Raw genomic sequence first — 144,179 nt, 5'->3', positions numbered from 1 at the left:
CATTCCGAAAGGCCAATTTATGAGAGTACGCAGGAATTGTAGCTCTATGGGTGATTTTGAGTGCCAGGCCCAGGAACTCAAAACAAGATTGAAGGACAGAGGCTTCCCCAAGAGTGTTATTAGGAAGGCCTATGAGGGAGCAAGGGATGCAGATAGGCAATGTCTCCTGGTCCCTAAAAAACGGAAAGAAGAACAGGTCACGAGACTCAATATACTAAGTTTTGAGATGGCCATATGGGTCAGCCGATACATTTGGAGATCGCCTTTCAGTCCCTCCTGACATGAGGGATCTAGTATTCTTGTCCACCTTACATGTGTTTATTTACTTTTTAGTTGCTCTGTGAGGTAGTCCACTTGCGGTGTTTAACTGTCCCGCAAGATATACTTATAATACATTATCGTGTAGCGCTTACCTCCTCGTGTTTGGCAGTCCGGGCGACTTGTCCTTGGCTTCTACTGCGCCTGCGCGTTCGGGTTGATGCGGCCGATGATGACCCCTGGTTGTCAGCTGACGGCGGGGGGTCACATGGGCAGGTGTCACGAATCGAGAGGGTGCTGGGATTGGTCAGTTCATGTGTTGCCGCCTAATACGAGGGGTGGAGTTTTAGCGTTTATAGTAACCTAGCGCCTGCAATGAAGTATGCCGTTGACATCGATACGTGCATCTTGCCGTGACGCACAGCAGAATATCTGCTGTTGAATATCACTATCGCTGGTGAAGAGGCCAGAGTTACCAAGATACGGACCCCTGAGGATGAGTATCTGAAACGCGTAGGGTCGTTTATTGTTTATGGAATGTTTGCATTGGGGACAGTCATATTGTGTTACACCCAGCACTAGGAGATCCGATTTATTCGGACACCTGTGCTTTATTTGGGGATTGTACTACTGGTGTGCCCTGGATATATGCTGATTCCAGACAAAATATCGTTACAAACACCGAGATATATGCATCATAATGACTCAGTGTTTTTTGTTTAATACATTTTTTAATAATCACGGTGGGGCTTATGTCACAGTGGTGTGTTACCCCTGTTTTTAACAAGTTACTATTAAAAGGTATTTTTTACTCAATTGTTACTTCAGTGAACCTTATAATTTCTTTCATATTGTGGGAGCACAATTAAATTTTTATCAAACTATACAGTGAAATGAGATCTATTTTGTCCAAACATTGGCATATCTTGAAATATGATCCTTTTCTCAAAAATTCTTTACCAGATAAACCAAGTATCACCTTTAGACGGTCAGCTAATTAGAAAAATATATTGGCCCCTAGTCGTATCAATAACTCTAAGCCTACTATCCCAAGAGTTCTACCAGTTTTTAATGGATCGTATAAGTGTAGCCAAGTGCGTTGTTTGTGTTGTAACAATATCTCACACAAAAAACTGACCTTCTGTTCCAATACAACCAATGAAATTTTCCCAATTAAGGCTTTCCTTAATTGTGGTAGCAATTTTGTAATTTATCTCCTTGAGTGTTCGTGTCGCTTATAGTACATTGGGAGGACCATCCAATGTTTGAGAAGCAGAATTAACAAACATAGATATAATGTTCTAAAGGGGTTTTTAAAACACAGTGTTTCGAGACACTGTGCTTCTTCCCATAACTGCCAGTTCAATAGAATTACCATTACGCCTATTGAACAAATTCCTTGCGACGTTCCTAACCGGTTCCAAAAACTCAAGCAAAGAGAAAATTTTTGGATTTTTAAACTATTGACCCTACATCCAAACGGTTTGAATGACATCTCGGAAACTAGTCTTGATTAATGGTCTATGTATTCTTATATCACAGATGAATTTGTGTTTTTCCAATCACTCTGGGATCACTTGGTTTTATCTTTCTCGTACATAAATTGATTCATTTTGTCTTTGTTTTAAATACGCTGAAGAGTTTTTTGGTGTATATCTACTATTTTTTTTATATCCACTTACTCTACATGTATCTATTTTTGTTGAGTTACCTTTTCGTCCATTTGATCATTATTCAGGAATTCGAACATTTCTGTGGCTGTCCGCTTCTTCAGGGAAGTTTTCTGACGTTGGGGTTATTCTTTAATTCTCTTCATTGTGAAAATGTTTGTTAAAATTTATTTATTCCTTGTAGTCTTGAAAGTTTGCTCATTATGGGCCCCCTGTAGCAGATGAATTTGTTGCCCTGAATCTGGTTGATCGTTCTACATATGAATAGTTGGCTCCTTTCTTTCTTCTTATTATTATTATTATTATTTTTATTCTCATTTTTAGCATATAGTATTTATTTTTGACTTATACATGTATACCTAATACTTATTTTTTATGATAGAAGTCCACGTTGAATTTTCCACATTTTATTCCAAAGGGCAACCATTGAAAATAATATCAAGATCACCTTATAGGATGATCATTAGTTCTATTAAAATAGACATCATTTGGTGTGATTTCTCTGTCTAGTTGAGTTCTGGTCAATATGGGTTTAATAGTAGTTTTTATCATTTTCTCCCTTTAAGTTCATTTTCCTCGAATTCGTTTTCATTGTAATTAATTGGTGAATTACCGCAAAACATCGCTATTACGATACAGCACAAACTTCTGTATATTTTGTTGAGCTTTTAACTCTTGTCTAAATTCATCGATATGTATATTATTGTTTTTATGAGATTGTCTGCAATAGTCCCCTTTTATTTACATTAAGTATACTCAACACTTATACTCATTTATGATAGAATTCCCCACTGAATTTTCCACACTTTAGTCCAATGGGTAACTATTAAAAATAACATTAAGATCATCTCAATGGATGATCATTGGTTTTACTAAAATAGACATCATTTGGTGTGTTTTCCAGGTTTAGTTGAGTTCCCAGTAATATGGGTTCAATACCAGTTTTTATTATTTTCACCCATTTAGTTTATTTTCCTTTAATTCGTTTTCATTGTAATTTATTGGTGAATTACCGCAAAACATCGCTATTACGATACAGCACAAACTTCTGTATATTTCGTTGCGTTTTAACTCTTGTTTAAATTCATCGATATGTATATTATTGTTTCATGAGATTGTCTGCAATTGTCCTTTTTTATATTTTTATATCCCATACCCCCTTTTTAATTCAACTTTGTCTACTTTAGTTTAATTTATCAGTATATACGAATGGATGTTTTTCATGTATTTTTTAAGCCTGAACTTTTCCCGGTGATTACGTCACCTTTGCACTTTGACCCTGTTTACATTGGCGGTTTTTCTCCCGCGTGGTGTATTTAAAGGGCTGTTGTTTAGACTGCAATGTGTGTAGCCTGAGGAAGATGCCAGTGCGGCATTGAAACGCGTAGCCTACAACAATAAAGCATCATTTATTATTACTACTGAATCCTTCTTGAGTAGCAGCGCCTCACGGGGTCCCGTTTTTCCAAAGAATCTCTACAGTATCTATTGCGGTGGTCCTCCAGGGCTGACCGGCTGGGATCTCGGCAGCAGCACTCATCTAACACTTATCTACCTACTATACGCTCTAGACCTATCCACCTGTGGTAAGCCTCCATCTGTCAAACTAAAGTTTGTTATTTCCTGGGCTTACACTATGTGGCGCCGTGCTTTTTTCTTTTAATTCTCGAGGGAGCCAAGGACGCGGAGCAGCGTTTAAGGAGGGAGGCATGAAACACGTCGTGTACTCGAAAAGATGGGGGCAACTCCAGTCGGAAGGAGACAGGATTGAGGACTTCAATGACCTTGTACGGCCCTATAAACCGGGGAGCAAACTTCTTGGACGGGACTTTCAGGCGCAAATTTTTTGACGATAGCCACACCAGATCCCCAACCATAAACAAGGGGTTAGCAGAACGTCTTCTATCTGCCTGAGTTTTTTGTATGCTCTGGGACGCCTCTAGGTTCTTCTGAACCTGGGCCCAGACTGTGTACAGTTCCAGATGAACGACTTCTACCTCGGGATTGTTGGAACTACCAGGTGAAACGGAGGAAAACCGCGGATTAAACCCAAAATTACAGAAAAAGGGGGAGACCCCTGACGAGTTACTGACCCGGTTATTAAGGGAAAATTCGGCGAGGGGAATGAATGAGACCCACTCATATTGACAGTCAGAGATAAAACACCTTAAATATTGTTCTAGAGACTGATTAGTCCTCTCAGTTTGGCCATTAGTTTCAGGATGGAAGGCCGAGGAGAAGGACAGATCAATCTCCAACTTTTTACAGAAGGCTCTCCAAAACAATGAAACAAATTGTACCCCTCTGTCAGAAACAATATTGACAGGGACCGCATGGAGACGCAGGATGTGTTTGACAAACAAGGTAGCTAACGTCTTAGCATTGGGTAGTTTCTTGAGGGGTACAAAGTGGCACATCTTACTGAAGCGGTCTTTTACAACCCACACCACCGACTTGCCTTGAGATGGAGGCAAATCGGTGATAAAATCCATGGAGATATGGGTCCAAGGTCTCTGGGGAATGGGCAAAGAACGTAGTAAGCCCGCTGGTCGGGACCTCGGAGTCTTGGACCTAGCACAAATCTCACAAGCGGCGACGTAGGCCTTAACGTCTTTAGGCGACCCAGGCCACCAATAGTTTCTGGCAATGAGGTGCTTGGTACCCAGGATGCCTGGATGACCAGATAGTGCGGAGTCATGATTTTCCCTAAGTACCCTTAGCCGGAATTGCAGGGGAACAAAAAACTTGTTCTCAGGAAGGTTCCCGGGAGCTGAACCTTGATCAGCAGCAATTTCAGAAACTAAATCAGAATCAATAGAGGAAATGATTATACCTGGAGGCAAAGTACAAGCAGGATCTTCCTCCGAAGGAGGGCTGGCCATGAAACTACGCGACAGTGCATTGGCCTTAATATTTTTAGACCCAGCCCTATAGGTAACCAAAAAGTTTAATCTGGTAAAAAATAACGCCCATCGAGCTTGTCTCGGGTTTAGCCTCCGGGCAGATTCTAGGAAAACCAGATTCTTGTGGTCGGTAAGGACCGTTACCTGGTGCCTAGCCCCCTCCAGGAAGTGGCGCCAAACATCAAATGCCCATTTAATGGCTAAGAGTTCGTGGTTGCCAATATCATAGTTACTCTCAGTGGGCGAAAACTTCCTGGAGAAGTAGGCACAGGGACGGAGATGGGTGAGGGACCTGGTACCCTGGGACAAGACAGCCCCCACTCCCACCTCGGACGCGTCAACCTCCACGATAAATGGCTCCATTTGGTTGGGCTGAACCAACACCGGGGCCGAGATAAAGCACTTCTTAAGGACCTCAAAAGCCTGGACAGCCTCAGGAGGCCTGCGGAGGAGATCAGCACCCTTGCGAGTGAGATCCGTAAGAGGCTTAGCGATGACCGAGAAGTTAGCAATAAATCTCCTGTAATAATTAGCGAACCCCAAGAAGCACTGTAACGCCTTCAGGGAGGCAGGTTGGACCCATTCCGCCACAGCCTGGACCTTGGCAGGGTCCATGCGGAATTCATGAGGAGTGAGGATTTGACCCAAAAATGGTATCTCCTGTACCCCAAACACACATTTTTCGGTCTTCGCAAACAGTTTGTTTTCCCGAAGGACCTGGAGCACCTTCCTGACATGCTCAATGTGGGAGGACCAGTCCTTGGAAAACACAAGTATGTCATCAAGGTACACTACAAGAAATACCCCCAGGTAATCTCTTAAAATCTCATTTATGAAATTCTGGAAGACCGCGGGAGCATTACACAACCCAAAGGGCATGACGAGGTATTCGAAATGACCTTCGGGCGTGTTAAACGCAGTCTTCCACTCATCCCCCTCTTTGATGCGGATAAGGTTATACGCCCCCCATAGATCAAACTTAGAGAACCATTGGGCCTCCTGAACCTGATTAAAGAGATCAGGAATCAAAGGAAGGGGATACTGGTTCCTTACAGTGACCTTATTCAAGTTACGGTAGTCAATGCATGGCCTAAGACCACCATCCTTCTTCCCTACGAAGAAAAAGCCAGCACCTACCGGAGAAGTAGAGGGGCGAATGTAACCCTTGGCCAGGCATTCCTGGATATACTCGCTCATGGCTTCACGTTCGGGACAAGAGAGATTAAATATCCTACCCTTAGGGAGCTTAGCTCCTGGTACCAAATCGATAGCGCAATCGTATTCTCTATGAGGAGGTAGCACTTCGGAGGCCTCCTTAGAGAAAACATCAGCGAAGTCCTGAACAAACTCAGGTAGCGTGTTCACCTCCTCAGGGGGAGAAATAGAATTAACAGAAAAACATGACGTCAAGCATTCATTACCCCATTTGGTAAGATCCCCAGTATTCCAGTTAAACGTGGGATTATGCAACTGCAACCAGGGAAGGCCTAAAACCAAATAAGACGATAATCCCTGCATCAACAGTACAGAGCACTGCTCCAAATGCATGGAGCCAACAAGGAGTTCAAAAACAGGGGTATACTGTGTAAAATAACCATTAGCAAGAGGAGTGGAGTCGATACCCACTACCGGGACAGGTTTAGGCAAATCAATCAAAGGCATAGCTAGAGACATAGCAAATTTCACAGACATGATATTAGCAGACGACCCTGAATCCACGAAGACACTGCCGGTAGCAGACCTACCACCAAAAGAGACCTGAAAGGGAAGCAGGATTTTATTACGCTTCATATTTACGGGAAATACCTGTGCGCCCAAGTGACCTCCCCGATGATCACTTAGGCGCGGAAGTTTTCCGGCTGCTTATTCTTGCGCCTAGGACAGGTGTTCACTTGATGCTTGTCATCCCCACAATAGAAGCAGAGACCATTCTTCCTGCGGAACTCTCTACGTTGTTGGGGGGACACGGAGGCCCCGAGTTGCATAGGTACGTCCGAGTCTTCCGTGGAAGAACGAAGCAACGGAACCTCGGGATGCATCATGGGGGAGTCAGAGGAGAAAACACAAAAACGTTCACGTTGTCGTTCCCTGAGACGTCGGTCAAGTCGTACCGCTAAAGCCATAACCTGGTCTAGGGAGTCAGAAGAGGGATAGCTAACTAGCAGGTCTTTCAGGGCGTTCGACAGACCCAACCTAAACTGGCACCTTAAGGCAGGGTCATTCCACCGAGAAGCTACGCACCACTTCCTAAAGTCAGAGCAATACTCCTCAACAGGTCTCTTACCCTGACGTAAGTTCACCAGCTGACTCTCGGCAAAGGCAGTCCTGTCAGTCTCGTCATAAATGAGTCCGAGAGCAGAAAAGAAAAGATCAACGGAGGAAAGTTCAGGGGCATCAGGAGCCAAGGAGAAGGCCCATTCTTGTGGCCCTTCCTGGAGCCGGGACATAATTATACCCACCCGCTGGCTCTCAGAACCTGAGGAATGGGGCTTTAAGCGAAAATAGAGCCTACAACTCTCCCGAAAGGAGAGAAAAGTCTTCCGGTCCCCTGAGAACCGGTCAGCCAACTTGAGGTGGGGGTCAAGAGGTGAGGTGAGGGGCACTACCATGGTAGCGTCAGGCTGGTTGACCCTCTGAGCCAGGGCCTGGACCTGTAAGGAGAGACCCTGCATTTGCTGAGCCAGGGTCTCAAGGGTGTCCATAGTAGTGTCAGGGACCAGGGTAGACTAGGTATATGGGCTTGTGATTATGTAATGATGGGGGTAAGGAAACAGACAAGTTAACCCTAATCTACCCGCCACTCAGTCCCTGCCTACTTGCAACGACCCGCCCTAGGCGACGGGGTACAACTGGGCGACGGTCCCTACGCTCAATAAGTGCACGACAGACAAACAGACAAGGGTACACAGAAGCAAGGGAAATGGGGCATTTGCCCACGGCAACACCGTGAGCAACAAGAGTGGTGAACGAGCCGAGTCAAACCAGGAGTGTACGAGGTACCAAACGCAGAGCAGGAGAGTAGTGAACAAGCCAAGTCAAACCAGGAGTGTACGAGGTACCAAACGCAGAGCAGGAGAGTAGTCCGTAAGCCAGGGTCAATATGAAGCAGGGTCAAATAGTTCAAGAAGCTGCAGCAGGGCCAGGAAACCAAACGAGAAGAATCACAAGCAAGGAGGGACAGGAAAGGCAGGTATAAATAGACAGAGGGCGGGATCTAGCTCCGTCTGGCCAGGCTGTGATAGGCTCTCCCACTGCTAAGCCTGCCATCCTGAGTGGTGGAAGATGGAGTCAGTCTCACAGACATAGAAGCAGGTGCAGACTGATTACCTATGGGCGTAGATACAGAAGCTGCGCCTGGTAGATCCTTAACACTATGATTGATGACGCTTCGTGTCTTTTCTCAGCCAGCACTTCCGACTGAACAGAGGCACAGCGCATCATCAACTACGTCTAGAAGCTTTGCGACCAGAGGCGGACCTCTGAAGAGCTCATGAAACATCCGCCCGGCCCACTGCCTGTAAATGGAGTTGATGACACTCCGTGTCTTTGTTCAGCCGGAAGTGCTGGCTGAGCAAAGACACGGAACGTCACCGGAAAATAAAAATTTACTCCTGGTGCGGTCACGCAATTTATAAGTAGGTTAAGCTGAAATATATAAACAAACATTATATTAGAAAAGTAATTGTACATTTCACATTAGGTTAAAATAAAAATAAAATATATTCCTGGCCAACACGTTTAAGTACCTTAACCCCTTGACGCATTATCACGTACATGCATGTGATAAGTGTCATAGGGAAGTATAGAGGCCGCTCATGGTCTGAGCGCCCTCCATACCCTGCGGGTGTCAGCTGTGTTTTACAACTGACAGCCCAGACTAACAGCCGGGAACAGCGATCACGGCGCCCCCACACAACGATCAGGGGGCGCAGGTAGTTGTCATGTCAGCCCAGGTGCCTAATGTAGGCCCCCAGGTTTGCCTTTTTTCTGCCTCTGTTAAGCTGTGTCTCTGGCACAGCTTAACAGAAGCCTGTGAAAATGGCGATATACTTCAATACATTAGTATTGCAGTATATTGTACCAGTGATCTATCCCTAGGGGGACTAGTAAATGGTGTAAAAAAAGTTTAATAAAGTTTTTAGTAGTGAAAAAATATATATATATTAAAAGTTAAAAAAAAAAACATTTCCCATTTTTCCTCTAAGGTAATTAGAGATGAGCGAACTTATGAAATGTTCGGTTCGGCTGGTTCGCCGAATTTCATGAAAATGTTAGATTCGGACCGAACTAGTTCTGACCGACCCTGTAATACAAGAAAGCCCCCTAAAAATCGTGTATAACACTGTTTAAAAACCCTAGAAGCCCTGTATAACACTCTTAGGTCACCCATGAGTGTATCCAAGTACTTTTGAGCTGTCTTTAAGGCAAAGTTAGTGTCAAAGTTACGCCAACATGTATGGCTATAGGAAAACGGATGGGACACGGTGATAACTAACAGAAACCACTGCACTTGTGCATGTTGTATGCTTAATGCATTGTTAAAAAAGGTACAAAAATTAACCATTTTTGGCGGCAGATGCCTGCCAGGGTTCATACATATAAGGTGGTAAAAGAAGAAGCAATGGCTTTTGAAAAGCCCTCAAAAAAATTTACCCTTTATGGTGGCAGATGCCTGCCGGGGTTCATCCATACATGGATGTAAAAGCAACAAGCAATGGCTTTTCCCAAGCCCTCCAAAAATGTACCCTTTTTATTGGCAGATGCCTGCCGGGGTTCATCCATACATGGATGTAAAAGCAACAAGCAATGGCTTTTGACAAGCCCTCCAAAAATGTACCCTTTTTATTGGCAGATGCCTGCCGGGGTTCATCCATACATGGATGTAAAAGCAACAAGCAATGGCTTTTCACAAGCCCTCCAAAAATTTACCCTTTTTATTGGCAGATGCCTGCCGGGGGTTCATCCATACATGGATGTAAAAGCAACAAGCAATGGCTTTTCACAAGCCCTCCAAAAATGTACCCTTTTTATTGGCAGATGCCTGCCGGGATTCATCCATACATGGATGTAAAAGCAACAAGCAATGGCTTTTCACAAGCCCTCCAGGCCTGCTTGTAGCAGACGGCAGTGGAGGTGTATTGGTGGTAGTAGAGGTAGCCAACAGACAGCAAGGGTGGTGATGGTAGTAGTAGTAGCAGCACATTAAAAGAGACTGGACAGTCACAGGACAAAGCCCTGTGGTGGGGCAGGCCTTAGGCCTGCTTGTAGCAGACGGCAGTGGAGGTGTATTGGTGGTAGTACAGGTAGCCAACAGACAGCAAGGGTGGTAGTAGTAGTAGCAGCACATTAAAAGAGACTGGACAGTCACAGGACAAAGCCCTGTGGTGGGGCAGGCCTCAGGCCTGCGTGTAGCAGACGGCAGTGGAGGTGTATTGGTGGTAGTAGAGGTAGCCAACAGACAGCACGGGTGGTGGTAGTAGTAGTAGTAGCAGCAGCACATTAAAAGAGACTGGACAGTCACAGGACAAAGCCCTGTGGTGGGGTAGGCCTGCTTGTAGCAGATGGCAGTGGAGGTGTATTGGTGGTAGTAGAGGTAGCCAACAGACAGCAAGGGTGGTAGTAGTAGTAGCAGCACATTAAAAGAGACTGGACAGTCACAGGACAAAGCCCTGTGGTGGGGCAGGCCTCAGGCCTGCTTGTAGCAGACGGCAGTGGAGGTGTATTGGTGGTAGTAGAGGTAGCCAACAGACAGCAAGGGTGGTAGTAGTAGTAGTAGCAGCACATTAAAATAGACTGGACAGTCCCAGGACAAAGCCCTGTGGTGGGGCAGGCCTTCTTGTAGCAGACGGCACTGGGGGTGGATTGGTGGTAGAAATAGTAGCAGCACCAACAGCGGCACATTAAAAAAAGAGTGGACAGGACAGAATCCCGTAGTAGCAGGCGGCAGTAGCAGGCGGCAGCGGCAGCAGCAGCAGCAGCAATGTCAGATCTAATCAGTGGCATCAGGCAAAGGGGTTTTAAAATCCTCACCGATCCACGCTTGATTCATTTTCAGAAACGTGAGATTTTCCAAGCTGTTGGCGGACAATCTTGTTCGCTTAGGGGTGACAAAGCCCCCTGCCGCGCTGAATACCCTCTCTGACGCTACACTGGAGGGTGGACAAGACAGTACACCCATGGCAAACTGGGCCAGTTCTTGCCAATGATCCAATCTGCTGACCCAGAAGTCCATGGGGTCTGGGATCAGGATTTCTGACGGAGAAAGGGCACAGTCCAGGTACGAGTGAACCTGGTTGTTTAGGTGCTGGTGATGGTGAACATCCCTTTGGTGACTACGATGTGTGTCAGGTCAGGGTATTGGATGTAAGAATGTTGTCATCATATTTTCCAAACTGAATTGGCTGCTGCTGCTGTTGCCGCTGCTGCCGCCTATTGCAGAGGTAGCTCTGCCAGAGGCGGTGGAACGATGAGACAGTGGGGAGCGGAGAGTGGCCCCCCGGTCAGACATGCTTGCAGCAGGTGTTTGCCGTTTGAAAGCCGTGACAAGCTGGCTGCATAGCTTCTCTCGATAATAAGCCAATTTTGCCTCCCTCTCGGAAGGCGCAAAAAACTCCCCCATTCTGGCTTTATACCGAGGGTCTAAAAGTGTGGCTATCCAGTACTCATCTCTTTGCTTCATGCTAACAATACGACAGTCAGCGCGCAAGTAACGAAGCATACAGCTCGCCATCCTGGCCAGCATTTCAGAGGGCCTGGTTGGTTCCATCTCCGCCCCATACTGCCATGGTTGTCCATCATCAAGGTCATCGTCAGACTCGTCATCACCATCACTGTCATGTTGTGCGGCTGCCTCGTCCCCTATCCCTTCCTGTGATTCCATCTCCAAATCCAGCTCCTCTTCAGGTCCTGTTTCCTCATCCTCCTCCTCCTCAACATCCATAGCCAGATGTGATCCTTCCTCCATCCTCTGCTGAATCATCGCTGTGAGCGTTTGCTCCATAATGAATATCAGCGGCATAACATTGTTCATTCCGCTAGCGTCACGGCTCACAAATCGTGTGGCCTCTTCAAAGGGCTTCAAAACGCGACATGCGTCTCTAACCAGCTGCCAGTGCCTTAGCTCGAAATTACACTGGCTCCAAACGCTGCCCGTCTGCTGCATCAGGAAATCATTCACGGCTTTCCGCTGTTCGTACAGACGGTCCAACATGTGCAGGGTGGAATTCCAGCGTGTTGGAACGTCGCAAATCAGGCTGTGTTCTGGGAGATTGTTTTGACGCTGCAAGTCCAGGAGGGCGTGCTTAAATGCATACGAACGTCTAAAGCGAACGCAAACCCTCCTGGACATGGCCAGCACACCCTTCAAACCAACATATGACTTTAAGAAGCGTGTTATGACCAGATTGATTACATGTGCCATGCAAGGAGCGTGTGTCAGGTGACCTAGACGCAGTGCAGCCACAACGTTCTTCCCATTACCCAGTGTGAGTTTCAGAGGAGACAGCCAGCGTGCGATTTCCTCCTTGATGCACAGCAGCAGCTCCTGCCCTGTGTGGCTTTTCTCGCCCAGGCTCAGCAGGTGTAAGACAGCGTTACATAGTTACATAGTTACATAGTATGTACGGTTGAAAAAAGACACATGTCCATCAAGTTCAACCAAGGGATGGGAAAGGGGAAGTGGGATGGGAAAGGGGAAGTAAAAAATGTCTACACATAGCAGTTCATATTTTTTTGTTCTAGGAAATTATCTAAGCCTTTTTTAAAGCCATCTACTGTCCCTGCTGCGACCAGCTCCTGCGGTAGGCTATTCCATAGATTCACAGTTCTCACAGTAAAGAAGGCTTGTCGCCTCTGCAGGTTGAACCTTTTTTTCTCCAGACGGAGAGAGTGCCCCCTTGTTTTTTGAGGGGGTTTTACATGGAACAGGATTTCACCATATTTGTTGTATGCGCCATTCATATATTTATATAAGTTAATCATGTCCCCCCTTAGTCGTCTTTTCTCAAGGCTAAATAGGTTTAGTTCTTTTAATCTTTCCTCATAACTTAGATTCTCCATGCCCCTTATTAGCTTCGTTGCTCTTCTTTGTATTTTTTCCAACTCCAGGGCATCCTTTCTATGAACTGGAGCCCAGAACTGGACTGCATATTCTAGATGAGGCCTCACTAATGCTTTGTAAAGTGGTAATATTACATCCCTGTCCCGCGAGTCCATGCCTCTTTTGATACACGACAATATTTTGCTGGCCTTTGAAGCAGCTGATTGACACTGCATGCTGAAATTTAGTTTATGATTTACAAGTACACCCAGATCCTTCTCAACAATTGACTCCCCCAGTTTAGCTCCCCCTAGGACATATGATGCTTGCAGGTTTTTCGTACCCAGATGCATAACTTTACATTTATCTACATTAAACTTCATTTGCCAAGTGGACGCCCAAACACTTAGTTTGTTTAAATCTGCCTGCAATTCACAAACATCTTCCATAGTCTGAACTATATTGCATAGCTTGGTGTCATCTGCAAAAATAGAAATAGTGCTATTAATCCCATCTGGGATAGGCGCTTCACCTTGCACCTATGAAAAGAGGAGGGAGTAGGAGTGGAAGATACGCTGTGTCCTGTCGGGGACGGGAAGACCTCCATTGACGAGGACAAGGTGGAGGAGTAGGAGGAGGAGGATGGTAGGCGCCTGGTGTCCGGAGTTGAACCAGAAAGATTTTAGATTGCTAAAGCTTTCCCTAACTGCACAGAGATGCTATCCCTACAGCTCCTGTCTGTAAAATGGCCGCTGAGCTCCGTGCATAGACTTTTAATGCAGGCTGGAGCCCGGCCCTATGCTGCCTCCCGATTGGCTGGGAGAGCCATTTGCAAGGCATTATGGGGTAGCCTGATGTCAGGTGATATTGTGAAATCCTCCATTTTACATCTAACATGTGGCAGGCGCCAAAATGTAGCCGGGTTCGGTCAAAACGGGTTCGGCCGAACCCGGTGAAGTTCGGAATCGCTGCGAACCGAACTTTTCCCGATGTTCGGACCGAAACCGGGTTCGGTTGTCCCGGTTTGCTCATCTCTAAAGGTAATGTAAAAATAAAAAAAATAAAAAAATTAGTATCTCTGCATCCGTAAAAGTCTGAACTATTACAATATACCATTATTTAACTTGCACAGTGAGTGCCGTAAAGAACAGAAAATGTAAAAAGCCAAAATTGCAGTTTTTTGGTGACGTTAGCAATATTTTTTCATAAAAAGTGAACAAAAAGCTGTACGTACCAATAAAAACAACAGCTCGTCCCGCAAAAAATAAGCCCACACACCGCTGAATCCACGGAAAACTTAAAAAGTTATGGCTCTCAGAATGTGGTGAAACAAGACTATTTTTTTTTAACAAAAAGGTTTTTTCTTTTTAAAAGTGGTAATATATATATATATATATATATATATATATATATATATATATATATATATATATATATATATATATAAACTATATAAATTCGGTATCACCGTAATCGTATTGAGCCGCAGAATAAAGTTAAGTTGTAATTTTTACCGCACGGTGATAGCAGTAAAAACTCAAACCAAAAAAACAATGTAGGAATCACAGTTTTTTTCCAATTTCAGCCCGCAACTTATTTTTTTTCTGTTTCCCAGTATATTATATGGTACTTTAAATGGTGCCATTAGAAACTACAACTCCTCCCGCAAATTATAAGCCCTCACTCTGCTCCATTGACCGAAAAATAAAAAAATTATGGTTCGAGAGGAGTGAAAAACGAAAACGAAAAAAAAAAAACATGGCTTGGCACCTTAAAGAGGCTTTGTCACCAGATTTTGCAACCCCTATCTGCTATTGCAGCAGATAGGCGCTGCAATGTAGATTACAGTAACGTTTTTATTTTTTAAAAACGAGCATTTTTGGCCAAGTTATGACCATTTTTGTAGTTATGCAAATGAGGCTTGCAAAAGTCCAAGTGGGCGTGTATTATGTGCGTACATCGGGCCGTTTTTAATACTTTCACTAGCTGGGCGCTCTGAAGAGAAGTAACATCCTCTTCTCTTCAGAACGCCCAGCTTCTGGCAGTGCAGATCTGTGACGTCACTCACAGGTCCTGCATCGTGACGGCCACATCGGCACCAGAGGCTACAGTTGATTCTGCAGCAGCATCAGCGTTTGCAGGCAAATGGACAGCTTACCTGCCTGCAGCGTCGTCCCCCAGTCAGGCGCCGGCACTCTCTTCCGGATTGAACTGTGTACCTTCCGGTTTGGCCAGCTGCAATCCCTGCTACGCGGTACGGCCCAGTGGGTCCACACCCCGCATCGTGACATCCACACCCCGAAGCGTGACAGTACGCTCTGGCCATGGACCCCGTTGGCCAATTCAAGGGCTTGTCACCCTCCCAAGCCATGCAGGCGGATCTGCTGGATCTCCGAGCTAGGCAGGACCAGCTCCTCGTGGCCATGGACTCTATGGCGCAGCAGCTAGGGACGCTAGTTGCCTCCATTCCTGCTTCTGTGCAAGTTCCTCAAGCCGACCCTCCTGTTGCTCCTCCTGGCAGTTCCTGTACGGATCCTCGGTTCTCGCTGCCATTGCCCTCTCGGTTCGATGGAGACGCCAGTGCTTGTCGGGGGTTCCTGAACCAATGCCACATTCATTTTACCCTGCACTCTCGGGCATTTCCGTCAGATGGAGCCAAGATCGCATTTATCATCTCCCTCCTGACCGGCAAGGCCCTGGCATGGGCTAACCCTATCTGGGAACGTCAGGGACCCGAGACCCGAGACTTCCAGGAGTTCGCACGAATTTTCCGAACAGTTTTTGAGGAACCAGGACGAGTCTCATCAGCCGCCACCGCCATCTTCAACCTTCGCCAAGAGGACAACTCCGTGGGCGAGTATACTATTCAGTTCCGGACTCTGGCAGGAGAGCTATCCTGGAACAATGAGGCATTTGTGGCATCCTATTGGCATGGTCTGTCGCCCGAGATCAAGGATGAACTGGCTGCTCGAGACCTGCCTCCCGCGTTGGACGACTTGATTCTGCTTGCCACTCGGGTTGACATAAGGCTGAGGGAGAGATCCCATGAAGTTCGTCAGGAGCGCCGGCGTCCTAGACTGGCGCCCAACTTTCAGCAACCTCTCTTGCCTGCTTCTATCGCTTTGCCTGAGGTTCCGATGCAAGTTGACCGACTAAAATTATCGGTCCTGGAGAAACAGCGCAGGCGCACCTCTGGACTGTGCTTATATTGCGGCCTCGCTGGCCACGTCGTGCGTCTGTGTCCTCACAAGCCAAAAAACCCCAGCGCCTAGGCTTGGTTGGAGAGACAACCCTGGGCGTCAACACATTAAAGCAAGAACTCTCCTCCAAACTATTTATTCCTGTAACCATTATTGCTGGCGAGAGGTCTCATCAGGTCTCCGCATATCTGGACTCCGGCTCGGCAGCCAACTTCATCTGCCAGGATCTTGTGGATCTTCTTCAGTTGCCCATTATCCCGCTTGAAAGGCCGTTGATCGTTGCCTCGGTGGATGGACTGCCATTACCAGACCCAGTTGTGTCCATAACCAAGCCGTTGAAACTCCAAGTGCGAGCCCTTCATGCTGAGATCATCTCTCTGTTCGTCCTATCCAAGGCCGTCAACCCCGTGCTGTTGGGGTTGCCTTGGCTTCGTCTGCACGCCCCCGTCCTGGATTGGAACTCTGGAGAGGTTCTCCAGTGGGGCCCGAAGTGTCTTGACCGCTGTCTGAGTCACATCCAGTCGCCACAGCCCGCTCCTCTTCAGTCGTTGGCAGGTTTGCCCCTCTGTTTCTCTATGTTCGGCGATGTCTTCAATAAAAAGGAGGCCGAGACCTTGCCGCAACACCGGGCATATGACTGTCCAATCGACCTAGTTCCGGAATCATCTCCTCCTCATGGTAGAGTGTATCCTCTCTCCTTGCCAGAGACCCAGTCCATGTCGGCTTACATCAAGGAGAACCTGGAGAGGGGTTTCATTCGTAAATCTTCATCCCCGGCCGGAGCAGGGTTCTTCTTTGTTAAAAAGAAAGATGGATCATTACGACCTTGTATCGACTACCGAGGCCTAAATCAGATCACGGTGAAGAACAGGTACCCTCTGCCTTTAATTTCGGAACTGTTTGATCGCATACGGGGGGCAAATTTTTTTTCTAAACTGGACCTACGGGGGGCCTGTAATCTGATCCGGATTCGTCGAGGTGACGAGTGGAAGACTGCCTTTAATACTCGTGATGGGCATTACGAATACTTAGTCATGCCCTTCGGCCTGTGTAACGCTCCCGCAGTATACCAAGAATTTGTCAATTACATTTTTCGTGATCTCCTGTATGTTTGTGTTGTGGTGTATCTCGATGACATTCTGATTTTTTCCCCAGACCCAGTAACTCATCGAAGTCATGTCCGCCAGGTGTTGCTCCGTCTAAGAGAGAATCGACTTTACGCCAAATTGGAGAAGTGTGTGTTCGAGAAGAAGTCTCTATCCTTCCTGGGCTATATTATCTCAGATCAGGGTCTCAAGATGGATCCCCAGAAGGTAAAGGCCGTCCTGGAGTGGCCACGCCCCCAAGGCTTAAGGGCCATCCAACGCTTTCTAGGATTCGCCAACTTCTACCGACTCTTCATCCCCAACTTCTCATCTTTGACAGCACCTATCTCCACCCTCACTAAGAAAGGTATGAATGCCAAGATGTGGACTCCGGAGGCTGAAGCCGCATTTGAATCCTTAAAGAAAGCCTTCACATCTGCCTCCATTCTGCACCATCCGGACGTGTCCTTACAGTTTTCGTTAGAGGTGGACGCCTCCTCGGTGGGTGCTGGTGCACTGTTGTTCCAGAAAAGACCGAAAGGCAAGGCCGTGGTATGTGGTTACTATTCCAAGCTGTTTTCTCCCGCAGAGCGTAACTACTCGATTGGGGACCGGGAGTTACTGGCCATCAAACTGGCTCTGCAGGAGTGGAGACACCTACTGGAAGGCGCGGTTCACCCTATCCTGATCTGCACGGATCACAAGAATTTGACCTACATACAGACGGCCCAGCGGTTGAATCCTCGTCAAGCCAGGTGGTCGTTGTTCTTTGCTCGGTTCCGGTTCGAACTCCACTACCGTCCCGCCGACAAGAATGTGAGGGCCGATGCCTTGTCTAGATCTTTCGAAACCGAGGACGACATGGAATCTCCACAGAATATCAATGACCCATCCTGTATCTTCTCTGTGAATCCCCTGCAAGTCAGAGACATTCCTCCGCCTTTGTGCGTCTGGCTGACCGAGGAAGAATTCTTCGCTGGGGTCACAACTCTAAGCTGGCAGGTCACGCGGGGGCTCGTAAGACCCAAGATTTAATCACCCGTCAGTTCTGGTGGCCCACGCTGCCCAAAGATGTCATGGACTTTGTCTCCTCGGGCACAGTCTGTGCAGCAAATAAAGTTGCTCACTCCAGACCTGCGGGCTTGCTCCAACCACTGCCTGTGCCCGTTGCCTCATGGCAACATGTCGCTATGGACTTCGTCACGGACCTTCCTCCTTCTGCGAGTTGCAGTGTGATCTGGGTGGTGGTGGATCGATTTTCCAAGATGGCTCACTTCATCCCGTTGACCGCTCTGCCGTCTGCTACGCGGTTGGCTGACCTCTTCATACAGCACATCTTCCGTCTGCACGGATTGCCCTTGCATATTGTCTCGGACAGAGGTGTCCAGTTTACCTCAAAGTTTTGGAGAGCACTCTGCGGGCTCCTTGGTGTGAAATTGGACTTCTCTTCGGCCTATCATCCCCAGTCCAACGGGCAAGTCGAGAGAGTTAACCAGATTATGGAGAACTACCTACGTCACTTTGTGTCCAGGCGCCATGATGATTGGGTGCAGTTGCTCCCGTGGGCAGAGTTCTCCTATAACAACCACACCAGTGAGTCGACCACATCCAGTCCATTTTTCATAGTCTACGGCCAACATCCTCGTATACCTCTTCCTGTTTCTACAATGTCCCAGGTGCCTGCAGCCGACTCCACCTTCAGGGACTTTCTACAGATATGGCAACAGACCCGATCTTCTATCCTCTTGGCGGTGGACCGCATGAAGAGAAAGGCAGACACAAGAAGACGGGCGCCTCCGCAGTTCCTTCCAGAGACTAAAGTCTGGCTGTCCCCTAGGAATATCCGGCTGAAGGTGCCGTCATGCAAATTTGCCCCGAGGTTCCTTGGCCCCTTTGAAGTCCTGCTACAAATTAACCCGGTATCCTACAAGCTGCGGCTCCCCCCCACTCTCAGGATTCCTAACTCCTTTCACGTCTCCCTGCTAAAACCGGTGGTCCTGAACCGCTATTCCAGGACTCCTAGTTCCACAGTGGTTCCTGCCGGCCCATCTGGGACTTTCGAGGTAAAGAAGATTCTGGCCACCAAGAAGGTGGGCGGAAGGACATTTTATTTGGTGGACTGGAGGGGGTTCGGCCCAGAAGAGAGGTCTTGGGAGCCAGAGGAGAACATCGATGCCCCTGTTCTTGTGAGGAAGTTTCTCTCTCGCTCTGGTCCCAAGAAGAGGGGGCGTAAGAGGGGGGATACTGTAACGTCTATGGCCACGGCCCGTCGATCGGTCGTTAACCCCGACGGCCGTGGCCATGGACAGCTTACCTGCCTGCAGCGTCGTCCCCCAGTCAGGCGCCGGCACTCTCTTCCGGATTCCGAGTGTCTCCGGCGGGTGCGCGCGCCCGCGCGTGCACGGCCTTAAAGGGCCAGTGCGCGCGTTTTTGAAAAAACTGTAATCTGGCCCAGGATGCCCTGGGCTATAAAAAGGGCTCTGCCCTCTTGCCCTTTGCCAGAGCATTGTTAGTTTTCCCGTTGTTCGTCTTGCTTATGGTCTCCCAGTGTCTTCCAGCCTCCCAGTGTACCTTGCTCCTGTATTCCGTATCCCGTATACGTGCTACCTAGTGCTATTGCCGTGCTGTGCTACCTGCTGTGCTGTGCTACAGTCTATGCTACCCTGCTACGCCTCACCGAACGACTTCCCACCGCCTGGTTCTGGACGTGTCTGCCTCGCCACTGCCTACGATTGCCTCAGGTACTCTCGCTGAACCATTGAACTGTGTACCTTCCGGTTTGGCCAGCTGCCATCCCCGCTATGCGGTACGGCCCAGTGGGTCCACACCCCGCATCGTGACATCCACACCCCGCAGCGTGACACATATGATCTGTATTATGACAAGAAAGTGTGGTGTTGTTAAAGATGCTCTATCACCAGTTTATAAGTGCCCTATCTCCTACCTAATCTGATAGGAGCTGTTATGAGAGTTCTGAGGATAGGCCATCAGTTTTCTTTCACAGGATTACCCCTTTAATTGATATGGGTAAGTATAATCAACTGTTTTTTATTTCAAATATAATTAGTACAGTAATGATGTCCCCCCCCCCCCACTCAAAGACTGTAAAATGTATTATGCCTTCAGGAATTGGTATTGTATAGTACAAATAAAAAATGTATAAAATAAAATTGCGTAGTCAAGAATGCTGTACATTACTGATTTACACTCACTAGATGGCACTCTACTAACAGTGAATATATATCACCCAAAATTACGTGCTTTTTCCATTTCTTGTCTTGGTGACATTATTTGCAGGGAATTGCCAAATATTCTTTTTTTGGTGGGACAATCTCTCTTAATGACCCTGCGTGTTTTATTCTTTTCAAATTATTTCAATTATCATTGTGGAAGGTACTATCTACTATTCCCATATATTTTCATACCAGCCCCTTATTGCACTATTCCATTTTTCTTGGTTAATGTGTATCTTTTATTACATGTTTTTCATATGTACTGATCATTAATAAAGAATTGTTATTTTTTGCTAGCAAAGTTCGTATAATTTTTTTGTAGGTAACTTATATTTTTTCTCACTCAGAACAGTGAGAGTTATTATATATGCACTTATATAGGCCCAATTGCATTAGTTGGTGTTGTAAAATTATTTCAAGATACTTCCTAGATAAACACTTTTTATCCCTGAAGAATACAGGAAGCTGTGTTTTATGAAGAAAATAATAGAAAGATTTTTACTGTTGGACTGAGGTACATTGGGTCCACCACAGGAAATTGATTTGATGGGCCAATCTCTATTTTTACATTGGATATCCCCTTTTAACTGCATCATAAACCATGTTGATAATGAACACACAAACCACATTAACCCCTTAAGGACGCAGCCTAGTTTGGGCCTTAAGGCTCAGAGCCCATTTTTCAAATCTGACATATTTCACTTTATGTGGTAATAACGTCGGAATGCTTAAACCTATCCAAGCGATTCTGAGATTGTTTTCTCGTGACACTTTGGGCTTCATGTTCGTGGTAAAATTTGGTCGATATATTCAGTGTTTATTGGTGAAAAATTGCAAAATTTAGAGAAAATTTTGAAAAAATTGCATTTTTCAGAATTTAAATGCATCTGCTTGTAAAACAGACGGTTATACCACCCAAAATAGTTACTAGTTCACATTTCCCATATGTCTACTTTAGATTGGCATCGTTTTTTTAACATTCTTTTATTTTTCTTGGACGTTACAAGGCTTAGAACATAAACAGCAATTTCTCATATTTTTAAGAAAATTTCAAAAGCCTTTTTTTTAAGGTACCTCTTGAGTTCTGAAGTGGCTTTGAGGGGCCTATGTATTAGAAACCCCCATAAAACACCCCATTTTAAAAACTAGACCCCTCAAAGTATTCAAAACAGCATTTAGAAAGTTTTTTAACCCTTCAGGCATTTCACAGGAATTAAAGCAATGTGGAGGTGAAATTTGCAAATTTCATTTTTCTTGCTGAATTTCAATATTATTCCATTTTTTTCTGTAACACAGAAGATTTTACCAGAGAAATACTACTAAATATGTATTGTCCAGATTCTGCAGTTTTTAGAAATGTCCCACATGTGGCTCTAGTGCGCTCGTGGAATAAAACACAAGCCTCAGAAACAAAGGAGCACCTAGTGCATTTTGAGGCCTCTTTTTTATTAGAATATATTTTAGGCAGCATGCCAGGTTTGAAGAGGTGTTGAGGTATGAAAGCAATGGAAACCCACCAGAAGTGACCCCATTTTGGAAACTAGACCCCTCAAGGAATTCATTTATGGTTGTTGTTATCATTTTGACCACACCGTTTTTTCACAGCACCTATTTGAATTGGGCTGTGAATTAAAAAAATGATATTTTTTTCCATTAAAATGTAATTTTTGTTCAAAATTTCTTATTTTCACAAGGAATAAAACACCCCATTTTGTTGCCCAATTTGTCCTGAGTGCGGCAATACCCCATTTGTGGTGATAAACTGATGTTTGGGCCCATGGCAGGACTCAGAAGGAAAGGACCACCATTTGGCCTACTGGAGCTTTTCTTGTGCTAAGTCATGTAGGCAGAAGCCCCTGAGGTACCAGTACAGTTAAAACCCCCGAGAAGTGACCCCATTTTAAAAACTACACCCCTTAAGACATTCATCTAGTGGTGTAGTGAGCATTTTGACCCCACAGTTATTGTGTAAAAGGTAATGCGCAGCAGATGGTGCAAAGTGAGATTTGCAATTTCCTATGCATATATGCCATTTCAGTGTCTGATATATTGTGCCCAGCATGTGCCACTGGAGACATACACCCCATAAATTGTAATGTGGGTTCTCCCGGGTACGGCAATACCCTACATGTGGCTGTTATTAGCTGACTGGGCACACGACAGGGCTCAGAAGGGAAGGACCACCATTTAGCCTACTGGAGCTTTTCTGGTGCTAAGTCATGTAGGCAGAACCCCTGAGGTACCAGTACAGTTGAAACCCCCGAGAAGTGACCCCATTTTAAAAACTACACCCCTTAAGACATTCATCTAGTGGTGTAGTGAGCATTTTGACCCCACAGTTATTGTGTAAAAGGTAATGCGCAGCAGATGGTGCAAAGTGAGATTTGCAATTTCCTATGCATATATGCCATTTCAGTGTCTGATATATTGTGCCCAGCATGTGCCACTGGAGACATACACCCCATAAATTGTAATGTGGGTTCTCCCGGGTACGGCAATACCCTACATGTGGCTGTTATTAGCTGCCTGGGCACACGACAGGGCTCAGAAGGGAAGGACCACCATTTAGCCTACTGGAGCTTTTCTGGTGCTAAGTCATGTAGGCAGAACCCCTGAGGTACCAGTACAGTTGAAACCCCCGAGAAGTGACCCCATTTTAAAAACTACACCCCTTAAGACATTCATCTAGTGGTGTAGTGAGCATTTTGACCCCACAGTTATTGTGTAAAAGGTAATGCGCAGCAGATGGTGCAAAGTGAGATTTGCAATTTCCTATGCATATATGCCATTTCAGTGTCTGATATATTGTGCCCAGCATGTGCCACTGGAGACATACACCCCATAAATTGTAATGTGGGTTCTCCCGGGTACGGCAATACCCTACATGTGGCTGTTATTAGCTGCCTGGGCACACGACAGGGCTCAGAAGGGAAGGACCACCATTTAGCCTACTGGAGCTTTTCTGGTGCTAAGTCATGTAGGCAGAACCCCTGAGGTACCAGTACAGTTGAAACCCCTGAGAAGTGACCCCATTTTAAAAACTACACCCCTTAAGACATTCATCTAGTGGTGTAGTGAGCATTTTGACCCCACAGTTATTGTGTAAAAGGTAATGCGCAGCAGATGGTGCAAAGTGAGATTTGCAATTTCCTATGCATATATGCCATTTCAGTGTCTGATATATTGTGCCCAGCATGTGCCACTGGAGACATACACCCCATAAATTGTAATGTGGGTTCTCCCGGGTACGGCAATACCCTACATGTGGCTGTTATTAGCTGCCTGGGCACACGACAGGGCTCAGAAGGGAAGGACCACCATTTAGCCTACTGGAGCTTTTCTGGTGCTAAGTCATGTAGGCAGAACCCCTGAGGTACCAGTACAGTTGAAACCCCCGAGAAGTGACCCCATTTTAAAAACTACACCCCTTAAGACATTCATCTAGTGGTGTAGTGAGCATTTTGACCCCACAGTTATTGTGTAAAAGGTAATGCGCAGCAGATGGTGCAAAGTGAGATTTGCAATTTCCTATGCATATATGCCATTTCAGTGTCTGATATATTGTGCCCAGCATGTGCCACTGGAGACATACACCCCATAAATTGTAATGTGGGTTCTCCCGGGTACGGCAATACCCTACATGTGGCTGTTATTAGCTGCCTGGGCACACGACAGGGCTCAGAAGGGAAGGACCACCATTTAGCCTACTGGAGCTTTTCTGGTGCTAAGTCATGTAGGCAGAACCCCTGAGGTACCAGTACAGTTGAAACCCCCGAGAAGTGAACCCATTTTAAAAACTACACCCCTTAAGACATTCATCTAGAGTGTAGTGAGCATTTTGACCCAACAGTTATTGTGTAAAAGGTAATGCGCAGTAGATGGTGCAAAGTGAGATTTGCAATTTCCTATACATATATGCCATTTCAGTGTCCGATATATTGTGCCCAGCATGTGCCACCGGAGACATACACCCCATAAATTGTAATGTGGGTTCTCCCGGGTACGGCAATACCCTACATGTGGCTGTTATTTGCTGCTTGGGCACATGGCAGGGCTCAAAAGGGAAAGATGAGGGGGATAAGCTGTGCGGAGTGCATCAGGGTAAATTAAAAATCAAGGGATGTATGGTAAATTTTAAAACAATCTTTCATACAGAGCCCTGGTTTTTCGGGACACGTGTCGCATTGGTATGTTGTGTCCTTCCTTATCCCCCTCTTATAGCACACTTTGCACCTCTTTTGACTTTTTCCCTTCTTGCCAGTTTGGGGAACTTCTCCTGGAAAGTGTTGCCCTGGTACGATGCGTGTGGCCTCGCTTCCAGAAGTACTGGGTGCCCCTCCTTCCTGGTCGCCAAAAATTAGGTTCTTTATAACCACCTCTTGAAATTCCAGGAAAGTTCCCCTCTGGCCTGCACATCGACGTAGCACGTACGCATTGTACAATGCCATCTGTATGATGTGCACGGCCAGCTTCTTATACCACACCCTCGATTTCCGCGTAGCGCTGTAGGGCTTCAGGACTTGATCTGACAAGTCCACCCCTCCCATGTACCTATTGTAGTCCAGGATGCAATCTGGTTTGGGGGTCTCTGTACTGGTACCTCGTACAGGTACATGGGTACTGGTGTGGCCATGTATTGTTGTCAATACAAGGACATCTCTCTTGTCCTTGTACTTGACACACAATATGTTGCTACTAGAATGTGCCCTGCTCTCACCCCTTCTGAGTGTTTGCCCAAGCAGTGTTTTAGGGAGGCCTCTAAGATTTTTTCTAGCAGTGCCGCATGCCGCAGTCCTTCTGGAAGCGAGGCACTTGAAGAGCGGGACGCTGGTATAAAAATTATCCAGGTAGAGGTGGTAACCCTGGTCCAGCAGTGGGTGCACCAAATCCCACACAATTTTTGCGTTAATTCCCAGTAAGGGGGGGCATTCTGGGGGCTGAATACTGCTGTCCTTCCCTTCATATATCCTGAATTTATATGTATACCCTGATGCACTCTCGCACAGCTTATACAACTTCACGCCATACCTTGCCCTCTTACTTGGCAGGTATTGGCGGAATTGAAGCCTCCCTTTAAAATGTACCAGGGACTCATCAATGGAAATACACTTCTCGGGGGTGTATGCTTGGGCAAACCGGGCACTGAAATGGTCTAATAGGGGTCTCAGTTTATATAAACGGTCAAAACTGGGGTCATCTCGGGGTGGGCACTGCTCATTATCGGCATAATGTAGGAAGCGAAGTATTGCCTCATAACGCATCCTGGACATGGCCATACGGTACATCGGGGTGTGGTATAGGATGTCCGTGCTCCAGTAGGTCCTAATGGATGGCTTTTTTAGAAGCCCCATGTTCAAGAGCAGTCCCCAGAACTTGCCCAACTCTGCTGCGTTTACAGGAGTCCACCTCTGGGATTGGGCATAAAATGAGTTGGGGTTCTTGGTGATATACTGTTGGGCATATAAATTAGTCTGGGTGACCATTAGCTCTATAAAGTTATCAGTGAAGAAGAACTTGAAAAAGTCCATCTCACTGAACCCTGCCGTGTTAAATTTGATGCCTGGGCTGCCCGTGTACTCAGGGATTTGGGGTTCATAATGGTCTGGTGTGGGCGTCCAAATGGGGTCACTTCGCTCAGGGGTATCACTTGTTGTGGGGTCACTTCTCTCAGGGATTTCTACTATGGTGGTGGTCCTGGGGCGTCTCCTAGGGGGTCCCTCCTCTTCATCGCTGGATGAGGAGGTAGACAAATAAAATAGTGTATCGCCATCCGACGAGTCTGTGTCGGAGGCCAGAAATGCATACGCCTCTTCAGCAGTAAATGTCCGTTGGGACATGCTTGTTGTGCGAAGACAAAATTTATATACTGCAAAAAAATAAATCCCTAACTGGGAGCAATAGGATAGCACAACTAGCACAAATGTGTGTTTTGTTTTTAGAGAGCAAGTGGACTTCCCTGACACTAAAGCTAACTAGGGCGAGGGTTCCTAACACTAAACCTAACTAAATTTTATGTGGACTTCCCTAACGCTAAACCTAACTACGGCGACGATTCCCTGACACTAAACCTATCTAGATTATTTCAAGCTTCCCTGACACTAAACCTAACTACGGTGACGGGTGCCTGACACTAAACCTATCTAATTATTCCGAGCTTCCCTGACGCTAAACCTAACTACGGTGATGGATCCCTAACGCTAAGCCTATCTACGGTGACCGATTCCTGACGCTAAATTCCCTGACACTATACCTAACTACGCTTTTTGACGGTTCCCTGACACTAACTAACCCTAATACTAAACTAACCAGTTAAATTTTCAAAATTGGCTAAACTAACTATTTTTTTTTGTTTCTTTTTTTTCTTTTTATATTTTTTTTTTTGTTTTATGTTTTATATAGAAAAAAATGAAAAAAAAATCCCCAGGGACCAAGAAATGTGGTCCTGAAGACTGAAAAGTGGTCAGTGATAGGAGATCACTGACCAAAAAACGTGGGTAGAACTCAAAGAGGAAGGGAACAGGAGTGGGTAGTGGATGGGGTGGTGGGAAGCAAAAAAAACGTTGTTTTAGAAACTTTTTTTCACTTTTTTTCACTTCTTTTCTCTCTGACTCTCTGCTCACAACCGATCTCAACGCCTCGCTAACTCCAACAGGGCGTTCAGGGCGGTTGCAGCAGGATGTGAGGTCAGAGAGAGGAAGTGACGAGAATGATCGCTGCTATTGGCTAGTTACTCACTGACTAGCCAATAGCGGCGATCGGCGAGGCGGGACCATAGTAAATGGTCCCGGCCCATTATGCTGTGATAGCATGCTGTCAGAAACAGCAGCTATCACAGCTCAGGAACGCCGGGCTCGAGCACTGCTGTGCTGAATGAGACCGATCGCTGCTATTGGCTAGTTACTCACTGACTAGCCAATAGCGGCGATCGGCGAGGCGGGACCATAGTAAATGGTCCCGTCCCATTATGCCGTGATAGCCTGCTGTCAGAAACAGCAGCTATCACAGCGCATGAACGCGCCGGGCGCGCGCACCGCTGTTCTAACTGCAAGACGTACTATTACGGCATGGAGCGCGAACGATAGAGCTGCCATGACGTAATAGTACGTCAAGGAGCGGGAAGGGGTTAACAAGAACCAATAAGTTATTTGTGAATTAACCAAAAAAATGAATAAACCCCATCAGCAAGATCTCTGTTTTCTGTCGATTTACATTCCGTGGCAAAAAAAGCTTCCTGGCTTTGTCCTGCTCACAGAGCTGGATTGAATTATACAATGAAGTCTCGTCAATCCTTTATGAACCAACCACAGCAGCAGCTCGAATCTGTCTTATAATGGACTCCAAACGTATAGCTGTTACCTACACTCATATATTGAAATAATTCTATCAATCGAGTGAGCAAGACTAGTTCATGACAGGTTTTTATTCTCCAAATCTAAAGTTTTTTATTTATTCACAGCTAGCAGTGCTCTTGAAAATGGAAAAAAATTTAAACACAAAGTATAATAAGTTTAATACGTTTTCCTCATACGATTAAACTTTCTATTCATAAAACTGTACAAACCATATAATGCTGCTTTTGTATAGTATTAATCACTCATGCTCATATATTTGTTGTAGCAGAATGGGAAAGAATAAAAATTATAGTGGAATGAGATGCCAAAATTCTCAAAACGTTTCATTGAAAATGTGTGGATGTAGTAAATAGAGAGCAGGGTCAACTGCGATAACATGTATATATCTATATCTTAATATGATTCTGTGGGAGATGTATAGACCTGTTTGCAGTAATTTTTTTATTTAACCTTCTAGCTGTGTGAAGGGAAGAATGGTATTTAGACAGATCCATACCTGTTGGATACCTCTGGCGCCACTTATCTGAAGGGAAAAAAAAGTGGATTAGAGAGGAATAAATCCAGCTGTTGCCTCTTTACTTATTATTCCAACTTTACATAAAAGGCATTTTCAAAAATAATGAAGCGAATTCAAGAACAAAGGAAGAAGGAAAACACCTAAAGATTTTCAAGTGAACGTCAGAAGGAACGATAAAGGCCCTTTTACACGCGGCCGGTGCAGCGAGCGCAGATCAACGAGACATAGTTGATCGGTGCTCGTTTGCTCCTGTCACACGGGATGGGGGCGAGCAGTCATTACTCCGATTGCCCGTCCCCATACATTATTATCATGTCGGTAGCGCGTCTCCCTGTTTACACAGGGAGATGTGCTGTCGACAACTATAAACGATAATCTTTTACTTTTTTAAAACGATACGACCAGCAGATGATCGAGATTTGCTCATTCATCTGCTGATCGTTCCCCTGTTTACACAGGGCAATTATCGGCAACTAGCGTTATATTAACGCTCGTCTGCACGATAATCGTCCTGTGTAAAACTCCCTTTAGTCCTCTAGAGGCAAGAAATGTGTGGTAGACTGTCAGAAAGTCATAGATCGAGAAACAATGGGTGATCAGCCTAGACAAAGTTCCCAGGAGGCAAAGCAATCAGGAACAAATGACATGGAGACTAGACTAAAAGGTTAACCGACTAGACAGATAAAAATATGATGGTGAAATGGTATCATAGTCTCAAGTTTTCCACACAGCAGCAGCTTTTTCATTTAAGGGTATGTGCACACACACTAATTACGTCCGTATTTGACGGACGTATTTCGGCCGCAAGTAGTGGACCGAACACAGTGCAGGGAGCCGGGCTCCTAGCATCATACTTATGTACGATGCTAGGAGTCCCTGCCTCTCCGTGGAACTACTGTCCCGTACTGAAATCATGATTACAGTACGGGACAGTTGTCCTGCAGAGAGGCAGGGGCTCCTAGCATCGTACATAACTATGATGCTAGGAGCCCGGCTCCCTGCACTGTGTTCGGTCCGGTACTTGCAGCCGAAATACGTCCGTCAATTACGGACGTAATTAGTGTGTGTGCACATACCCTAACAGTCTTCTTTATGTACACAGACACTAATAGCATGTACCAGTCTAAAAACCCTGTTATTGGTCCAACTAAAGAGTAGAATACTAAATCTCGCCACACAAAATAAATTAAAGTCAGCCAAACATGCCTATTTAGATGGGATTAGAGAACACCTAAAGTGTATGGGGGCAGCCCAACACTCGTTCAATTGCAGACATCAGGGTAAATATTGATCAGGCTAGTGGAATTTTAACATGGTGGAAACTTTATTACCGCTAAAGATAAGTCACTGTTAGACAACTCTCCACATTGAAAAAAACATGCATACTTCGCTGATTGAAGCATGCATGTTAATGGGTGAATGAGGAGAGCTAGCTATTGAGAGAATATGCGTTGGGCCAACAACTATTATGTATGGTCTGCATTAGGCTAAGAAGCAGGGCTGCTAGTGAGTGATAAGTTAATTATCAGCCAGAAAGTCCACATGTTCAATAACCAGAAACTAGGCATTAAATGGTACACAGTATGGCTTAGGTAGCATGATGACAAGGGGTAGGCACCAACCTAGGATGCAATTTAACAATAATTGTCCCTTTAATTTTTCCCGGCAGCAACTTAGCTCTGCGTTTAAGCAGCTAGTGATGAGTGCTGGAATATAATGAGCACATCCCATACACTTCAGGAAAGTTTATTATAAAATGGTGCCTGTTACACAGTCACAGCCTGTAACTGTGTTATTGGCACCAATCAGCACTCAGCAATAAGGCTCTATTCACACCGCATTTGAGCCATCCGTTGGATGTATTATATTTCAGTTTCTGACATATTCTTCTGCGGAAGGTTCTGATGTATGCCATTGAATAGGCATACAGTGGCATGTCGCCAGAATAGTCCTAGTGGAAAGAAATTTCTACTGCGCAGTATACGTTTTTTTTTTACTAAATACCTGTGTATTACATACAGTAAAAAAAAAAAAAGGTTTGCTGACAGATACCTCCTGGACTAATGCCAAAAGTCATATGTTATTTTGTTAAGTCCTAGTGGTCAGGCTGCACCCAAACATGCTGCTTTGTTGAATGTTCAAAAGATTTAAAAGAAATTCCAATATACAATTGAGACAATAATATAACGCCTTTGGAAGGCAATTAATCAAAAAGTGTGAGTTTTTAACTCTCTGGGATTAGATTATTACACCATATTGGTGAGTAAATACTAAAAGAATAATGGTACTGTTTTTTTATTAAATAGATTCCAAACATATAGAATCAAAGATATATTTGGACATTAAAGGGCTTGTCCACTACCGGACAACTGATGACCTATCCACCGAATAGGTCATCAGTATATCATCGGTGCGGGTCCGACACCCAGAACCCCGCACCGATCATCCGCTCCGAGCACCGGACGTTATTGTCCATTATGCGATGTATGGAGCGAAAGCAGTTGGCTCTGTACATAGCATAGCGGCCGTGCTGCAGAACTGCAGCTCTGCTCCTATTCACTTGAATAGGAGCAGAGCTGCAGTACTGAAGCTCGGCCGATATTCCATGGCCGGATCCAACTGCTTCCGGCATGTACGTCTGGCGCCTGGAGGCAGCCGGAGCTGCTTAACGGTGCAGTGTCCAGGTGTTGGAACCCCACAGATCATGTACTGATGACCTATCCGGTGGATAGGTCTTCAGTTGTCTGGTACTGGACAACCCCTTTAAGTTGCTTCTTAATCTCCCTGCCTTTAGACCTTGTGAAATGTTAGATTCACTGCTCATCTTCTCGCATAAAAAATTGGACTGGATCCTGAGCCTTAGGCTGGGTTCCCACAGGTTGGATACGCTGCGTAAAAGCGTTCTAAATGCCGTCTTAAAGGGAATGTGTCGCTAGAAATTGTTTCTTTTTTTTCAGTTAAACAATTATTATTTAAGTGATTACACATTGTTTTAATTTTTTTTTATTTTTTCACAAGTCAGGAAATATTATAAATTAGATTCTAATTTATAACATTTCCATGTGCTGGGCACTAGAGGGAGCAGTTCCCAAAATTGCAGCATGGTCAATGTGGTAAAGCAACCTCATTGATTTATGCGGAAAATTTGTGGTGGACAGACTCTCTAGTTTCCTCACACAATCCCCCCTCCCTTCTTCTGGCTAGTGCCAGGAGAAGGAAGGGTATGAATCTTAAAAGCTTCTACACTGTGTGCCGCCATTTTGTAGGAGGATTAGATACAGGGCTCAGCAGACAGTATCACATGAACATAAATTACCTGCCGCCTCCGCTGGTCTACGCTCCTATTCCTTGCGCCTGAACATAAGGCTGGAAGCCGCGGCCAGAAGTCATCATCTGAATGTCTGGCAGCAGCTTCCAGTCCACATGAAAATTTCGCTCTGCGAACGAGCGTAGTTTTGGTCTGTGTGGGAGCGGCGCATGCGTCGTTCCCACACAGACGGCGTACGCTTCTGAGAATGGAACGGATCCTGTTCGCATTCTCTATGGGGTTGTATGTGTCGTATTCCATCTCTGTATGTGTCGTTAATCGACACATACAGAGATAAAAAAAAATGGCAGCCCCCATAGAGAAGTAAAAGTAAGAACACAGTAAAAAGTAGAACATGAGAACACAAATAAATGAAATTTATGCTAATATCATATTCAGTTGATATACTGAATTGGATGAATGTAGATATGGTCCAAGCTAAATAAAATAAAATAAATGTGCACAAGGCCCCGGGACCAGATGGGTTACACCCTAGAGTTCTTAAGGAGCTTAGTTCAGTTATTTCTGTCCCTCTATTCATAATATTTCGAGATTCTCTCATGACTGGTATAGTGCCAAGGGACTGGCGCAGGGCAAATGTGGTGCCTATTTTCAAAAAGGGCTCTAGGTCTTCCCCGGGTAATTATAGACCAGTCAGCTTAACATCCATCGTGGGGAAAATGTTTGAGGGGCTACTGAGGGACTATATACAGGATTATGTGACAAAAAATAGTATTATAAGTGACAGCCAGCACGGTTTTACTAAGGACAGAAGTTGTCAAACTAACCTGATCTGTTTTTATGAAGAGGTGAACAGAAGCCTAGACAGAGGGGCCGCTGTGGATATAGTGTTTTTGGACTTTGCAAAGGCATTTGACACTGTCCCTCATAGACGTCTAATAGGTAAATTAAGGACTATAGGTTTAGAAAATATAGTTTGTAATTGGATTGAAAATTGGCTCAAGGACCGTATCCAGAGAGTTGTGGTCAATGATTCCTACTCTGAATGGTCACCGGTTATAAGTGGTGTACCCCAGGGTTCAGTGCTGGGACCACTATTATTGAACTTATTTATTAATGATATAGAGGATGGGATTAATAGAACTATTTCCATTTTTGCAGATGACACCAAGCTATGTTATATTGTTCAGTCTATGGAAGATGTTCGTGAATTGCAAGCGGATTTAAACAAACTAAGTGTTTGGGTATCCAGTTGGCAAATTAAGTTTAATACAGATAAATGTAAAGTTATGCATCTGGGTACCAACAACCTGAATGAATCATGTCCTAGGGGGAGCTACACTAGGGGAGTCACTTGTTAAGAAGGATCTGGGTGTACTTGTAAATCATAAATTAAATAACAGCATGTAGTGTCAATCAGCTGCTTCAAAGGCCAGCAGGATATTGTCGTATATTAAAAGAGGCATGGACTCGTGGGACAGGGATGTAGTATTGCCACTTTACAAAGCATTAGTGAGGCCTCATCTAGAATATGCAGTTCAGTTCTGGGCTCCAGTTCATAGAAAGGATCCCCTGAAGTTGGAAAAAATACAAAGAAGAGCAATGAAGCTAATAAGGGGCATGGAGAATCTAAGTTATGAGGAAAGGTTAAAAGAATTAAACCTATTTAGCCTTGAACAAAGTCGACTAAGGGGGGACATGATTAATTTATATAAATATATTAATGGCACATACAAAAAATATGGTGAAATCCTGTTCCATGTAAAACCCCCTCAAAAAACAAGGGGGCACTCTGGAGAAAAAAAGGTTCAACCTGCAGAGGCGACAAGCCTTCTTTACTCTGAGAACTGTGAATTTATGGAATAGTCTACCGCAGGAGCTGGTCACAGCAGGGACAGTGGATGGCTTTAAAAAAGGGTTAGATAATTTCCTAGAACAAAAAAGTATTAGTTCCTATGTGTAGAAATGTTTCCCTTCCCTTTTCCCGTCCCTTGGTTGAACTTGATGGACATGTGTCTTTTTTCAGCCATACTAACTATGTAACTATATTAAAAGCAATATGATAAAAACAAAAAAAAAATGTCATGACACCTTCCCTTTAAATACTTTGAGGGGGTCTAGTTTTTAAATTGTGGGTTTTATTGGGGGTTTTAATATATAGGCCCCTCAAAGCCACTTCAGAACTGAACTGGTACCTAAAAAAAGGCTTTTGAAATTTTCTTCAAAATATGAGAAATTGCTGCTTATGTTCTAAGCCTGTAACGTCCTAGAAAAATAAAAGAATGTTCAAGAAATTATGCCAACATAAAGTATGCATATAGGAAATGTTAACTAGTAACTATTTTGGGTGGTATAACCATCTGCCTTACAAGCAGATATATTTAAATTCAGAAATCTGCAATTTTTTCTAAATTCTCTGTCAATTTTGCTATTTAAAAAAAATAAACACTGAATGTATTGACCAAATGTTACCACTAACGTAAAGTCCAATGTGTAACGAGAAAACAATCTCAGAATCGCTTGGATTCATAAAGGCATTCCAAAGTTATTACCACATAAAGTGACACGTGAGATTTGAAAAATGGGCTCTGAGCCTTAAAGCGGTTGTCCACCTTTTGACAACTGATGACCTATCCGCTGGATAGGTTATCAGTTTGTCATTGGTGCGGGTCCGACACCCGGACCCCGCACCAATAAGCTGACCCGGTGGCCTGCGGGCACCGGATGTTGTGGCACATAATGCTATGTACAGAGCCAGGATGCAGTTGGCTCCGTACATAGCATAGCAGCCGTGCTGCAGAACTGCAGGTCTGCTCCTATTCACTTGAATAGGAGCAGAGCTGCAGTACTGTATCTCTGCCGCTATTCCGTGGCCGGAACGAAGTGCTTCCGGCTTGTACGTCCAGTGCACGGAGGCACCGGACCAGCTGATCTGTGCGGGGCCCAGGTGTCGGACACCCACACATCATGTACTGATGACCTATCCAGTGGATAGGTCATCAGTTGTCAGAAGCTGGAAAACCCCTTTAAAGCCCAAACTAGGCTGCGTCATTAAGGGGTTAATAGAAGTTGTTTTGTTAGGCATAAATCCTGACTGATCCGGATTCACAATTTCTTCAATTACCAATGATAAACTATTGGCCATTATTGTTGCCAAGATTTTAATGTCTGATTTCCAAATTGCATTCGGTCTATAAGAGTCCACAACCATCACATCTTTCCCTTATTTAAGAATTAGGGTATGTGCACACGACCTCTTTTCAGGCATAATGGAGGAGTTTTACGCCTCGAATTACGCCTGAAAAGATGGCTCCAATACGTCGGCAAACATCTGCCAATTGCTTGCAATGGGTCTTACGATGTTCTGTGCAGACGAGCTGCCATTTTACGCGTCACTGTCAAAAGACAGCGCGTAAAATTACGGCCGCGTCAAAGAAGTGCAGGACACTTCTTGGGACGTAATTGGAGCCGTTTTTCATTGACTCCAATGAAGAACAGCTCCAATTACGTCCGTAAAAGACACCGCGAAAAAAGCGAGTACATGCCAAAACGTCTGAAATCCAGAAGCTTTCTCCTGAAAACAGCTCCGTAATTTCAGACGTATTTGCAGTTGTCGTGTGCATATACCCTTAGGCTGGATTCATACGAGCATGCCGTTTTTGCGCACGCAAAAACGTGGCGTTTTGCCTGCGCAAAAGTCACTTAACAGCTCCGTGGGACATCAGCATATGATGCGCGGCTGCGTGCTTTTCGCGCAGCCACCATCATTATGACACTCCGTTTGGATGTTTGTAAACAGAAAAGCACACGGTGCTTTTCTGTTTTCATTTATCCTTTTGACAGCTGTTGCGCGAACCACGCAGTTTGCACGGAAGCACTTCCGTGCGACATGCGTGGTTTTCACGCCCCCATTGACTTTAATAGGTGCGTGATGCGCGAAAAACGCCCAAAGAACGGACATGTCGTGACTTTTTTCAACGGACCAACGCTGCGTAAAAATCACGGACATGTCTGCACGGCCCCAAAGACTAATATAGGTCCGTGCAACGCGCGTGAAAAACACGCGCGTTGCACAGACGTTTTTCCAGTTCGTCTGAATAAAGCCTTAGAGTTGATATAGATTCAGATATTGATCTAGGTAAGGCTTCGTTCACATCTGCGTCAGGTTCACGTTCTGATGTTCCGTACCATAGGGATAGTGCATGAATCGGTTCTTTGCATAGATGATATACAGAGATTACTGAAGGTAGGTTTTTTTTCAGTGTCATCAGGGCAATAACTTTGGTATTTGGGTATGATTTTAGGTATAAATCTGACCTCATGTTTTGGCGTACATCAGAAGCTGTTTCTAGAACAAGACATAAAAGACAGCATTTGGCCACAACAAATTCACCATGACAAAGCAGCTTTGAATTAGCGCTACACATTGAAAACTCATAATTGACACTGCCATCCATGCTTATCCTATACAATATATTTAAAAAAATATATATAATTATTCAGGATATGGCAATGCAGCTTTCCGTCAGAGGAACCCATGAACGGAAAGGCAAACAGAAACCATAGCTTCCATTTGCATTACCATTGATTTCAATAGTAATGCTTCCATTGTAAATGTTTTCCGTTTGTCTCCATTCTGTAAGTTTTCAGTTTTTTTCATAGCCAACTACGCTATTGTTTCCTCTAAAAAAACAGAAACCTTACAGAACGGTGACAAATGGAAACCAATTGCTAACGGAACCTTTGGTTTCCGTTTGACTTTCCGTTCATGGGTCCCTCCGACGGAATGCTGCAACGGAACCCACGAACGGAAACCAACGCTGATGTGAACACAGCCTAACATGTATTGTTAAAAATATATTTTTTTCTATTGGAATATTATTTCCATTACAGTTCATTATATTAAATTCGTCTTGCGGATTTAGGTGCGGATTTCCAAGGCAACACTTTAAATAAAGGAACGGACATCATTTCTGAGATCATTTCCTATGACCAACTACTGGACACACCCATACCATGTATAAGTGTGGCCAGAAAGAGAAGTGAATCTGCCTGGAGAAGTATACTCAACTGAAGTGTGGGAAAATGGCTGACAACCAGGAGAGACCACTTAAATTACGAAGACAATATCTTATTCTGCTGCTGCGCACCATAGTGAGCATTGTCTGTCGTCGGCGAAGGCAACGTGTAAGTAATATTTTGGTGGCTCCAAACGTCATAGGCAAAAGTATATGTTTGTGTATGCTATTGATATAGTAACATGTTTCTTGTATTTCACAAACATTATTTGGACACAGGCTGAAGAAAGACGCCGTGTCCTACTGTGGGTTCATCCTTTGGTTGCTGAAAGACCAACCAAAGGTCATTTTGCAGTTCTTTACGCCAATTTAAGAAGGTATATTTTTGAAAAACAATATATTGATTTTCACTGCCCCTGAGGTTTTGTTGTGTAACTTCACATAACATGCATAATATTTCTTGTAATGACTCTGTGCTCATCTGGCTGCTACATGTGAGGGTAGGGTGTGGAGTAAAGTGTTGGCCAGGCCCTAAAACGTGATCTTCTGTGCTCCGCATAGGCCATTAATTTCTGATCACTTGGCCTCCGACAGTCGTCCCCGTCACCGATCAGTTGTTGTGAAGGGTCCACAGTGTTCATATACCCTTCTTTTGCTTAACTTGCTCACAATTCAATTGCTAACACGGCTCCAGTGGCGGATCACAGTATTTACAACCTTCTCCCATTGAAGTGCATCAAAGAAAGATCGAATAGTCGTAACGTATGCTACATGTGTGTCGGCGATTGACAGTGTGATCAAGTAAAGGAAATGAAGGGGTAGCAGCGGTCGTACGAGCACAGCGGCCCCTTCCAAACAGCTGCTCAGTGACGGTCTCGTCTGTAGGATCCATATGGATGATATATTGATGGCCTATCCTGAGCATACCATATTAATTAGTAGAGTCTGGACCACACCTTTGTCAAACCTCCGAAAATGTAGTATACAAGGATGAAGGGATTAATTCGTGCACAACACATGGTGTCTGTAAATGCTGGCATGTTTTTCCGATTGTGCATGGTTAACCACCATTTTTGTGGATCTTCGTGTTTTGTTATAGATATCCCGATAAATTTACGGCATTCTGCCGCCTGAACAGTGAAGCATTTGACAGGCTGCTAGAAATTGTCAGGCCTGACATTACCAAGCAGAATACCGTAATGAGGATGGCGATTGCTGCTGAGGAAAGGTTGCTCATCACCTTGCGGTAAGTGGCTGTCACAGTCACAGGATATGTGGACCCACTAGGCCGCTCCGCCGTAGCGGAGAGGCAGCTGACCAGGTCACAGTCTATATGAAAGTCAATAGTAACGCTTGGGTACCTGAACTAGTCCAGACGGTGGCTGTGGCTTCAGCACGGATGGAGGCCGATGCAGCAGGTAGCTGGCAGGTGGGCAGTATCCGATGTGGCAGAAGACACTGGACGTGGCTGAAGACACTGGACGTGGCAAACGACACTGGACGTGGCAGAAGACACTGGACGTGGCAAACTACAGCAGGTGCAGTAGGCACGACTCCAACACTAGTATGCACAGGAACAAGAACAGTACGGGACACAGGAACAGGAAACAGGGCATGGGTAACAACTGGAACGGGAAACACTTAGGGACTATTTGCAAGACAGACTGGGATAAACTAACAACGTTCAGGCAAGGATCAGAAGGCCTGGGGCCTTCTTATAGACCAGGAAATCATGGCAGTTGATGATGACGATTTCCTTTGTGCGCGTGCTGGCCCTTTAAGGCCGGGCACGAGCGTGCGTGCACACCCTACGGGACACAGCAGAACGGAGCGGAAGTGAGCGCTGGCGTCTCCTAGTAAGGAGATGGAGACTAGCGTTCACGGATCCATGGCTGCGGGCGTCGGGAGGTCCCTCCGTCTGCTGCTGCATCTGGGCAAGGCCACTGAGTTGCTGAAGTCAAGGTGGTACATTGCCCTGAGATCTACATTAAAATAAAATGACCATTGAGTTTTTTTAATTTGAAGAATTTCATTGACACTGCGTCAGGTGCAAATATATCAAACATTGGTGTTTTACATTAAACACACACACACACACACACACACACACACACACACACACACACACACACACACACACACACACACACACACACAATCTGACAGCAATCTTGTGTCTCTAAAATGAACACTCATTCCCTTCAAGAAGAGATTGAGTTACATAAGATACTCAGACAGATATATCATAATGTGTAAGGTCAAGGGCCATTTTAGTGATGACCCAAAAAAAAAGCAAACATACATATACAGTGGAATGGACAAAGGAGTGAAACAGAAATCTGATTCTAATCAGGTGTTTCCTCCGGTCCCTTTTAACCCAGGTGTGTGTGGAAATAGAGACTTACGTTCATAGCTCCCTGCTAGGAATCAGGAAAGCCAGCTCCTCAAAGTGAGCAATGGTGATGTGACGTGCCGGAGAGGAGCCACTTCGTGGTTTCTTGGCGAGCTGCTTTCGGAAACGGTCGCGGACTGTCCGCCACCGGTTGCGCACATCATTTTCTGCAAATGTAATAATGTTCGAAAATGAGGACATAGGGGATGATGTGAGGTGTATCCAGAACAATGACTTATAATTGCCTGTTATGAGGGTAGGCCATCAATCCAACATCATTGGGTAATTAGTCGACTAGACAGTGGATATGGCTTAAAGTTCTAAGAAACGTGTCAACAACTTCGCACATGTCATAGTGACATTACAGAAGTTGGTGTATCGTTTAGCTAACCATTAAAGGCCAAAGATTTAAAGAGACATTTAAGCATTCAAATGATGCAAATGAACGTTACCATACATGAATGTGGTTTTGTTACACTGTGCACATGATAGCTTTTTAGCAAAAGGCCAGAATGTGTTCACAGTATTTAAAACGCTGTGCATGAAAAACTATATACAAACTTACCAATCACTCCCTGCTCTCTTTCCAGCATCCCATCCCACTCTGGGTACAGACCGCGACACACGTATGTCCAGCCTTCATCCCGTGTGTTACGCTCTCGCTGTAGCCAGCACTGGAGGTGTCTCACAATTCTGGCCTGTTATGTACCTAAAAAACAAATACACAGTGCATATTGAAGTTTGACTTGTACTTATGAATAATGTGTTATCTGTTAGATGTTTATCTGGGTTAGAATGTTTACATACTGCAGATGCTGCTAGTCATAGATCATACATACTAGTCAACTTTATAAAACATGACATAAACATGTGAAGGTACTTACCAGATTAATAAGTGTGGATACTTCCATATCCAAGCGGCGATATCTGGCCATTGCTGTGTCTTCCTGTCAGCCTGCAAGCCGAAAATTGAGGTTTTCTTTCCTCAACAGAATGATGTCAATTCCTGGTCCTGAATTAAATCCGCAGCGCAACACACCCAAAATCCGCAACACACATAACATCTGCGGATTCGATTGCCTAATTTTGAAACTCCATTGAAGTCAATGGAGAAATTCCACAATAAGTCTGCAACAGTCAGTGTATGCTGCAGACACCAACAACAGTCAGTGTATGCTGCAGACACCAAATTCTGCACCGCAGCCTATGGTCCGCAGCGGAGTTTTCCCGCAACGTCTGCACGAACATAACTAAAAAGGTGTGAAAACCAATGGAGAAACTGTCCGCTGGGGATTTCCGCAGCGGACTGTCCGCAGCGGAATGCCACAGCAATTCCGCCACGTTTGACCGTGCCCTAATGGTACAGCACTGGCGGAAATGGGTATACACACAGCACCATACTATCAGGTCACTGACAGAAGCTGTGCAGATGTGATCAGGTGGGGGAATGCAGATTTTTAGAGGCTTCTCTGATCTACATTGTTTAACCCCATTGAAAGCACTGTATTAGCAGAGAGCCTATGATTTATTGAAGGATCCTAGGGTTATCTTTTAGTATAAAACCTACAAAAAGATGGAGCGAATATCACACAACACATCAATTGAAAATATATAAAAAATAAAATGTTATTGAATGATTTAAATGTATATATGTATCTAAAAATACATACAAAAAAAACTTAGAGTGAGAAAGAGAGGGTTTTTTGTATGTATTTTTAAGTGATTAAATAAAATTTTATTTTTTATATATTTTCAATCAATGTTTTATGTGATATTCACTCCACCTTTGTGTAGGTTTGGTGCTTTGACTTTTGTGTGAAGTTCGATATTAAGTGTAACCCATGCAATTGACCCCAGTAACTACGTATATATTTTAGGGGGCAATATAGTTGTTTCTTTGGTATTGGAATACTATCTTTTAGTACAGCCAGTTACTAGGGCATACATATTTAACATACACAGGATAATATGCTAGCATAAATGTATATGCTAGCATATTACAAAAGAAAGAAAAAAAATAAATGATATAGAAAATCTATGTGTGGGGAGAAAAAGGTAAAAAATAAATAATAATTAAATAAAATAAAAAATGAAAAAAAAAAGATGGAATTGTTTTTTTACAATAAAAATATTTGATAAAATATTAATTGGATCACAACTATTTGGTTTCCCTATAACTGTAACAATCTGTATAATAAATTGATAAAACTATTTTAAGATAACTGGTAAATGGCACAAAAAATTAAAAATAATTTTTATGCATTTTCCTCAAAATATTTATTAAACGCTAACATATGTGTACACTAAAATTGTGCCACAAAAAAATTAATAAATCTTGATTTAAAAATAAAAAAGTTAGAACAATCAGAAAGTGAAAAGGCAAAAATCAAAAAAGGTCGAAACTCTCCGTGACATAAAGGAGTTAGAAACTGAAGATACATTATTTAGTGCACATCATATTTTGAATATGTAGATTTTTATTTCAATATTTGTTTTAGTAATATTAACATTTAATTTAAGTGTTGACTGAGATGTTTACCCAGTATGGTGCACCCACCCGTTGTAATTTTACGGCATGTGTGTATGTTTTTTTTTTTAAGTGTTTTAACTGTACAGTATATTGCAGTAAATGTCATGGGTGCATAATAATACATTTTTGTTACATTTCTTATGCGTCCTTTGTAGGCTTCTTTTCTTTTTCTTCCTAACCGAAATAGAGCTATAATCATCTTTTGAAAATAATGTCATAAAAGTTAATGGAGCCTGAAAAAAATAAATGATGCTTATTTTTCAAGGCTCTATTGCCTAAAATTAACTGTGCATTAGCTCCCTATAGCAAAATGTAACTAATATGGACACTAAATACACTGTGAGAGTATGTTCACACGGCTTACTTTCAGACGTTTTTCTGGCCAAAAACGGCTGAAATTACAGAAAGCTGAACGCCTCCAAACATCTGGCCATTGATTTCGAAGGGAGAAAAGGCGTTTCGTTCCAACAGGGTTTTTTTTACGCAGCCGTTTGTAAAAATGGCGCGTAAAAAAGACCCGTAACAAGAAGTGCATGTCAATTTTTGTGCCGATTTTGGAGCCGTTTTACATTGGGTAAATAGAAAAACAGTTCCGAAAACGTCCGCAAAAAAACTCATCAAAAAATGCATGATAATTAAAAAACGGCTGAAAATCAGAGGAAAACAGCTCCGGATTTTGCGGCCGCTTTTAGTTTGCTGTGTGGACATGCAGTAAAATGCCATATGTTCAAATAGCAAACAGATTGCATTTGTTTCCTGAGGTTTTACTTCTATTTTGATGCAGTTTTTACAGGTGCCTGATCACTTTTAATAAATCTCTTTTCTGTTTCAATATGTCTTTATTAAACAGTTGAGACATCAGAAAATATATGTGTATAACAGTTCTACTCGCAGGTAGAAGTAAATAGTTAGTCTCAAATAATAATTAACCTATAAGTTTTAACATTTTGAGAAAATGGGATTCAAAATAATATGGATAATAAAAGAAAGGTAAATAAAATAAATGTTGTGAAGAACGTATACAGGTCATCATAAAGAAAAAATAAAATGTATACAATAGACAACGTATGAGCTCCCACTAGAAAGGGAGAGGTACGGCATATACAGAATTATTCCAACACATCCAATCTCTACAGAATTGGTCATGTCTTTGTATGCTACAGGCATAAATATATTCATATTGATAGTTTGTATGGACTTTTTTAATGATGTCTGTGATGGTCGGGACATTACATGTTTTCCATCTGAACGCTACAGCTGATGTGGCAGATATTAATATATGACATATTACAATTTGGAATTGTTTGGGAATAACATCAATTCCAATCCGTAGTAACCCAAGTTCCGGCGTGAGGTTGATATTTTGAGTTGTAATCTCATTTAGTAGTGCGCTAATTGATTGCCAAAAGGTTAATAATAAAGGACATTCCCAAAATATGTGAAGTATGGATCCCAAATGGTTACAACCTCTCCAACATTGGGGCGATGCATCACTATATATTCTGGAAAGTTTATATGGAGTGAGATACCATCTATAGAATATTTTATAATATAATTCTTGATGATTAGTACAGGAAGAGGATTTAAGAGAGATGGAGAACGCTCTTAACCACTGGTCTCTTGAAAATTGGCCGTTCAGATCTCTATGCCATTTAGATAAATGTGTTTGATTTTCAAAGGTAAGTGATTGGGAACCAATCTGATAAAACGTGTGAATACCTTTAATTGTTTTTAATTGGTTATTTAAGTACGTAGAAGCCGGCATAGGTAGGGAGAGTAATGGATATGGAATCTCTCTCATAATCGTTCTTATCTGCAGAAATTTGTAGAATTGAGTTTTATCTAGTTTGTATCTGAATGATAAGTCAGAGAAGCAACATAGATTATTTTCCACATATAGATCATCTATATATGTTAAGCCTGCGTTTATCCAGCTGTTTATGTCTAGATCTGGAAGAAAGTCATTCAAGATTTGGAATGGGATTTTCTCTATTTTGGTAGGCATATCAAGATGTTTATATTTAGTAAAATTGTTCCAAATTTGTAAAGTAGCGCGTACTGTAGATGTGGAGCCGTGTTCTGGCCTATATTTAATGGCTTTTGAGTACAATATATTTTTTAAGTTATCTACTCCTAGGGAAGCTTTTTCTATGTCTACCCATTTCTTATCAGAATGAGGGAGCCACCATTCTTTGAGTTGGTCTAGTATGGCAGCATGGTGATATAACTTCAGATTCGGAACACTAAAACCTCCATCAGATTTATGTTGTGCCATCGTTTTTAAAGCTATCCTTGGTTTTTTGCCCGACCAGATAAAGTTAGACATTTGTTTATGTAGTTGGTTTATTATATGGAGGGGGATAAGAATGGGAATTGTTCGTAATTTATATAGTATAACAGGTAAGGTCATCATTTTATATAACGCAATTCTACCACACCAGGATGGTTCAGATTTACTCATATGATCTAAATCTTTCTGAAGTTGAACGATTAGAGGCTTAAAGTTCTTATCAATCAAGGCCTTGATTGACGAGGTTAGTTCTATACCTAGATATGGGATAGATTGATCGTGCCATTTAAATGGAAAGGAATGGGTTATAATGTCCTTCATTTGCGGTTGTATGTTTAAACCTAGAAGTAATGATTTATTATCATTGACTTTGTAGTAAGAGATGGAGTTAAATATCTTGATTGTTTCTGATACAGTTTGGAGGGAAGATAATGGATTTCTCAAGGCTATTATAATGTCATCTGCAAATAAGCCTATTTTATGAGTAGAATTATTAATTTGTACACCTTGTATTTGAGTGTGTGATCTTATGAGTTCTGCAAAGGGTTCTATTACTAATACAAATATTAAAGGGGAAAGAGGGCATCCTTGTCTTGTGCCATTGGATATGTCAAATGGTTTGGATAACATTCCATTTGTGAGTACCCTAGCTGAGGGGTTAGAGTATAGTGCTTTGATTGCTTGTAAGATCAGGCCATGAAACCCAAACCTTTCTAGAGTCTGAAAAGTATATGTCCAGTTTATTCTATCAAATGCCTTCTCTGCATCTAAAGATAAGAGCAGAGAGGGCGTTCCATTCCTCTCCACCCAATCTATTATGTCAATAAATCGCCTTGTTGCATCAGAGGCTTGTCTGTTTTTAATGAAGCCTACTTGGTCTGGGTTTATCAGACCAGGCAGTATAGTTTCCAATCTATGTGATAGAATTTTTGCATAGAGTTTAATGTCTCCATTTAGCAGAGAGATGGGTCTATAATTGGTGGTTAAAGTTGGGTCTTTATTAGGTTTAGGTATGGTTGTAATTGTAGCTAAAAGCATTTCTTTAGGAAATGATCCTAACTGCATTGCTTCATTAAACAAGGTTTCCATGTGAGGGGAAAGGGTCTCTTTGAAGGTCGTAAAGTATTCATTTGTATAGCCATCTGGGCCTGGGGCTTTAGATCCTTTGAGTGTTGTGACAGCTCTAAGAATTTCTAAGTTTGTGATTGGTTTGTTTAGGTTATTCAGTTGATCGTTGGATAAAGTAGGAAGATTGACTTTGTCAAGAAATTTTTGAATATTTTCAGTAGTTGGTTGTGAAATTGTAGGGTCAGATTTTAAGTTATATAATGATGAGTAATACTCTCCAAAATTATCTGCTATTTCTTTTGGATTAAGAATTTTCTTAGATGTGGTCGGTGAAATCAGATGTGCAATTTTATTTTTCATCTGTATATTTTTAACTCTTTTGGCCATGAAAGCATTGGCTTTATTGTTTAGGCTATAGTATTTCGTACGGAGTTTAGTTAAGTTATGTTCATATTTGTATAGTAGTAAGGATCTGAGTTTGTCTCTGGTATGAGTTAATTTTTGGTGGGTAAGAAATGATGGGTTATTTTTTTGTTGTGTTTCTAGACTTCTCAGTTCTGTGGTAATGTCATCCAATTGTTTTTTCCTCTTTTTATTGTGGAATGCTGATATTTTAATAGAAATACCTCGTATGTACGCCTTATGAGCGTTCCAGAGAGTAAATACACTGATATCAGGTGTGGCATTGAGTTCGAAGTAGTCCTTGATCTCTTTATGAATGAGTTTCTGGGTTTCGGTACGGGCTAGTAGAAAGTTGTTTAGTCGCCATACATTCTCTATTTGTGGAATATGAGGTTCATTCATTTTTATAACTAAAGGTGAATGATCAGACCAAGTTATGTCACCTATCTTGACCTCAGTGCATAGCTGTAGAGAATTTTTATCTGTGAGACAATAGTCTATTCTTGTGTATGTTCTATGTGGAGAATAATAATATGTGTAGTCCTTTTCGTTGGCATGAAGACATCGCCAAGTATCATACAAGTCGTTACTATGTAACCATGACAATAATGTTGAGGGCGGTCTCTTGTGCTTAGCTGTTGTATCCATTAATGGATCTGAAATTAGATTTAAATCACCGCATAGAATTAAACTGCCTTTTTGTATTTTTTTAATTTTCCTAAGTACTTTATTAAGAAAATTGATTTGCTTGCTGTTAGGAGCATATACATTACAAATTGTGTATACTCTGTTATTTAGTTTGCATACCAGCACAAGGAACCTCCCTTTTGGGTCAGTTAATACATTTAATTCTTCAAATATTAAAGTACGTTTAAAAGCAATCAATACTCCTGCCTTTTTCTGTGTGGTATGGGCATGGTATATATGTGGGAAATTGATATGTTTGATTCTGTGGGCATCTGCTTCTAAAAGATGAGTCTCTTGAGCGCATATAATGTCAACATTTTCTAACTTGCTTTCAGACCAAAGCGAGGATCTTTTGAAGGGGTGATTAAGACCCTTCGTGTTGAGTGATAAGATTTTAATAGTCATTTGTTTTGGAATACTTGACAGCTTTGTGTAGTGTAATATACTTGCAGTTTAGAGGAGTCTGCATCGGATTTGACCAATAGGATTTCATGTTGTATTGAGATGTGATGTTTGATTGACAGTTGGATGGAATATTACGTTCTGTTTTCCTGTGGTGTTCTTGTAGTATGGTGACCTGTTGAAAATAATTAAAACAACAAAAACAAAGAACAAGAAAGTTCAAACCATAAATGTCACAGTGTACAGCCAACATGGCTGAAATGATCGTGGGGTAAGAGTTCCAGAGATGGGTGTAGGCCCCCAGCCCCACCTATATACGAAGTCTCAGTCAGGGTCTTTTGAATGTGGCGGTCTTTCATCTCGTTTAGGCCTTGCTTCTTGTATTTCCGGCTTGTCTTGTAGAGGTGATAGTTTAATGTTCCATTTTTTGAGCAGGTTCAGGCCATCTTCTACGTTCCGAATAACAAATTTGTTGTTTCCTTTGGTTATTATGACTTTAGTTGGAAAACCCCATTTATAGAGGATTTTATGTTCTCTCAGAAGCATAGTTAGCGGTTGCATCTTCTTCCTTTCTTGGATAGTGGCTTGTGATAGGTCTGTAAATAGAGAGATTGTTTGGAATGGATCTGGAAGAGGAGAGCATTTCCGTGCTGCAATTAGGATTTTCTCTTTTATGTGAAAGAAGTGTATTCTTGCCAGGACATCTCTGGGGATTTTTTCAGGTAATCCTTTGGGTTTAGGTAGCCTATAGGCTCTGTCGATGGTAAGATCTGACTTAGAGAGGTCCGGTTGTAGAATCAGCATTAACCGGTGAAGATATGAAACCAGTTCTGCTTGGGTGACAGATTCAGGTATTCCTCTGAATTTGATATTGTTTCGGCGTGACCGATCTTCAATATCTGCTAGTTTCATACGCATTGTAGTAAGTTCTTCTTCTAGATTATTATGTGCATCTACTAGGGAGTTATGTGCTGTGGTATATTCTCCCATTTTGTCTTCTATATGGTTAACTCTGTCTCCAAGGTCATCTATATGTGATGATATTTTATGTGCCATTTTAGACATATCCGATTGAATGGAGCTTTTTAGAGCTGTTAACATGTCTTTCATTAAGTTTACAGAAATTGCTTCTGTAGATGAGGGGATATGTGCAAAAACCGTTGCGCTAGGTGTAAAATCGACATCTGAAATGTCATCTGTTTCATATTCCCCATTTGAGTGCAATCTCTGTTTTTGTTTTGCAGGACTCCTGGTGGTTGGTGAGTCTAATGAGTTCTCTTCTGAAAACTGTTCTTTATATTTGGAGCTTGAGCAGTTATTTGCGCTGTTTAATTTGGAGTTTTTTATTTGGTTAATATCATGAGCATCTTCTCCTTCAGCGTGGACAGGAGATATTGTTCCCAAAGAGCGAGGAGATTGAGAATTTACCACATCTCTGTGTTTGGATTTGGCGCCATTTTCTTTTTTGTCTTTACCCATAAAGAAGTCTGCTAGGCGTTTTGGCGGTTCTTTGTTTCGCTTGCCTCTAGTCATATTCAAAAATGTAGCAGATGGCTGTAATAGTGGTTAATATGGTATGTGGCGCTGAGACTCTTCTGGTATTTAATTCCGTGCAGCATGCGGTCTCTGCCTCCGTGCGTGTCTTTTGTATAGTCACCACTTCAGTTACATTTATCTGAGGCGGTGCGTTTATATGTTTCTGTTTTAGGTCGCAGCTTCAGCACACCAAGTAGGTCTTAAAGTATAAAGTCTCCAAAACAAGAAATAAATATATCTTTGGGTTCTTAAGACCCTGGAGTGTGATGCTTGGTTTTGTTTAAACAAGGCAGACAGCAAGTACTGGGATGGCAGCTGATTAATATGGTATATGGAGCTGAGTTACTCTCATTATTCAGCTCCTTGCACCATGTGGTCTCTGCTTCAGTCTTAGGGTATGTTCACACGGCCTATTTACGGACGTAATTCGGGCGTTTTTGCCCCGAATTACGTCTGAAAATAGCGCCTCAATAGCGCTGACAAACATCTGCCCATTGAAAGCAATGGGCAGACGTTTGTCTGTTCACACGAGGCGTATATTTACGCGCCGCTGTCAAATGACGGCGCGTAAATAGACGCCCGCGTAGAAGAAGTGACCTGTCACTTCTTTGGCCGTAATTGGAGCCGTTAATCATTGACTCCAATGAATAGCAGCGCTAATTACGGCCGTAATTGACGCGGCGTTCAAGCGCCTGCACATGCCGGTACGGCTGAAATTACGGGGATGTTTTCAGGCTGAAACATCCCCGTAATTTCAGCCGTTACGGACCCCCGCCGTGTGAACATACCCTTAACCTTTGTCTAGTCACCCCCTCAGTTGATTTTATCTGAGGTGGTCTGTGCACATGTTTTACTACAGGTCCAGGCTTCAGCCTGTCAGGTAGGCCTTAAAATATATGTCTCTCAAACAAAGAAATAAAAGTACCTTTTGGTTCTGAAGATGATCCGGAGTGTGATGTGAAGTCTTGTTGAAGCAGGGGAGGCTGCCTGCACAAGGATGGTATCAGATTAGTCTTCTGGTATGTGGAGCTGAGTCTTATGTGGTTTTCAGCTCCCTGCACCATGCGGTCTCTGGGGATTCCAGGTCACAGTGCTGTTATCTGCTTGATTTCTCCTCCAGTAGTGAATGATTAACAGAGAGAATCTGTCTTCTGAGTTTAGGATGATTTGCTGATAAGATTTAACACCCTGAGAATGCTTTATCTGTCGCTTTAGTTGTAGGTGGAAGTGGAGCTTGCTCAACACACAGCCATCTCTGCTGCCATCAGGACACGCCCCCAATAAATCTCTTTTCAAAAGACCTTAAAAATTTAACAGAGAAATGGTCTAAGATTTTATTTTAAGTGAATGTCTACCTTTTATCAGAAAGTCGTTTTATGGTTCAAAATTCGGTGCTGGGTAACTTCTTAATATATTTTTATAGCAGTTGGAGCTATGTTTTTCTGATAAATTTAGAAAATAACATGCTGGCTGCCTGCAGCTGCCACCAGGGGGAGCTAAGGAGCTTTCTGCACACTGTGTTATTATAGATTTCAATATATAACTAGTATTCAATAAGCTCCTGCGATCCCTCTAGTGGCGATTGTAGGCAGCCAGCTAATTATCTTTTATATCTTTGTCTATGCAGGGAACTTGGAGCTCTGTTTCAGGAAAAAAGCTCCATCCCCTATAAAGATATATTAAATGATTAATCCCAATAGAATTTTTACCAATTAAAATGTTTTTACAAAATAAATAATTTTTAAGGACATTTACAAGAGGCCTGAAAGGGGGAGAAACATAATTAAAACCTTAATGACAGCAGTGTTTTCACGGGGGCCGTTAAGGGTACTTATACCCCAGCACCGTGAAAAGGCGGTGCTGTGACATAAGCCCAGTACGGGTGTCCCGTGCCAGCTAGAGATGGTGTCGGGCTGTCCTTAACCCCTTGGATGTGGCTGTCAAAAGCGACAGCCGCATCTAAGTTGTTTGAGGGGGCAGGGGCTCCCTCTCTCACCCCATCGGTACCGCATCGCGGGTGTGCCGACTGTTTTTATGTCAGCCAGGGGCATCACAAAAGCCCTCAGGTCTGCCTTTAGTGAATGCCTGCTAGGTCATGCCTGCCTGCTAGGTCATGCCAGAGGCATGGCCTAACATGTTCCTGTCAATACAGAAGTATTACAGTGTATAATAAAAGCGATCAAATTATCGAATAGTAAAGTCCCCTAGTGGGACTAAAATTCAAAGTTAAAAAAAGTTGAATAAAGTTTATAATAAATAAATAAATAAAAACCCAAGTAAAAAAAAATATGAAAAACCCACTTTTTCCCCTTACAAAATGCTTTATTATGAAAAGACAAAAAAAAAGTAAGAAAGTTATACATATTTGGTTTTGCCGTGTACGTAATAGCCCCAACTATAAAACTATTACATTATTTAACCTGCACGGTGAACGCCGGAAAAAATAAAATAGAAAACAATCCCAGATTTGCTGTTTTCTGTTTATCCTGCCTTTAAAATAATTTCAAGATGAAAAAGTCATATGTACTCCAAAATAGTACCAATAAAAACTATGTCGTCCTGCAAAAAAATAAGCCCTTATACAGCTATGTTAGCAGAAAAAAAAAAGTTATGGTTCTTAGAATATGGCGACACAAAAACAAATAATAAAAAAAAAAAAGTGTTTTTATTGTGTAAAAGTAGTACAACATAAAAAAAACTATATAAATTTGGTATTGCAGCAATCGTAACAACCCGCTGAATAAAGTTATTATGTAATTTATATCAGACAAGTAGGGCGAAATTTCAGTTTTTTTTCCCATTACCCCACACAAAAGTTAATAAAATGTAATCAATAAATTATATGTACCCCAAAATGGTGCTATTAAAAAATACAACTTGTTCTGCAAAAAAAAATATGCTTATACAGCTACGTGGACGGAAAAATAGAAAAGTTATAGCTCTTTGAATGCGACGATGGAAAAATGAAAAATATTGATTGGTCATTAAGGCCTAAAATAGGCTGATCACTAAAGGGTTAAAAGTCTTAGGCCACATTCACACGAGGCGGAAGTTTTCCGCTGCAAATGTTGGTGCAGATTCAGGGCAATTACTCAAGGAATCTGCACCAACATTTGCATATTTGACAGGTAATTCAGACGTTGCGTATATCACAGCGGATTTGCCACAGATTTCAGTTTTTGCACTGCAAAGGCTGAAATCCGCAGTGAAATTCCGCTGCTTCTCCGCAACATTACGTGCATCCTGCGGAGGGAAAATTCTGTACTGCAGCCTAATTTCCACACAGTTATTTTCCGCAATGTCTGAACTAAGCCCTTCTGCACACGACAGGGCTTCCCAGCCGTGTGACGGCCGTTCAAAAAACGTCCGTCACACGGCTGCAGTAGGAACAATAGACCCCTAACGGGGCTATTCATACGACCGATTTTTTGACGGCCCGGGAAACCCGGCCGTCAAAAATGGGACATGCCCTATTTTCAGCTGTTCTCCCGGCCGCCCGGCTCCCATAGAAGTCTATGGGGCCGGGTAAATCACGGCCATCACTTGAATATGCTCCAAGTGACGGCCGTGTCTTCCATCGCTCCCTCTCTCTCCTTCTCCTCCTCCTCACAGTGCGAAGTGCATGTGAGGAGGAGGGTAGTTTTTGCTCCCTGTAAAAGTGGAATCCCCAATCCCCGGCCACAGCTTCGGCAACGCTGTGGCCGGGGATTGGGGATTCCGCTCCAGCAGAAGTCCCTGACTTCACTGTGTCCATATATGGACACAGTGACGTCAGGGACTTCTGAAGCGGAATCCCCGGCGATGTGGCCGGGGATTCCGCTCCAGGAGGAGTCCCTGCCTTCACTGTCCATATATGGATGCAGTGACGTCAGGGACTTCTGAAGCGGAATCCCAGGCGATGTGTCTAGGGATTCCGCTCCAGGAGAAGTCCCTGCCTTCACTGTCCATATATGGACACAGTGACGTCAGGGACTTCTTAAGCGGAATCCCTGGCGATGTGGCCAGGGTTTCCGCTCTAGGAGAAGTCCCTGCCTTCACTGTCCATATATGGACACCGTGACGTCAGGGACTTCTTAAGCGGAATCCCTGGCGATGTGGCCGGGGATTCCGATCCAGGAGAAGTCCCTCATGTCACTGTCCATATATGGACAGTGACGTGAGGGACTTCGCCTGGAGCCGTCCCCTACAGGAAAGTAGGGGGGGTGCCATCTATGGGGGGTGACTATGTTCAAAGGGTCTGTGTAGTACTACCTACAGGGGGGCTGTGTGGCATTACCTACAGGGGGGGCTGTGTGGCATTACCTACAGGGGGACTGTGTGGCATTACCTACAGGGGGGCTGTGTAGCATTACCTACAGGGGGGCTGTGTGGCACTACCTACAAGGGGGTCTGTGTGGCATTACCTACAAGGGGGACTGTGTGGCACTACCTACATGGGGGCTGTGGCAGTATCTACAGAGGGCAGTATGTGGCATTATCTACAGAGGGAAGTGTGTGGCAAAAAATTTACAAATGAAATTAATCCGATTTTAAAATGGACAGGGAAAAAAACGGATGCAAAACGGGTGAAAATCGGCAGTTAAAAACGGCAACACGGTCCAGAACGGAATCAGAACGGATGCAAAACGGCCGGGAAAAATGGCCCAAAATGGCCGTTTTTATTGGCCGACACTCATACCCTGTCGTGTGAATAAGGCCTTCCTTTCCTAAAAATGTTTAGAAACAAATGTAAAAAACGGCTGCTGCAGAATTCCGCTGAAACTGGCCTTAGGCTGACGATTTTGCGCATAACTGCATCAAAACAACAGTGAGAAGTGTGAAAAACTGCTCACACTTTATAATTATTCTTTTTCATTATAATTTGCCACAATTCTGTCCCTGATCCTATTGTCCATGGCTATGAATTACCTGCTTAATGCTTTTGTTAAAAGGGAAATAATTAAAGTTTGCATAAAATGAACTGTTGCAAAATGCAAGCAGAAAAGTATGCCAAAAGGGGCCATGAAGTTTTTTATTCACGTCCATATAAAATGCAAATGACCTGATTCTCTTACTTTATGGCATTAAAGAGGCTCTGTCACCAGATTATAAGTGCTCTATCTCCTACATAATCTGATCGGCGCTGGAATGTAGATAACAGCAGTGGTTTTTATTTTGAAAAACAATCATTTTTGAGCAAGTTATGAGCTAGTTTAGATTTAGTTTCTTAACCCCTTCCCGCCGGATCACGTATATAAACGTCATTAAAATCAGTGGCTTACCGCCTTTTCACGTAAATGTACGTCATGGAGATGAAGCTGGCTCAGGAGCTGAGCCAGCGACATCACCACCGGATGACAGCTGTATGTTACAGCTGGCACCCTAAGGTATCGGCCAGGACCGGAGCTAGCCTCCGATCCGACCGATTAACCCCTCACATGCTGCGTTCAATAGAGATCGCAGCATGTGAGGAGTTTATAGCCACCGGCACCCCAGCAACGTGATCGCTGGGTTGCCGGTGGCTGCAAAGGCGATCGGACGGCTAATGCTTACCTCCCGATCAGCCTGTAACGGAATCCTCCTATGCCCTGTCATCGGCGGGGCCCAGGAGGCTTCCGGTAACATCGGCAAGATGGCGCCGGCTCAGCTTCCGGCTCAGAAGCTGAGCCGGCGTCATCAGCAGTGGGTGTCCGCTGTATGTTACAGCGGACACCCCGATCTATCGCCAGGAACCGGAGCTTGTGATCGCTGCATCCTAGAGGTTTGTAGAAAATCGGCAGCCTTGCCATGCGATGGCAAGGCTGGCGACTGCTACCATGGCAACAGGAGCCCTAACAATGGACTCCTGTCTGCCATTACGTAAGCTGATTAGGCCCCGCCCAGAGGCGGAGCCTGATCGGCTTGCTGTCAGTGAACAACTGACAGTTCCAATACATTGCACTACATAGGTAGTGCAATGAATTAGAACATCAAACAAATAGTTGGACATTCAAGTCCCCTAGTGGGACTAAAGAAAAGTGTAAAAAAAAGTGTAAAAAAAGTAAAAATAAAAGTTGGAAAACATACAATAAAAGTTTCAAATAATAACACAAAACACAATCGCCCTTTTTCCCTTATAAGTCATTTATTATTGAAAAAAATAATAAAGCCATACATATTTGGTATCGCAGCGACCGTAACGACCTGAACTATAAAAATATTATGTTATTTATCCAGCGCAGTGAACGCCGTAAAAAAAAAACTCAAAAACACTGCCATAATTACTGTTTTTTTGGTCACTGTCTTCCAAAAATTGAAATAAAAAGTGATCAAAAAGTCGCATGTATCCAAAAAGGGTACCGATAAAATCTATACCTCGTCTCGCAAAAAAACAAGCCCTCACACAGCTCCATCGATGAAAAAATTTAAAAGTTATGGCTCTCACAACTTGGCGACAGAAAAAATACATTCTCTTTCCAAAAGTAATTTTATTGTGCAAAAAGTTATAAAAAAGTTCTATAAATTTGGTATCGCCGGAATCGTACTGACCCGCAGAATAAAGGTAACATGTAGTTTATAACGTACGGTGAACGGTGTATATAAAAAAAAAGTGGCACAAGCTGGGCATGACATATTTGACACTGAATTGGGTTATCTAGGGAAACATTTTAATTTGTACCTTCCGCAGCGCAATCATTTATGGAAAAGACACGTCGGGTGAAAATGCTCACTACACCTCTTAATAAATTCCTTGAGGGGTGCAGTTTCCAAAATGGGGTCACTTCTCAGGGGTTTCTTTTATTATTTCACATCAAAGCCTCTGCAATTGTGAACCAATACTTTATAAGTCGCCAAATTAGGCCTCAATTTTACATGGTACTCTTTCACTCCTGAGCCCTGTCGAATGTCCAGGCAAAAGATTAGGGCCACATGTAGGGTGATTCTAAAACAGGGAAACACCGCATAATAATTAGAGAGCTGTCTTGTTATGGTGGCACAAGCCGGGCACCACATATTGGCGTATCTAAGGAAAAATTCCCATTTTCATTCTCCCACATCGTGTGCACACGAATTTCTGCAAAACACCTGTGGGTTTAACATGCTCACTACACCCCTAGGTGAATACCTTGAGGGTGTTGTTTCCAAAATGGGGTCACTTCTGGGGGGGATCCACTGTTTTGGTCCCACAGGGACTTTGCAAATGCAACATAGCGACCAGAAACCAAATGCAGCAAAATCTGTACACCAAAAGCAAATGGCGCTCCTTCCCTTCTGAGCCCTGCCGTGTGCCCAAACAGCATTTTACGACCACGTGTGGGGTATTGCCGTACTCCAGAGAAGTTGCTTTACAAGCGTTGGGGTTCTTTTTTTCCTTTATTTGTTGAGAAAATTAAAAATTTGGAGCTAAAGCTACGTCTTATTGAAGAAAAAGGATTTTTTTTATTTTCACTGCCCAATTCTAATAAAATCTATGAAACACCTGTGGGGGCAAAATGCTCACTACACCCCTAGATGGCTTCCTCAAGGGGTGTAGTTTTCTCAATGGAGTCACTTTTTTGGCGTTTTCACTGTTTTGGTACCTCAGGGGCTTTGCAAATGCGACATGGCCTCCACAAACCATTCCTGCTAAATTTGAGCTCCAAAAGCCAAATGGCGCTCTTTCCCTTCTAAGCTCCGCCGTGTGTCCAAACATCCGTTTATAACCACATGTGGGGTATTGTTTTACTCGGGAGAAATTGCTTTACAAATGTTGTGGTGCTTTTTCTCCTTTAGTCCTCGTGGAAATTAGAAAAAATTAGCTAAACCTACATAATCTTTGAAAGAATGACGATCGACTTACCTGCAAACGCTGATGCTGCTGCAGAATCAACTGTAGCCTCTGGTGCCGATGTGGCCGTCACGATGCAGGACCTGTGAGTGACGTCACAGATCTGCACTGTCAGAAGCTGGGCGTTCTGAAGAGAAGAGGATGTTACTTCTCTTCAGAGCGCCCAGCTAGTGAAAGTAGTAAAAACGCCCCGATGTACGCACATAATACACGCCCACTTGGACTTTTACTTTTAAACACACCCACTTGGACTTTTGCAAGCCTCATTTGCATAACTACAAAAATGGTCATAACTTGGCCAAAAATGCTCGTTTTTTAAAAATAAAAACGTTACTGTAATCTACATTTCAGCGCCTATCTGCTGCAATAGCAGATAGGGGTTGGAAAATCTGGTGACAGAGCCTCTTTAATTCCTGTGAAACGTTTAAAGGGTTAAGAAACTTTCTAAATGCTGTTTTGAATACTTTGAGGGGTGAAGATTTTAAAATGGGGTGACTTTTTGGCGGTTTCTAATATATAAGGCCCTAAAAGCCGCTTCACAAATGAACTGGCCCCTGTAAAAATAGCCTTTTGAAATTTTCTTGAAAATGTGAGAAATTGCTGCTAAAGTTCTAAGCCTTATAACGTCCTAGAAAAATAAAAGGATGTTCAAAAAACTATGCCAATCTAAAGTAGACATATGGGGGATGTTAATTAGCAACAATTTTGTGTGGTATATCTGCCTGTCTTACAAGTAGATACATTTACATTTAGAAAAATGCTAATTTTTGCAATTTTTCACCAAATTTTGGTGTTTTTCACTGGTAAATATTGAATTTGTCGACCACATTTTTCCACTATCATAAAGTCCAATGTGTCACGAGAAAACAATCTCAGAATCGCTTTGATAGGTAAAAGCGTTCCGGAGTGATTACCACATAAAGTGAAATATGTCAGATTTGAAAAATTGGGTCTGGTCCTGAAGGCCAAAATGAGCTTGGTCCTGAAGGGGTTAATGCCCAACTGGGCGTGTTTTTACTTTTGACCAAGTGGGTGTTGTAAAGAAGTGTATGAGGCTGACCAATCAGTGACCAATCAGTGTCATCCACTTCTCATTGTTCCAGCCCAGCTTCTTTCACTGCACAATCTCACTGTGCTGTGGATCATGCTGGGCTGGAACAATGAGAAGTGTATGAAGCTGATTGGTCACTGATTGGTCGGCCTCATACAGTTCTTTACAACACCCACTTGGTCAAAAGTAAAAACACGCCCAGTTGGGCATTAAGAAACTAAATCTAAAATTGCTCATAACTTGCTCAAAAATGATAGTTTTTCAAAATAAAAACCACTGCTGTTATCTACATTACAGCGCCGATCAGATTATGTAGGAGATAGGACACTTATAATCTGGTGACAGAGCCTCTTTAAGAGTTCCAATTTTTTAATTAACCATGGCCTACATTAACTAAACAATATGTACTCAACAAATAAAGTGCAGAGTATTCGGATACAGAAATCAATAATGACATAAATGGACTTGTTTCTTTATTTACGTGAGTGCATGCAGTGATTATGGTCAGTCAAGTTCACAATAACAAAATCATACTTTTCCCAGGAAATTTCAACCAAATTCCTAAATTCTTGTTTACGTGTTGTATTTGTATCACTGAAATGGATACACATACATTTGCAGTTACTCCAGCTTGTTTGTCAATGTCATCTAATGACCTCTGAAGGGTTTCAGCAGTGCTCTCGTGTATAAACATTTGGATAGCTCTTAAGACATCTGCTACTGTAACTGATCCTGTACTTTAAAAAACTGTACTTAAATATAAAAATGGAAAGTTTGTCCTGCGCATGTCTGGATTTGTTTAAATAAGCGTAATGAAAGCAATATTTTTAAATAGGTTTGCCAAATTCATGCTTCATAGCCCGATATATTTTCTCCCATTTAAGCCTCTATAGAATATACGGCATTTTCATTATTTATGGTTTTAAAATATATTATATGAAACCCTATGAAGACTTCTGATTACACACATTAGAAGAGAAAACCCCCAAAATAAAGGTGCTGTTAAGTGGTGGCTGTAGGGAAGGTGCTCCATTTTTCAGAGAAGTGGGGCTAGATCGGTAGATATGTTTGAACACACAAAGAACATTTATGTTCTTTATCAATATGGTGCTTGTAATCAGTATTTACCACAATTCCCATTTTGTTCTAATGTGTAAAATCACAGTGAATTTCATTACCCACAGTAGTATTTTTTTCTTTTGGGCTAGTTAAAGAGAACCTGACACTAGGTCATATTAGTTGAACTGTTTAACTAACCTAAATAGCGCTGTCTCCCCGATTCCAGCACTGTTTTTTTTTCCTGGATCCCCAATTCCAGAGATATGGCCCACTGCTGTGTTAGCTCCCTATATGCTAATTTGCTGTAGTTAGCCTATAGGGTGTTAACTATCCTCAAGCTGCCTCATGCAGATTGGTCAGCCACAGATGCAGGGAAGCTACCTGTATACCCCACGAATTAGGGATACAGGCTGTAGAACATATTCTTGGTATGGATAAAAATATGACTCCTGAGCAAGGTCGTTTTATTATAGACCTCATTAGGTTTAGTTTAGAGAAGAATTATTTCTGGTATAATTCAGACTATTACCTTCAGACTGCCGGTACTGCTATGGGCGCTAAATTTGCACCAAGTTATGCAAATCTGTACCTGGCAGTCTGGGAAGATTCTTTTATTTACTCTAGTAATAATCCTTTCTGTGAATTCATAAAGTTGTACAAACTTTACATAGATGATGTGGTTATCATTTGGGAAGGAACAACAGAGAATTTATTAACTTTCATAGATTATATTAATAACAATAAATGTAATCTGACCTTTACTTCAGAGTATGATAAAAATAGAGTTAGCTTTCTGGATTTGGAAATTTTTATAGAAAACAATGTACTATACACCAAAAATTATTTCAAACCTACTGACTGTAATAGTTATATTGAATGTTCAAGTTGCCATTTTAAACCTTGGCTTCGGAATATCCCAAAAGGGCAGTTTAAAAGGATAAAGAAAAACTGTACAAAAATAGAGGACTTTGATGTACAGTCACAAGTTATTAAATCTCGTTTGATAGAAAGGAATTATGAGGAACAGAGGGTGTCGTCAGCATTGAAGGAGGTTAGAGAAGAAATCGCAGTCCATTCTGGCGATAACATCAAAAAAATTGATAATTTTCATATAAAGAGAATTGATGATAATGATAAAACATTAAGGGTTCCGTTCATTACCACATATTCCACAAGTTCTTCATTGATACGAAATATTATTAGAAAAAATTGGCATATTGTAAGGAACGATCCTGTTATAGGATCTAGGTTGCCCAAAAATCCTAGTATTGTACATCGTAGGGCACCTAATATAAAGGATAAAATTACTCATAGTTTTATAAAAGCTCCTACAAAACCAATTATTGCGACAAAAGGATTTTTTTCCTGTAACAAGTGTAAAGCTTGTAAAGAAGTGGGGTATAATAAAAGAAAGGGGAATGTTACCTTTTTCATGGATGCCGAAAATAAAAGAAAATATGAGATCAAACATTTTACAACGTGTAATACTAAAGGGGTTATATACTTATTGCAGTGTCCCTGTGGGCAGTTATATGTAGGACGTACAGCCCGCAAATTGAAAACTCGAATAGCAGAACACTGTAATAACATCAGAAAAGGCAAGATGGACCATAGTGTATCAGCACACTATTGTAAATTCCACCATAAAGATCCCAAGGACACTAAATTCTTTGCTATTGAGACAATTGATAATCATTGGAGGGGGGAGGATTTTATTAAAAAAATGAGCAAGCAAGAAAGTTTTTGGATCTATCAATTAAAAACGCTTCAGCCCTTAGGACTCAATTCAGACTTCGAATTGAAGTGTTTTTTATAAAAATGTTTTTTTGGTTTTTTTGTTTTGTTTATACAAGTATTTATTAATATTGGTGAGATACCATCTGATAGATATTCTGGTCCATATTTGTAGTTCCATGTTATGAAAACAATTATGCCAAAAAATGCCCTATGTATAGTATTAGTAAGAGACTTGTTCACACATAGCATTATGACCAAGGGATCTTGTCTCAGCAGAACTTAATTGTTCTGATTAGCTGCAGCTCACTGAAGCTCTGGAAGCTTTAGAGATTGGCCACAGTTCAGACTAAGTGGAAAATTAGAGACAGAAAAAATATAAAACAACTGATAAAATATAAATAAAAATCAATATAATGGATATGGGATGATATGTGGAATCTAACTAACTATAAAGGTGGCAAATAGGCTTGTTTAGCATAATATATTATATATATTTTTTTACTTTTTAAAGAGATTAGGCATTTATATAAAAATAATAAAAGTGTATATATATGTATACGATTATGATGGTAAGATCAGATTATCTCTATATATTGCAGAGATCATTGTGGGTGTATATGTTTTTTTTTAACCATTTTTTATGTATGTAAATTTATGTAAATTTAAATGATATGCGGCTATATAAACCTGTTAATTAGACACGTCACACATGCCCCAGAGGAAGCCGGAAGGGCGAAACCCAGGGTCGGGCGAGAGTGTTTGGCGTGCCGCCTAGGAATTTTTAAGATTTTTACTTACCTTGATGCTTTTATTTCTTGTTACTTCTGTGAGTATGGATTAAACTTGGCGTGGAGCAATCTTTTTCAGAGGGTGTTGCACTATGTGTCTTCCTTTTTCCATCTATTAGAGACATAAGATCCTTTTCCTACCAGGAGTTCTTTGAATGTGGAGGGAGACGATAAGGAGCTTGGTGGAACTACAAGGATAAGAATTACCATCCACACCCTCATTGGATTGCGGACTGTCCACTGCATTTTTCTGGGAGAGAGTGTCTATACTGAATGATATTGGACTGTTACCAGTGCCGTCTGAGCGGTAAACTTCACTGTACTTTATATATGCTATTTAGGGTATTTGTTGGATCATACCCAATTTAGTTTTGCCTGCTCCGGTCTGAGAGAGATTTTGTGGGTATTTGAGCCAAGAGAAACCACCATTATATTTGTAGCTTCACCCCGTTGGCTAACTACAGCAAATTAGCATATAGGAAGCAAACATAACAGTGATTCATATCTCTGGAACGGGGGTCCAGAGAAAAAAGGAAAATGACGCTGGAATCCGGGAGACAGCGGTACTCCGGTCAGTTAACCAGTTCAACTTGTATGACCTAGTGACAGGTCCGCTTTAAGCCATGCCTTTTGGAGTCATAGTTTTCTCCCAAATCACATCAGGTTTCCCTTCAGGATTTCTCTATATTTTGCTGTATATATTTGACCCCACAGGATAAAGCCACCACCATGCATTATGATTGGCTGTGCAATGTTTGTATGGCCAAAAAGCACATTAGACATGAAAAAAATATTCTACTCAATTTTGCCACATGCCTTTTTGAGAAATTCTAGCTAAAATGTCATATGTGTTATTTTCAACAGTGGCCTTTCTCTTTGCCAGTAACCAAAGGAGTGAGACCAAAAAAAGGAGTGAGACCAAAAAAGAGGACCAGCATAAGTCTTTATTTTATACATTTGTGTATGCCATATGTATCCATAGAACTCCGTTTACCTCAAGGAGGCCAAAAGAGTGTCCTTCTGACCTCTGTCGGGCCAGAAATGAGGTATAGAATAGCGTGATAGACTATACTTTTCAATACAAAGGTAAACATTAACCCCTTGCGCCACAATAATTTTTTTGTTTTTCACTCCCTGCATTCCAAGAGCCATAACTTTTTTATTTTTCTGTTAATGGAGTGGTGTGAGGGCTTAATTTCTGTGGGAGGAGTTGTAGTTTTCATTGCCACTATATAAAGTACCATAAAATGTACTTGGAGCTGAAAAAAAAAATATTTGTGGGATGAACTTGGAAATAAGGCCTCGTTTACACGAACGTATTATACGCGCGTGCGACGCGCGTGCTTTGCACGCATGTCGTACGCACCTATATTAGTCAATGGGGCTGTTTAGACGATGCGTGAATTGCGCTCAGCGCGTGTGCGCAGAAAAAAACTCACGACATGTTCTATAATCGTGCGTTTTTCGCGCACTCACGCACCCATTGAAGTCAATGGGTGCGTGAAAACCACGCATGCCGCACGGAAGCACTTCCGTGCGAACTGCGTGATTCGGGCAAGAGCTGTCAAACTCCTGAATGTAAACAGAAAAGCACCACGTGCTTTTCTGTTTACAAACATCCAAACGGAGTGTCAAATTCGAGATGAGCGCACCGAACTTCACCGGGTTCGGCCAAACTCGTTTTGACCGAAACCGGTAAAAAATGTTCGGGTACGCGACGTCAGGAGACAGTCACTGTCCACGGTGCTGAAAGCGTTAAACTGGTTCAGCACCATGGACAGTGACCTCCGCTCCGAAAATCCATGAACCTGTAAAAAAAAAAAGACGTTCTGACTTACCGATAACTCCGGTCCGACCTCCCGGGATGACAGTTCAGTCCAAATGACAGCTGCAGCCAATCACAGGCCAAGCACAGGCTGCAGCCAATCACAGGCTGCAGCGGTCTCATGGACTGCGGCGTCATCCTGGGAGGTGGGGCCGGATGACAAGAGAGGGACGCGTCACCAAGGCAACGGCCGGGAGACCGGACTGGAGGAAGCAGGCAGTTCATGGTAAGTCTGAACGTCTTTTTTTATTCACAGGTTGGTGTATATTGTGATCGGCATTCACTGTCGAGGGTGCTGAAAGAGTTACTGCCGATCAGTTAGCTCTTTCAGCACCTTGGACAGTGACGGGCCTCGACTACCTCATCTCTATGATGGCGGCTGCGTGAAAATCACGCAGCCGCGCATCATGACACACGGAGCTGTCAAATGCCTTTTGCGCGTTTAAAACGCAACAAGGCTGCGTATACGCAGTGCATACGCCATACAAACGCGCGCAAAACGCAGCGTTTTTTGCGCGCGCAAAACGCACACGCTCGTGTAAATGAGGCCTAACTGCGATTCCTCTATTGTTTTTTGTTTTTGTTTTTTAATTTTTCACCATGAAGTAAAAACTACAACTTTATTCTGCTGATCAATACGATTACCGCGATACCAAATTTATGTACCATATATATCGGCATACAAGACGACTTTTTACACCCTTAAAAAAATGTCAAAAGTGTGGGGTCGTCTTATATGCCGGATATTGTCTACATTAGGGATGCACGGTGCATCGAAACTTCGATACTGTTTCGATACTGTGCATCCCTAAACGGTTCGATACCGCTATTTCCTGTATTTCGATACTGAGCTGCGCAGCCGCACAGCTCAGTATAGTAACACATGAATCTATGGGAGCGCGGCTGCGGCTGTGTAATTCAGCCACAGCCCCGCTCCTGAGTCATGATAAGTTCGCGGGGTCAGGATGATGCAATGCGGCCAGCGCTGCACTAATGAGCGGCGGCACTGGAGACAGAACATGGCGGGCGCGCTACAAAACACCCCCATGTTCTGTCCCCAGTGCCTGAACCTCCGCTCATTAGTTCAGCGCCGGCCGCATCACCTCATGCTGACCGCGCGCGCACTTCCTGTCAAGAGCGGGGCAATGGCTGTATTACACAGCCGCAGCCCCACTCTATAACGGCGGAGATCAGAGAAACCGCTCATCTCCGCCGTTATTCCCCTGAATGCTGCGATCACAGCTGACTGCAGCATTCAGGGGAAAGTGAGAAGGGGGGATGCCCCTGGATCGCGTCACAGGGAATTCCTGTGACGCGATCGAGGGCCATACCATATATGGGCAGACAGCCCAGGGTCTATTGACGGACCCCAGGGCTGTCTTACCATATTTCATGTTGTTAGGACATACCCAAGTATGTCCTAACAACTGCCTGTGTATTATCCGTCCACAGGTTAATATACTGGCACATATCTGATATATGTCACTACATTAAAGTTTAAAAATAAAGTAAAAACAAAGTATTGTTAAATTTTAAAAAAAATACACCTTCACCTTTTTTACAATAAACATTAAAATAAGTCTCAATACATAAAATACACACATTCAGTAATGGCGCGGACAACAATGTTTTTGCATCATTTATGATGTGTACGCTGTAAAAAAATGAAATAAATACGGCTTTCATTCACTTATTAATGTGAGGCGCGAGGTGCGATGAATTTACCCTCCATGTTCCTCACATTAATAGTAATTAACCCCATCATGTACCTCGCACATTAACCCAATATGACTGAGAAACATGATGGGATTAATTACTATTAATGTGAGGCGCGTTCAAAATTCATCACACGCCGCGCCTCACATCAGAAAACGGAAGAATTTTTTTTTATTACTGTTGGCAAAAGTATCGAAATTGGTATCGAAATCGCAATACTAAACGAAGTATCGGTATCGAAGTCCAAATTCTGGTATCGTGACATCCCTAGTCTACATATTGTCTACACACAGGTTGTGTGTTACCTTGTGAGCCTGCAGTCCGGTACACAGGCTCCCGGGATGCACGGAATCCGCCACGGATCTGAGGGAAGCCGGTATTAGCCGCCAGGGAACATCTCTGTAAGATCCTCTGGCCCGCCCTTTCCTCTCATTCCCTGCCTCTCAGATCTCGCGCGATGAAGCAGCCTATCTGCGCATGCGCGAGTTCAAAGAGACAGAGAGTCCTGGGTCCTGCCGCCGATGGCCATAGTGAAGCGCTCCTGCACGAAATGGTGAGTATATCTTAAATTCTATATTTTAAGGGTAAAAGTTGGGGGTCGTCTTATACGCCCAGTCGTCTTATACGCCGCCATATACGGTATATATATTTTTTTATGTTTTACTACTTTTACAAAGAAAAAACAGTTTTTTGAAAAAAATGTGTTTTGTGTCACCATATTCTAAAAGACATAACTTTTTTTATTTTTTCATCGATTGAGCGGTGTGAGGGCTCTATTCTTAGCGCAGCCCGGCCTCCTGTCATGACGTTTCATCCCATGTGACTGCTGCAGCGGTCACATGGTCTACAGCGTCATCCCAGGAGGCAGGGCTACGTTCAGAAGAGAAAGATGCGTCACCAGGACTACGGCCGGGGTAAGTCTAAACTTTTTTATAAATTTAAAAAAGTGCCTTTTTTTTTTTCTCATTTGTGATTTTTGCGGCAGAACTGCAGCATTTCCGCAACAGAGGAGCGGCGATTCCACAGAATACATTGACATGCTGCAGCTTAAGGGCGGGTTCACACATGGCGGAATTTCACTTAAATTCCGCTGCGGACACTCCGCAGCGTTAATCCGCAGCGGAGCCGTTTCTCCATTGACTTTCACTTTAATTTAGCAGTGTTCGTTTACACGATGCGTACAATTCCGCTGCGGAGCATAGGCTGCGGAGCGGAATTTGGTGTCCGCAGCATGCTCTGTCTGTTGCGGAGCAGTGGCGGACTGGTTGCGGACTCATGGCGGAATTTCTCCATTGACTTCAATGGAGAGTCAAAATTCCGCAATGAAGTCCGCAGATCTTATGTGTGCTGCGGAGCGTATTGTTTTTACTACCATGACATTTCTTCATTCTGGCTGGACCTATGTATTTCTAGGTCTACAGCCAGACTGAGGAAGTCAATGGGGCTCCCGTAATGACGGGAGCGTTGCTAGGAGACGTCTGTAAATAGTCACTGTCCAGGGTGCTGAAAGAGTTACGCGATCGGCAGTAACTGTTTCTGCACCCGGGACAGTGACTACCGATCTCAATATACGTGTATCTGTAAAAAAAAATATAAGTTCATACTTACCGAGAACTCCCTGCGTCTGTCTCCAGTCCGGCCTCCCAGGATGACGTTTCAGTGTAAGTGACGGCTGCAGCCAAGCACAGGCTGCAGCGGTCACATGGACTGGAGCGTCATCCAGGGAGGTCGAGCTGGATGCCGAAAGAGGGACGCGTCACCAAGACAACGGGCGGTAAGTATGAATTTCTTTGACTTTCACTAGGGAAAGTGCTGTCCCTTCTCTCTATCCTGCACTGAATAGGGAGAAGGGAAGCACTTTTCCTGCAGTCCGCAGCGGCCAGTCCGCATCAATTTTCTGCACATTTTGTGCAGATCCGCAGCCGTAATCCGCAACCCGGATTAGGTGCGGCATTGATGCGGACAGTTGCGGAGGAATTCCGCCATGTGTGGTCATGCCCTAAAAAGGCAAAAGCCACACTGCAGGTCCATTTTTTTTGCAGCGTGTGGATGAGATTTGTTCAAATCACTGACAGTCTGCACGGCCCCATAGAGTAACATAGGTCCGTGCGAGGTGCGTGAAAATAACGCGCGTTGCACGGACGTATTACACGTTCGTCTGAATAAGCCCCAACAATAAGGTCCAGTTCACAGAGTTTTTGGGCCTTGATATTGACTCAGCACCAAAAAACGTCCAAAACCGCCTCCCATTGATTTAATCGGAAATCAATGGGAGCCAGTCGCGGAAAAAAGAAAAAGCAGCACGTCCTTTCTTGCCGTTGTTCCGCCTCTGACCTCCCATTGAAATCAATGGGAGGCAGAAAATTCATTTTTCGGTGCGTTTTTTTGTCTGCTGTCCTCAATCGCCGCGGGCAAAAAACGCAGCAAAAACCGCGGCAAGATAGTGTGGGCAGGTCAAAATATGACTAAAAATTCGGTGCGCGGGCAGTCGCTGGTGCGTGCGGTCGCGGGTGCGCGTCGCGAGTGCGCCCACGCGGGAGTTTGCGGGTGCGCGCGATCGGTCGCGCGGGTGGTGGTGTTTGACGGCCCCCATGACAAGCCCCATGCTACCCAGGGCCGCCATCAGGGGGGGTATTAGTGGTACTGATGTGAGAGGCCCGGCCAAACCTAATTGAAAGGGGGGCCCGCAGCTCACGACATTCTTTTGGTGAAAAAAACGGGCCCCATTGCAGGGGCCTGTTTTTTTTCTACCAAAGGCAAGTCGCGGCAGTTGCCGGACCCCCCTTTCAATTAGGTTTGGCCGGGCCTCTCACATCAGTACCCCTAATACCCCCCCTGATGGCGGCCCTGGGTACCATGATATAGTGCTGGACGGAGTACCGTTAACAGGCGGTGCCACGGTAGGGGGGCCCAGAAAATGTAGCTGTAGGGGGCCCTGAAATTCCTGATGGCGGCCCTGTGTTCACACGGCAGCGTCCATTACGGCTGAAATGACGGAGATGTTTTCAGGAGAAACCAGCTCCTGAATTTCAGACGTAATTGCTCGTACTCGCGTTTCTCGCGGCGGCAATTATGGACGTAATTGGAGCTGTTTTTCAATGGAGCCAATGAAAAACGGCTCCAATTATGTCTCAAGAAGTGACATGCACTTCTTTGACGCAGGCGTCTTTTTACGCGCCGTCTTTTGACAGCAGCGCGTAAAAAAACAGCCGGTGTGCACAGAACATCGTAACCCCATAGATTTAAATGGGCAGATGTTTGCCGGCGCTTTGGAGCCGTATTTTCGGAAGTAAAACGCCTGAATTACGTCCTTAAATAGGGGGTGTGAACATACCCTTAGATAGCTAATAGCTAATCTTGTATGTTACATTCCCGACCAGTCAAAAGTTTTACATAAAGCATGCTATTGCACACTATATCTTAGGCCTCATTTACACGAACGTATTATACGCGCGTGCGACGCGCGTGCTTTGCACGCATGTCGTACGCACCTATATTAGTCAATGGGGCTGTTTAGACGATGCGTGAATTGCGCTCATTGCGTGTGCGCAGAAAAAAACTCACGACATGTTCTATAATCGTGCGTTTTTCGCGCACTCACGCACCCATTGAAGTCAATGGGTGCGTGAAAACCACGCATGCCGCACGGAAGCACTTCCATGCGAACTGCGTGATTCGCGCAAGAGCTGTCAAACTCCTGAATGTAAACAGAAAAGCACCACGTGCTTTTCTGTTTACAAACATCCAAACGGAGTGTCAAATTCGAGATGAGCGCCCCGAACTTCACCGGGTTCGGCCAAACTCGTTTTGACCGAAACCGGTAAAAAATGTTCGGGTACGCGACGTCAGGAGACAGTCACTGTCCACGGTGCTGAAAGCGTTAAACTGGTTCAGCACCATGGACAGTGACTTCCGCTCCGAAAATCCATGAACCTGTAAAAAAAAAAAGACGTTCTGACTTACCGATAACTCCGGTCCGACCTCCCGGGATGACAGTTCAGTCAAAGTGACAGCTGCAGCCAATCACAGGCCAAGCACAGGCTGCAGCCAATCACAGGCCAAGCACAGGCTGCAGCCAATCACAGGCTGCAGCGGTCTCATGGACTGCGGCGTCATCCTGGGAGGTGGGGCCGGATGACAAGAGAGGGACGCGTCACCAAGGCAACGGCCGGGAGCCCGGACTGGGGGAAGCAGGAAGTTCTTGGTAAGTATGAAAGTCTTTTTTTATTCACAGGTTGGTGTATATTGTGTTCGGCATTCACTGTCGAGGGTGCTGAAATAGTTACTGCCGATCAGTTAACTCTTTCAGCACCTTGGACAGTGACGGGCGTCGACTAGCCTCATCAATATGATGGCGGCTGCGCGAAAATCACGCAGCCGCGCATCATACACGGATGACACACGGAGCTGCCAAGTGCCTTTTGCGCGCGCAAAACGCAGCGTTTTTTGCGCGCGCAAAACGCACACGCTCGTGTAAATGAGGCCTTAGGGATATTGGGTTATTTAATTAATGCCCTTATTTCAAAAGGTCTGTCTTGTGATCTGGCTCAGTCTGCCAATTGACAAGCTGATTTTAGATTAGTGACAATTGCTATTAGTGCAAAAATCTGGCTTTCTTGTGTGGTACAATGGTATATATATATATATATATATATATATATATATATAATGAATGTGGTTATAAATAGGACATGTGCATGCTGATGTTGGTTATCTGCTTACCGCATTTTCAGTTAGTTCCACATCTGACAGTAAGGGTATGTGCACACACACTAATTACGTCCGTAATGGACGGACGTATTTCGGCCGGAAGACCCGGACCGAACACAGTGCAGGGAGCCGGGCTCCTAGCATCATACTTATGTACGATGCTAGGAGTCCCTGCCTCTCTGCAGGACGACTGTCCCGTACTGAAAACATGATTACAGTACGGGACAGTTGTCCTGCAGCGAGGCAGGGACTCCTAGCATCGTACATAAGTATGATGCTAGGAGCCCGGCTCCCTGCACTGTGTTCGGTCCGGTACTTGCGGCCGAATTACGTCCGTCAATTACGGACGTAATTAGTGTGTGTGCACATACCCTAAACATTTACAGTGAAAACTTCATTAGGCGCGGCATAACTTTGAGGCACAGGAAAAATGTGAAAGCTTTGCCCATGAGAACAGAAAGGCATTGTTTTCATGCTCAATGTTATTCCAATTCATGTTATATGACAAAGATCTAATAAAATGTGCTTTAAAATGTTGCTCAATGTTGGTATGAATTTTTATGAGAGTTTTGTGCTAATGATGTTTTGCTCCATTGCATGGAATAGATAACAATGCAGTTTCTCACAGGGTTTTATAGTTGAAAATAGTTCACATACCAGTGCTGCAGTAAAAGTATAATACATTAGCTGATCTAGATGCATTGATCAGTTCTGAGAATATAGTACTGAAAAAGCATAGCCTGTAATAAACTAATTGAATAGTTTGTCAGGCTCCATGTCCCAAATCATTACAGAATATTAAACACCACTTTCTTGTTCAGATTTACCAGTTTAACATTTCAAGGAAAAATATATCTTATGTGTGTGATTATTCTGAGACATTGAAGAAAATTACTAAAAACAAAGATGGCATACATTTTTTTTTCATACTGTTAAGAAACCAATCAATGTGCCTTGTAAAAGCTTTCCTAGTGAGGATACAAAACATAATGAAGGATAAGCTTGGCGATTACCAAGTTGTATGCATTTTTTGTATACAGTTGTATTTAACTACATGCAGGCCAGCCAACGAATTTAAACGTCCAGCTGGTCCGCATATGCCTCTGCAAATAAATTACTTAACGTCCTTGCAGAGTATGCATGATCACGGAAATCGTGCAGCTGCAGGAGAGGAGTATCATCCCTGCTTTACGTATCGCCGTTTACAAAGCGCCCAATAAGCGCCATGTATACAGATTAGGAAGAGGCCATGACACTTCCTGCTTCCGTCCCACCAATCAAGTGTTCACTGTGTGCCAGCCTGCTGAAGAAGCTGCTGGGTCAAAGCAGACCCTGATCATCTCTGCAAACTGCAGTATATCTCAGAGGGCTGTATTTCTCTTGTAACTGGGGCTATTATGTCAGACCTAGTTACAGGGGAAATCAAAAATATTTGCAATGTTAAAATGCCCCCCCCCAAAGTCAATTCAATAAAGACAAACAAAAAAAAAACAAAGAAAGTCACCGTTACCGCAAACCAAACCTTGTAGCCCTTTCTCTAACAACCGAAAGCCATATATTCTCCCTATAAAAAGTATTTTAGTGACACTTTGTGCTAATAAACAAAAATGGGAAAAAGTTTAAAAACAGGGATATTTTTTTTTTAAACATTTTCTAATGAAAAAATTACATAATGGCTATCTATCACAGGAAAAAGACGCAAAAATTATTTAAATAGCTAAACGAGAATTTTTTTTATAGCTTTTAAACTCGCATGTACTAAAAAGAAGAAAAATGTGTCTGGCCATAAACGGGGAAAAATAGCCTGTCACTTCTTGGGAAACCTCACAAAGTAATAGGAGATCACATTATAAAACCTTTCTATAATATATTTAATTAGAAAAAATAAAAAATGTCCTCTTTAATTTAGCAATAAAAGCACTAGCTCTTTAAGAGCTGAGACAACTCCACATGAGCATTTATCCCCTCTCGCCCTTTGGCATACTGTATACGTTACAGGAGCTGTGCGTGTGCCATCACTTGTGAGTGCTGGCTTTATTGCTCGACACCCTGCTCTAACAGCCAGGATTAGAGCCAATCACGACACTACCCTATCGTTTCTTACACAGCTCCATATTATACAACCCAGTCACATTTGTAGCGGTGGAGCACAATATTACAGCTTTCTCCCATTCACTTAAAGCTGTAATAACTGTGAATGTGGAACATAAGCGGTTTTACAGAGGGAGTGGGCTACCTCTGTAGGGCCATCAGCACCACAGAAATGCAAATGATCGAGGGTTGCCGATGGGTTTCCATGGCAGCCAGGGCCCTAAAAATTTCTCCCAGGCCTGCCACGTGTGAGAGACTATTAGTACCTGACTAGGGCCCCATTTACATAGTGTTTGTGCTATCTGCCGAGCATATTCATGTTTAAACACGAAAAAAGTATTGAAACGTATAGCTCGTGGTATACATAGACTAAAATAGCATCCGTTTGGTCTATGTTTGTCATGGTTTACGTTGGGATACTGTTTTTTGAAAGTACTGAAAAGTGTAGTCTTACGCTATTCAGTACTTCAAAAAAAGATATACACAACGAAATGTTTTCTTTAGCATTGATCTCAATGGACGACATATGCTTTGGACATGGCGCTGACCAGACGTGTTGCTTGAGAGCTCCGTTCCTGCACTTCCATAACCCGCTCATAAGCATACTATAAGACACACTTGAACCTTCATAAATGGTCAGGAAATCTAAAGCAACCACGGGGACTCCATACTGTACGAGGCAGATGTCTTCAGCCGGCTCCATTCAGCGATTTCTCACCGACGCTGCTGCCGGGCCGTCTCCCAAGATGGCGCCGTTGGAGGGGAGACGAACTGGACCAGGATTCCCGCTTGCAGAGGAGTCGCGTAGCTTCATGGCCAGCCCTCCTTCGGAGGAAGATCCTGCCTGTATTTTGCCTCCTGGTATAATCATTTCTTCTATTGATTCTGATTTAGTCTCTGAAATTGCGGCTGATCAAGGTTCAGCTCCCGGGAACCTTCCTGAGGACAAGCTGTTTGTTCCCCTGCAATACCGGCTAAGGGTACTTAGGGAAAATCATGACTCCGCACTATCTGGTCATCCATGCATCCTGGGTACCAAACACCTCATTGCCAGAAACTATTGGTGGCCTGGGTTGCCTAAAGACGTTAAGGCCTACGTCGCCGCTTGTGAGGTTTGTGCTAGGTCCAAGACTCCCAGGTCCCGACCAGCGGGCTTACTACGTTCTTTGCCCATTCCCCAGAGACCTTGGACCCATATCTCCATGGATTTTATCACCGATTTGCATCCATCTCAAGGCAAGTTGGTGGTGTGGGTGGTAGTAGACCGCTTCAGTAAGATGTGCCACTTTGTGCCCCACAAGAAACTACCCAACGCCAAGACGTTAGCTACCTTGTTTGTCAAACACATCCTGCGTCTCCATGGGGTCCCTGTCAATATTGTTTCGGACAGAGGGGTACAATTTGTTTCATTGTTTTGGATAGCCTTCTGTAAAAAGTTGGAGATTGATCTGTCCTTCTCCTCTGCCTTCCATCCTGAAACTAATGGCCAAACCGAGAGCACTAATAAATCTCTAGAACAATATTTAAGGTGTTTTATCTCTGACTGTCAATATGATTGGGTCTCATTCATTCCCCTCGCCGAATTTTCCCTTAATAACCGGGTCAGTAACTCGTCAGGGGTCTCCCCCTTTTTCTGTAATTTTGGGTTTAATCCACGGTTCTCCTCCGTTTCACCTGGTAGTTCCAACAATCCCGAGGTAGAGGTCGTTCATCGGGAACTGTGCACAGTCTGGGCCCAGGTTCAGAAGAACCTAGAGGCGTCCCAGAGCGTACAAAAAACTCAGGCTGATAAAAGACGTTCTGCTAACCCCTTGTTTATGGTCGGGGATCTGGTGTGGTTATCGTCTAGGAACTTGCGCCTTAAGGTCCCGTCCAAGAAGTTTGCTCCCCGGTTTATTGGGCTGTATAAGGTCATTGAAGTCCTCAATCCTGTCTCCTTCCGACTGGAGTTGCCCCCATCTTTTCGAATACACGACGTGTTTCATGCCCCTCATAAAAGGGGGGGGGTACAGTAAAGGATCTGCCAGGCACAACTTCTGTGTATACTCCCATAGGTAATCAGTCTGCACCTGAGTCTATGTCTCTGAGACTGACTCCATCTTCCACCACTCAGGATAGCAGGCTTAGGAGTGGGAGAGCCTATCGCTGCCTGGCCAGACGGAGCTGGCTCCCGCCCTCTGTCTATTTATACCTGCCTTTCCTGTTCCTCCTTTGCTTGTGATTCTTCTCGTGTGGTTTCCTGGCCCAGCTACAGCTTCTATCTATTTGATCCTGCTCCATACTGACCCTGGATTACTGACTACTCTCCTGCTCTGCGTTTGTTACCTCGTGCACTCCTGGTTTGACTCGGCTCGTTCACCACTCTTGTTGCTCACGGTGTTGCCGTGGGCAACTGCCCCTTTCCCTTTGCTTGTGTTCCCTTGTCTGTTTGTCTCGTGCACTTACTGAGCGTAGGGACCGCCGCCCAGTTGTACCCCGTCGCCTAGGGCGGGTGGTTGCAAGTAGGCAGGGACAGAGTGGCAGGTAGATTAGGGCTCACTTGTCCCTTTCCCTACCCCCGTCATTACACTTTTGGTCAGTATTTGTATGGCAAATCTAGAAGTGGAAGAAGCACCTATACAATGAATCACACACAAGCTAATATCCACAAAATATACATCTTTATTAGAAAAACATATGATTAAAACAATACATGGCGGTCACATTATCCATAAAAAAGTGGATCCCCACATAAGTCGGGTCACAGCCTCAATATAATAAAGTGCAAATAGTGCAAAAAAAGAGGACTGGTAACTATATCGCACGATGAGTATGGATAGAGCAGTTTTTCTAAATTTTATTATTGACCTTCTCAGGGACATCATTGGAAGGTTCTCGGTGGTTTACCTTGACAATATCTTGATTTTCACTCCTGATCTGAGTAGTAATTTTTCTCATGTACATTCTTTTGAAACAATGAGAGGACCATTTATTTTCTAAGTTAGAAAAATGTGTCTTTCATGTTCAGGAGGTTATTCTTTTTAGAAAATATTGTCTCTGCAACAAGGTTTCGTATGGATCCTATCAAAGTGCAGGCTATCCAGGACTAGATTCAACTAAGACTCTAAGAGGCCTACAGAAGTTTGTGTGATTTGCCAACTATAACAGAAAGTTTATAAAGGGATTCTTTGGGTTGGCTGATGAGCCCTGATGATATTGAGGCTTTTTAGAAACTGCTCTGTGATTGCCCTAGTTATCGTTCAATTTGATCCACAGCAACCTGTTATTGTAGAACTTGATGCCTCAGAGGTAGGAGTTGGTGCTGTCATGTCTCAGGGTCCCTTGACTTTAATCAACTTATGTCCCTGTGCTTACTTTTCTCCAAATTCTCTCACGCTGAGAAGAAGTATGATATTGGTAACTGGGAATTGTTAAAGATAAAATTGACTTTTGAGAAGTAAAGACATTTTCTAGAAGGGGCAAAACATCAGGTGGTGGTTATCACTGATCACAAAAATATTTTGTACGTAGAAGAACCAAGAGCTGAACACTACACAGGCTTGATCAGCCCTGTTTTTAAATACGTTTTATTTCATTGTTACCTTTAGACCGGGCAGTAAAATGCCTTAAAAAAAAGGTTGGTTCCTAAACAATCTAAAAATGTACAGTTTGTTCTAATTTTATCTAAAGGAGTTGTCACTTCTGCAATTTCTGGTGACTTAGTCAGCTCCGGAGTCAACTCCGTCTAGCAAATGTTTTTTTTAGCTTCCACTTTGAATGGGAGTGTTTCAGGACATTAAAAAGGAATCAGGTTTTCTCTGGTACTTGAAGATTTGTCTCCACATTTTAGTGGCCTACATATCTACGGGGTACTAAAGCAAATGTTTTTGACTAGGAAAAATGTGGTTATGCTTAACGACCCAGTATCTTGCCATCACTTCTTGCCATCACTTCTCCTTCAACCCCATACTGTCCCCCAAGAAATCATCTGTATGGATTTCATTACTGGCCTCCCAAATTCTGATAGTAAAACGGTAATTTGGGTGGTGGTGGATCGGTTTAGCAAGCAGTGTCAATTTGTTCTACTGTCTCAGCTACCCAATTCTCAGATGTTAGCCAAACTCTTTATTTTAATCATGGCATCCTTGAAAGTATTGTTTTTGACTGAGGTGCCCAATTTATTTTTACATTTTGGAGGGCAATTGATTTGTCCTTTTTTTCTGTGTATCATCCTGAAACTAATGGGCAGACAGAGTGTAAAAATTAGACTCTAGATCAATATGCGTGATGTTATGTGTCTGAACATCAAACTGATTGGGTGTCCTATATTCCTTTGGCAGAGTTCACCTTAAACAATCATTGTCAAGAATCAAAACCTCACCTTTCTTTTGTAATTATGATTTCCAACAATGATTTGGTTATTTTTATTCTTCTGATATAGAAACTCCTGAAGTTGAAGTCGCTGTTAACCACTTAGAGTTAGTGTGGTTGGAAGTTCAGTGGAATTTGAATCTGGCTGTTGAGAAACAAATGATAACAATAGATGGAAAACGATCTTATGTTCCTTTGTTTGTAGCGTGAAATAAAATCTGGCTAGCAACCAAAATATTAGGTTAAAGATCCCTTCAGCTAAACTTGGACCCAAGTGTATTGATCCTAATGAGAAATATAGAGGTAATTAATCCAACTACTTTTCATCTTTCCTTCCCACCAGAGATGAGCAAATCGTTTAGCGGCAGATAAATTGCAGCAAATTGGCATCCGCCGGTGAGCGCCATCCACCATTTTACAGATTAGAAAAAGGATCACATGACCTCGAGCAGACTTCCCCAAAATGCCTTGCAGGCTGCCTTCCCAAAGCTTACTACGGTTATTCCGACCTCTAGCACAGCCAATCGTGAGGGGTATAGGTGGATGACTCATGTTCACTATAAAAAGCCCAACCTGGAACTACTACTGGTTGCATACAATCTTAGTAGGCATCATAAAGGTCAGACACGAGTTTTCAGGGCAAGTGGGGCACTTTAGAATCGCTGCAAATTTATTCAGATCAAATACGACGGCTGAATTGATCGAATTGGACCTAAAACATGTCAACATCTCTGTATAGAAGTTAATGGCAGAAAACTAGTGATCCCTTATATTCTGCACCGCAATTTAGCCAGCGCCAAGCTGATTGTGGGTCTAGACATCGGCAGGTGAACAGTACCATTACAGATCTGAGCACAATAATCCAGTTTACATTTCAGATGCTGTATAGACTCAGCTCATCCCCCTCACAGTTGGTTTCTCTCAGAGAAGAATGAAATCTTAAGAGATTTAGACATCATTCTGCTGTAATGAGAGTATAAACTGTGTCCTGTACTACTGAGGCAGAATTTTTTTATTTTGCTAATGCTATAAAATGGCAATAATTCTTACATTTGAATATACTATTTCTTTTTGTATTTATCTCAGAACTGATAGGTCCTTTTTAAAAATGTAGTCGACTATGCTTTTCAAAAAAGTTGAGGCTGTGCCATCATAAATTATACTGGCTAAATTTATTATTGTCTTATCTTATAGTGCCATTAACTTCATGGGCTGTACATGTAAAATACAGAGCAGCTTAAAGATGAAACAACATGCCTCCCAACTGTCTCAGATCTAGCAGGACAGTTCCAGATTCCGGTCAATGTCCTGCTGTGCTGGGAGGATGGTGGCATTTCCCGGTTTCAACTGTATCTGCATCCTACAATTGAATAAAATGGTGGAGCAAGGAGCCGTCAGCTCCCTGCTCCACCATTCACTATGTGATGCCTACTGTGAATGGCTTGGCACAGGCAGGCGTGATGCTCTGACGTCATGCCTACCTGCGCTGAACCACATACAGCACAGACTGGAGGAGACTTGCAGTGATATCTCCTCCAGTCATCGTAGGAACAGGGCTAGGTAAGTATTTATTTTATTATTTTTAAGAAGCACTATGGGGGCATTATACTGTGTGGGGGTACTAAGGGTGCATTATACTGAGGGAACCATGGAGGCATTTTACTGTGTGGGGGAGGGGTACTATGGGGGTATTATACTTTGAAGGGCACTTTGGGGGCATGATACTGTGTAGAGGTACTATAGGGGCCTTATACTGTGGAAGTGACACTATGTTGGCATTATATTGTGGGGCATTATGGGGCCATTATACTGTAGGGGCACTATGGGGGCATTATACTGTAGGGAACACTGTGGGGGCATTATACTGTGTAGAGACACTATGGATGCATTATACTGTGGAGGGCACTATGGGGCATTATACTGTGGGAGCACTATGGGGGAATTATACTGTGTGTGGAGGCACTATGGGGCATTATACTGTGTTGGAGGCCCTATGGGGCATTATTCTGTGTAGGGGTACCATGGGAGCATTGCACTGTGTGGGGCACTATGGGGGGGTTGTTACTGTGATTTTTGGCACTAAGAGGGCCTTATGCTTTCTGAGGGAGCACAATGGGGGTATTATACTTTGTGGGAGGCACTGTGGGGGCATTATAAAGTATGGGGGCGCGATACTGTTTGGGGGCACTATGGTGGCATTATGCTGTGTGAGGGGGCACTATGGGGACATTTTGCTGTGTAAAATATAAATACACAATATCAACAAACCAGAAAATAGAAGGTTACAGAGTAACAGACTAGCACAGAATAAGACCTGCCTGCAAGGGCTCACAATCTTCAAGGGAAAGGGAAGAGACAAAGGGCAGAATTATAGTTTGTTGTAATCTTTTATGAAGAGGTGGATTTTGCGGTTGCTTTTAGAAGTTTGAAGGGTGAGAGATAATATGATGTGTCATGACAGGGAGTTCTAGAGATGGGGATGCACAGCAGAAACCTTTGAGACGATAATGTGAGGAAAAGACAGATAAGAAAGTCTTGCATGAACGAGGTATCAGGAGATTAGGGAAGAAATGTATGGGGGGACATTTTGTCACTCTTTTGACATGCACTAGGTTATTAAAGTCTATGAACACGTTAGCTTATATGCTGCCAGATTTTCTTGATGAAGTGTGAATTTCAAAAGCCTATGGGTCAATGCACACGATGCGTATTACGTGCGGTTTTGCCACGTGAATTTGCATACGGCAAATTCGCAGTGTAATACAGTATGAGCATAGTCAATGAGATTCCAGGAAATCTCATGTACATGCTGCGGTATTTTTCTGGACTGAAGTTGACCTGTGGTGCGTTTTTTAGAATCCGCAGCATGCCAATTTACCTTGCGTTTACGCATGCAAATTCTATCTGCCTAGTGCAGGGCAAAATTGCACCAAAATCCGCAGCATAAAAACGCATCGAAACGGAAAAACCGCACTGAAAAACGCATCTAAACAAAGCACCTTCAGGTAAGTTTTTTCCCTGTGAGTTTCATGCAGTTTTTCTGCAGCAAAATACGCAACGTGTGCATGTAGCTTAATAGAAACAATCAGAAACACAAAGAGTTGAAACTCTACAGTATTTCCACTTTATATTTCCTACAGGGATAGTCCCATTAGTTCAACCACTAATTAAAAGATAGTCTTCCCACGAAAAGCTGCAGATGGCCACATATTTACCCTACAGTTCAATCAAATGAATAGGTGATAATGTAATAAATGATTGTGCTGAGTCTTCTTGCACCTCTGTCTAACTAAGCATGGACTCTTCACTATAACTTCATTAAACCCTAATAGGGCATATTAAAATGCCTTGTTTTTGTGGAACAACCCCTTTAACCCCATAATAACCACCATAACATGTTTTCACCGCGTCCATTATGGGACTTATGCCACAGCTCTGTGAACAGGCGGCGCTGTTACATAGCCTGGTACGGGTGTCCCATGCAGGCTAGAGCGGGTGTCGGGCTGTCAATAGCGACATTGGCATCTAAGTGGTTTTATAGGGAGGTGGCTCTCACTCACCCCGTTGGAACGTGGGGTGCCGATGGATTTTATGGCAGCAGGGGGCCTAACGAAGGCCCTCAAGTCTGCATTTAGTAAATGCCTATTAGGCCCCGCCAAAGGCATGACCTAATAGATGCCTGTGAGTTTTATATTGTCAGGCAAAATATACTGCAATACTGAAGTATTGTTTAATAAAGTTTATAATAAATAAATAATAAACCCAAGTAAAAAAAATCAAAAAGCCACTTTTTCCCTTACAAATGCTTTATTAAGAAAAAACTAAAAAATTTAAAACGCTACACATATTTGGTACTGAGTTGTCGATAATGACTCCAACTATAAAAATATTGTTATTTAACCCGTGTGCTGAATGCTGTAAAAACTAGAATAAAAAGCAATGTCAGAATTTTTGTTTTCTGTTCATCCTGCCTTTCAAAAAATTTGATAAAAAGTGATCAAAATGTCATACATACCCCAAAATGGTACCAATAAAAACTACAAGTCGCCCCGCAAAAAATAAGCCCTCATACAGTTCTGGCTCTTAACCCCTTCCCGCCGCAGCCCTTTTTCAGATTTTCATTTTCGTTTTTTCCTCCCCACCTTCCAAAAGCCCTAACTTCTTTGTTTTCCCGTCTATATAGTCCTATGAGGGCTTGATTTTTGCGGGACGAGTTGTAGTTTTTCGTAGCACTATTTACTTTGCCATATAATGTACTAGAAAACGGGAAAAAAATTACTTGTGGGGTAGAAAATTAAAAAAAAAACAGCGATTCCTTCATGTTTCTTTGCGCGCCGTTTTTACAGAATTCACTGTGCAATTTAAACAACATGTTAACTTTATTCTGAGGGTCAATACGATTACGGCAATACCAAATATGTATAGTTTTTTCTATATTTTACTACTTTTACAAGTAAAAACCTAAGTGTAAAAAAGAAAATATATTTTGTGTCGCCAAATTCCGAGAGCCATAACTTTTTTATTTTTCCGTCGATTAAGTGGTATGAGGGCTTATTTTTTGCGGGATTAGCTGTAGTATTTAATAATACCATTTTGGTGTACATGCTACGTTTTGATCACTTTTTATTTCATATTTTGTGGGAGATTAGGTGACCAAAAAATAGAGATTCTGGCGTTTACAATTTTTTTGTTTACGGCGTTCACCATGCGGGTTAAGTAATGATATATTGTAATAGTTCAGACTTTTACGGACGCGGCAATACCAATTATGTTTATTTATTTATTTTTTTACTATGCTCTAGGGGGAAAATGGGAAAAGAGTTTTTTTTTTTACTTTTAATTACATTTTTTTTTTTTTACATAAAAAAGACAACTTTATTTAACTCATTCTTACTTTTTTTATTAGTTCCCCTAGGGGACTTCAACTAGCGATACTAATGTATTGCAGTATATCGTGATCCTGACAGGCATCCATTAAGCCCTGCCGGAGGCAAGGCTTAATAGGTGCACAAAGATGGTGGACTTGGGGAACATCATTAGGCCCCCAGGCAGCCATAGCAACCATCGCCCCCCCGCGATTGTGTTGCGGGGGGCATGATGAGCTGTTAGAGGGGGTCGCCCCACTCTTTCTAACGATTTAAATGCTGCGGTCGCTATTGACCACAGCATTTAACGAGCTAAACGAACGGGATCACGCTCGAGCGCGATGCCGCTCGTTACTCTGATGTGTCGGCTGTAACAAGCAGCCGACACCGGCATCGTATGGAGCGGGTTCACTCCGTGAGCCCGTTCCATACTTCCCCTACACGACTTTGGTGTATGGATAAGTCAAATGTCGGGAAGGGGTTAAAATATGGCAAAACAAAAACAAATAATTTTGAAAAAAATGTGTTTTTATTGTGTAAAAGTAGTAAATTTGGTACCACTGCAATCGTAACAACCCGCTGAATAAATTGGTTTTGTTATTTATACCACATGGTACACAGTGCAAATTTAAGAGGCAAAAAAGAATGGCAAAATATATGGGTTTTTTTCATTACCCCCCCCCCAAAATATTAATAATAGTTAATGAATAAATTATATGTACCCCAAAATTGTGCCATTAAAAAGACAACTTGTCCCATAAAAATTATATTCAAACACAAGGATTGTACTCCTAAAAAAGATCTACTTCCACTAACTGTGCAATTATTCCTATATTTGACAAGAGAATTGATTATCAATCTTTATTCATACACATTAAAAGAATATGAACTAAACACTATCAAGGACATACAAAATGTAATTAAAAAATGTATCCCTTATTTTTGAAAATATGAATATTATATTTTGAATCTGCTAATCAGCAGGTATAGCTTATAGAGGCTAGAGGAGAAAGTGTTTACTTATGTATGTTTGTGGAATTAAAGTTAGTACTCAAGTTGGGAGGAATAACAGTCCATTTCAATGACGAGAGATAGTCACTATATAATCTAGAAATGAAAAAAGATAAACTAATAGTTGTCTGTTTGTTTGGGTGCAACGGGGGGCATTCCCCCTATAAGAATTCAGACACCATTTACTATGAATTATCTTAGGTAATGAATGAATTAAAGTCTCAATATTGGAAAATTGAGGCATTCCTCCCAGTGTCCCTTAACCATCAGTTGTAAGAACCTCTTTGAGGCATTCTTCTTAACCTTCCACTGCTGACTCTAAAATGATCAATTTCAGCAGACTATCTAGAGTGTCTAAAGTGCTAGAGGCATTCCTCTTGAATTTATGTACATTGGAGACGTCTCCTATGGTATGTTACACACTCAGTATTAGAGGCATTCCTCTCAAAATCAACAAACACATGGAGGCATTCCTGCTATGGTATATTACATACTCAGTGTTAGAGGCATTCCTCTCAGAATCAGCAGACACATGGAGGCATTCCTCCTACAATATATCACACACTCAGTATTAGGCTGGATTTACACGAGCGTGTGCGTTTTGCGAGTCAAAAAAGGCAGCGTTTTGCGCGCGCAAAAGACACTTAACAGCTCCGTGTGTCATCACCATATGATGCGTGGCTGCGTGATTTTCGCGCAGCCGCCATTATTATGACACTCTGTATGTTTGTACACCGTGTTCCAAATTATTATGCACATTGGATTTAAGTGTCATAAACATTTAATTATTAGTTTTTCAATTAAACTCATGGATGGTATCGTGTCTTAGGGTATGTTCACACGAGGGCGTCCGTAACGGCTGAAATTACGGGGATGTTTCAGCCTGAAAACATCCCCATAATTTCAGCCGTAACGGCATGTGCAGGCGCTTGAACGCCGCGTCCATTACGGACGTAATTGGCGCTGCTATTCATTGGAGTCAATGAATAACGGCTCCAATTACGGCCAAAGAAGTGACAGGTCACTTCTTTGACGCGGGCGTCTATTTACACGCCGTCATTTGACAGTGGCACGTAAATTACGCCTCGTGTGAACAGACAAACGTCTGCCCATTGCTTTCAATGGGCAGATGTTTGTCAGCGCTATTGAGGCGCTATTTTCGGACGTAATTCGGGGCAAAAACGCCCGAATTACGTCCGTAATTAGTGCGTGTGAACATACCCTTAGGGCTCTTTTGATCATTGTAATCAATCTCAGACACCTGTGATAATTAGTTTGCCAGGTGTGCCCAATCAAAGGAAAACTACTTAAGAAGGACGTTCCACATTATTAAGCAGGCCACAGGTTTCAAGCAATATGGGATAGAGAAAGGATCTCTCTGCTGCCGAAAAGCGTGAAATAGTGCAATACCTAGGACAAGGTATGAAAACATTGGATATTTCAAGAAAACTTAAGCGTGATCATCGTACTGTGAAAAGATTTGTGGCTGATTCAGAGCACAAACGGGTTCGTTCAGATAAAGGCATAATGAGGAAGGTTTCTGCCAGACAAATTAATAGGATTAGGAGTGCAGCTGCTAAAATGCCATTGCAAAGCAGCAAACAGGTATTTGAAGCCGCTGGTGCCTCTGGAATCCCGCGAACCTCAAGGTGTAGGATCCTCCAGAGGTTTGCAAGTGTGCATAAAGCTATTATTCGGCCACCCCTAAACAATACTCACAAGCAGAAACAGTTGCAGTGGGCTCAGAAATACATGAAGACTAATTTTCAAACCGTGTTGTTTACTGATGAGTGCCGTGCAACCCTGGATGGTCCAGATGGATGGAGTAGTGGATGGTTGGTGAATGGCCACCTTGTCCCAACAAGGCTGCGACGTCAGCAAGGAGGTGGCGGAGTCATGTTTTGGGCTGGAATCATGGGGAGAGAGCTGGTAGGCCCCTTTAGGGTCCCTGATGGTGTGAAAATGACCTCTGCAAAGTACGTAGAGTTTATGACTGACCACTTTCTTCCGTGGTACAAAAAGAAGAACCGTGCCTTCCGTAGCAAAATTATCTTCATGCATGACAATGCACCATCTCATGCTGCACGAATACCTCTGTGTCATTGGCTGCTATGTTCCCCTGACCTCAACCCTATTGAGAATCTTTGGAGCATCCTCAAGCAAAATATCTGAGGGTGGGAGGCAGTTCACATCAAAACAGAAGCTCTGGGAGGCTATTCTGACATCCTGCAAAGATATTCAAGCAGAAACTGTCCAAATACTTACAAATTCAATGGATGCAAGAATTGTGAAGGTGATATCAAAGAAGGGGTCCTATGTTAACATGTAACTTGGCCTGTTAAGTTTTTTTTGATTGAAAGAGCTTTTGATTTCTGTAAATATGACCTCCTGATGCTGCAAATTCAACAAATTACCATTTTAGTTCTCTTTACAACCTTTAAAATGTTTTGATCTCTGTTGTGCATAATAATTTGAAACAGTGCATTTTGAGTTTTTTACTTCTAAAAAAAAATCTGTTATCATTAGGAGATTTGTTCAATAAAATTCGCATTATACTCCAACGGTTGATGGCTTGAAGATTATACTAACTGTCATTTGCATCGACTATTTAGGAAAATCAGCGAAAAATAACATTTCCATAATAATTTGGAACGCGGTGTAAACAGAAAAGCACGTGGTGCTTTTCTGTTTTCAGTCATACTTTTTACTGCTCTTGCACGTCACGCGCGTCACACGGAAGTGCTTCTGTGTGCTGCGTGTGATTTTCACGCACCCATTGACTTCAATGGGTGCGTGATGCATGACAAACGCACAAATATAGAACATGTCGTGCATTTCACGCAGCGGACATACGCTGCATGAAAATCACGGGCTGTCTGCACGGCCCCATAGACTAACTTAGGTCCGTGCGAGGCGCGTGAAAATCACGCGCGTTGCACGGACCTATTATACGTTCGTCTAAATAAGACCTTAGAGATATTCCTTTCTGAACAAGCAAACACATGGAAGCATTCCTCCCAAAGAGCTACACATTCAGTCTCTCCCTCTATTTCGCTAAACCATGGTGTTGGTATTGTATTGGTATTATAAGGGCTAGTCCTAACAAGGATTGTAAATTAAAATAACAAAAAAATCAGCATGTTTCACCACATACAGTAGCATCATCAGGGGAGAATGTCTGTTCTAATGACGTCCGCATGAGGTCTGCCATCTTCTTAAATAACTTCCCCTTGAAATTGAGGCCAATCAGTGAGTCTATCTGAAAGCCAGTTAGATAAGCCCTAACTAAAATTAGAGAAGTAACTGGCTTCCTATTTGGTCTGCAGCAAAAGGAGTAACTAGCTTCCCAATTTGTTTACAGCAAAAAGAGTAACTGGCCTACTGATTAGTCTACAGTGAAAAGAGTAACTGGTTTACTGATTGGTCCACAGCAAAAAAACTAACTGGCTTCCTAATTAGTCTACAGCAAAAAGAGTAACTAGCTTCCCGATTGGTCTATATTGAAAAGAGTGACTGATTTCCTGATTGGTCCCAGACTCCGGGATGTGTGTTAATGAGACACACAATGTCCTCACATGTATCTCTAAACAAAGCGTTGCTAGGACGGATCGCTGTGTAAGTGAAAAGAGAAGGAAACATGTCCCGTAAAAATCAAGTCCTCATACATGTACAGTGAAGGAAATAAGTATTTGATCCCTTGCTGATTTTGTAAGTTTGCCCACTGTCAAAGACATGAACAGTCTAGAATTTTTAGGCTAGGTTAATTTTACCAGTGAGAGATAAATTATATTAACAAAAAAACAGAAAATCACATAGTCAAAATTATATATATTTATTTGCATTGTGCACAGAGAAATAAGTATTTCATCCCTTTGGCAAACAAGACTTAATACTTGATGGCAAAACCCTTGTTGGCAAGCACAACAGACGTTTCTTGTAGTTGATGATGAGGTTTGCACACATGTTAGATGGAATTTTGGCCCACTCCTCTTTGCAGATCATCTGTAAATCATTAAGATTTTGAGGCTGTCGCTTGGCAACTCGGATCTTCAGCTCCCTCCATAAGTTTTCGATGGGATTAAGGTCTGGAGACTGGCTAGGCCACTCCATGACCTTAATGTGCTTCTTTTTGAGCCACTCCTTTGTTGCCTTGGCTGTATGTTTCGGGTCATTGTCGTCCTGGAAGACCCAGCCACGAGCCATTTTTAATGTCCTGGTGGAGGGAAGGAGGTTGTCACTCAGGATTTGACGGTACATGCCTCCATCCATTCTCCCATTGATGCGGTGAAGTAGTCCTGTGCCCTTAGCAGAAAAACACCCCCAAAACATAATGTTTCCACCTCCATGCTTGACAGTGGGGACGGTGTTCTTTGGGTCATAGGCAGCATTTCTCTTCCTCCAAACACGGCGAGTTGAGTTAATGCCAAAGAGCTCAATTTTAGTCTCATCTGACCACAGCACCTTCTCCCAATCACTCTCAGAATCATCCAGATGTTCATTTGCAAACTTCAGACGGGCCTGTACATGTGCCTTCTTGAGCAGGGGGACCTTGCGGGCACTGCAGGATTTTAATCCATTACGGCGTAATGTGTTACCAATGGTTTTCTTGGTGACTGTGGTCCCAGCTGCCTTGAGATCATTAACAAGTTCCCCCCTTGTAGTTTCTCACCTTCCCCAGGATCAAGGATACCCCACGAGGTGAGATTTTGCATGGAGCCCCAGATCAATGTCGATTGACAGTCATTTTGTATGTCTTCCATTTTCTTACTATTGCACCAACAGTTGTCTCCTTCTCACCCAGCGTCTTACTTATGGTTTTGTAGCCCATTCCAGCCTTGTGCAGGTCTATGATCTTGTCCCTGACATCCTTAGAAAGCTCTTTGGTCTTGCCCATGTTGTAGAGGTTAGAGTCAGACTGATTAATTGAGTCTGTGGACAGGAGTCTTTTATACAGGTGACCATTTAAGACAGCTGTCTTTAATGCAGGCACCAAGTTGATTTGGAGCGTGTAACTGGTCTGGAGGAGGCTGAACTCTTAATGGTTGGTAGGGGATCAAATACTTATTTCTCTGTGCACAATGCAAATAAATATATATAATTTTGACAATGTGATTTTCTTTTTTTTATTTTATATAATCTATCTCTCACTGGTAAAATTAACCTAGCCTAAAAATTCTAGACTATTCATGACTTTGACAGTGGGTAAACTTACAAAATCAGCAAGGGATCAAATACTTATTTCCTTCACTGTATGTCGACGGAAAAATAAAAAATGGCTCTATGAATGCACCGATGTAAAAATTAAAAAAATGGCTTAGTCATTAAGGCCTAAAAATGGCTTAGTCATTAAGGCCTAACCTAAAATAGGCTGGTCACTTAGGGTAAGGCCACACGGAGCTGTCCTAACATGGTCGCTACGCAGCCAACAGCCGCGCCGGCAACATGTTAATCGCGGCTGTCAAATACCCTGTTAATGGCCGCGAGTTAATGCGGGTAAAAACCCCTTTATCTGCAAAATGGCCGCACGATTTTGCAGGTAAAGGGCCGTTTTACCTGCAATAACGCAAGGCCAAAAAACAGGGTGTTTGACAGCCATGCCGAACATAGTGCCGACATGGTGATTGGCCGTGTTGCGACCGTGTCAGGGCCACTCCGTGTGGCCTTACCCTAAGTGGTTAAAGACTAATTAACAACTGATCTTTACTTACTCATCTAAAAGGTGGCCGGGACGAGTTCACAATAGTAAAAGCCACTCTGCTCTGTCTAATTGAGGGGGCTCCTGTAAAAAATAAGAATTTGTTCCACTTTTTTTTACATAGCAGTCATCAGGCCATGAACTGATGAAAAAGAACACCTCAAAATATGAGACACATCTGATTAAAAAGCAGAAAAAAATTAGCATTTTTTTATTTCTTTATTTTCTATTTATTGTATTAGTTTATAAATTGGATCGGTTTTTCTAGAGGTCCTTTACTTATTTACTTTTCTACTAATTTATTAATCACCACCTGATAATCGAGAATATTAAGTAATAATAATAATAAAAATAATTAATTATATGTCAGATTAACCTGACATAAAAAGAAAAGATTCAACATGAATTATGGTGGAGTACTGTGACTTCCTAATTAATAACTTTGCTAAGCAGAGAGTCAAATATGTTCAGGCCACAGCTTAGCAACTAATGCCTCCCTCAGTGGGTGACCATGCCATATCTTCACCCTGTTTGGGCCTTAACCCCTTTAGGACGCAGTCTGTTTTGTCTTTGTGGAACAGCTGATTTTTTCAAATCTGACGTGTTACTTTATGTGGTAATAACTCCGGAATACTTTTACCTATCCAAGCGATTCTGAGATTGTTTTCTCGTGACATATTTTACTTTATGATAGTGGGAAAATTTGGTCAATAAATTAAATATTTATTCGTGAAAAACACCAAAATTTAGAGCAAATTTGCAAAAATGTGCATTTTTCTAAATTTAAATGTATCTGCTTCTAAAACAGACAGTAATACCACACAAAATAGTCACTAGTTACCATTTCCCAAATGTGTACTTTATATTTGCATCATTTTTTGAACATCCTTTTATTTTTCTAGGACGTTACAAGGCTTAGAACTTTAGCATCAATTTCTCACATTTTCAAGAAAATTTCAGTTCTGAAGTGGTTTTGAGGGCCTTATATATTTGAATCCCCCAATAAATCATCCCATTTTAAAAACTGCACCCCTCAAAGTATTCAAAACAGCATTCAGAAAGTATTTTAACCCTTTAGGTGTTTCACAGGAAATAAGGCAAAGTAGAGGGGAAATTTACAAATTTTTTTTTTTTTTACCTAAATTAATTCGTAATAAAAAAAATTGTGTAACACAGAAGGTTTTTACAGAGAAATACAACTCAATATTTATTGCCCAGGTCCTGCAGTTTTTAGGAATATCCCACATATGGCCCTAGTGTCCTAATGGACCGAAACACCGGCCTCAGAAGCAAAGGCGCACCTAGTGGATTTTGGGGCCTGATTATTTTTCGATTATATTTTAGGCACCATGTCGAGTTTGAAGAGGTCTTGTGGTGCCAAAACAGTGGAAACACCCCAAAAGTGATCCCATTTTGGAAACTAGACCCCTCAAGGAATTTATCTAGGGGTATAGTTAGCACTTTGACCCCACGGGTATTTTGCTATATTTATTGGAGTTAGTATATGAAAATGAAAATCGACTTTTGGATTTTGGAGCGCAGGTTTTGCTGGATTGGTTTTTAGTGCCATGTCGCGATTGCAACCCTCTGGGGGGAAAAAATAGTGGAAACACTCCAAAGGTGACCCCATTTGGGAAACTACACCCCTCAAGGAATTTTTCTAGGGGTATAGTAAGCATTTATACCACACAGGTCTTCTGCAGAATTTAGTAGAATTAGGCCGTGAAAATGAATATAAACAATTTTGTCCACTAAAATGTTGAATTTTTTCATTTTCACAAGGGATAAAGGAGAAAAAGTCGCCCTAAATTTGTAACGCAATCTCTCCCAAGTATGACAATACCCCACATGTGGCAATAATTTTTTTTTTTAATAGAAATTAATTAACCTTTGCAGGACTGATCCTTTTTTGCTTTTACATTTTAGTTTTTCACTCCCCGCCTTCCAAACGCCATAACTTTTGTATTTTTCCATGAATTGAGCGGTGTGAGGTTATTTTTGGCAGGACGAGCTGTAGTTTTTATTGGTACCATTTTTTGGTACATGCTAATTTTTGATCACTTTTTATTACATTTTATTTAGAGCTTTGGTGGCCAAAAACAGTGATTTTTCTCGTTTTAAATTCTTTATTTCTTACGGCGTTCATAATGCGCTATAAACGACAATTTTACTTTATTCTGCTGGTCGGTACGATTACGGCGATACCATATGTATATATTTTTTTTATGTTTTGCAGCATTTGCACAATAAAATCACTTCTTTATAAAAGAATTTATTTTCTGTCACCATATTCTGAGAGCTGTAACTTTTTTTTTTTTCAGTCAAAAAAGCTGTGTAAGGTCTTGTTTTTTGTGGAACGGGTTGTAGATTTTAGTGGTACTATTTTCGGGTACATGCAATTTTTTGATCACTTTTCATTCTATATTTTGGGAGGGGTGGTGACCAAAAAATAGTGATTCTGGCATTGTTTTTAGTTTGGGTTTTTTTGCGGCGTTCATTGTGCGGTAAAAATAACATTATAGTTTTATAGATTGGGTCGTTACGAATGCGGTGATACCAAATATGTGTACTGTTTTTTAACGGTTTCATTTTTTCCCTATAATAAGAGACTTATTTTAGGAAAAAAAAATCTTTTATTTTTACACTTTTGTAAAACATTTTTGTTATCTTTTTTAAAAAAAATTCTTTACTTTTGCCACTTTCTTTTTTTACCTGCAGCTTTGATCGCTGCTAGAATATATTACACTAACTAGGTAGTGTAACGTATTCCAACTGTCAGTATGACGTCACAGTCACTCTGACAGTTAGTCCACGATGACCAGCCAGAGGCTGATCCTCATAGGCTTGCATACATGGCAGACCCGGGGGCCGTTGTCTGGCCCCCGGGTGCCATCACAAGCATCAGCAGCTCCCACAATTGCATGGGGGCTGCTGATGTGCTACAAACCCTGTACATGCGGAGATCGCAATCGAGACCCGCATGTAACGGGTTAATTGCCGAAATCAGCGGCAATGAGCCGCTGATCGGCAACAGTGGAGTGTCAGCTGTCAGGGACAGCTGACCTCCCGGTTCCCGATGCACACTGTCGCCGACACTGTCACAGATGGCAGTGACGTCCTGTCACTCTGACAGGAATTCTATCAGGAGGCTGATCCTGATAGGCTTCCGTACATGGCAGACACGGAGGCCATTACTTGGCCTCTGATCGCCATGCTAGCCATCTGCAATCCTCACGATTTGAGCTAGAAACCACTGAATGCGGTGATTGCAATCGATCACAGCAATCAAGGGGTTAATTACCGAAATCAGCGCAAATATGCCGCTGATCGGCATACAGTGGAGTGTCAGCTGTCAGGGACAGCTGGCCTCCCGGTTCCCGGTGCACACTGTCGCACTGGGAACCACACAGTAACTGTACGTCCCTGTGCGCTAAGACACTGGCCACATGGACATACAGTTGCATCCTGGTGCGCCTAGGGGTTAATGACCACACTATAGCGGTTACCCGGCAAGCTTACAGCGCCATCCACGCAGGATAAGCATTGACTAAAGTGCCTGAGGAAGGTCATGGTATTTACCGAAACGTCGCACTGACACTGGCTACAAATAAATAAATTATTTGTTTGGATAAATAACTCCATATTAATGTGCATAGTACTTTTCTTCTCTATTGGATCGGGTTGGGCCCCTATTTATGCACCCACACCATTACCTAGTGCTATCCGAACCTTGTAACTAATGACCAAACCATTTTCTTTAATTTTTTTCTTCCTCACATTCCAAGAGCCATAACTTTAATTTTTCTGTTGATGTAGCTTGTTTTTTGCAGGACAAGTTGTATTTTTCATTGGCACTATTTTGGGGTACATATCATTTATTGGATCAGAGCTTTCAATATTTTTTTTTTTTAAAGGTTTTGCAAAACAAACAGCAACTCTGCCATTGTTTTTTTCAGGTTTTGTTTCTCTGTTTACAGTTGGTAAAAATAACATGTTAACTTAATTCTACAGGTACGAATGCGGCGATACCAAATATGTCTTTTTTACGTTTTAGTACTTTTGCACAATAAAACATGTTTTATGCAAAAGTCATTTTTGTGTTGCCACATTCTGAGATCCATAACTTTTTATTTTTCCATCAATGTAGCCGTATGAGGGCTTGTTTATTTGAAGGTTGAGTTGTATGTTTTATTGGTACCATTTTAGTGTACATATCATTTATTGATTAGCTTTTATTGTTTTTTTGAGGTGCGAAAGAGAAAAACAAAACAGCAACTCTGCTATTTTTCTTTTACGCCCTATGCATTGTAGTATAATAATAAGTTATGTTTGTTCTGCGGTGACCCACTTTTTAAGAAATCTAATAATGTTTGTTTTTTTTATAAAAAAAGGGTTTAATTATGTTATTTTTTTGGGGGGGTACTTTTTAATTTTTATTTAACTTTATTAAACTCCATTTTACATTTTTATTTTTGTCCCACTAGGGGACTTTGATAATGCTTTGAAATACCTAGTATTCCAAAGCATTATTGCCTGTCAATGTATCACTGACAGACAACGTATTATGCTATGCCTCTGGCATGGCCCAATAGGCAGTTACTGATGGCAGACCTGGGGGCCTTTGCAGCTTTTAAAAGGGTAGTCCACTACCGGACAACTGATGACCTATCCACCAGATAGGTCATCAGTATATAATCGGTATGGGTCTGACACCCGGACCCCGCACTAATCCACTGCTCCGACTGTCTCCGTGCACCGGACGTCCATGCCGGAAGAAGAAGGGCTCCTGTCACGGAATTGAGGCCCAACTGCCATATTGCAGCTCTGCTCCTATGCAAATGAATTGGAGCAGAGCTGAAGTTCGGCAGCACGGCCGCTATGCAATGTACGGAGCAAACTGTTTCCGGCTCCGGACCTTGCATACTGGGCTGTACCCGCAGGCAGCCGGAGCAGCTGATCGGTGCAGGGTCCGGGTGTTGGACTCATACCGATGATATACTGATGACCTATCCGGTGGATAGGTCATCAGCTGTCCGTTAGTGGACAACCCCTTTAAGAGGTTAAACTGCCAGGATCAGCATTATCATCGATTTTGGCAGTTGTGGCAGGAGACATGCTGTGTATAACAGCCGTGCTCTTGCCACTGATCTCATGGGTACAGTGGCAGTACCCACGAGATTCGAGTGATAACTATATCCGTCACAATGAGGGAACTAGCACCCGCTCGTGACAGATATATCCATCTTTTGTCGTTAAGGGTTTAAAGGACTATATAGTGTTTATCTTTAGATAGTAAGTAACAAAATGTATAATATTTCTTTGTCAAGTTTCTGGTATGTAGATTTCAAATAATTTTTCTTAATAAGTATTATTTCCAAGCCTATTTCTTTAGAAAACATAAGAAAGAACATGATTTATTTGCATGAGGATGGGAAAACATTTATTGGTTTTGGAAGACGAGTATTCAGCTGATTGATATTTATTGACTGTTAATGCAAATAGTTTTTTATGACATGTATTGTGAATTGTGCCTGACAAAATATGAAATGTAAATAAGACTTATGTTAATGACTGTAAAGTATTTTAAAGCCTGCAGAGATCCCTGATGCTCTTGTAAATTAGTATAGCGGTTAATCATGTTTAAATGACTTTACGTGGCCTCAAAATCCCTTCATCATGTCTAAAATATTTTGTTAAGATGTATAATATAAGCTAACAGGAACCTTTGGGAAATAATTCCCACAGTCATTGTAAACTATATCACTTTGTTTTAACTAGTGGTCAGACACAGTAATTAGTATTACGCATTGGATTTACGCTTGCAGTTTCCAAAAATGTAGTAAAAATAATCCCTTCATAGATCCCATTCATTTATTTGTGATTAAAACTGATACACAAATGTAATATTCTATTGTTGCACCCCTTATCCCAGGGGTCTCAAACTCAGCTGGGTAAATGGGCTGCACATAGAAGAAATGTGAATTTGACGGGCCGCATTACTTTCAAATTTGATATAATACAAAATTATTGTTAATCAATTAGTTATTTGAACTACTATAATAATACTACATTACTATAACAATACTACATTACTATAATAATACTACATTACTATAACAATACTACATTTTCGGGCGGAATCTACGTTTTGAAAGCACAGCTGGAAAAAAAAAGTTAATACTTACCACCGGGCGTTGTCATAGCGATGTGTCCCTCTGTTCTCCATGCAGCCCAGCCATCTGGGATCATGCTGCACCCCATGTGACTGTCAGCCTGTGATTGGCTGCAGCAGTCACATGGGATAAAACACCATCCCAGGAGGACAGCCTGGATAGAGAACAGAAGAACGCGTCACTATGACAACGCCCAGGGGTAAGTGATTAATCTGTAACTAAAAGTTTTTTTTCTCTGATTTGATTTGCGATACTTGTGGAGGAATAGCAGCTTTTCCCCACAAAAATTGCAACATTTTGTATTTATTGCAGATTTTGCCTCCCCATTGAATTCAATGGAGTAAGCTCTCAACAAAAGAACAGCAATTCCACAGCATAAATTGACATTTTGTTGATTAAAAAAACGCATCACAGGTCAATTTAGCAAAGGATTTCAGCGTATTTTATCCGTAGCGAGTGGATGAGATTTGTTCAAATCTCATCCACTCTGCTGCTACTGTAATACACTGCGGATTTTACGCAGCGAAATCCGTAGCGGAAAATTTGCAGTGTTTACACTGTGTGTGGACGTACCCTAAGGCTGGGTTCACACGACCTATTTTCAGACGTAATGGAGGCGTTTCACGCCTCGAATTACGTCTGAAAAATCGGCTCCAATACGTCGGCAAACATCTGCCCATTACTTTCAATGGGCTTTATGATGTACTGTGCCGACAATCTGTCATTTTACGCGTCGCTGTCAAAAGACGGCGCGTAAAATTACAGCCTTGTCAAAAGAAGTGCAGGACACTTCTTGGGACGTAATTGGAGCCGTTTTTCATTGACTCCAATGAAGAACAGCTCCAAATTACGTCCGTAAAAGACGCCCCGCAAAACGCGAGTACATGCAATTACGTCTGAAATTCAGGAGCTGTTTTCTCCTGAAAACCGCTCCGTAATTTCAGACGTAATTGCAGTTATCGTGTGCACATACCCTTAAAGAGCCTGCTGTGGAGTCTGATGACAGTGTTCTGGGGAAGTAGAGGAACCCATTGGATCCTAAGTCCTCCATAACCAATTTTGAGAAACACTGCTTCAAATAAATGTATGCTATTCTTCTATGAGTATATTAAGGTGGTTATTGTTTGTTATATTGGATCAGAATCTAAAAACTTGATTAAACATTCTTATACAAATTTTAATATCATTAACGTGGTTAAAACATTTGTAAGTTCCCTGATGCCTCTTAGGTTTCACTAGTGTAATTCTCAAGAGGTCTTCTAAACCTGACACAGTTCTATTGTGAAATATTCATGCACTCAGCAAATGCATTAATGCTAGTGTGATAAATTTACAAGAGATGTAGCTAGTTATCTTATACATTAACATTAGGCTGATGTTCTTTGGAGCATAAGGGACTGACTATGCATTCATTATTTATACAGGCCGTTATACGTCAGCTTCAGACCCATTTTCCTTTTCATTTGAGCCAAAGGGAATAGGTAAATATTGACCTTCCAAAGTGAATTATTGATAAGAATGTTTTAGGTGAACTGGTCTCATAGTAATGTTCTTAGGATAAAATATGAAGATATATATTACTTTATTTAATAGCATCTATTTGGATATTTTCTCATGAGGCAGAATGCCGTATTTAATGCATAGCTTCACCTTTAGAAACCTATTTGTAAAGGTATTTTATTCCGTGTCACCTTGACAAGGAAATACTCCCTACAAATTTGAATCCCCCCTTTAACCATTTATGACCGTACCGGTCACACACATTCAGTGGAGCACACTTGAGGGGGAGAGGATTTCTGATGGGTCTACACACCCTTGTTCTTATAAATTATTGGCAGGGGCAGATTTGATTCTACCGGGAGAATCCTGGTTGGCTGGTTGGATCATGACATCATCAGGTCGGTAGATTGGGCGTCCACTCGGGGCTCAGAGTTCAGGGGAACTGTGGCATACCTCCAACCTTCCTGGATCCAGTGGGACAGGTCCAGATTTCAACTGCTGTCCCAGGAGGTTCTGTGTATGTCCCGCTAGCGCTGCTATGTCTCTGTCGCTCCCTCTGGCTCCCTCGTCTCCATCCTATTGCCTCATTGAGTTGATTACTGCCCGGTCTGTACTGACATGTGGAACATACTTCCTGAGGGGAAAGAGTGGTAGCAGCGCATGAGGGAAACTGTAGAGTGTGACGAGAGGAGATGGATAAACAGGGCTGCCCAAGTTTACAAAATACTGCAACCCTTGACGGAAGCTGATGGTGAATGTGTGTGGCCATACACTGTCAATGGCAGCAGCTGCCATGCACTGCTCATACTGTGCTGGACTATTATTATTGTGTCAGTGCCATCTCTTGTATATTTGTGTTAGTACTTTCCTATTTGTGGTATTTAGTTTCCTAGCTTCTGTGAAGCAGTCTCCACTGCACCATGCTGCGACTTATTTAAGTGAATTATGAAAATGCAAAAATAAAACTATATAGAAATGCATATGTAATGTATCCCATTGGTTTCTATGGCCCAAATTAACATCATAGTGTGTAATTTTTGCATATGTTTTTTTGTCAAAGTGCTGTGGCTCTGGACTGCGGGATGTGGGGTGCTGAGTGCAGACTTGCAGTCTTAAGTTAGATGATCTGGTCTGAGGTCTGATTTATTTCGGCGTTTGTTCTGAGGTCTGATTTATTTAGGGGCCTGGTCTGAGGTCTGATTTATTTCATGGTTTTCTATACATACTTTATCTCTTCTTTACTTTTGTGCTAATTTTTTTTGGTTCAAGAAAGTCAAGATGCAGCATTGTTTATTCTTGTACCAACAATACAAATGCATGAACCCAGTCTCTAATCTATTACACTATGATAGTCATTTCTGCGATAGATAACAAAAGTATTAACCAGACTTTAATATTTGCTCTTATTTTATGAATGAAGGGGAGTAAGTTAAGATCAATATACCTTTTGAAATACTGGGAAACTTTGACTCCCAAATAATGAAATGCTTCTTCCTTATCCTATACTTTCATCTTCTGATGACTAACCTCTCGATATAGGGGCTACAATATTGTCTCATGTCAATTTATCTGAATCCCTGACCATTTCCCCAAAAATTCCATCAAATTAATAACCCATTCTAGAGCTTCTGAACCTTTTTGTTATCCAAATATAACAGGACATCATTGGCATAAAGTGAAATTTTGACCCCTTTCCCCTCACATCCAAAGACCCGAACAGAAATTTCCTGTCTAGTCTTGGCTGATAGTAGCTCACTAAACAGAGCAAAGATGAGGGAGAAAAGGGGACAACCCTGCTTATTTCCGCCAGAAAATAAAAAAGCCCACTGTCAATACCCCATTAAAGAACACCCTTGCCTGTAGATCTTTGTATAGCACCTTTAGCCAGTTGATAAATGTCTGAAGCCAAATTTTTCTAACAATTCTCAAAGGAAGGTTTTCTCCATCCTGTCAAATGCTTTAACCGCGTCTAGTGACAAGATGGAGCGCCCCCATCCCTCTCCACTGGCAAGCTGCATGTTCCCAAATAGTCTGCCGATATTACCTCACCAGGTATAAATCCGCACTCATCCTCAGTAACCAGAGAAGGTATTCCCTAATCAACCAGAGTACAATAATCTTTGCATCCTTCTTATAAAAGAAATTGGCAACCCTTCCTTACTAGCATTTAAAATCAATATTATAACCACCTCCACCTTCCGAAATGTCATTAAAAAGTTTCACCAGGTGGGAGTAAGTAAATACACCCTATAATCCAGTAACATGTAGAACCACCTTTAGTAACCATAACTTGAAGTAAACATTTCCTGTAGGAGTTTATAATTTTGGAGAAATTTTGGGCCACTCTTCTTTACAATATCCTGGGTGAGCTGGAAAAGAGTCTTTCCAGCTTTTCCGACTCTTTTCCAGCTCACCCAGCATATTCTTCGCGGTCTTTCGTCTGAATCACCGGCCTTGGGTCCTGGCAGCAGCAGCACTTCATCTCTCCATCGCTTATTTAACATCGCTACAAGGTGAGCATCACTCTTCTCATTTATCCACCTATACTTGGGTAACCTGCACTATGTGGCGCCGTGTCTTTTGCTTCTTCTCATTCTTTACAATATCGCATTAGTTCATTGCTGTTGGAGAGCATTAGTTTATTCACAGCTCTCTTAACCCGTTAGTGACCGCCCTATAGTGTTTTTACGGCGGTCACTAACAGGCTTTATTCCGATGCAATTAACTTTTAACGGCGTTGCTTCGGAATAAAGTAGCGCCGCCGGGGGAAGGGTTAGCTCCCTGCTCTAAGCTACCGGAGGTAGCTGAGGGCTTGGAGCAGTGACTGGGGACCGCTGTTTGCGATCCCCATACCGGCGATACTGCCGTTACAATGTATGTGCCAATGTAAATGAGTTTTTTATCTCCTCTCACCATGTATGTTAGGTGAGAGAAGATAAAAAAACTACTTGTTAGGTCCCCGCTGCCACCAATCGTGCCCCCCACATCCCCCCCGTGCCCCCCCCACCCCTAACTGCCGGGAAAAAAAAAATGGCGCACGCATGCGCTGTCAGTCTAAGGCAGCTATTCTGCCTGTAAATAGAAACTGATCAGGGACCCTTATAATTGGTCCCTGATCATATGGCCACTGTGATATACCTATCACAGTGACCATAGTCCCATATTTACAAAATACAGCACAGGATTTGTGCTGTTTCCCTCCCTTCTCTCACTGTAGTTGATCTGTGAGAGGAGAGAGAGAGATACTATACAAATCTTGTGCTGTTTTACTGTGAAAAACACACCAGATATTCACGTTCCTATATTACCCATAATCACATCCCAGATTACCCGTAATCACCCCAGATTACCCGTAATTACTTGTGATCTTCGTAATCCTTTTTTTTTTTCTCGCTGATTGCGTTTTAATTGCTGTTATTAACTGCGGTTTACCGTACCTTTTAAAAAATTTCTTCTTAGTATTGTATATATATTGAAAATATATATTCAAAAAATGTCATATACAAAAAAAAATAATAATTATTTGTTCGTTTAGTGTAGCAAAAATATGAATCGCAGAAGCCGCAGAGTGTTCACTGCAGAGCAGGCGTACACCATGCTGTGCTCTAGCAGTTCCGGCAGCGATACGGATTCTGCGTCAGATGCAGGACTTGGCTCAGAAAGCGACACAAGTTCTGCTTCTGCCAATGGACCCCCCAGCCCTGTGGTGGTGGATGCAGCTGTCACCGGTGAAAGGTCAGGAGCAGGGCCTATTAATGCAGTCCCTAGTGCAATGTGGGATCCTGCAGTTTCTTTCTCCCTCCAAATTCCGCCATTTACAGCGACTCCAGGCATCAACACTGATGTCGCAAATTTTACCCCCTATATTTTTTTTCATTTGTTTATAGGCGATCAGGTCCTGGAACTAATTGTCCAGCAGACAAATTTATACGCCAGGCAATTTGCCACCCAAAATTCAAGGTCTTACTATGCCAGAGGATGGATCCCCACAACCGTCTGTGAGATGAAAAAATTTTTGGTAATCACCCTAAACATGGGGATAGTAAAAAAACCTTCTATCCGCTCCTACTGGGCTACCAGCGCTATCCACAGCATTCCTGTATTTGCTGCTGTCATGGCCCGAACGCGCTATGAGACTATAATGCGTTTCATGCACTTCTCAGACAACTATCAAATCCCCCCAAGAAGTGACCCAGGCCATGATCGCCTCAACAAGTTGAAACCCCTCATCTCCCTCCTATCTGAGTCATTTTTATATTTATACACCCCAGGCCAAAAAATAGTGGTAGACGAGTCCCTTATTGTCGGTGTACCATGTGTACACCGACAATTATTACACCAGTGTCCCCCTGTATAAGTCCCTCCATGCTGCTAATACAGGGACCTGTGGGATGGTCCGCAAAAATAGAGCCGGCTTACCTCAACAACTGGTGTCCAGGCGAAAAGAAAGTAGTGAAACACTCTCATTTGCAAGCGACCAGTTGCTCGCTATCAAATGAAGTGATAAAAATGAGGTGTACATGCTGACCAACGTGCATGAAGACACCACAGTGGCAGTGAGAGAGAGGGGCGCTACCTCTGATAAGAGGAAACCGGTCTGCATGGTGGACTATAATAAGTTCATGGGAGGAGTCGATCTATCTGACCAGGTCCTACAACCGTACCTGGTCAAGCGCTAAACTAGGGCCTGGTATAAAAAGGTAGCGATCTACCTCATACAGATGGCTACTTATAACAACTATGTGCTCTACAAGACCTAGGGAATGCTCAGTTTCCTCCAATATCAGGAGAACATTAGAGCACCCCCTGCGCCTGGAGAATCCTTTGAGTCAGAGGAAGTCAAAAGGCTCACTGAGCGCCACTTCCTTCAACCCGTTCCTGCCACTGAGAATAAGGAATACCCCCAAAAGAGATGCCGGGTGTGTAGTAAACATGGAAGGAGGAGGGATACCCGGTTTTACTGCCCCATGTGCCCTTCAAATACAGGCCTGTGCAACTTCACCTGTTTTGAGACCTACCACACCATTTCTAATTATTAATTTTATATATAATTTAGGGAACACCAAAAAGGGTAGGGTGGGGAATTCATTTTAGGGAGTCAATTTCATTTATTCATATTTTTTGTTTAGTTTCTGTGCTTTCCAAGGGAGGGAGGGATTCTCACGGGGAGGTAGTAAAGTGTATTTATTTCAGACTGTAAAACAAATTTTCCACTTTTTGATTTTTTTATACATTTCTTGGACAATTAAATCCTGAACATGATCACTCACAAAGGAATACTGTTTATTGTGCAGCAGCCCACATCTGTCTATTCAGAACATGGACCCCACAAGTGTTCTTAAATAAAAATAAATGTGGGCATTGCATTTATTAGTAGATAAATCCAACACCTGCGGCCTAAGCCGCCCCTGAATTAGTGGAAGTCGTGCATTTTAGCAATGGTTACAAGAATAAATTGGGGATGTATTTCCTTTTTCTTATGACTATGTCCTGCCACATACAGATGTTACATTCCTAATTCTGTACAGTGATATGGGCATGATATATTTTTTTTGGAGGATCTCTAATAATCAAGCTATTCATTATCAATACACCACAGGCTTTGTTACAGTTTGTTACAGTTCTTCTGGAAATACTGACATCATTTTGGGGATTAGTGATCCTTTACTGTTCCTATAGATTGTTTTGGACACTGCCCTTTTATTTATTCTGTAGATGATTGGTTGTTTTGTGCACATAGCGGTTCCTACCTTGCCGGGTAGGGGCCTGTTATGGTGTACCGCGTCACTTGGCACGTTTGTCCCTCATAAGGATTGATGGAGCCAAAGAGACGTTGTACAACCAGTTACTGATAAAAAAAACCTTGTCATGGCAGCCCTGCGGTGTTCTTCTATCTAGTGAACAGACTCGAGTTTGCAACATAGTTGGATACATTTTCCTCGATTTGTTTGAAGATATTGGCCGTCACTCCAGTACAGTTTATTTTTTCCTCTCTGACTGATTTTATATTAGGACAGAATTCTGTCCACAATGACATCATAATGGTACAGATGCGGGACAACTGCTACTTCAGCAAGACATAGTCGTAAGTACAGGCAAATGTGTCTATAGCGACATGCATCCGTTATGAATACACGGCTTCACTTCTCTTTTGTATGCCGCACAAATTTATTAATGTGGCATATTTCTAACAAAATAACCTTCTACCACGTCTCCTCTATTTTATCTGGAAATTAAATAAGAATTTGAAGAAAACATTATATACCCATAGTGTCTGAAATAATACCCATTATTTCGTCCTTTAATTTTTTTTTGATCCTCATGCTCACTACACCACTAGATGAACAGCTTTAAGGGTTTAGTTTTTAAAATGGGGTAATTTCTGTTTTTTTTTTTGTTCAGGCAGCTCAATGCCTCCAAATGCATGATATGGGGCCTAGAATTTATTCAATTGTGCCCTGAAAGCCAAAGGGTGCTCCCTCTCTTTTTGACCCAGCCACACGTCTAATAAGCAGATTGGGGCAACAATGGGAGTATTTTTGAAAACAGGAGAAACAGGGTGATAGATTTTGGGTTGTGTTTCTTAATTTTCATGTTCGCTTTACAAAGAAATCGGTCTTCAAACTGATACTTTTATGAAAAAAGTGAAATTAAATTTTTCTCACCTGCTATGCATTAAATTTTGCAAAAAACTGTGGGGCCAAAATACTTACTATACCCCTAGATAAATACCTTAAGGGGTCTAGTTTTCTAAATGGGGTCGTTTATGGTGTGTGTCTATCGTTCTGGCAGCTCAAAGCCTTTCCATATGTACAGTGGGCCTAAAACATTTTCAAGCAAATTATGAGTCCTGAAAGCCTCCGGTTGCTCCCTTCCTTTTGGGCCCTGCGGTGTGTCCAGACAACGCATTAGGGCCACAATGTGGGTATTTTTGAAAACAGGAGAAACAGGGTGATAGATTTTGTGGTGTGTTTCTTCATTTTCATGTTTTCTTTACAAAGAAATCGGTCTTCAAACTGATAGTTTTATGAAAAAACTTAAATAAAATTTTTTCTCACCTGCTATGCATTAACTTTAGCAAAATACTGTGGGGGTCAAAATACTTACTATACCCCTAGATAAATACCTTAAGAGGTCTAGTTTTCTAAATGGGGTCGTTTATGGGGAGTTTCTATTGTTCTGGCAGCTCAAAGCCTCTCCAAATGTACAGTGGGGTCCAAAAAAAACATTTTCAAGCAAAATATGAGTCCTGAAAGCCTCCAGATGCTCCCTTCCTTTTGGGCCCTGCGGTGTGTCCAGGCAATGCATTAGGGCCACAGTGTGGGTATTTTTGAAAACAGGAGAAACAGGGGGATAGATTTTGTGGTGTGTTTCTTCATTTTCAGTTTTGCTTTACAAATAAATCGGTCTTCAAACTGATACTTTTATCAAAAAAGTGAATTTAAATTTTTTCTCACCTGCTATGCATTAAATTTAGCAAAAAACTGTGGGGGTCAAAATCCTTTCTATACCCCTAGATAAATACCTTAAGGATCTAGTTTTCTAAATTGGGTCGTTTGTGGGAGTTTCCATCATTCTGAGACCTATGAGCCTCTGAAAACCTGGCTTGGTGCAGGAAAACAAAATGTACTTCAAACTTTATAAAATTATTATTACATTTGTAAGTCCTCTAAATTGCTGCAAATGTATTTGATTTTTTTTAAAAGTGCTGCCAAAATAGAGTAAAGAGATGGAAATATATATTTAATAAAAAAAATTGTACAGTATGTATGTATATATGTGACATACTGCAGTTAAAAATAGGCAAAAATGTTAATTTTTACAAAAATTCTTCAGAATTACTTGGATATTCAAAACTTTCGCAGAGTTATTCTCTGATAAAGTCAGACATACCAGATTTGACAAATCTGGCTTGGTCATTAAGGTCCAAACAAGCTTGGTCATTAAGGGATTAAGATCCCGCCACAGCATCTCAATGGGGTTGAGGTCTGGAGTTTGACTTGGTCATTCCAACACTTTCTTCTTATTATTATTTGTTTATAGAAGTTTGCTGGGCTCACACGGTTTTTAATGTGGGGATTTCTGTTTATGGATTTTTTCATACTTGACAATGAAGTACTATTCTATTTAATTGTTATTTAGGCTATGATAAATAAAAACATAGTATTGAAGAGGAGTATATTTTCTTTTCCCCAATACTATATAACATGCAGTGTATCTCCAGTGTCAGGCAGGCTCCTGTAGTATTACTGGAGAAGACTGCGAAAACTTCTATTACTGGAGAAGACTGCGAAAACTTCTATTACTGGAGAAGACTGCGAAAACTTCTATTACTGGAGAAGACTGCGAAAACTTTCAAACCTCTCCCATAGCAGAAATTCTATGGATCGTAAAGGCAATCTGGCATAGAGTAGTACCCCTACGTTTTTGCATAAAGATATACTTAGCATGCAACATGTGATTTTATTGAAGAGCCTATGTGGATTAAAATTTTGTTAGTATAATAAAACTGTTTTCTTTTTATGCAAAATCGTTGCAGTACTACTTTAGAAATACACTGCATATATAAAATTGCTAGGCATCTGCTGCGTTGTGATCGGACGGACGGATCTCAGAGAGGAGGTGGTTCCAGTGGTGAGCTTGAATGTATTTTATTTCAATGATTTTCGGACTAAATTCTCCTTGCTTGCTCCAGTGTTACGGATTGTTTTTATCAGCATAACTTTTATTTTGAAAAGTTACATATATATGCGGCAATTGGAAAGAAAGGTCTTAGAGCAAGCCTACCCAAATTATTACATACATCACACTACTAAATAAATAATCACAAAAACAAGTAGTACTTTCAAAAGTATTAGCACATTTAAAAAAATAATTGGTATTCATATGAGGTTAACTGGGGATATACCACATTAACGCTAAGTATTTATTGTAGATACTAGCCATGCTATGCATAGAAAATCAGGATCTGTGCAGGGCTGTTTGCATATTTTATAGAATGCCAGTAATGTATGTCAAATACTAATATCTGAAAAAGATAAGAGAGCTGTCCTTTTGGCCAATACAAACGTACAACTTTGAATGAGGCAATGTACAGTAAGCAAAACCGATAAAATCTGATGACCACACAGTCTTAAACTGTCACTCCATCCTAGCCCAGTAAATCTCCCAGACTACTTTGGTGGTTCGTAGTTGCCAAGAAGGTGGCATACGTTTCTTCCAAATAGATATTTGCATCTGATAAGTGCCAAGTCGACTGAACTGCACACATTAAAATTTGATTATCTGCCAGCTCAGAATAGTTTCTAACAGTTTTATCAGGTGGTTTTATTTATATACACTTTTAATACAGAATTTCGTCACACATAGTTTCATCTAAATTAGACATAAAATGCTAAATAACTGTTTATTAGCATTTATCTCACTATAACCGCCTAGATAAGACTGAGTGATCTTTAGGAATACAATTCTCCGGCCTCTTTATGAAAGGTTTACCTACCTCATAAGATATTAAATATTTAATGTAAAAAGAAAAAGTCATTCAGGAATACTTGGAAACTGGCTGGTTTCTTATGGCAATTAAGATTTCCCTGAGCTACCCTTAAACAAAGAGCTTTGTTCTTTTGAGGCAATTACCAGAAGTAAAAAAAAAAAAAATGTAATGCCAGTAAAAGTTAAAAAAAGGCATATCTGCAGAAAGAGGCAGGAGGAAATTTGTTTGGATCCTTAAGAAATAACTATTAGCCAGGACTCTACTGAATTTAGTCTTTTCAGTAATTAACGCAAACATTTACATTAATCTTACGTGCAGGATTGATCAACCCACAAGGCAAGGACACATCTAACAGTTCTATTCAACAAGAATTAACGAGTAACTAGTCATAGTATTAAAAGATGCACGTTATACAGAATTTACAATGAAGTACTATGTAGTCACCCATGGTATCAACATTACCAATAGTAAAGTGATCTTGTTAATGGTTCAGATATGTATTATAATATTGGATCAATAGTAAAAGGGGTTTTCCCATCATAGCATATTCAGACATATCACTCAGAGCGAAAACTTCAGGATTCCATAACTCATATTAATGTCATCAGAGGGATGACCAAGAATCCAATTGTTTGGAAAATGGAAACACCCACATATCTTCTAGACTCGACCGATATGATGTTTGATTGGCATGTCAAGGGAAGCCATTTTGCTTAGTTGCATGTTCTTAAGTATTGTAATAGAGGATCAGGTAGCTTAAAGTTAATGATATGTATGTACATTTTATTATATTAACATTAGCTTATTACATACCAAGGGTACTGTTGAGTCGAGATCAGTTTTAATTTTCATTGTCTATATGGCATGGATGTGTACTGTGTGTAATAAGAGAGTAACAGTATAGACCTAATCCACAGATCTTTGTCATATTTGTCATACATTTTTCAAACTTCATTTCATCACAGTGATTCAGCTTTCAAATCTAAACGGAATATGTCTAAGGCCTGATTCAGACTGGCGTTGCGCATCTCGGACGTGAAAACGTTTTTCACGTCCGAGGTGCATCCGTGCCCTGCGCTGCAGGACGCGATATCACGCATCCCCCATAGACTAGAATCTATGGAGGGATGCATGAAGTGTGAAAAAATAGGACATGTCCTTTTTTCTCACGGACCCTTCACACGGTTCGTTGAAACAACGGACGTGTAAATGGCCACTTTGAATTATATAGGTCCGTGTGACGGCCGTTGTTTTAACGGCCATCACATGGACGTTTAACACATTCGTGTGAATGATGCCTTAGGCTGCGTTCACTCCGGTCAGATACGCTTCGTAAAAGCACGCATCGTATCCGTCCTGTGCGCCGCAGGGAATTCCGGCCGAAAAACCACACCAGACTGTGGTGCAGTTTTTCGCCCGAAATGTCCGCTGTGAAAAACTGCAGCACTTAGGGTAGGAACACACACAGCGTAAACACTACGGATTTTCCGCAGCGTATTATAGTAGCAGCAGTGTGGGTGAGATTTCAACAAATCTCGTCCCTGCACAGTGGAAAAAAGCCTCCGAAAAAAATGCACATAAATTGACCTGCGGTGTGGTTTCCTCAACCGCAGCATGTCAATTAATCCTGCGGAATCGCAGCTCTTCTGTTGCGGGTTTTCAACATTGAATTCAATGTGGTGCTTAAATCCACAACCTGTTGCGACATTTGCGGCGCAATCACAGCGATTCCGCTGCAAGAATCGCAAGTTATATATAAAAAAATAAATAAAGTTATACTTACCCAGAGTTTCCTGCTTCTTCTCCAGTCTGGCCTCCTGGGATGATGTTTCATCCCATGTGACCGCTGCGGCCAAACACAGGCTGCAGCGATTACATGGCCTGCAACGTCATCCCAGGGGGCTGGACTGCGTGCAGAGAGGACGGAGGGTGTAAGTATGACTTACCCCCTCAATGTGGTGCGATTTTTCGTACGACATTCCCTGCGGTGTTCAGAGCGGATACACTGCGCAGCTTGACGCAGCATATCCGCACTGAACACGCCTTGTGTGTTTGTACCCTTAGCCGGAGGTTTTATCCCAGAAGACCGCTGCAGCCTGTGTTTGGCTGCAGCGGTGGTCACATGGGATGAAGTGTCATCCCAAGAGGCCGGCCTTCTGACGTCACCCAGGCCGGGCTCATGGGATGACGTTTAATCCCATGTGATTTTCAGAGTTCCGTTTTTTGCAGCGGGAACGCTGCGAACTAGCCACACAAACTGCTATTTGTTGCAGGATTTAGCTCACCATTGAATTCAATGGGGAATACCTGCAACAAATAAGCAGCGTTTATGCAAATACATTTGACCTGCTGCAGAATAAAACTCAGCACCGCAGGTCAATTTCTGAGCGTTTTTTCTGCATCTCATCCAGTTTGCTGCTACTGTATTATGCTGCGGATTTTCTGCAATGAGTTCCGTTGCGTAAAATCTGCAGTATTTACGCTACGTGTGAACTCGGCATTAAGGTGGTCATGCACATTACACAGAACTTTGACAAACCAGCCAATTTTGGCAGGATTGGCCAACAATTTAATGTGTATGGGGGTGTACTCTCCCCCGACAAGAAGGATTGAGTATGTTGGATTTTAACATACCTGATCCTTTGTTCCCATGGGGGATAAGCCACTGCAAGACGTGTCTAGCAGTGGCTCTTTCCCCTCTACCCATTGCAATAAATATGCATGCTCAGCCAAGCTGTGCATGCATGTATTTGGAAAAATAACTGTTGGCCGACAGTAATTTAATGTTTATGGCTGCCTTTTTAAACTGGTGACACAAGTGACTGGAGCCCACCATCAATCTATACAGAACACATACATGTTCACTTTTAACTCCATCCTAAACTGTGCCATTATCTTCTGCACACAGGTTATGTTATTAATAGATTCTAAAAGGTTCTTTGAGAATTAACAGCAATCGGCTAAAAAAAATCAGCTTTAAATGGTGTTGTTGTCTGTTGGACATATAGAAACCATTATTGTGTTAGAACTTGGGTCCACTGGAAGATCCTCTGGTACCCCAGTCACATATAGGGTTAAATTGTGTGCTTGTGAAGCAATTCAAAACGGCTATATTTCTGCCAAATGTATGTAAAATGTTATGATTATTAGTCCTAATCCAAAGTTGATTGAGACCTTTGTTTAGTTTGCAGGCACTCTTAGGCTGGGTTCACACGACCTATTTTCAGGCGTAAACGAGGCGTATTATGCCTAGTTTTACGCCTGAAAATAGGGCTACAATACGTCGGCAAACATCTGCCCATTCATTTGAATGGGTTTGCCGACGTATTGTGCAGACGACCTGTAATTTACGCGTCGTCGTTTGACAGCTGTCAAACGTCGACGCGTAAATTGACTGCCTCGGCAAAGAAGTGCAGGGCACTTCTTTGCCACGTAATTTGAGCCGTTCTTCATTGAACTCAATGAAGAGCAGCTCAAGATATACGAGCGTCACAGACGCCTCGTATATTACGAGGAGGAGCATTTACGGCTGAAACGACGCAGCTGTTTTCTTCTGAAAACAGGCTGTCATTTCAGCCGTAAATGACAGCTAGCGTGTGAACATACCCTAAATAAGGGCTCCTCAATCATTTTCTATTGGTGCCTTACCAGCTAGAACATGGCCCTGTCCTCACCATTGGTCACAGCCCATGCCAAAATATTTTAAAATTACCTAAATTTATCTTAAACTGTGTCTCTTGTATCCAGTAGAACATTAAAATAAGTATAAAGGAATCTGTTCTGCTGTTAGACCAGAGATTGATGCAACTATATAAAGGTTTGGGCAGCATATAATCACTTCTATCAAAACTGTCCTACCCCCCAAGCTGTGCCTCACCAATAGCTGGAGGTCGCCTCAAAAGCACTGCTCTAAATGGTGGTTTAATAAATATTTGAAAAGTGTAAACTCTTATCCATTTTATTGTTTGAGATTGTGCTTTACATGGTGATATTACTGTTACCTGTTAGGGTATGTTCACACGAGTCAAAAACGTCTCAAAATACGGAGCTGTTTTCAAGGGAAAACAGCCCCTGATTTTCCGACTTTTTTGAGCAACTCGCGTTTTTCGCAGCGTTTTCGCAGCCTTTTTTTATGGCCATTTTTGGAGCTGTTTTCATTGGAGTCTATGAGGAAACGGCTCCAAAAACGTCCCAAGAAGTGTACTGCACTTCTTTTGACGAGGCTGTAATTTTACGAGCCGTCTTTTGACAGCGATGCGTAAAATGACAGGTCGTCGGCACAGTACATCGTAAAGTGCATTGAAAGTAATGGGCAGATGTTTTCCGACGTATTGGAGCCGTTTTTTCAGACATAATTCGAGGCGTAAAACGCCTCCATTACGTCTGAAAATAGGTCGTGTGAACCCAGCCTTAGTGTTAGCTTTTTATCGGAACTAAGTATTTACTTTTTACTTTTTTTATTAGTCCCCCTAGGGGACTTCAACCAGTGATCGTTAGATCGCTTGCACTATATACTGCAATACTAATGTATTGCAGTATATCGTGATTCTGACAGGCTACTATTAAGCCCTGCCGGAGGCCTTTATTAGGCCCCCAGGCAGCCATAGCAACCATCGCCACCCCGCGATTGCATTGCGGGGGGCGTGATCAGCTGTTAGAGAGGGTCGCCCCCTCTTTCTAACGATTTAAATGCCGCGGTAGCTATTGATCCGCTCGTTACTCTGAAGTGTCGGCTGTAACATGCAGCTGACACCCGCATCGAATGGAGCGGGTTCACTCCGTGAGCCCGTGCCATACTTCCGCTACCAGACTATGGCGTATGGATACGTCAAATGTCGGGAAGGGGTTAAAAGAAAAAAATGCTGGAAATAGATCACTCTGTGTGTAATGAATCTATATAATATATGAGTTTCACTTTTTGAATTGAATTACTGAAATAAATAAACTTTTTAATGATATTCTAATTCATTGAGAAGGACTAGTATGAATCCGCTTGGTTCTGTACTGAGCTTGGTTCTGGGGCTGTATTTATGTATTGAGCTTGGTTCTGGTGCTATATATATGTACTGAGCTTGGTTCTGGGGATGTATATATGTACTGAGCTTTGTTCTGGGGCTGTATTTATGTAATGATCATGGTTCTGGTATTGTATATATGTACTGACCTTGGTTCTGATACTGTATATATGTGCTGAGCTTTGTTCTAGTGCTGTATTTATGTACTAAGGTTGATTCTGGGGCTGTATATATGTCAGAGCTTGGTTCTAATGCTGTATTTATGTACTGAGGTTGGTTTTGGTGCTGTATATATGTATTGAGCTTGGCTCTCATGCCGTATATATGTATGAGCTTGGTTCTAGTGCTGTATTTATGACTGTAGCGTTCATAGACACGGGCCATCGGGTTTACTCACCCCCAGCGGCCGCATCCATGGATCTGTGAGCGCTGGCTCGCATCTCCTTCCCAGGAGACGTCAGCGCTCACTTCCGCTGAGTCCCGTAGGGTGCACGCGCACGCTCGTGCACATGGAAAATCATCATCATCAACTAGCCCTTGATTTCCTGGACTATAAGAAGGGCCCTGCCCCTTTGCTCATTGCCTGAGCATTGTTAGTATTCCCATGTCAGTATTGCAAATGGTCTCTTAGTGTTATCCTGTTCCTGTTGTTACCCGTGCCCTGTTACCTATATCCTGTATCCTGTGCTGTGTTCTTGTTCCTGAGCCTGTTAGTGTTGGAGTCGTGTCCTATTGCACCTGCTGGCGTCTGCTACATCCAGTGTCGTCTGCCACGTCCAGTGTTGTCTGCCTAGTCCAGTGTTATCCGCCACGTCTGGCGTACCTGCTGCACCTGCTGTCATCTGCCACGTCTAACGTATCTGCTGCACCCACCTCCATCCGTGCTAAGCCTCGGCCACTGTCTGGACTATTCAGGTACCCTTGTGCTGGACTTGTGCTCTGTTTCTTGGCCAGCTGCCTCCCCACAACGGCGGTCTGGCCTAGTGGGTCCACATACCCACAGACAGTGACAGAACGCTCAGGCCGTGGACCGTGCTGGTCAACCTGAGACCTTTATGACACAAGCCATGCTGGCAGAGATTCAAAACCTTCAGTCATGGCAAGACCAGCTCCTCCTGTCTGTGAACACCATTGCACATCAGCTGGTTGCTCTAGCCACAGTCGTCACCGCACCTTTTCCTGCTGTTCCTCCTCGCTATGACGGAGACACGAGGTCCTGCATGGGATTTCTAAATCAGAGCCAGATCCACTTCAGACTACATGCCAGGGCCTTCTCCTCTGATGATGCTAGGATCGCCTTCATAATCGCTCTCCTTACTGGCAAAGCCCTGGCATGGACAAATCCTCTGTGGGAACATCAGGGACCAGAGACTTGGGACTTCCAGTGCTTTTTATTGACTTTCCATTCGATTTTTGAGCAACCTGGGAGAGTTTCTTCTGCTGCTGCATCCCTGCTGGCCCTACACAAGGGAGACCTCTCCGTGGGTGAGTATGCCATTCAGTTTCATACCCTGGCTGATGAACAAAAGTGGAACAACGAGGCCTTGGTGGCCTCATTCTGGCAGGGACTGTCTTCTGGGATTAAAGATGAGCTGGCCGCTCGCGATCTGCCACCTATCCTGGACGATCTCATCCTACTAGCTACCCGGGTTGACATGAGGATCCGGGAGCATTCCCAAGAGGTTCTGGAGGAGAGAGTATTTCCTAGGCTGGCTTCTACATTCCAGCAATCCCTACTGTCCTCTTCAGTTGTCCCACCAGAGGAGCCTATGCAGATGGACCGGGCCGAATTGTCTGGAGAGACGACACAGACGCACTTCAGGACTTTGTCTGTATTGTGGTCTCAGAGGCCATGTTGTGCGTTTGTGTCCCCAGAGGCCAGAAAGACCCCAGTGCCTAGGATTGGTTAGAGGGACGACCCTAGGCAGAATGGTACCAAATATAAGGTTCAATTCCAAGCTGACCATTCCTGTGACCTTAGTGTCCGGCGAGGAGACGCACCGGGTTTCTACATATCTGGACTCCGGGTCCGTGGCAAACTTCATCTAAAAGGAAATAGTGGATCATCTCATGCTGCCCACAGTTCCTCTGGAGACATCTTTGGCTGTTGCCTTCGGTGAATGGACTGCCTCTGCCCAATCCCATTTTATCTGAGACCAAGCCGCTGAAGATCCAAGTTGGAGCCCTTCATTCAGAACTGATTTTGTTTCTTGTTTTGCCCAAAGCCATCAATCCTGTTCTGCTGGGTCTGCCTTGCCTTCGACTACTTGCCCCAGTCCTGGACTGGAACTCCGTAGAGGGTGTCACGAAGCGGGTTAGTGGACCCACTAGGCCGTACCGCCGCAGCGGGGAGGCAGCTGGCCAAACAACAGGACACCCCAGAAATACAATGTCCCGCACAAGGGTACCTGAATAGTCCAGATGGTGGCCACAGCTCTGGCACAGGTGAGATGGGTGCAGCAGATGGCGCCAAACGTGGCGGATGACACAGGAGCCGCAAGTTGCGCCAGACGTGGCGGATTCCTCCAGATGTGGCAGATAACACAGGACGTGGTGGATTCCTCCGGACGTGGCGGATTCCTCCGGACGTGGCAGATGACACAGGACGTGGCGGATTCCTCCGGACGTGGCAGATGACACAGGACGTGGCGGATTCCTCCGGACGTGGCAGATGACACAGTAAGTAGCGGATTCCTCCGAACGTGGCAGATGACACGGGACGTGGCAGATTCCTCTGGACGTGGCAGATGACACAGGACGTGGCACGACTAGATACTAGGGCAAAGCACGGGAAACAGGAACGGGGAACAAGGTGCGGGTAACAACAGGAACGGGAAACACTAAGGGACCATTTGCAAGACAGACTGGGAAAACTAACAACGCTCAGGCATCGAACTAGGGGGCTGGACCCCTCTTATAGCCCAGGGTACTCACGGGTCAAAGGTCGTTCAAGATGTCCGGTGCGCGCGCTGCCCCTTTAAGAGCGGGGACGAGCTTGCGCGCGCACCCTGCGGGCTCCGGCGGAGGTGAGTGGATGCAAGTGCTGGCGTCTCCTGAGGAGGAGGCTGGGGCCAGCGCTTGCCGACTCGTGGCTGCGGCTGTCAGCGGGAGGCTGGAGCTGACAGCCCGCAGCCACGGACATTACAGAGGGCTCCAAATGTCCCAATCGCTGTCTCTTTCAGATCCATCCTGTCCAGCCTCCTCTGCCTCAGTCATTGGCAGGATTACCCCCTCATTTCGCTCAGTTTGCAGATGTCTTCAACAAGAGGTAGGCTAAAACGCTGCCCCCACATTGGGCTTATGACTGCCCCATTGAACTGGTTCCAAATGCCTCTCTTCCCCATGGATGGGTATATCTCCTCTCCTTGCCAGAGACTCAATTCATGTCTATCTATATCAAGGAGAATTTGGAGAGGGGTTTCATACGAAAGTCTTCCTCCCCGGCCGGGGCCTGGTTCTTCTTCATTAAAAAGAAAGACGGATCTCTTCGATCCTGCATTGACTACCATGGTCTCAACCAGATCACAGTCAAGAACAAATACCCGTTGCCACTTATATCCGAACTGTTTGACCATATATGAGAAACCAGGATTTTTTCAAAATTTGACTTGCGTGGGGCTTATAATTTGATCTGAATCAGTCAAGGTGATGAGTCGAAGACGGCGTTCAACCCCCGAGATGGGCACTACAAATACCTGGTGATGCTCTTCGGACTGTGTAACGCTCCTGTGGTCTTTCAGGAATTCGTCACTGATATCTTCCAAGATCTTCTCTTTGTCTGTGTTTTAGTCCATCTTGATGATATTTTGATTTTCTCCCCAGATCCGACGACTTATCGGAGGCATGTCCGTCAAGTTCTACTGCGATTAAGGGAGAATCGTCTATATGCCATGCTGGAGAAGTACGTCTTTGAAAAGAATTCTCTGCCCTTCCTGGGCTACATCATCTCGGATCAAGGTCTCAAGATGGATCCTGAGAAAGTCAAGTCCGTTCTGGAATGGCCACTTCCTCAAGGCCTGAGGTCCATACAGCGTTTTTTGGGATTCGCCAAATTCTACATGCAGTTTATCCCAAACTTCTCATCACTGACGGCTCCCATCTCTACCCTTACCAAGAAGGGTGTGAACGCCAATATGTGGACTTCAGAGGCAGAATCTGCATTTAATAGCCTCAAGAAAGACTACACTTCAGCCTCGATCCTCCATCATCCTGACGTGTTTCGTCAGTTCTCATTGGAGGTGGTCTTCTGTTTTTGCAGGTGCACTTCTGTTCCAGAGGAATTCCAAAGGAAAGGCAGTAGTATGTGGCTATTATTTGAGACTTTTTTCCTCTGCAGAGCGCAACTACTCTATTGGGGATCGGGAGTTACTGGCCATCAAATTGGTTCTGGAGGAGTGGAGACATCTGCTAGAGGATGCAGCTCACCCGATCCTGATCTACACCGACCACAAGAACCTCACCTATCTCCAGTCGGCTCAACGACTAAACCCCTGTCAAGCCAAGTGGTCGCTGTTCTTCACCCGATTCCAATTTATGCTCCACTATCGTCCCGCGGACAAGAATGTGAGGGCCGATGCCCTGTCCAGGTCACTTGAGACGGATGACACGGTGGAGTCCATTCAAAGTATCATTGACCCGTCCTGCATTATCACTGCCAATCCTTTGCAGGTTAAAGACATCTCTCCGGGGAGGACTTTTGTTCGGTTGGCAGACAGGAGAAGAATTCTCCGCTGGGGACACAGCTCTAAACTGGCTGGGCACGCTGGTGTTCGTAAAACCCGAGACCTGATTACTCATCATTTCTGGTGGCCCACGCTACCCAAAGATGTTGTGGACTTCGTCTCTTCCTGCACGGTATGTGCTCCTAACAAGGTTGCTCACTCCAAGCCTGCTGGCCTGCTCCATCCTTTGCCTGTAGCTAATGTCGACTGGCAGCATATTGCGATCGACTTCTCTAAGATGGCACACTTTATCCCGCTAACCAGCCTATCTTCTGCTCCCCGACTGGCGAGTCTCTTTCATTCAGCATATCTTCCGCTTGTATGGCTTGACCATTCATATCGTGTCTGACCGGGGGGTTCAATTTACCTCAAAATTCTGGAGAGCCCGCTGTAAACTCCTGGATGTGAGATTGAACTTTTCCTCAGCCTATCACCCTCAGTCCAAGTCGAGAGTATTAACCAGATCATGGAAAATCATCTCCGCCACTTCATCTCCATGCAGCATGATAACTGGGTACAGCTATTTCCATGGGCCAAATTTTCTTATAATAACCACACAAGTGAGTCCACCACTTCCACACCATTCTTCATTGCATACAGTCAACATCCTAGAGTCCCTCTTCCTGTGCCGGCTATACCTCGGGTACCAGCTGCTGACTGCATTTGGGGACTTTCTGCAAATCTGGCAACAGACTTGGTCCTCTATTTTGCTAGCAGTCGATCGCACTAAGCGAAAAGCGGATATAAAAAGAAGGGAGTCGCCTCAGTATCCTCCATTTACCAAAATCTAGCTGTCCCCATGGAATATTAGTTTGAAGGTGTCTTCATACAAGCTTGCTCCCAGGTTCCTCTGTTCCTCTGACCTTTTGCGATACTACAACTGATAAACCCTGTCTCCTATAAGCTTTGACTGCCTCCTACCCTCAGAATCCCTAACTCCTTTCATGTGTCCCTCCTGAAACCAGTGGTCCTGAACTGCTACAGTAAGACTCCCAGTCCTGCAGTTGCTCCCAGCGGTTCATCTGATGTGTTTGAGGTGAGGGAGATCCTGGACTGCAAAAGAGTAGGAGGAAGGACTTTCTATTTGGTGGACTGGAGAGGGTTTGATCCTGAGGAGAGGTCCTGGGAGCCAGAAGAGAACCTCAGTGCCCCCGCTCTCATTAAGAAGTTCCTCTTTCGCTCTGGACCCAAGAAGAGGGGGCGTAAGTGGGGGGATAATGTAGCATCCATGGCCGCAGGCCGTCGGGTTTACTCACCCCCCTTGTGGCTGCAGCCATCGATCTGTGAGTGCTGGCTCGAATCTCCTTCCCAGAAGACGCCAGCGCTCACTTCCGCTCCGGTCCGTTCTGTACCGTAGGGTGCACGTGCACGCTCGTGCCCTGCCTTAAAAGGCCAGCGCATGCACATGGGAAATCATCATCATCAACTAGCCCATGATTTCCTGGACTATAAGAATGGTCCTGCCCCTTTTCTCATTGCCTGCGCGTTGTTAGTATTCCCATGTTAGTCTTGCAAATAGTCCCTTAGTATTATCCTGTTCTTGTTGTTACCCGTGCCCTGTTAACTGCATCCTGTATCCTGTGCCGTGTTCTTGTTCCTGAGCCTGTTTGTGTTGGAGTCGTGTCCTATTGCACCTGTTGTCTTCTGCCACGCCCAGTGTCGTCTTCCATGTCTGGCACAACCTACTGCCCCTGCTGTCATCCGCTACGTCTGGCGTACCTGCTGCACCCACCTCCATCCGTACTAAGCCTCGGCCACTATCTGGAATATTCAGGTAACCTTGTGCTGGACTTTGTATTGATTGGGTGCTCTGTTGCTTGGCGAGCTGCCTTCCTGCTACCCACAGACCGTGACATTGAGCTTTGTTCTGGTGCTGTATTTATGTATAGAGCTTGGTTCTGGTGCTGTATTTATGTACTGAGCTTGGTTGTGGTACTGTATATATGTCAGAGCTTGGTTCTAGTGTTGTATTTCTGTAATGAGCTTGGTCTTGGTGCTGTATATACTGTATGTATGAGCTTGGTTCTGGTGCTGTAATTATATAGGATATATTTATAATAACAAATTTGCAGGGCAGATGGAATTGTTGTCAATTCATTGTATATTTAATGGGAACCTGTCTGGTATTTTTAACTCGTTGAACCGCCACCATACGGTAATACATGACCTGACAATATTTCCAACTGTATGTTTTTTTTCAGATGCGGCAAAATTATAAAATTAACTTTTAAAATGGCGCACACTATATGCTAATTACTAATTAAAGGGTAATGGTCATGCCGCTATCCTGAAGAGTCACATAGACCTGCCTCCAACCCCTCTTTCCATGTTTGATTGACATCCCCCTTGATACAACTTTCTCGGTTGCGCCATTGCCTTGTACTACTTAGGCCTTATTCACACAAATGTGTCCGTTTTGCACGTGTAAAAAACGCAGCGTTTTTCTTGCATTGCAGTTCCGTGTGACATCCGTGTATGGTGCACGTCTGCGTTTTTTACGTGCGTATGTCATCCGTATGTTAGGCGTTTCTTACGTCAGCAAAAAAAAACTGAAGGAGGTGTTTTTCTTTTTCTCATCATTTCTTTAGCAACAGTTGCGTGAATCACGGACAGCGCACGGATGTGGGACCGTGTGCTGTCCGTGATTTTCTCGCACCCATTGACATCAATGGGTGCGTGATGCGAAAAAAATATAGTATAGGACATGCAGTGTGTTTCACGCAGCGGACACACGCTGCATGAAAAACACTGATTGTCTGAATGGCCCCATTGACTTGCATAGGTCCGTGTGACGTCCGTTGTTTTATGCACGTAACACGGACATGAAATATGCTTGAGTGAATAAGGCCTTAGGGCGCTGTGTGGCACTATATACAAGGGGGGGCTGTGTGGTACTATACACATGGGGGAGGTGTGTGCACTATACATAAGGGGAGCTGTGTGGCACTAGATACAAGGGGCTGTGTGGCACTACTAAGGGGGGCAGTGTAGCACTATTTACTAGGGGGGTTGTATGCCACTATTTACAAGGGGGAAGGCTGTAGCTCTATCTACAGGACTGTGTGTGGCGCAATCTACAGGGGTCTATATGTTGCACTATCTAATATGGGGCGCTGTGTGGTACTATCTACTAAGGGGGGGCTGTGTGCCACTATATACAAGTGAGAAGGGCTTTGTGGTACTATATACAGGGGAAGCTGTATGGCGCTATATACAGGGGGCTTTATGGCGATATCTACAGGGGGGCTGTATGGCACTATCTACAAGGGGAAGGTGGGGGGCGCTATCTACAAGTGGGGTGTGACACTGTCTACAGGCGGAACTGTATAGCACTGTCTAAAGGGGCGCTGCCTGTGGCACCTGGGGGCGCCCCAGTCAAGAGTTTGCTATGGAGTCCAGTCTTTTCTAGCTACGTCCCTGGCTTCTGCTGTAACTGTTGTGCCACTAGGGTGCGCACGCGAGCTCAGTCCAGCCGTAAAGAGTGTCTGTCTTTGCAAATTGTCCCTTGAGTGTTTTCTAGTTCCAGTATTCCCGTTCCTGCTACCTGTATCCTGTATCCCGTGCTACCGTGTTCCTGTGCTGTACAGTGTTGGAGTCGTGTTTTGTCGCCTACTACACCCGCTGTGTTTCATCGCACTTATTGTCTGCCTGCTGCCAGAGTTCCATCCGAGCCTAAACCATCACTACTGTCTGAATTGCCACGGGTACCTTGTCCGAACTATAGACATTGACTTTGTACCCTGTTTGGCCAGCTGCTATACCACTACGGCGGTACGGCCCAGTGCGTCCACACCCCCATCGTGACAGTACGCTCAGGCAATGGACTCCGCTGGTCAACTCAAGACCGTGACGACATTACAAGCTATGCAATCGGATATGCTAGTCTGCCAATTATGACAGGACCAACTCCTCCAGGCGTGAACTCCATTACACAGTGACTGGATACGCAACCTGCAGTTCCCCTGGCACCTGCTCCTATTGCCTCTGCTGTTTCTCTTACTACACCTCCTGGCGGTACGGATCCTCCAACTACACCTCCTGGCAGTGCTGACCCCCGATTTTCTCAGCCACTACATCATCACTAAGATGGAGACGCGAGGACCTGCAGGGGATTTCTTAACCAGTGCCAGATCCACTTCAGCCTGTATGCCAGAGCATTTTCCACTGACGACGCAAGGGTCGCTTTCATTGTATCTCTCCTCACTGGCAGGGCCCTATCATGGGCGAACCCCATCTGGGAATGACAGGGACCAGAGACCTGTGTTCTCCAGGGGTTCCTATGGACATTACGTATGGTATTTGAGGAACCTGAATGAGTCTCGTCGGCAGCTCCTCCTTGCTGATCCTTCGCCAGGGAGACACTTACGTGGGCGAGTATGCCATTCCCTTCCGCACCCTAGTGGGAGAGTTGTTATGGAACAACGAGGCCTTGGTGGCAACATTTTGGCAGGGACTGTCTCCCGTGATTAAGTATGAGCTTGCCGGCCGAGATCTGCCATCTACCCTGGACGATTTTATTCTTCTGGCCGCCCGGATTGACATAAGGATCTGAGAACGGTTCCAAGAGGCTCGTCGGGAGGGAGGACTCCCATCTCAAACTCTCTATCCAGGAGAGACAACGCAGACACACTTCGGGACTCTGTCTGATTTGTGGCCTCGGAGGCCATCTTGTGCGTCTGTGCCCCAGAACCTAGGGTTGGTTGGAGAGAAAACTCTGGGTGAGAAGGGACTTTCTTCCAAATTGTCCATCCCCGTGGCCACCGGGTCTGGGGAGATTATGCACCGGGTCTCTGCCTATCTGGACTCTGGATCCGCAGCTTACTTAATTCGGAGTGACCTGGTGGATCTTCTCCAGTTGCCCACAACCCCTCTAGAGAGGCCTTTGATCGTTGCCTCAGTGAATGGACTGCCTCTGCCAGACACGATTGTAGCTGTGACCAAACTACTGAAGCTCCAAGTGGGAGCCCTTCATTCCGAGCTCATCTCATTTTTTGTCTTGCCCAGGGCTGTCAACCCTGTGCTGCTGGATCTGCCCTGGCTCCAACTTCATGCCCCAGTTCTGGACTGGAATTCTGGAGAGGTTCTCAAGTGGGGTTCCGAGTGCCTTAACCGTTGCCTGGGTCAGATCCATCCCGCTCAGTCTCCTCAGTCTCGGTCATTGGCAGGATTGCCTTCTCACTACTCACAGTTTGCGAATGTCTTTAGCAAGAGGGAGGCGGAGACGCTGCCCCCACACCGGGCGTATGACTGTCCTATTGAACTGGTTCCTGACGCGTCCCTTCCTACCTCCTTGCCAGAGACTCAGTCTATGTCCTCCTATATTAAGGAGAATTTGGAGAGGGGTTTCATACGAAATCCTCCTCCCCGGCCGGGGGCCAGGTTCTTCTTCGTCAAAAAGAAGGACGGGTCTCAACCAGTTCACGGTAAGAAATAGATATCCGTTACCATTTATTTCAGAACTGTTTGATCGCATACGAGGAGCCAAAAAGAATTCTAAACTAGACCTGCGTGGGGCTTACAACCTAATCCGGATTTGCCGGGGTGACGAATGTAAGACGGCATTTAACACTCGAGATGGGCACTATGTATACCTGGTAATGCCTTTCGGTCTGTGTAATGCTCCTGCGGACTTCCAAGAGTTCGTCAATGACGTCTTCCGAGACCCCCTCTATGTCTGTGTTGTGGTCTATCTCGAAGACATTCAGATTTTTTACCCAGATCCAGTGACTCATCAGAGACATGTCCATCAAGTTTTGCTGCGATTAAGGGAGAATCGTCTGTATGCCAAGCTGGAGAAGTTTGTATTCGAGAGAAAGCCTCTATCCTTCCTGGGCTACATTATCTCGGAGCAGGGTCTCAAGATGGATCCTGAGAAGTTAAAGGCCGTCCTGGAATGGCCACACCTGCAAGGCTTAAGCGCTTTACAGCTTTTCTTGGGATTTGCCAACTTTTATCGGCAGTTCATCCCAAACTTCTCCTCACTTTCCGCTCCCATCTCTACCCTCACCAAGAAAGGCATGAACGCCAAGGTGTGGACTCCAGAGGCAGAGGCCACATTCAATAGCTTGAAGCATGCCTTCACGTTAGCCTCAACCCTCCATCATCCTGATGTATCTCTACAGTTTTCGTTGGAGGCGGACGCCTCCTCTGTTGGTGCTGGTGCACTTCTGCTTCAGAGAGTTCCCAAAGGCAAGACAATGGTATGTGGCTATTACTCCAAGCTTTTCTCTTCTGCAGAGCGCAATTACTCGATTGGGGATCGTGAGTTACTGGCCATCAAACTGTCTCTAGAGGAGTGGAGACACTTACGAGAGGGCGCATCTCATCCCATCCTGATTTTCACTGACCACAAGAACCTCACCTATCTCCAGACGGCCCAACGGCTGAACCTCCATCAGGCCAGGTTGCCGCTGTTCTTTGCCCGTGTCCCATTTGCGCTCCACTACTGCCCTGCCGACAAGAATGTGAGGGCCGATGCCTTGTCCAGGTCGTTAGAGACAGAGGACACCATGGAGCCTCCACAAAATATCATTGACCCATCCTGCATCATCTCTGTCAACCCTCTGCAAGTTAGAGATATCCCTCCAGGGAGGATTTTTGTGCATCTGGCAGAAAGAAGAAGAATCCTCCGCTGGGGACACAGCTCTAAACTGACAGGTCATGCAGGTGTCAGTAAAACCGGAGACCTGATTACCCGTCAGTTTTGGTGGCCCACGCTGCCCATAGATATCATGGCCTTTGTCTCTTCCTGCACGGTGTGCGCAGCAAATAAAGCTGCTCACGCCAAACCGGCTGGCATGCTCCAGCCCCTGCCTGTGCCCAATGCTCCCTGGCAGCATATTGCAATGGACTTCGTCACGGATCTGCCTCCCTCTGCTGGATGCAGTACGGTCTGGTTGGTGGTAGACCGATTCTCAGAGATGGCTCATTTTGTTCCGCTGACCAGCCTTCCTTCTGCTTCTCGACTGGCCAACCTCTTCATCCAACAAATCTTTCGCCTGCACGGCCTACCTCTGCATATCGTGTCTGATCGGGTGGTTCAGTTCACCTCAAAGTTCTGGAGGGCCCTCTGTAGACTCCTCGATATAAAGTTGGACTTTTCCTCAGTCTACCACACCCAGTCTAATGGCCAAGTTGAGAGGATCAATCAGATCATGGAGAACTACTTACAATACTTCATCTCCAGGCAGCATGATGATTGGCTGGAGCTTCTTCCTTGGGCCGAGTTCTCCTATAACAACCACATGAGTAAGTCCACCGCCTCGACACCATTCTTTATAGTCTGTTGCCAACATCCACGTATTCCACTCCCTGTGTCTGCTTTGTCCCAGGTGCCTGCAGCGGACTCAGAATTCTAGGACTTTTTACGGATCTGGCAGCAAACCCGGTCCTCTATTCTGCATGCAGTTGACCGCATGAAACGAAAGGCAGATACGAGGAGAAGAGAGCCACCTCAGTTTCTTCCAGGTACTAAGGTCTGGCTGTCCTCTAGAAATATCCGACTAGTAGTCGACTATGGTATTGCTTCCGTCAAAAAGACGGAACCCTTGCACAATGGTGACAAACAGAATCCATTCGCTTCGGATCCGTCACCATTAAAATCAATGGTTATGCAAATGGAAACCTGTGGTTTCCGTTTGTTTCAATTTGGATTCCGTTTATGGGTTTGCCAGACGGAAAGCTCCAATAAAACCCATGAACGGAGTCCCGGCGCAGATGTGAACGAAGTCTTACCATGCAAAATTTCATAACCTTCCATTACAGTCATAAACCAAGAGCTGTATTAAGTCAGATAAGATGTACACAAACCTTGATAAACCAATCACTTTTCCTTGTTTTGTTCTTCTGTTATAATCTATTATTTAGTACCACTCATGTAACAGTACTAAAATACAATAGAGATTTTCCTTTATGATGGATTATGCAAAGGTTGTTTAAATTATATATTACTTTAAAACACTAACGGATATTTTATGTTTCTTTGCTACTTTCAGATGCAGGATGTGCATCTGAAAGTTCTAATTTCCATTTACTTTATTTTATCATGCTTTCAATACATACTAGTATATAATATGTATAAATTTTTTTTTTTTGTGTGTGTTTTGTTTTTTTAGTCCAGATTTAGGCTTCGTTGACATCTGCGTCAGGGTCCCGTTCCAACGTTCCATCGGAGCTTTCCGTTGGAACGGAAACCTGACTGACACAAACGGAAAACCAAGGTTTCCGTTTCCATCACCATTGATTTCAATGGAGACGGATGCGGTGGGGACAGTTTCCATTTGTCTCAGTTGTGCAAGGGTTCTGTCATTTTGACGGAATCAATACGGTAGTTGACTGCGCTATTCATTCCATCAAAAATGACGGAACCCTTGCACAACGGAGACAAATGGAAACCATTCATACCGGATGCGTTACAATTGAAATCAATGGTGATGGAAACGGAAACCTATGGTTTCCATTTGTGTCTGTCAGGGCTCCGTTCCGACAGAAAGCACCGACGGAACGTCTGATCGGAGCCCTAGCGGAGATGTGAACGAAGCCTTACCTGGTGTGTTTCCTTTTTAAGTTGAATGTTTTCTCTAGTTTTATCTTGATAAAGTTTATTAATTGTATGGTAAAAAGGGTATATAACTTTCCAATATAGGAGAGTCTATGAAAAAGGCAAACAGCTCTCACTTCTCTGTGTCATAATTAAGTGCTCCCTATATGCCTGGCAGCAGCTAGGCAACAGGATAAATGTATGACAAAGAGAAGGTCCAGCGCGTCTTCTGAAATCTTTATTTAGGCAATACATGATAAAATCCAAGACATAAAAAACAGGGATACATCAGGATTCACTTAAAGGCTATGTACTTGTTTGAAATAGTTTTTTTTTTGTAGTATTGTTCAGTCTATGGAAGATGTTCGTAAATTACAAGCCAATTTGGACATACTGAGTGTTTGGGCATCCACTTGGCAAATGAGGTTTAATATAGATAAATGTAAAGTTATGCATCTTGGTACCAACAACCTGCATGCATCCTATGTCACAGAGGAAGTTATACTGGAAGAGTCACTTGTCGAGAAGGATCTGGGTGTACTTGTAGATCATAGACTAAATAACAGCATGCAATGTCAATCAGCTGCTTCTAAGGCCCGAAAGATATTGTCATATATTAAAAGAGGCATGGACTCGCGGGACTGGGATATAATATTACTACTTTACAAAGCATAAGTGAGGCCTCATCTAGAATATGAAGTTCAGTTTTGGTCTCCAGTTCATAGAAAGGATGCCCTGGAGTTGAAAAAATACAAAGAAGAGCAACGAAACTAATAAGGGACATGGAGAATCTAAGTTATGAGGAAAGATTAAAATAATTAAACCTATTTAACCTTGAAAAGGGATGAATAAGGGGGGACATGATTAACTTATATAAATATATGAATGGCCCATAGAAGAAATATAGTGAAAACCTGTTCCATGTAAAACACCCTAAAAAAAGCAAGGGGGCACTCCCTCCATCTGGAGAAAAAGAGGTTCAATCTCCAGAGGCAGCAACCCTTCTTTACTGTGAGAACTGTGAATCCATGGAACAGCCTACTGCAGGAACTGGTCACTGCAGAAACTGTAGATGGCTTTCAAAAATGCATAAATAATTTCCTAGAACGAAAAAATATGTCAATGTGTGGAATTTTTGTTTCATCCCCTCCCTTTTTCCCAACCCTTGGTTGAAATTAATGGACATATGTATTTTTTTCAACAATACTATGTAACCCTGCTTCAACTTTACCATCCCTATCTGACGAATGGCCTGACCTTTTGCCTGTTTACTGTGATGATCATCCGCCTCCAGTGCTGATTTCTGGCTTTGTAACTAAGAGTTAATGTCTGCCACCTCCCCCACATATGGGGGAGTCCACACCATCCTGTGTAGGCTCCATGACATTCACTACTTCTATGGGCCCTGAGACTGTTTGCTCATGTTATGATGATGTTCCCCTGCTTGGAATTTCTGACCTGGCCCAAGACCTTTCTAGTCAATGTGTAGTGTTCAGGCTGTTGCAAAATGTATCTTCTCATGTGTAGCAGGGCTGTGTGTGCACGCACAGCAGAGCTGTATATGCGCACGCACTACAGCTGTGTGTGCACGCGCAGCAGAGCTGTGTGTGTGCGCGCGTAGCAGAGCTGTGTGTGCATGCGTAGCAGAGCTGTGTGTGCGGGCGCAGCAGAACTGTGTGTGCGTGCGCACCAGAGCTGTGTGTGCACGCACAGAAGGCCTGTCTGTGCGGCCGCAGCAGAGCTGTGTGTGCGTGCGCAGCAGAGCTATGTGTGTGTGTAATGTGTGCAGCAGAGCTGTGTCCTATTTTTGTGCAGCGGAGTATGCACGGGCGTCGCTGATCCTTCACAGCTGCTTATCAGCTGTTTTGAAGAATCAGCAGGGAGCACATCCCCCACACACACAAATCCCCCAAAACATGCAACTGCGCCACACACAAACCCACCCCACAGTTCTTTTTTTATGCAACACGATTTTTCAAAATGTTTGCGTAAAAAACTAACGGCTCGCTTTCCCATTGATGTAAATGGGAAGCTTAATCAAGCGTAAACGTTCCGAAAAATGGCTGAAAGATCGGAAGCAGAACGCCTACAAACATCTGCCCATTGAATTCAATGGGAAATACGGTGTTCTGTTCCGACGGGGCGTTTTTGTACACCTCATTTTCAAGAAACGGCACATAAAAATACGCCTGTTGAAAAGAAGTGCATGTCCATTGACTCTATAGAAAAACAGCTCCAAAAACAGCCGGAAAAAAATGCTGCGAAAAAGGCGAGTTTCTTTAAAAAATGACTGAAAATTAGGAGCTGCTTTCCCTTGAAAACAGCTCCGTATTTTCAGAAGTTTTTTTTAGTAAGCGTGTGAACATACCCTTAGCCTTTTGGTGTGTGCTATAGTTTCTGCCAGCTGCCATTTGTACAATCACTCCCAAAATGGCGGCCCGACAATTCTTAGCAATTTGAAGACATTTTCTCCGGGCTTGTAGCCAAAAATAGAGAGTGGGGGTGAGATTCCCTCCCACATTTACAGCAGGTGTGAGTCAGGTTACTTTGCCTTATACACCTTGCTGTAATTCTGGGAAGTGCTCCCTCTGGTGGCCAAGATAGGAAAACATGTCAAATTATTCAACATTTTTAATACTTTCCACCATGTGGAAGAAAAAAAAATGCAGCACAAAATTTAAAAAATATAATAGAAAAAAGTAACTTACTTAAAAAAAAAGGTTTAATTCGCGACACATTCCCTTTAAGCTCCCCATAGAAGAATGCCAAAGAAGACACACCAATAATCTGTGTCTGTACTGTGGGGCAAAGGTCATTTTCTAAGTAAATGTCTAGTGAGGCCAGGAACACTCCTACACCTAGAGCAAGTAGGAGAGATTACCCTAGGCAGTGAATCTATCTCCAGTTTATCTGTCCATCTCTGGAGCTCACTTCACAGTTCCATCATTTCTGGATTCTGGTTCTGCAGGAAAATGTCTCTTTTAATCACTAGTCACCTGTTATTGGAATCCTGTGCCCCAGCTGGACAATTCTCTTTACATTTATTTTTCTATGGGAGTTAGGGAAACAGCGCAGCTCAGCGAGCCATGCTGTTTTCTTCTTCATGGTCAGAAATCAGCAGGAACACAGAGAGATAGAACGGGTTTTAGGGACCCCGTTCTAGACATAGGTGTGGGTCCCAGAGGTGGGACCCGCATCTGTCTGACATTTATGACATATCCTGTGGATATGTCATAAATGTCCCTGATGGGAAAACCCATTTAAGTAAGTCGGAAAAACTTAGGGCCTATTCACACGAGTGTGAATATCGTCCGTGTGCTGGGCATGGAAATCACGCACCGCACACGGACCCATAGATTTCAATGGGGCTGTTCACACATGTCTGAGTTTTCACGCAGCGAGATTCCGCTGCGTGAAATTCACTGCATGTCCTATATTGGTGTGTTTTAACGCACCTAAGCACCTATTGAATTCAATGGGTGCGTGAAAACCACGCACCACACACGGATGCACATGTGTGCACACACACACGTGATTTGCGCATCAATTCGTTTGGAAAAAAAAAAGTTGTGCTTTGCGAGTGCGTGAAAAACACATGCCACTAGCAAAGCACACTGATGCATAACGCAACACACACGGACCAGATTTACGTGCGTTTTTCACACGCGTGAATCTGATACGCACGTGTGAATGTAGCCATACTGTTGCGAGCATTTCTTTTCAAAACTTACCAAAGAGGTAGTGAAAGCGGTAGCGGTAGCAAAATCATCAATATCATCCAACATCACACACCTCACCAAAGAGAAGCAGTTCCAGCCATCTCATTAGGGGTGAGTTAATTAGATGTTTGACCAAATATAGCAGGCTCATTTTTAAGTTGATAATTTTGTATGGCCCATGAATGATGTTATAAATATACAAATGGCCCTCGGCAGAAAAAAGGTTCCCCACCCCTACCTTAAACTCTATTCTCAGATCTAATACATAACAATCCTCCTGACACAGCTGAAGTACCGGATAGGAAGAGTGGACTAGAAGGTGAGGCATGCAGGGCCGCCATCAGGAATTTCAGGGCCCCCTACAGCTAAATTTTCTGGGCCCCCCTACCGTGGCACCGCCTGTTAACGGTACTCCGTCCAGCACTATATCATGGTACCCAGGGCCGCCATCAGGGGGGGTATTAGGGGTACTGATGTGAGAGGCCCGGCCAAACCTAATTGAAAGGGGGGCCCGGCAAACTGCCGCGACTTGCCTTTGGTAGAAAAAAAACAGGCCCCTGCAATGGGGCCCGTTTTTTTCACCAAAAGAATGTCATGAGCTGCGGGCCCCCCTTTCAATTAGGTTTGGCCGGGCCTCTCACATGAGTACCCCTAATACCCCCCCTGATGGCGGCCCTGGGTAGCATGGGGGTCGTCATGGGGGCCGTCAAACACCGCCGCCCGTGCGACCGATCGCGCGCACACGCAAACTCACGCGCATGCGCATCGGCGACCGCCTGGAACCGCGCACCGAATTTTGAGGCAGATTTTGACCTGCCCACACTATCTTGCCGCGTTTTTTGCTGCGTTTTTTCCCGCTGCGATTGAGGACAGCAGACAAAAAACGCAGGGAAAAATGCATTTTCTGCCTCCCATTGATTTCGATGGGAGGTCAGAGGCAGAACCGCGGCAAGAAAGGACGTGCTGCTGTTTCTTTTTTCCGCGACTGGCTCCCATTGATTTCAGATTAAATCAATGGGAGGCGGTTTTGGAAATTTTTTGGTGCTGATTCTGACGCAGTGTCCGAGTCAATATCAAGGCCCAAAAACTCTGTGAACTGGGCCTTATTGTTAGGGCTTATTCAGACGAACGTGTAATACATCCGTGCAACGCCCGTGATTTTCACGTGCCTCGCACGGACCTATGTTACTCTATGGGGCCGTGCGGACTGTCAGTGATTTTCACGCAGCGTGAGTCCGCTGTGTAAAACTCACGACATGTCCTATATTTGTGCATTGTTCGCGCATCACGCACCCATTGAAGTCAATGGGTGCGTGAAAATCATGCCCAGCACTTCCGCAGCAGTATAAACTATGAATGAAAACAGAAAAGCACCACGTGCTACAAACATACAAACAGAGTGTCATAATGATAGCGGCTGCGAGAAAATCACGCAGCCACGCATCATACGCTGTTGCCACACGGAGCCGTTATGGACCTTTTGCATGCGCAAAACGCCACGTTTTTGCGCACGCAAAAAAGCACACGCTCGTGTAAATCCGGCCTTAGGGTAGGAACACACTAGGCATGAACACTGTGGATTTTATGCAACACATTTTATTGTGGAAAATCCGCAGCGTATCACAGTCGCAGCAGAGTGGATGAGGTTTAAACAAATCTCATCCACACGCTGCAAAAAAAATGGACCTGCAGTGTGGCTTTTTAAGCCGCTGCATGTCAATGTATTCTGCAGAATCGCTGCTCCTTTGTTGCGGAAATGCTGCGGTTCTGCCGCAAAAATCACAAATGAGAAGAAAAAAAAGGCACTTTTTTAAATTTATAAAAAAGTTTAGACTAAGGGTATGTTCACACGAGGGCGTCCGTTACGGCTGAAATTACGGGGATGTTTCAGCCTGAAAACATCCCCGTAATTTCAGCCGTAACGGCATGTGCAGGCGCTTGAACGCCGCGTCCATTACGGCCGTAATTAGCGCTGCTATTCATTGGAGTCAATGAATAACGGCTCCAATTACGGCCAAAGAAGTGATAGGTCACTTCTTTGACGCGGGTGTCTATTTACGCGCCGTCATTTGACAGCGGCGCGTAAATTTACGCCTCGTGTGAACAGACAAACGTCTGCACATTGCTTTTAATGGGCAGATGTTTGTCAGCGCTATTGAGGCGCTATTTTCAGACGTAATTCGGGACAAAAACGCCTGAATTACGTCCGTAAATAGGCCGTGTGAACATACCCTTACCCCGGCCGTAGTCCTGGTGACGCGATCCTCTAGTCTTAGTGCAGCCCCGCCTCCTGTCATGACGTTTCATCCCATGTGACTGCTGCAGCAGTCACATGGTCTACAGCGTCATCCCAGGAGGCGGGGCTACGTTCAGAAGAGAGAGATGCGTCACCAGGACTACGGCCGGGGCAAGTCGAAACTTTTTTTTCCCTGCAGGATTCCCGCAGCGGACATGCCTCACGAAACCTGCGCCACTATTTGGTGCGGTTTTGCTGGCAGAATTCCCTGCGGCTACCGGGGCGGATAAGCTGTGGAGTTTTACTCAGCATATCCGCCTAGTGTGTCCCTTATGATGTCGCTCCTGGAGTTGCTGCCGGTCTCCAAATAGGCAATTGGTCCAGTAGAATTTGGAATTATATTTTTTTGTGAACCAGCTTAAAAAAATACAAAACTTTTGTGTTAGGGCCTGTTCACATCACCGTTCGCTTCCATTCCGGGGTTCCGTCTGAGGTTTCCGTGAACCCCGCAACGGAAAGTGAAAGTGACAGCACAGCTTCCATTTCCGTCACCATTAGCGCAGTCGACTACGCTATTGATTCCATCCGAAAACCAGCCGGAATGGTGACGAATGGAAACTATTAGCGATGTTTCCGTCACCATTGAGATCAATGGTGACTGAAACGGAAGCTGTGCTGTCACTTTCACTTTCCGTACGAGTGCTGCGGCCCCTTCAAAACAGCTGATTGGCGGGTCCCGTGAGTCGGACCCCGCCAGTCAGGGCTAACCTTACCTTCCTCTTTGGCCGCGGCGGGAGTTCTGTCGTCTTGATGCTGTGCGCGGCGCATTGCGCTGTGACGTCATGCGCTGCGCACAGCGCTTGACGTCAGGACCTCCGCTGCGATCCGGAACCAGGAAGGTAAGTAAAGTATGTTACTATAGTAACAGGGGCCCTCGGCCCGAATTACTATAGTAACTTTTTATTGATGTGGTGCGGGGGGCCGTGGCCCCCCCTGGCTTCGGGGCCCGGTCGCAGTTGCGACCGCTGCGACCCCTATAGCTACGCCAGTGCGCATAGGGTCAGGTTAGTGAGGGATCATAGCGTAGGTGACAGTGACACTGTTGTGCACCTTAGCACCAGGAGATTTAGGAGCGGTAACTGCAGGCTCTGGTGTGTTTTAGGGTCTAATCCACTGCTACACCAATGTTGAAACGCTGATCCCATATTTGTATCTTTCAAGTATACCCAGTCAGAGAGGGTTCACAAACGAACCAGGATCTGGAGTATGTGTTTAATAAGTTTTTAATGCACACGGTGGGGCTTTTCACAGTGGTGACTATACCCCTGTTTTTAGAGAGTTATGAAATAAAATTTATACGTTTTACTCATCACTTCAGTGAATTACAATTCAGAGTATTGCAGCCTTCTCACATTCACTTCATTGGGAGAGGGCTACAATACTGTGAATCGCCGCTACATCAGGGTCGACGAGTCACAGTGAGCAAGTAGAAATGAAGGGGTAGCAGCGCTCGTACCGACCCCAAAACTATTGATGGCCTATCCTTAGGATAGGCCATCAATTTTTAGGGACTGGAAAAGCCCTTTAAAAGGAACCTTTTAGCACACTCATGCTGCCCTAACAATGGACACAAGCCAGTGCTAAAGCTATGACTTCTCTTATATGACGCGGCACTTTAGAGCAACACATAGTTTCGTTTAATCAGTGCACCTGTCACTATATCATACTGCCCACAGTTAGGGCAACATTAACAGGCCGACAGGTTCACACAAACAAAATAGAAGATACAGGATTTGTTTTGGTACAATCTTATAACCCAATCTATGATCAAAAATAGATACATAAGAGCAGAGGAGAAAAGGGTTGTTAAAACAGTGGTGTAACAATTGCGGTCACAGGGGGGTGGGTCGACCTGTAATGGGCGAGCCCCACTTAAAACCGGATCCTCGTATTTAACGAAGCGTTAGGACGGTGTATGCTGTCTCTTATATAATTTCCTAATGCTTCCCGGCCGGATGTGGTAGTGGGCCTTGTGTACCAGGCCATGAAGGCAAGAGGAGCGAGTAGTGGGGAGTAAAATTTTTTACATTTTTATGTCGGTTCTGGGGTCCATGCTTAAGGTGGACGAGGCTATTCAAAAGTGTGGCATGGGTCCCAGCACAATGTACTTACACCCCTGTGTGTAAATATTATTCGAGTTCTATATGTAACCCATTTATTAATTTTACACTTACCTTTGCAGTCTTCTTGTAAAGGATCTGCCAGACACAGCTTCTGTGTCGACGCCCGTGGTTAATCAGTCTGCACCTGCTCCTTAGTCTGATAGAGTGACTCGATCTGCTACCACTCAGGCTGGTAGGCTCAGGAGTGGGAGAACCTATCACAGCCTGGCTAGACGGTTCTAGCTCCCGCCCTCGGTCTATTTATACCTTCATTTCCTGCTTGTCTCTGCCTGTGATTCTTTCCTGTTTCCTGGCTCTGCTGCTCCTGCTATCATTATTTACCTTGCTTCATTTTGACCCTGGCTTTACTGACTATGCTCCTGCTCTGCGTTTGGTACCTCGTACACTCCTGGTTTGACTCGGCTCGTTCACTACTCTTGTTGCTCACGGTCTTGCCGTGGGCAACTGCCCCATTTCCCTTAGCTTCTGTGTACCCTTGTCTGTTTGTCTGTCGTGCACATATTGAGGGTAGGGACCGTCGCCCAGTTGTATGCCGTCGCCTAGGATGGGCCGTGCAAGTAGGCAGGGACTGAGTGGCGGGTAGATTAGGGCACACCTGTCTGTCTCCCTACCCCGTCATTACATAATCACAGGCCCATATACCTTTTCTACCCTGGTCCCTGACACAACTATGGACCCCCTTGAGACCCTGGCTCAGCAAATGCAGGGCCTCTCCCTACAGGGCCAAGCCCTGGCTCAGAGGGGCAACCAGCGTGATGCTACCCTGGTAGTGCCCCCCACCTCACCTCTTGAACCCCACCTCAAGCTGCCTGACCAGTTCTCAGGGGACCGGAAGACATTTTTTCTCCTTTCGGGAGAGTTGTAGGCTCTATTTCCGTCTAAGGCCCCACTCCTCAGGTTCTGAGAGCCAGCGAGTGGGTATAATTATATCCCGGCTCCAGGACGGGACCCAAGAATGGGCCTTCTCCTTGGCTCCTGACGCCCCTGAACTTTCCTCTGTTGATCTTTTTTTTCTGCTCTCGGGCTCATATATGACGAGACTGACAAGACTGCCTTTGCCGAGAGTCAGCTGGTGACCTTATGTCAGGGTAAGAGACCCGTTGAGGAGTGCTGTTCTGACTTTAGGAAGTGGTGTGTAGCTTCTCGGTGGAATGACCCTGCCTTGAGGTGCCAGTTTAGATTGGGTCTGTCGAACGCCCTGAAAGACCTGTTAGTCAGCAATCCCTCTTCAGACTCTCTAGATCAGGTTATGGCTTTAGCGGTACATCTTGACCGACGTCTCAGGGAAACGACGACTTGAACGTTTTTGTGCTTTCTCCTCTGGCTCTGCGGAAAACTCGGATGAACCAATGCAACTCGGGGTCTCCATGTCTCCCCAACAAGGTAGAGAGCTCCGCAGGAAGAATGGTCTCTGCTTCTACTGTGGGGATGACAAGCATCAAGTGAACAACTGTCCTAGGCGTAAGAATAAGCAGCCGGAAGAACTTCCGCGCCTAAGCGACCATCGGGGAGGTCACTTGGGCGCACAGGTATTTCCCATAAATATGAAACCTAATAAGATCTTGCTTCCCTTTCAGGTCTCTTTTGAGGGTAGATCTGATACCGGCAGTGCCCTCGTGGATTCAGGGTCTTCTGCTAATATTATGTCTGTGCAATTTGCTATGTCTCTAGCTATGCCATTGATTGATTTGCCTAAACCTGTCCCGGTAGTGGGTATCGACTCCACTCCACTTGCTAATGGTTATTTTGCACAGCATACCCCTGTTTTTGAACTCCTTGTTGGCTCCATGCATTTGGAGCAGTGCTCTGTACTGGTGATGCAGGGATTATCGTCCGATTTGGTTTTAGGCCTTCCCTGGTTGCAGATGCATAATCCCACGTTTAACTGGAATACTGGGAATCTTACCAAATGGGGTAATGAATGCATGACGTCATGTTTTTCAGTTAATTTTATTTCTCTCCCTGAGGAGGTGAACACTCTACCTGAGTTTATTCAGGACTTCGCTGATGTTTTTTCTAAAAAGGCCTCCGAAGTGTTACCTCCTGATAGAGAATACGATTGCGCTATCGATTTGGTACCAGGAGCTAAGCTCCCTAAGGGTAGGATATTTAATCTCTCTTGTCCCGAACAGAAGCCATGAGAGAGTATATCCAGGAATGCCTGGCCAAGGGTTACATTCGCCCCTCTACTTCTCCGGTAGGTGCTGGCGTCTTCTTCTTCGTAAGGAAGAAGTATGGTGGTCTTAGGCCGTGCATCGATTACGGAAACTTAAATAAGGTCACTGTAAGGAACCAGTATCCCCTTCCTTTGATTCCTGATCCCTTCAATCAGGTTCAGGGGGCCCAATGGTTCTCTAAGTTTGATCTTCGGGGGGCTTATAACCTTATCCGCATCAGAGACGGGGATGAGTGGAAGACTGCGTTTAACACGCCCGAAGGTCATTTCGAATACCTCGTCATGCCCTTTTGGTTGTGTAATGCTCCCGCGGTCTTCCAGAATTTCATAAATGAGATTTTAAGAGACTTCCTGAGGGTATTTATGGTAGTGTACGTTGATGACATACTTGTGTATTCCAAGGACTGGTCCTCCCACATTGAGCATGTCAGGAAGGTGCTCCAGGCCCTTCGGGAAAATAAACTCTTTGCTAAAACCGAAAAATGTGTGTTTGGGGTGCAGGAGATACAATTTTTGGGTCAAATCCTCACTACTCATGAATTCCGCATGGACCCTGCCAAGGTTCAAGCTGTGGCTGAATGGGTCCAACCTGCCTCCCTGAAGGCGTTACAGTGCTTCTTGGGGTTTGCTAATTATTACAGGAGATTTATTGCTAACTTCTTGGTCATCGCTAAGCCTCCTACGGATCTTACTCGCAAAGGTGCTGATCTCCTCCACTGGCCTCCAGAGGCGGTCCAGGCTTTTGAGGTCCTTAAGAAGTGCCTAACCAAATGGAGCCATTCATCGTGGAGGTTGACGCCTCCGAGGTGGGAGTGGGTGCTGTCTTGTCCCAGGATACCAGGTCCCTCACCCATCTCCGTCCCCGTGCCTACTTCTCCAGGAAGTTCTCGCCCACTGAGAGTAACTATGAAATTGGCAACCGCAAACTCTTAGCCATTAAATGGGCATTTGAAGAGTGGCGCCACTTCCTGGAGGGGCTAGGCACCAGGTAACGGTCCTTACCGACCACAAGAATCTGGTTTTCCTAGAATCTGCCCGGAGGCTAAACCCTAGACAAGCTCGATGGGCGTTGTTTTTTACTAGATTCAACTTTTTGGTTCAACTATAGGGCTGGGTCAAAAAATATTAAAGCTGATGCACTGTCGCGTAGCAGAAAGATCCTGCTTGTGTTTTTCCCCCAGGTATAATCATTTCCTCTGTTGATTCTGACTTAGTCTCCAAAATTGCGGCTGATCAAGGTTCAGCTCCAGGGAACCTTCCTGAGAACAAGCTGTTTGTTCCCCTGCAATTCCGGCTAAGGTTGCTCAGGGATAATCATGACTCTGCACTATCTGGCCATCCAGGCATCCTGGGTACCAAGCACCTCATTACCAGAAACTATTGGTGGCCTGGGTTGCCTAAAGACGTTAAGGCCTACGTCGCCGCTTGTGAAATTTGTGCTACGTCCAAGACTCCCAGGTTCTGACCAGCGGGCTTACTATGTTCTTTGTCCATTCCCCAGAGACCTTGGACCCATATCTCCATGGATTTTATCACCGATCTGCCTCCATCTCAAGGCAAGTCGGTGGTGTGGGTTGTAGTAGACCGCTTCAGTAAGATGTGCCACTTTGTACCTCTCAAGAAACTACCCAATGCTAAGACGTTAGCTGCCTTGTTTGTCAAGCACATCCTGCGTCTCCATGGGGTTCCTGTCAATATAGTTTCTGACAGAGGGGTACAATTTGTTTAATTGTTTTGGAGAGCCTTCTGTAAAAAGTTGGAGATTGATCTGTCCTTCTCCTTGGCCTTCCATCCTGAAACTAATGGCCAAACTGAGAGAACTAGTCAGTCTCTAGAACAATATTTAAGGTGTTTTATCTCTGACTGTCAATGTGATTGGGTCTCCTTCATTTCCCTCGCCGAATTTTCCCTTAATAACCGGGTCAGTAACTCGTCAGGGGTCTCCCCCTTTTTCTGTCATTTTGGGTTTAATCCACAGTTCTCCTCCATTTCACCTGGTGGTTCCAACAATCCCGAGGTAGATGTCGTTCATCGGAAACTGTGCACAGTCTGGGCCCAGGGTCAGAAGAACCTAGAGGCGTCCCAGAGCATACAAAAGACTCAGGCAGATAGAAGACGTTCTGCTAACCCCTTGTTTGTGGTCGGGGATCTGGTGTGGCTGTCTTCAAAAAATTTGCGCCTTAAAGTCCCGTCCAAAAAATTTGCTCCCCGGTATATAGGGCCGTACAAGGTCATTGAGGTCCTTAGCCCTGTCTGCTTCCGACTGGAGTTACCCCCGTCTTTTCGAATACACAACGTGATTCATGCCTCCCTCCTGAAACGTTGCTCCCCGTCCTTGGCTACCTTGAGGAAACCTCCGGTCCCTGTTCTCACCCCTGAAGGGGTAGAATTCGAGGTGGCCAAGATTGTGGACAGCAGGATGGTTCAAGGCTCCCTCCGGTACCTGATCCATCGGAGAGGATACGGGCCTGAGGAGAGGACTTGGGTACCCGCCCGGGATGTTCACGCTGGGGTATTGCTCAGGAGGTTCCATCTTCGGTTCCCCAATAAGCCAGGTCCACCTAGAAAGGGTCCAGTGTCTCCTCATAAAAGGGGGGGGGTACTGTAAAGGATCTGCCAGACACAGCTTCTGTGTCGACGCCCGTGGTTAATCAGTCTGCACCTGCTCCTAAGTCTGATAGAGTGACTCGATCTGCTACCACTCAGGCTGGTAGGCTCAGGAGTGGGAGAACCTATCACAGCCTGGCCAGACGGTTCTAGCTCCCGCCCTCGGTCTATTTATACCTTCATTTCCTGCTTGTCTATGCCTGTGATTATTTCCTGTTTCCTGGCTCTGCTGCTCCTGCTATCATTATTTACCTTGCTTCATTTTGACCCTGGCTTTACTGACTACGCTGCTGCTCTGCGTTTGGTACCTCGTACACTCCTGGTTTGACTCGACTCGTTCACTACTATTGTTGCTCACGGTCTTGCCGTGGGCAACTGCCCCATTTCCCTTAGCTTCTGTGTACCCTTGTCTGTTTGTCTGTCGTGCACATATTGAGCGTAGGGACCGTCGCCCAGTTGTATGCCGTCGCCTAGGACGGGCCGTGCAAGTAGGCAGGGACTGAGTGGCGGGTAGATTAGGGCTCACCTGTCTGTCTCCCTACCCCGTCATTACACTTCTCTTCTCTTCAGCAGGGGGGCATCTAGCTCTCAAGTGCTTACCACGCACTGAAGCTGAGCCGCTCCCTCTGCCCTATCCGGACATAGCAGTTGGCGTCGCTGGAATCGCTCTTCATCACGTTAGAACTTTAGCAATAATAAAAATTATTAAGTGAAAAAATAAATATATATAAACATTGTAAAGAGCTTCGTCATTAGTTCTACAGAGTTTTAAACGTTAGGGTTAACGCTTATAACGTTGAGCGTGACAGCAAGATGTGCTAGATTGCAGCATGAGACTGCTGAGCAACTTAAATACACCCCAGCTAGACTCACATTGGAGCTGCTGCTTACTTGTTAAAAAGCAACCATTCAGTCTTAAAAAAAAATGAATTAAATACTGCAAAATTATTGTTAACTTACCTGCTGGCCTCCCTTACTTGCTTCTGGCTCTGCTTCCTCATTCCGGTCCACGTTTTCCGGAATCCAAGATGGCTGCTACTGTCTCAGACTTGCATATAGAAAGCATTGCCTGCCAGTCTGAGACATGCCCCCACCTCCTTCACCGATTATGTCAGCACTGTGTCGATCTCTTCTGACACTTCTGACATCTCTTCCTAATGGGGCTCTTGACAGGGGTTCCGGCTGCAGCAACATCCTCACTGACAGCGCGTCAGTGGAGGACAGAGGAAGACAGCGTCAGGGTTGTCATGAATCATCTTCTGTATGTAAGTATATGATTGTATGCTTGTAACGGTCTTATATGTTTTTTTAAGTGTTTCCGTGTCTTGGACTACGTAAGATCGTCATGGTATCAAATTTTTACCAATAAAATGGTCAAAGCGGGCTGTAGGGGGGCAGTTTAATTAAATAAATTGTCTTTTAGATTTTTTTCAACTGTGTAACAGAACTAGTAATCGAGGTGTCTGACTGACACCTCTCCATTACAATTGCTAGGGCTTGGTGTCAGTCAGAGGTGTGCTATGTCCACCTTTGGTTGACACAAATCCCTCCAATTACCTCAGTACCCAACGCACCAGGGGTACTGGGAAAGGTGAGAACCATCAGGAGTGGCCCAACCAACGTAATGGGCAGCCGCGGGCCGGTGTTTTTAAGATAGGAAGGGACCAATAGCCATGGACATTCCCATCTGGATAATCAGACTGCAGCTATTGATTTTCTCCATGTTTTTTTTTTTCATATATATTTTAGTATTTATAGCATAGTGTAATGCCTTTCTTAAAAAAAATAAAAACAATAAGTAAATGATATAAACAAAAAAACATGTGGTGTCCTCCTATTTCTCTACACTTCATTGAAATAAACTGCCCCCCCTACAGCCCGCTTTGACCATTTTATTGGTAAAAATTCGATACCACGACGATCTTACGTAGTCCAAGATACTGAAACCTGTAAAAAAAAAACTGACAATAAAACATATAAGACCGTTACCAGCATACAATGTGACATACTTACATACAGAAGATGATTCTTGACAACCCCGTCCTCCACTAACGCGCTGTCAGTGAGGATGTTGCTGCAGCCACAGACCCTGTCAAGGACCCAGCAGGAGAAGTGTCAGAAGAGATGGACACAGCACTGACATCATCGGTGGTTGTCCTTCCGAGAGCAGTGAAGGAGGTGGGGGCATGCCTCAGACTGGCAGGCAACGCTCTCCACATGCAAGTCTTAGACAGTAGCAGCCATCTTGGATCCCGGACAACTGGGTTCAGAATGGAGCAGGAAGTAAGAAAGTCAGGCCAGCAGGTAGGTTAACAATAATTTTACAGTTTAATTCTTTTTTGTTTTTTTTGTTTTCATAAGAACGAGGGTCCCAAACAGCCAGATCCTCCTCACTGCACCCCCCACAGTGAAGGGGACATTGAATTGAGCGGCGGTCAAGCGTGCATGTCTGCATGGGAGTGCAAGTTTTATTTTACGCAAAATTCCCAAAATGTAAGGCTGGGTTCACACCTGCGTTCGGCTTTCCATTATTCTCCTCCGTCAGAGCAGAACAACGGAAAAATAAGAAGGGCCTGTTCCGTTGCGCAACGGACAACACCTGCCGCCAACTAAACCCATTGACTTTAATGGGTTTTGTCGGATTTCCGTTGGGGTGTCTGTGGTTTTAACGAAAACAATAGGGCAGCATGCTGCACTATTGTATCCGGTATTCTTGGTCAGATCTGCAACGCAGATGTGAACAAGGCCTAACACAAAAGTTTTGTATTTTTTGAAGCTGGTTCACAAAAAAAAAAAAAAGAATTCTACTGGACCCACAACCTATTTAGAGACAGGAAGCAGCTCCAGGAGCTCATCATAAGGGAAACACTGGGCGGATATGCTGAGTAAAACTATACAGCTTATCCGCCCCGGTAGCCGCAGTTAATTCCGCCAGCAAAACCGCACCAAATAGTGGTGCAGGTTTCGTGAGGCATGTCCACTGCGGAAATCCTGCAGGGAAACAAAAAGTTTACTTACCCCGGCCGTAGTCTAGGCGACGCATCTCTCTCTTCTGAACGTAGCCCCGCCTCCTGGGATGACGCTGTAGACCATGTGACCACTGCAGCAGTCACATGGGATGAAACGTCATGACAGGAGGCCGGGCTGCGCTAAGAATAGAGGATCGAGTTGCCTAGACTACGGCCGGGGTAAGTCTAAACTTTTTTATACATTTTAATTAAAAAAATACCTTTTTTTTCTCATTTGTGATTTTTGCGGCAGAACCACAGCATTTCCGCAACAAAGGAGCAGCGATTCCGCAGAATAAATTGACATGCTGTGGCTTAAAAAAAACACACTATAGGTAATTTTTTTTCGCTGTGCTGCTACTGTTATACGCTGCAGTTTTTCTGCAAGGAAATGTGTTGCATAAAATCCGCAGCGTTCATGCCTAGTGTGTTCCTACCCTAACAATAAGGCCCAGTTCACAGAGTTTTTGGGCCTTGATATTGACTCGGACAATACGTCAGAATCAGCGCCAAAAAACTTCCGAAACCGCCTTCCATTGATTTTATCTGAAATCAATGGGAGCCAGTCGCGGAAAAAATAAAAAGTAGCACGTCCTTTCTTGCCGCGTTTCCGCCTCTGACCTCCCATCGAAATCAATGGGAGGCAGAAAATGCATTTTTCGCTGTTCTTTCTGTCTGCGGTCCTCAATTGCCACGGGCAGATTTTTTCTGCCAGCAAAATACTCTGTGTGAAGAGGGCCATACATAATCTGCACTTTCAGACACTTTATTCACTGTGACAGAAGAGCTGCTGGCTCCCACTCCAGTCCTCGTTGTCAGGCGATGTCTTCCAGGTTCAGTCCTTCACCTCCAGGCTCCAGAAAATGTCGGAGATCGGAGAACGACTGCCGCCGCGCTGCAACTTGACTCCTCCCCCTCTCCTTACACAGCTGCGCACTGGAAGAGGAGGCCCAAGTGAGTCGTGTGTGCGCCGGTGTGCGTGGGCGCTCGCGGGTGCGTGTGGTTGTGCCTGTCCGCATGCGGGAGCGCGCGGCCATCCGTGGGTGGGTGCGTGCGTGCGTTCGCAGGTTTGCTTGGTAGATCGCGGGTGCGCGCAAGTGGTGTTTGACGACTGGGCTCCCATGACGAGAGGGGAGGCCCACAGCTCACGACTTTCTTTTGGTGAAAAGAACGGGCCCCATTGCAGGGGCCTGTTTTTTTCTACCAAAGGCAAGTCGCGGCCAATTAGGTTTGGCCGGGCCCCTTACAGCAGTACCCCTAATACCTCCCTGATGGCGGCCCTGACAGCGGGTCCTGCATGTCCCTGACGCGCAGGATCCAGCTAATAACGATCACGTTCAAGTCAAAGCCCATACTGAAGCTCCAGTCTTTAATAAGAACAACAAAAATTACTAATGATCTTTATTAATACAGCGTTAACTTATTCCGCAGCGCTTAATAATTGGGTCTTTAGACTCATTCAGAGAAAGGACAACCAATTCAATATGTTAAATTTTCTAGAAAACGTATATTAATTCGATCCTCCATTAGAATATAATTTTGTAATAATTATAGCAAACACACTCCAAACACAAGAAATACACAATAGAAATAGCATCTGATGCAAGCACAAACGTTAATCACCATATAAACCACTATATAGCACACCCCAAAAGACAGGAGCCTAGGAGCTATGTACTGGAGAAACACAAGTAACAACTTACATCTGTATGAATGAACATATGTAAGGGATGTAACTACCTGTCTCTAGTGCAGACATTCCATAGTCTACTTGGGGTTCACTGTTCTTCTTCTGCGGTGAAGGAGAATTGATATATCCAGGAGTCTTTAATGCGCATCTCGGGATAACTAAACTGTATCGCCAATAGCTAACTCCCCTGGACTGCACACACCACGTTCCCATTATCAATTCTCCTTCACTGGAAGAAGCACAGTGAACCCGACGTGTATCATGAAACATCTGCACTATATGCAGCTAGTTGCATCTCCTAAATATGTTCGTTCATTCATACAGATGTAAGTTGTTATTTGTGTTTCTACATAGCTCCTAGGCTCCTGTTTTTTGGGGTGTGCTATATAGTAGTGAACATTGTGATTCATATTTGTCCTGGTGTCAGATGCCATTTCTTTTGAGAACTTCTAGTGTTTGGAGCGCGTTTGCTATTTTTATCTTAGAAGTTTTTGATGAGATGCTGACAGGAGTTTGCTGGCGTTCTGCTGCCCATATCTACTGCTGCAATTATAAAGCGCTAGTGTTTTTTGTGTTTTTGTTTTAAGAATATAATTGTAATATAACATTGATTATAATTCATAAAATGTGGCGGACCTAAAGCAGAAATTAAATTCACACTTTAAGTTTTGCCTTGTACTAAATTCAAAAATGTATATTATAATAATAATAATAATCTTTATTTATATAGCGCCAACATATTACGCAGCACTTTACAATTTAGAGGGAACATGAAACAAACAAGATCAGACATTACATAGTGACACAGTTAATTTACAATTCAAACCTGAGGAGTGAGGACCCTGCTCGCAAGAGCTTACAATCTATGAGGAAATAAAGGAGACACAAAGTGTAACAGTGTTTGTTCTGTACAATAGTCCAGCCATTTTTATACACATGGGTGGTAACAAAGCTGCATGAGCCGGTCAACAGCCAGTATCCGTGTATGACGGACATGAAGAGAAGGAGTGTGAGGGAATCTTATTCTGATGACTAATCTAAAAGGGGGCCATGGAAAGGAGTCAGATTAGGGAATGTTATAGGCCTGTCTAAATAGATGTGTTTTCAGGGCACGTTTAAAACTGTGGATATTGGGAATTAATCTGATTGTCTGGGGTAGCGCATTCCAGAGGACTGGTGCAGCACGAGAAAAATCTTGGAGACGGGAGTGGGAGGTTCGGATTATGGAAGACTTTAATCTAAGGTCGTTGGCAGAACGTAGTGCCCGAGTAGGCTGGTGGACAGAGATGAGGGAGGAGATGTAAGGAGGTGCAGCACTGTGGAGAGCTTTGTGGGTGAGAGTAATAAGTTTGAATTTTATTCTGAAGGGGATGGGCAACCAGTGCAGTGACTGGCACAGATTAGAGGCGTTGGTGTAGCGGTTGGTCATAAATATGAGCCTGGCTGCTGCATTGAGGATAGATTGGAGAGGGGAGAGTTTGGTGAGGGGAAGACCGATTAGTAATGAGTTACAGTAGTCAAGACGAGAGTGAATCAGAGCATGAATGAAAGTGAATCTGTTATCCTTTTCCATGCTGCCTGCCCAAAGCAGTGACTGGCCCGCAGAGCTAAAGTATATAACTATTATGAATAAAAAAACCTTATAGTATAGTTGAAGATCTGTGTGCATTTTTGAGGGGACGTTAGGGGAAGATAGCCCTTTGGCAGACTGCCATCTAAAGTGTATGGCCAGCTTTAGATGCTTGCACACACACATACAATAAAATAATAATAATAACTATAATAATCAACACACATTTAGACGGTTATACACACACACACACACACACACACACACACACATGCACACACAACACACACACACAAAACACACACATATATATATATATATATATATATATATATATATATATATATATATATATTTATTTCTAATCCTATACATCAGCTACCACATAATCTACATGTTTAATCTAAATACTTACCTTAAACTGCATAACCAATCATTCAGATATGAATTCTAATTATGTGAAAGTTGATGTATCTATGACTGGGGAGTTATGAAACCTCTAATTGAAGTGTTATCACATTTGATATATGTGGTTACATTAGCTTAGAAGGGGTTGACTTAATTTGATCTGAGATATTCTAATTTAGAAATCTTTAAAAGGCTCTGTTTACATCTGCATCGGAGGCTCCATCAGAGACCTCCATCGCAGAATCCATCATATTTACATGCATACATACATGCATGGCAACAATGGAAATTTGATTCCCCATGACTTCTCTATTTTATTATTGAATCATGCCTGCCCATAAAATAAATTATTCCAATAGAAGTAGACAGAGACGCACTGTTTATGATTCCAGAATCTCCTGTGTACCAAGCAGCAGCTCTTCTCATTGAGTCACTGGTGTTGTTGGACAGCTCCACTGCTGAATCTATCCATTGTCTAGTTTCTGTTGATTCTTGCCTCTAAAAATTCCTTGCCTTGATTGCCTGATTAGTCTCAACCGTTTGACTTTTTATATAAGCCGGAACCTTGCACATCCTCCTTGTCAGACTATTGAGCTTCCTGCCTATGGTCTAGTTAGTTTCTGCCTTTACTCTGCAAACTGTTACTGCTCATTTATGTACTGGACTTGGACTGTTTCCTAACCACCTCTCTGCCTCACTCTACAACATGTTGCTGCTTATCTGTGTACCGAACCTGGACTGTTACTTGACAACTCTTGTTATTTGAACCCTCCTGTCAGATAATTTCAGGCACTGAACTCCAAAATGGCTACAGACCCTGACAGAATAGTCTGGCCACAATATAGACTCCGCTGGAACAAGTACTATGACAACTATGATGCAACAAATTGCCGAACTACAAGCATTTGGCGCCACCCAAAAAAATTCTCAGCTGCAAAGGATCAATAAAGAGATTATTGAGTTACAAAATAAAAGCTTCTGGATGTGCGTGGCTCTCCTGCAGATTAAAGTGAACATATGCCACAACCAATGTTCCCTCTAAGTCTTGGCAGCTCCTGAGCGGGGCAGTCAGGGAGCAGGGCAAGTCTCCATCAATGGTGGGCGATCTGATGACCAAAAGTAAATACCCCCAGTAAACGCTAATATAGCGACTAAATAAGAGAATAAGAAAACTTATTTTAAAATAGTTTTAAATTACTTTTTTAAATACTATAATATTACAAGTCCAGCAGTAAAATAGATGACAGTTATATACACCAATTATATAGGCATCAATGAAAGAATCCCTCATTACAACACTACCCCTATAGATAGCACCACACAGACTGCCTGTAGATAGCAACACACACACACCCTGTAGATAGTGCCACAGACCCCATGTAGAGAGCGCCACACAGCCCCTGTAGATAGTGCCACACAGATCCCCTGTAGATAGTGCCACACACATCCCCCTGTAGACAGCTTCACCCCCATGTAGATAGCGACACACACAGCCCCCTTTAGATAGCGTCACACACATCCCCCTGTAGATAGCGTCACCCCTGTAGATAGCATCACACGCAGCCCCCTGCAGATAGCGCCACACGCAGCCCCTGTAGATAGTGTCACACAGTCCCCCCTGTAGATAGTGCCACACAGACCCCCTGTAGATAGTGCTACACAGATCCCTCTGTAGATAGTGCCACACAGACCCCCTGTAGATAGTGCCACACAGACACCCCTGTAGATAGTGCCACATAGACACCCCTGTAGATAGTGCCACATAGACATCCCTGTAGATAGCGCCACACAGACACCCCTGTAGATAGTGCCACAAGACCCCTGTAGATAGTGCCACACAGACCCCTGTATATAGTGCCACACAGCCCCCTGTAAATACTGCCACACAGCCCCCTGTATATAGTGCTACACAGCAATTCCCCCCAGTATATAGTGCTACACAGCCCCCTCGTCCCTTGTATATAGCACCACACACAGCACCCTCCTCCCCTTGTATATAGTGCTACACAGCCCCCTCCCCTTGTATATAGTACTACCCAGCAATTCCCCCTGTATATAGTGCTACACAGCCCCCTCCTCTCCTTGTATATAGTGCTGCACAGCAATTCCCCCCTGTATATAGCGCTAAACAGCCCCCTCTCCCCTTGTATATAGCGCTACACAGCCCCTCCCCCTGTATATAGCGCTATACAGCCCCCTCCTCCCCTTGTACATAGCGCAACACAGCCCCCCTCCTCCCCTTGTTTATAGCGCTACACAGCCCCCTCCTCCCCTTGTATATAGCGCTACCCAGCCCCCCATCTCCCCTTGTATATAGCGCAGCACAGCCCCCTCTCCCCTTGTATATAGCGATACACAGTCCCCCTCCTCCCCTTGTATATAGTGCTACACAGCCCCCCTCTCTTCTTGTATATAGCGATACACAGCCCCCCTCCTCCCCTTGTATATAGTGCTACACATCCCCCCTCTCCCCTTGCATATAGCTCTACACAGCCCCCCTCCTCCCCTTGTATATAGTGCTACACAGCCCCGCTCCCCCTGTATATAGTGTTACACAGCCCCCTCCTCCCCTTGTATATAGCGCTACACAGCCCCCCATCTCCCTGTA

The sequence above is a fragment of the Rhinoderma darwinii genome, chromosome 5 (genome assembly GCF_050947455.1).
Source record: "Rhinoderma darwinii isolate aRhiDar2 chromosome 5, aRhiDar2.hap1, whole genome shotgun sequence".
Taxonomy (NCBI): Eukaryota; Metazoa; Chordata; class Amphibia; order Anura; family Rhinodermatidae; genus Rhinoderma; species Rhinoderma darwinii.
Note: the sequence above shows the minus strand (reverse complement) of the source record.